The following is a 121318-nucleotide window of genomic DNA, read 5'->3' as shown; positions in this document are numbered from 1 at the left end:
CACAGAAGCCTCTTGTTCTACAGCCTATCTCCAGTTTTTGGATTTTTAACACACTCAGGCAGTATGCATGCTTTGCCAAAGAAGTTAAACACCACCAGCTCTGAAAGCAGGGTGTAAGTGAGTCACACCTCAATATCCGTTAGCATAACAAAACGCCCAGGAATGCCTTTTCCGGTGCTACCTTGCACAGTCCCATTACCCATCACATGGAACAAGTATTCCAAAAAACACGCTCTCTGTGTGTACATGTGGTGGGTTATGCCTGTAGACAGAATAGGGAGTTATTCTTCCATAAAGAGGGCTTGCTCACAACTGAGAGAGATATATTACAGTAGGACAGTGTCAGAACCAAAGTCCACAGTGCTTTTGCAAAACCTTTTGCATCAGTTAAAGTAGGGAATACACAATTAACACCATCTGCTAGGGTCTGGCTTTACCAACTTTTTTTTTTAATAAACAGGTAAAAGACGATGTCTACTCTGACAATGTATCTACTATAGTTATATTTTAGATACTTTCATGTAAGTCCAGCTTGTCAATTTTCCAGTAAGACTTTATTTTTGGAAGATCAAGCACATCACTGCACAAGTTGTTGTTTAATTATTTTGGTTAAAAAAATAACAATTAAATTTTGTCATCTATACATAAAAATACACCAGATCAAAAATCTGCCCAGTCCACTCTCCTGTGCCTAACAGGATCAGTAGCAGATGCTTAGGAAAAATAAGAAGTTAAATATGCTACTTCCATGGATTATTTTAACCTATACGCTGCCAAGTTCCAATGACCTGGATCTCATGGATTCCTGGACTGAAACCCATGTGCACATCACTGTGTCATTTCTGGACCTTTCTTACATGAATTTGTACAACAACTCTTTGCATCTATTTATACTTTTAGTTTTCAAAACTTCTTGTGGCAATCAGTTACACAATTAAACTATGTTTATTTGTTTTGTTTGGATTTCAAGACTGCTTCCGAATAGTTCAGCTGGGTTCCCGCTTTGTTGTCACTTTAGAAAAAATAAAGAATACACATTCTTATCTCACCTTTGCCAAAATAGTCACAATTTTATTGATTTCTAGCGTATCTCCCCTACTTTTTCTAAGATTAAGAATATAGCTCTTCATTTTTACTATACCCTTTTGTAAGATAAGCAGTCCCACATACAATACTCAGGAGTGAGCAGACCAAGGATCTTTTACACAATAGCATAGTGATGTTGCCCAAATCATCAGAAGCATGATGTCCCTCTACCAAAAAGCCATTTTGACCCTCCTTAGTGTATCATTTGCCAGTGTGCCTACTAGAAGCAAGCCAGTTTAGTACACACCACAGTTTGTTTTGCAACTTCCATTTCAATTGCCATTTATGGGATCCTGTAGAATAGCTTGATTACAGTTTCAGATATTAGTCTTATTTTTTTGGATTATTTGTTTTAAACTTAGATCTGAGACAATTCCTCCAACTGACGCTTCAGTAGGTTCTCCTGTAATGAACTCCACCACAAGCAAGCAAGCATTTCATTTTTCTAATGTGTTGGTAAATTCTTTGAGCAAAAGGTGTCCTTTTATATCTCCATTACTACTAGTCAGCTCCATAGACTTTTTAGGAGGCTTCCTTTTTTAAAACATCAGTGTCGGGAGCTGCAAAAAGATGTTTGCATACAAGTGGCACTTTGGGGATATCTTATATATGTACTGTTCTGAGTTTTCCCTACACTACTTTTAAAGAAGCTCCTTGTGCCTGGAAAGCTTCTACACTTTCAACTGCTCCTTTTAATTTCCCTTTGGAGTCTTATTCATTTTATATAGTTCCTTTTTTACTTACACATTAGCATAGCACATTTTTTTGGACATTGAACTTGTGCCACTATTGAAGAGCAGCTTTTTGACTGGCTGCTTGGAAAGGGACCAAGAGTTCTTTCTCTTCCTATGGGGTCTGTGATTACTCGCTTCGAGCAACAGCCATTTGTAGTGTTTACAAATTTAGCTCCTGCATCAAGCCCCGAGGTAACACTCCTCCAGTTTCCATAGAAATGACCAATATTGCTCACTTATTTTCTCCTCTCTTACTGTTTCTGGTATTTCTTAGCACACCTCTGTCACCTTCCGAATAAAGTGGTTAGTAGCACTGCTCTAACAGTATACTCTTGCTATGCAGGAACAATGTTTCGGTCCAGACAGTTTCTGTAGTCCCTGTTAAGTTCAGCAGGCAATAACCTTATTGTTACTTTATTTGACAGTAGGCTTTTTTAAAATCATGTCTTCACTAGCACAGTCTACCATTCCTACTATTTGTATCATGGAATTATAGTGTTCATCCGTTGTTTTTACTACATCAGGTTACAGAATCCCCATTAGGCTAACATTCCTTCTAAAAGCTGGGCAGTACAATAGAGCCATGCCATGTTTTTTGAAAACTTTCATTTATGTAGAAGCATCTATTCATGTGAAATTTCTATGGGCACTAGCTCTTAGGCTTCCTGCTCAAATGGGACTCTAATTCTTGATAATAATTCTTGAAAATAATTTCTTGCTAACAGACTTTTATTCCTTGTTCCTCACTACAGCTTACCTACACTTTAATCAACATTCGTCTTGTGTTTGACTTTTTTATTACTTCATCCCTGAAGAACACATGACAGCAAATTATATACTATCCTGCTTCTACCAATGTCCCCTCCATCTTAAGAATAAAGACTCTTTAAAAAAAAAAACTTAATAGTAAGTGCCACCTTTTGCACTTTGGTAATATAGCGACTTTGTGCCCTAAAGCTTTATTAGAGCACTGGTCAGGGATATAGACAAGCCAAAATCTAAACATTTCTCAGTCCAAGAAGGTTTAAGTCCAAACATTGCACATTTCAGGATAGTAGCCTGGATGCTCAGGTTTTTTAATAAAATGCAGAGGTAGACCCTAGAATACAGAGCAAAATCCAGTATCTCCCATTCTCCGTTTTCTCTTGGCTCAAGCCTGATCTCTGGACCATCAGCCCAGGTCCCTTCTTTTTAATTGCTCTCTGGCTTCACAAATTTTGCATGTTTGGCTACACACTTGGCCCATTTCAAGAGACACCACTAATATAATTCCACCATTGTTCAAGTGTGTTCAAGGAGCATTATGCGGAAATAAAAGTTAGGACAGGTGTCTCACCAGACATACCTGAGCAGCCAGGCATGGATTTTGTGATTGTCGCGTAGAAGTTTAGGCACAGAACTCCATGCAGATTTCTACCTTGGCTACATATTTACTGACTTTGTTGAGATGAACATGTCAATGCCTAGGCTGGAAGGCATGTCCCTGTCACATTCGTACTGGAGAAATTCCAGCCTTCTTTGTAGCACAATAGCCACATTCACACTACATTTTGCAAGAGTATCCTGTGGTACAGCACTACATACTTTTATGTCTCACCAACACAGGCACACATATCTTATTATTCCATCTGTCTTGAGATGAAAGGCCACGGTCAGCACAGTCCCATGGCTCCTCTTTTAACTTAGTGTGCAGTCATACTGCCTGCACCAGGAAACAGATATCTTGCCTCAGGGCCACTCACATCAACCACAGGACAGCTGAGTGTTTATAACTTAACAGCTTCTTGTCATGTTGGGCAAGCTCTGGAGAGGAGCTGTGTGGGGTGCTACTGTCATCACAACAAAATATTCACAATGATCCAGAACTACCTGGGAGGTGCACTTTTCCAGGAGTGTGCCTACATCTCCTGTCTAGAGTGAGCCTGTGTGGCCAGGGCAGGTACCAGCAGGGCACGTAAGTCCCACAGAGCCACAGGACAGCTTGGTGAAACAGGAGCTGCCCAAGTGCTCCTGTGGCAGCATGTTACTGCTTCATTGTCCAAAAACAATCACTCCTTGTTTCACCTATGTGATCCAAGGGGACCTTCACCCCCTTCCCCCACCCCGCCTCTTTCCTACAAGAGGGACAAGTATTCAGCAATGATGGCAAGGGTTACAGTAGGTAGCACCTCAGGAGCATTGCCTACAATGTGTAGAAGCAGTCAAAACACACCCAGAACTGCAGGTAGAGGCTGGAAATTTCATTCTTGCACAAGTCTGCAGTACAAGGTGTGAATGAAATGCTCAGTGGGGGACGCAAGAAGGCTGCTATTTCACCTGGCGCATGCTGTACTACAAGCAGGCACTTCTAGTAGACCCAATGTTGATGAGATTACACCATTTTTGCAATTATCCTGCACATGGGCCCCTTTGGAAAATGCACCTTTCAACATACGACCTGAAGCAGAGGCAGGTCAGGTGCACCAGACACCAGACGGGGATTAAGTCCTACAGATGCAACTACCATTACAATCATGTATACCATATCTAGGCAACAATGCCTAGTTAAGAAGTGATTTACTTCCAGGTAGAACTACTAGCCATAGTACTGTGTCCAGTGATATTGCTTCCCCGCCAAAGCAAGCCAGAGTCTCCTGTGAGTAACCAAGAGTTCTTCCTTGTATCTATTTCTGCTCTTACCACCCACAGTGCCAGAAAAAAAGACAGGAAAGGATGAAGCACTGCTGGAAGATTGTGCCTGCCCTCACCCCTCTCCCTCCAATACAAATGCCCACATTAACACACTTGTCTGCTGACCTGAACAGACTCATTGCTGCTCATCTGGACTGGTATCAGCAGTATTATATTCACTAATACACTCCATGAAAACGCAGTTTTTTACTTAGTACAATCACGATCATTCTCAAAGATTATGACCTCTAATCAGCATGGAGTTTTTTCCCGTGTACCATTACTTTAGTTTTAGTTTCTTCTGTCCCAGTTGCTCTGCTTCTTTTTGGATACTTATTTTAATATCAAAGCTGTATTTACTTTCTGGTTTTTCTTTATATTTTTTCTGACTCCTCCCTTTTTGAGGAAAGGATAATGAAAGAGTATGCCAAAGGTGAGAGTATTTGCTTGATAGGTAGACATAGGTTTGGAGAGGGCAAACCTGGAGTTACTAGCTGGGAAGAAGGAGAAGAGGAACATAAGGATTTTGGACATTTGAGAGGAGCCTGTGGGACTACACAAAACTCAGTAAAGAATGTGCAGGAGAAGGGGATGAGAGAGGAACAAAGCCGAATAGACAAAATGGAGGCAGTTGCATCTAAACAGTGTCTGGTCAGTACTGATGTGACTGAGCTCTGAGCTTGATGAGCCCAGACTGTCCTATCTTCTTATTGAACCCTTTCTTAACCATCTCTCCATCATCTCACTCTACCCAAAATGTGGAAGTACCATGAGGATGAGATGCCAGCACTCAGAGGGGCAGGCAGGACTGCACTCAGTGCCAGGAACCAATGTGCAGGCACCCCGGCCAGTGGCATCAGCAGCTAGAGTAGGTGGAGGTCTTGGCCAGAGGCACTGGGTGGGAATGGTGTGTGTCCCAAAAAACAGCTACTGGGAGGGATAGACATGAATAACTGGTGGCTCCTCTGGGAAAATGTATTTAAGAAAGGGCAAAAGTAGTGAGAAAGGGCAATGAGTTGTGAGGAGAAAAGCATGAGAAACAGCCGCCCTGTGACAATTAAGGTCAGAGAAGGAAGAGAGGAGGTGCTTCAGGCACTGGAGCAGATATTCCCCTGCAGCCCATGGAGACACCACAGCAGAGCAGGTATCCACACTGCAGCCCATGGAGAGGACCACAGTGGAGCAGCTATTTCCCTGCAGCTTGTGGAGAGCGAAGGAGAAACAGAGAGGAACTACTGTCTACCAACCATACCCCTGCCATTCTCCTTTCACCACTTAGGACTGGGTAGAGGAATCAGGAAGGAAAGATTAAAATTCAGCCTGGGACAGGAAGGGAGGAAAGGTTGTGTTTTAAGGTTTGTTTCCCACTATCTGAATCTATTTAATTGGCAATAAATTAATTTTCTCCAAGCCAAGTCTGTTTTTCCTATAACAGTAACTGGTAAGCAGCCTCCCTGTCTTTACTGTGACCCAAGAGATTTCTTTTCCTATTTTATCCCCCTGTCCCACTGAGGAGGGGAGTGAACAGCCGGAGTTTGGCCCTTAGATAAAGTTAACCCAGCACAGGTATCATACAAGGCAGTGGGTACATGCTGAGAGGACCCACAAGGACAGGGTACCTGTAAGATGAGTATGTGTTTGCTAGGACGCATCAAGCTGGACCAGCTAGCAAGTAGGAGGGCTGTGGAGCAGGTAAGAGGGCTTGGGATCTGGCCAGGGGTCATGGACAGAGAAGCCATGCTGACGCCTGAGGGATCTGTGAATGCCTGTGTGAATAGAGTGGGTGGTGGATGGGTGTGCTTTCACTGGTAAGCTTCAGTCCTGATGAGCTGAAGAGGATGAGGGGACTTGGCTGTCTGCACTTACATGAGTCTTGGTGGTACTATATATGGGTGCTGTTGAAGGCAGTGCCTCCCCATGGCAGTGTATGTAGCCAGCCATGTCAGTGTCCCCTGTGTGTGTGTCTCTGGGACACATGCTCAGCCTTGCTGCTGGTCGAACCTCCAAACAGAATGCATTCATTGAAAGGAAAGACATTCATGATCTATTTTCCAGAAAATTGCATCTTTTTCCACTTTGCTTTTATTAATAAGTGGGAAAAGTTTTGGGTATGGAATACTCTGTGTAGATTGCACAGGACAGCTGGGGAAATTGGTGTGCCCAAAGGATTTTGTCTGCACATCTTTTACTTTATTTTTTTCCCTAGTTGAGAACTCTTGTGCATTACAATGAACAGTTTTAATTTTTCCATATCAACATTTTGTTTGTCATAATCTAAAGGTACCATTGACTCTGCTATTGGCAGCTGCTTGAAAGACTCTTAGGTATCCTTGATTCTGCAAAGTTAACATTAGTGGTGGGAACGGACTTCTGTCTTGAGATCTGTAACATTAATTGAAGGTGGATTGAATGTAGTCTGGAGACAAAAAGACAGATCAGTGACAGATTCAAAATACTACCTTTTTATAATTTAATAAATTTTTAGATTTAAACAAATTTAAATACTGTACAGTCTCATATACTAACTCTAAATGCATAACAGTCAATATGGAAAACCTACAGACTTAAGAACATAAGTATATAGTAATCACAAAATAAGACAAAAAATCTGTAAGGTATCAGCTTTCTTGGTAGATGATTGCTAACTAATCCTACCAACCCCTCTGGACGTATTTGTCTCTGTTGCATCTTTTCTTACACCTAGTAGGTAAGTTTTCAGCAGGTGGTTGTTGCCTTTGGTATTGGTCTGGTAGTATGTCCAGCACAATGTGACTTAGATCTTATTTAGCTTCCCACCAAACACAGCTGTAATGTAAATAGTAAAAACAACTCCTGCCTACATACAATATACCCAGTTGTACAAACTGAATACAGCTAAATTCTACTTTTAAGTAAATTAAATGAGTGCAAACATAGAACAAATACCAAAAAGGTAACAAAATGAGTAACATCCTCAGTAAGATTCAAAAGCACAGAAAAAATATTTCATTTCTTACATTGCAACAAAGATATTTGGGCTGAATGGCACACTACAGAGTTCCCAAATAACTAATTCACTTGAAGTCATTGCCATGAGACCTGTATAATCCTGGAAGGAATTTGCCAAGTTTCATATGATGTCACAGGAATATTCTCTTACATACACAATTGACTTAAGTGCTCCATTTTAAACTGAAGCTACTGTAGCAATGAACCATTTCTTAGACTTTAAAGCAATTTCCAGAATGAGCTCTCCTTGACCAGAACATAATGCTATATCCTCCATACCCGTTTCCAGAGAAATTAAAATTTTTCTGTATCCTTGCTTTTTTTCTCTTTTTTCTTTCTTTTTTTTTACTAATGAGAACAACCTTGTTTGTATCTTCTTGTACCTGCACATAATTTTGTTGTGACTGGGACTGAAGGAAATTTGGTTAAGCTGGTGTTGACTTCAGTCACCCTCACCCATGGCTTAAAGTCCTGTCCAAGAATAAAATCTGCCCCATTTGACTGAAAACTCTTCTTCACGGGTTCAAAAATATCTTGAGCCATCTTCATGGTACAGTCAACCTTTCTGTTTTAAAAATGAGATTTGAATTACAATATGAATTTGGGACCTTTACTATGCTTTTCTAATACTTCTTCCTCTACCACTACAGTTATTATAGTAATTGTGTAAAACTGTGTAAGAGGCTGCCACAACGATAAATTCAACCATTTTGGTTACATCTGTGGGTTAAAAACAAACCAAACCAGTATTTGTCCCTTAAAAAATATATTCACTACAAGCTAATCATTGGCTTCTTTTAAAAAGCAAAACAAAATATAACAAGACTCAGTAAATACCTTTATCTGTGTCTACATCTCTCTGGTTGATTTTTTCTTCAGCCTCCTGTGGTGTTCTACTGCTGTCATTTAAACAACTTACTTGCAGGAGAATACAGAAGCTGCTGTATTCCAGAAGTCCTCTAAAATAGATCACATTATTGTAAGTTCTGTTTCACTAATTGTAAAGGGTTTCCACTGCCTCATTGCCCTCTAGAAATGAAACACACTTAAATCAATCCTTTGAGTAACTCTCAAACTAGTATAGAAAAAGATATTCAGTTTGGGCAGTGGACTGGCACCAGCTTCCTTACTCTTAGGCATTTCTCTGAACTACATCAAACTCTAAAATTAAAACCCTGCCAAGGTCCTCTTCCTTATGTCATCAAACATTCATTTATTTCAAATACATTTGAAGAGACAGAATGCTATTCACATGCCACTTAAAAAAAACTTCAACATTCACTTAAATACTTCTATATGTATGGGTTTACACATTTGGAAGACAGTAAATTTGTGCCCATACTTTCTGAATTGTTGCATAATCTCTTTGGTTTTATACTTAACAGCAATCTTCCTAAAGAAAAGGATGAAGTTAGACTCTGGTGAAGTCCAGTGAAAAAATCCATTATTCTGGGTGGAAGTGAAAAAAGGGAGGGGTTTTTTTCAGAGACTCTACACACCTCCTAAGATCATCCTGTGTACTGTGGCCATTTTCCACTTCAACAACTGTAAAAATTTAGTAGCAGTATGTTTCCCCTAAGCCTTTTAATGGTGCAAAATCAGCACTGATGACTCTGGTCAAGGTTTGGAAAAAAATTTCAGCTGCTTTACCAATCCAGTCAGCCAACCAATGGAGCTTTGGAGAAGCCTAAAGCTAAAGTATATACTCTGTAAATTAGGTGTTCAGTGCAGTACATGCCCCTTCAAACTCTTTGACATTATAACTGCTCTGTGTACTGCTTGCTCATAGTCAAGTATCATGGATCTTCCTTAGCACATGATAACAGTAAGATAATACTATTTTAAATCAGCTCCTCAATTATAAAACCAAAATACTTTTTTTCCCCTGTAATGCCAATTATTTGCTGTGCTTGAAGTATCTGTCATGCAACCAATACACTTCAGTGGCAGGGAATCTCTTATCCTGAAAGTTTAAAAAAGGAAGGTCTTGTCTTCAAAAGATTAAGCTGTTTTCAGCTTTAATACATGTGAACAACATAGCTTTTAGAAAAGTAAGAAAAAAATATGCATACACTTTTCAAATAAACGATGGGCTATTACTAAGACCCACCAGCTGATCCATTTCAAAGGCTTTGTAAAGATTAGAACAGGCATGGAACTTGTGAAACTTAATAAAAGAAGCTCACTTTGAAAAGCTAGAAAGTTTAATTCTTTTCTCTCATGCAGTAGAAAGAAAAGGTTGCCTCTTTAAGGCCAGACTCTTTAGTTATGCAAATTATGCTGAAACGCTAGGATTAGATAGCTGAATGACTAATGCATCTACCTCCCCTTTCTGAAAGATTCTGAGAGTACACAGGTATTTTGAAGATTAATATTTTCTCCAATACCATGATAAGAGCATTACTCTGGATTTCACCAGCATATCTAAACCAGTAGATTTTGCTTATATGTGTCTTCTTGCAGGAGTGAAGACACAGAGCAAAACAGCAGAAAGCATCTGACTACATTTGATATTGCTAGGTGTTGAGCTTTCTGAACCCAACTCAATCCAGTATTTTAGCACCTGTTTTAATGATAATCTTATAATTCCTTCAGCAGAGCTACACATGTTTTACATGGTATATAATAAGGCACTTTAGTAGATATGGGTAAGTGTTCATTGCCTTCCTGCATTAGGTGTAGGTACGTAAAAATATTACTGGTTAAACAGTCAAAGGATGAAAAGACTTACCCATAAAAATCTCGCTTTTCACCTTCTATGCAAATACCCTAAGAGTGGGGAAAGAGGGTAGGAGAATTTGCTTGAGTATACCAGTATAAATTTCTCAAATTTAAACAGAATCCAATCTAAAAAAAAAAAAAAAAAAAAAAAAAAAACACCAAAACCAAAAAACCAAACATATACACACACATATGCATATATATACATTTGCTCTGACTTCACCACCATGTCGTAGTACCCAGAATGAGACAGAATATAGAACATCGACACACACAAGAACTGAAATGTGTATTTTTATAAAGCATGCAGTTCCACTAAAAGGATCCCATTGCATGCTCTGATGATATGATACAACCATTAGCCAATTTTAGCCACTTGCTGCTGCAAAAGAAATGGATAGTCCTACTTCCCCTGCTTCCTTCAGTCTCAGCCTTGCTCATCAGGCTACCTGCCAATGTGATTAATATTGTTGACCTATTAGAAAAATTATCCATCCCAATAAACTGAACAGCTTCCTTTGGGTCAGCTAGTGAGTTAGCTCAGATACACAAGAGTCTACAGGAATGTATGACTGGAACCAAGTGTGGAGAGGTAAGGAAGGATGTGAAATTGCTTCTTGGCCTGTGCAAACAGATGGAAGAGTGAAATTGTGTGACTGACTATGAAGGGAAAGAGTCAGGAAGGAAAGAGAGACAAGGGATAAACTGTTATCACATAATGTAAATCCTCAGCACTTAGATAATCTTAAAGTGGGAGGAGTTCATACTACTGGTGGTTTACTGCTGAATAATAAAAGCATTCATGTTAACAATTAGAAGGCAGTAGGTCTTAAATACTTAGCTAAATTAACTGGATCCTCTTCTGAATTAAAACTGGTTGACTGTGTGTAAAGAAAAGGATCATTTAAATTCAGAATGTATTATGTAGGAGAATATGGTAGGGAGTATCTTTTAATGAACTGCTCTGTCTCTTAGGCGTGCCTATTAAGCTGGAGAATCTTGTGGTTGCCAGTTTTAACTGTTGTATGCGAATCAGGCTCCCATGCTCATTTAGTCAAAAATTAATGAATTCAATTAATCCAAAAAAAATCTATTTGCTGCATTAATGAGTTAAGCAAGCCTCCTCTGAAATTAAATGAGTAACTAAGTTGACTCAACGTAAACAAGTGCCTGTGGTGCAGGGCAGGGAGTGGAAGCTGGGGAAGGGGAGGATGTCAGGTGGAATACAGCTTTAAATTTTAGTCCAACAGTTAACTTGGTTCAAACTGTCCCACAAAACTACAGCCTCAGTATGTAACCTATTTTCTTTGACTCCTTCCCTAGTGAACAATGGAAGATAAAATCTGACACCCTAAGAAGGTCCTTTTCTCCCTTTTCACCACCTAGAGACAGAGCCTAATCTCCAAACCTGGGTACTAAAATGGAAGTAACCCAACAAGTTTGACAATACAACCAAAAGTCGTAACGCAGCACTGAGGCAAGTCCCAGAGCTGGGAGGCCTCAGCCTCCTGCCACCTAACTGCCACTTGCACAGAGCAGGAGAATCAGTTCAAGCACTTTGTACATACAGCAATTTGGCTGAATGTTGGCATGTGTTCTCAAAAAAAAACCAGGTCCTAAGCCAAGAAAAGATTTAAAGCAGAACGAAACCTAACCCCTAGAATTCCATTATTTATAGCTGCTCTCTTCCTCTTGTCCTTGTTTCTCTGCCATCAGTACTGAAACAGTTATTGAGACATTAAATTGCAAATTACTTCTCAAGCACCTAAATTATTGTCTTCTATCTGAAGCCAACGGTAAAGCCAGCTTTGGATTCTGAAGCCAAATCCAAATAAGCTACTTGAATTTTCACCATACATATTAGCATATTTTGCTTTGTGCAAAAACATTTTCATGTTATTGGGAATCTCATTTAGGAATATTTGCGACATCTCTGCAATATTTACGTTCATGTATGAATACAAAAAGCTGATATAAATACTTGAAAAAAACCCTTGTGCCTTTGACAATTACAGCTATAAGAATAAGCAGATAGCTTTTTTTCCATCTCTCCCCTCTTTCCAAAGATTAATTATGAATATGTCATGAGCTTAGCAAAATGCGAAGCTTCATATGGACCTTATCAATAATTTTATGTGTACGAGCTCCATACCGATCTAAAGATCTGACTGCTGATTGAGGCCCTGTATAGTAAAGCTGAATATATTGACATTTCTCTTGGGACTTTTAACTTCTTATGTCACTTACTGGTGATCAGGTTTACAAAGAAATTGGATCCTTTTCTATGAAACCTAGCTGCACCAGTAGTTGCCATCTGCAACTTGGAGACCATGTGATTTCAGCAACCTACTTACTTTAGCTGTGAAGGAGCCAGTTTCTCCATAATAATTCAATATCTGGTTATAATGCAAGTATGGCGGCCACTAGCATCCTTTCTTACAGTCAAGAACAAAGAGACATCTTCATTTCTTACCATCCTAGACTGATATAAAAGAGAATTTATATTATCATCATATAGATTTAAACCCTTGGAAATTATTGAGTATATCAATATTAGACTGGAAAGCATTTTATGCACTATTTCTGTGTAAAGTCACAGAAAGGATGAACTTCTGCAATCACTTAGTCAGAAGAACGTGATTTCCATGGAATATTAGTCTGTCTTTATAACATACCTTGAGAGGTCTGGTATATGGGGCACTCATTCCGATGTGCAGAGCAGTTCATACTGGCAGCGGACAGGTTCACCTTGACAGATGCCCAGTTTATTTGCATATAGGTACACAGTTATAAAGACAGCCCAAATCTAGCCCACACACAAATGCCACCTGCCTTTGAGCCATACAACATTAGAGTGCTCTCCAGAAAAAGGTCCCAAGGCCCTCATCAAGCTATCATAAGCCTTATAATACTTCACAAAGCCAGCCATGGAAAGTGGTAAACATCTGGGCTAAGTGTAGGCCCAGACATATCTGAAGGATTCAAACCATTTCTCCTCCCTTCTCCTCAGAAGGTCTTAAGCTCACTCAAAACCTGCACCTGAGGAGCAGTTTATGTTTACATATGGTGACTATAAAACAAGCTCAACCTTATTTTTTTAATACAATATAGTCCACTGCACTGTCTATATATTGTCTGTACTGCCCGAGGAACTCTTTGTTCTGCCTGCTCTCCAGGCACAATGAAACTTCACTTCTAGAAAATACGCAGAAAAGATTCCACCTCCCATTGCGTACAACAGGGAGACTGACACTGGCTTCCACAAGTACATCAGACAAGGCATGAGCTACAGATGTTGATTTGGGTGGTACATAACACCATCTCACTGCTTAACTGCTGCAAATTAAGCACAAATTTGTCCATCATTACTAGCTCTGTACTTACCCATGCAATTCAATCTGGTATGTGACGCCTGATTCAACAAGGGCTCCACATCCTTTTTATCTTTATGCATGACTGATTTACTACAAAATTAAATGTTGAACTTACACAATGCCAAGACCTTTCCGGCATAAACAAGTATTTGCTGACATCACTTTTTGCTAGCCTTCAGACAAATACCTGTTCTGTGTCATGTGTCTCATTCTCAGCAGAATTTGGCCTGTTGACTGTAGAGGAAAAAACCCAAAACTTTTACAACAGGGAGAAAATTAAAGAGTTGTCATGACAGATATTACAGGTAACAAAGATACATTTCAAAATAGAAAGCCAATTGACAGGTATATAATCTTACCATTGAAGTATGAATGTCATCTGAATTGTTAACACAAGTTGCTTCTTTCAGCAAGGTACTTTTGTTTCCTTAAAAAAACCAAAACTGTCATGTATTAATGTCATGTTACCATTTTAAACTCTACTGGGGAAATTTGGGAACACAGTAAGGGCAACCCAGAGGATTAAGAAATAGGCAAGAGACTGACAGTTCCTAAGGCATTGTACAACAGCAGCTATGTCTCCCAGGTTAGTTCAAAATATCTCGGAGCACAGACACAACTGATTTTGCTGCCCTGAGTATGAGGAACCAGGCTGCTTTCATCACAGAGTTGGAGTGGCGATGCCAAAGCCTTGGCCAGACTGGTTTGTCACTCTTCATCTGTTAGAGGGCTGAGAAAATAATCACTGCTCTGGAAGGAACTACCTGCAAGCAAGCATCCCAAATACATCAAATGATTTAGAGAGAGCAAAGGTGGCATTCTATGGCTCTGGAATAAACCCACAGGCCATGAGGTCAGTTGCCACTCAGAGGTCTGCTGCCCATATGCATCTGACTATTTTGCCTATGATGAGAACTAGCACTATTTTGCTCTGAAAGAGATACTTAGTATTTTATTTTCCTTAAGAGTCTTTCTCTCCACCTCAAAATACAAAAAGTGATACTGAAGGAAAATACTGAGTTCTTTAACTTTCGAGGCTTAAGTTGCAAAGTTTTACTTCTAAATCAAGCTAGGAATAATATATTTTACATACACATAGTGTTCAGTCCCACAGTTTTCCCACAGAACAGTACGCAGAGGAATTTCTTTGCACAGAACAAGTAATGAAAAATCTTCTCGAAGGGAGTCAGATGTTTAAAGCAACACTCATTTATTACCGCTGACCTTCCCAGACACCTTTCCGAACAGGTGAAGACACATTCTGTGTCTGGTCCATCAGTTTTGCTTTTTAGGATGGTGATGAGGAGCTAACCTACTTTCTCTCTCTTATGCTCCTTCTGTCATTTGTATCTTCTGTCTTCCAAACAGGACCATTGGAATTTCTCAGCACCCCCACATAGAATCATAGAATGGTTTGGGTTGGAAGGGACATTTAGAGGTCATCTATTCCAAAGCCCTTGCAGTGAGCAGGGACATCTTCAACTAGACCAAATTGCTCAGAGCCCTGTCCAACCTCACCTTGAATGTCTCTAGGGATGGGGCATCTACCACCTCTCTGGGCAACCTCTTCCAGTGTTTCAGCACTCTCATTGTAAAAAAATTTTTCCTTATATCCAATCTAAATCTACCCTCCTTTAGTTTAAAACCATTACCCCTTGTCCTGTCAGAACAGGCCTTCCTAAAGAGATTGCCCCCGTCCTTTCTATAGTCCCTCTTTAAGTACTGAAATGCCACAATAAGGTCTCCCCGCAGCCTTCTCTTCTCCAGGCTGAACAACCCCAACCCTCTCAGCCTTTCTTCATAGGAAAGGTGCTCCAGTCCTTGGATCATTTTTGTGGCCCTGCCACAAAAGTCAACTCCGTTCAATCAGCAATGCCAAACAAGGAAACCATGCTTAATCACTTTGTGCTGATCGCTGCTATGAGTGAAGAGATTTTCTCATCCACATCAGAGAGGCTGGTGAGGTACCCTACCATTCTTCCCAGGATCTTCACAACTACAGTACAGATCACCCTTACTGTCCTGCAAAGCCACTTGTACAAGGGAGCCTCTTCTCTACTTTTTTTCCTTAAACTTACATGAATTACTGGGTACAATACACAGATACTAAAGACTTTCTTTTCCTAAAATGTGAATCATACAATCATAGAATGGTTTGGGTCAGAAGGGATCTTTAAAGATCATCTAGTTCCAAATTAGGTTGCTGAAAGCCTTATGCATGGTTAAAGAAAAAAAACTAAGGAAAAATTATTTACAAATTATTTAAAAATTATTTTAGAACACTATTAAAGTTTTTAATAAAAATATTTTTAAAAGGTACATACTTGAGTGTTGAAAAAATCTGTTAAAAAAGGAAAAAAGATAAAAAGAAGAAATAAAGAAAGCATATTCACAATATTCCCACCATTTTGTAGACAACCTATAATTTTAAGAACTTAAAGCTCAGAGTTATTAACAAATAGGGGAGTTTTGCAATTAAAAGTAAATCAGTTAACAAACATATGTAATTTAATTGCCTTTCTGAAAATCTTACCAAATTGTATTTGTCTGTGTTTGGAGCAGAAAATAGTTCTTTTGCATTTCTATGATTTAGCCCTGTAGAAGAAAAGAAGCAAAAGCAACTATAATCCAAGCAGCAGTAAACAGAAGCAGTACTGGAAAATTTTCTCTCATTTCTGTGCTAGGGACTACATCTATCTGTTTGTTCAGTTTTACTACTTACATTAATACTGATATACTGAAAGGCTTGGAGATCTGGAATTTTTCAGATTTGATGGTAGAAAACACTTTTCCCTGAACTCTGAGGCTGTCAACTACTGTTAGGCAGGGAAGAGCATAAACCATGTGATGAATTACTTTCATAAGATCTGACTTTGTTTAGATTAAATTGTCTAAAAAAAAAATATTACATTTCTTGAATTCAGATGTATCTACTGATATTGTTATCATTATATATTCCCACAACTATATAATAACATTAATAAAATTGGTATGTGAATAAAACCACACTGCAAAAATACAACACAATATCCTGAGTTTATTATGGACTAAGATAAACCAACTTTGTTTCCCAATGCAGATGGAAAATAGATGACCTGGAATAGAAAAGCATTTAAAGGCTTCTAAATGCCTTTAATTTTAAATGCCTTTAATTAACATGTAAAGGAACAAATTTCCCTAATGTAAATGGCAATGCATACAATTTACCCTTTTTTTCACTAGACCACAACTGCAAGTGCAACTAAGTACTTGAAATACAGTGTTCCTTTGATTTTAGCAATTAAAAAATATTTATTTTATCTGATTTGGTTTTCTGCTATGCACACAATGTTTTTTAGTCATGGCTGTGTCATGGTTTACCTCCAGCCAGCAACTAAGCACCACGCAGCCACTCGCTCACTCTCCCTGAGAGCGATGGAGGAGAGAATCAGAAGAGTAGAAGTGAGAAAACTCATGGGTTGAGATAAAGACAGTTTAATAGGTAAAGCAAAAGTGACACTACTTCCCATGGGCAGGCAGGTGTTCAGCCATCTCCAGGAAAGAAAGGCTCCATCACACATAATGGTTAGTTGGGAAGACAAACACCATCACTCCAAATATGCCCTCCTTCCTTCTTCTTCCCCCAGCTTTATACACTGAGAATGATCTCATAGAATCATAGAATCATTAAGGCTGGAAAAGACCTCTACGGTCATCAAGTCCAACCATTAACCCAACACCATCATGTCTCCTAAACCATGACCTGAAAGTGCCACCTCTACATGTTTTTTAAACACCTCCAGGGATAGTGACTCCACCACCTCCCTGGGCAGCCTGTTCCAATGCCTGACCACTCTTTCAGTACAGAAGTTTTTCCTAATATCCAAACTAAACCTTCCCTGGTGCAGCTTGAGGACATTTCCTCTCGTCCTATCACTAGTTACTTGGGAGAAGAGACCAACACCCACCTCACTACAAGCTCCTTTCAGGTAGTTGTAGAGAGTGACAAGGTCTCCCCTCAGCCTCCTCTTCTCCAGGTTAAACTGTTCCTGATACAAGCCACGATGCTGTTGGCCTTCTTGGCCACCTGAGCACACTGCCAGCTCATGTTCAGCCAGCTGACAAACAACACCCCCAGGTCCTTTTCTGCTGGGCAGCTCTCCAGCCACTCCTCCCCAAGCCTGTAGCGTTGCATGGGGTTGTTGTGACCCAAGTGCAGGACCCGGCACTTGGCCTTGTTAAACCTCATACAGTTGGCCTCTCTGTATATTAAAACCAACACAGCCATGCTACTAATTGAAAATGCATTGTCAAAATCTTCTTGGATTATTTACCACAAGGTCTACTTAATTCTGGTGATAATAATTTTTTGTTTGGCTTCAGTTTGTTGAGAGGGGAGGAGATTCCCTTATATTCTATGACATCTCTATGAGTATGATTATGGCTCACCTTTAAAGTCCTAATGCATCATTATTAGGACAGACTAGATTTTAGAGACAAACAGATACTCTGTGATTAGATACTAGATCTATGGATCAAATTATGAATAGAATAGATATTGAAGTATTGGGTCATGATACACACAAAAAATGGAGGTTAACACACACGAGATGCTGCACATGAGGACACCAGCTGTTTCTAGAACAGAAAGTAAAGCTTAACCATCTGGAAGGATTGAAATAAAAACTCCTTCCCAGCTATCAAAATCTCAGCTGAGGTCAGCAGGGTAGAATTTCAGATTTTAGACTGTATTAACACCAGGACCAAACAAGAAATAAAAGTAAGTTTAGTCACAGAGAAAAGGAAAGCTGCTTCACGCCATTTTCTCCTTTCTCACCAAATCTAGGAAAAGTCTTCCCTTGAAAAGCATGGACCATTAAATGACAGTGATATGGGGAAATGTGGAAAGACTGGTAGAGTGGCAAATATCAAACAGGGAGTTTAGGATAGGGTTTGAAAATTTTGTAAGCAGGAACAATGCTGGCTTAAGATAACATCGTAGCTGTCCTGTGCTGTATCATCTCAATCCTTCAGCTGAACTGAGGGTGTGAAGCAACATTGTAAACTGAATAAGAAAACCAATGCAGCTTTAAAACTTCTTCAGAACAAAGAATGATTTTGTATGAGTTGAGTGATTTGGGGGTTTTTAGGCAGATCAGTTTGAAGTATCACAGGTGTCCTGGTGGACCTCAATGTAGTAGCAGACAGGCAGGAGTAGGCTTAAGTTTTAATGCTGTTTTTTTTTCCTTCCCATTTCAATCTTGAACTTCAGTGTTTATATAGCAGATAAAAATCATTCTGATTTTATGTAACTCTTTATATAAATCAGATGTTGGAAAGAAGATAAAAATAAATACAAAACCTCCAAGATGAACCATACTGAAATAAATGAGACTTTTTCCATAGACTTGAATGGAAGTGGGTAAATGAGCAGCGGAACATGATGAATAATTTAAACCAGGACTGCTGGCAAAGAGTTCATATCCTGAGAACAGAGCCTGAGTGAGTCAAGGCCTCTATCTAGAAGAACAAGCTCCAGAGTGCTTGATATTAAACCTGGTTATTTGTTAAATGGTAAGCCCAAGAACAACCAAGAACCAGTCACAATCCCTGCACTGTCAACGGACGCCAGTAGGAAGGACAGGCTACAGCCTGTACAGACAGTGCAGAGGTACAGAGGTGGGAAGCGTGGAGGTAGGAGACACTTCATCAGCATCACTCCACTGGCAGCACTTCTGAAAACAAGCAATGTTGGGGTAACCTCTAGCAACTCAGCCCCTGCAGAAGCACTTGGCCTCTTGTAGCTGCTGGTAAGCAGAGCTGGCAATACAGGAACACATTTCTCAGCTCCTTCTGGATGCCCAAAGTCCAACGGCACAAAGCACAAAACCATGCAATACAAAACAGCACATCATCCTATGCACACAGTGTTTTAACACTCTTATTTTCCCTTTCTAAAACATACAGGTGGTAAGAATCCCTACAAACTCTGGACATCTGAATTTCAGCCTCCATGGTTCACAGCAAGCAGAGGAGAAAAGAACAGGGCCTGTTTAAACCTAAACGCTCTGCACTTTGAGGAAATGGCCACTACCAAGCATCTGTATAAAAGGTGTTTCTTGGACTAGGAGCTACAGCAGATTTTAAAAAGTCAGCTAGGGGGAAAAAATAGTTCAAAAAAAATTCACTATCAGTTTGATATTTTTTCTCCAGAAACGGTTTATCTTTACAGTACAGAAAAGAACAATTATAATGTGTTCACTAAAGAGGTTATAGCTTTTGAACAAATGAAACCGGTTAAGTAGGAAGTAAATGTTAAAAATCATAGCCTGAGGAAAACTCCAGTAAGCATTACATAAGGATATTTTATACCTGTAGACCTCTCCTGTCTTGAAAAAGGAAGTATGAAAAGCAATTTTTGCTTATATTTGACAGTCATAACTTGATATTAACAAAACACTTATTAAAAAGTAATTGGCCAATACTGTTTTCATGGGAATTTCTTTCTTCAGTGCTTAAAGCTAGCAGCCACGGTTTTCCTTTTGCATGAGTGATTCATCGTAACACACTCAGCTCTATCATTGTTATTTCATTCCTTGGCTGTTTTCCCTGTAAATATAGGGGCAGAAAAACAGTTTACTGTGAAATATCTCATACTAGCATTAGACAGGTAACACCAGATAAGGGGGTAAAAATAATCCAAAACTCATCTTTTGAAGATACTTTATCTAAGATACTACTATTCACAAAATGGATGATAGTGACATTTTCTTCTGACAGTTGGTTTCTCCCCGAGGGACTTCCCACTCAGTAACAAACAAAACTACTTCTAACATTTGAAAAAACAGGAAATTATTATAAAACCAAATCAGTTGCCTGACTACGCCAGTTTCTGAAAGTAATTTAGATTTCATTATTTTGATCTCACGGTTCTCTTCAGAAACACAAGACCCTGATGACAAAACATGCAATTTTTTAAACTCCAACTATAATTGAGAGTGATTTACACATAAACTAACTGATTACATGGTCAGTATAAAGTTGTAATTCCTGGTACAGATCACATACAAGTCTACTTTTCAAATGGGAAATGGAGAAGAGAAGGTGGATATGCCCTAGGCAAAACATAGGCAAGGAATGTGATGGGAAGGGACAAAGGAAGTACTAACAAAAGACAAATCCTCTGTTGATCTACCTCCACTGAGGCAGAATTCCAATTTTACCTCCAGTGGTTATGAAGTCATACCCAAGATCTTAGAGGGCCTCTATGGGTTCACGGTGTGCTGAAGTGGCTAACTAAAACAGCAGGAAATTAATCATTTTTTTAATTGATAAATTTTCTACCAGTTTAATCAGATCCCAGCCACGACTAGCACAAGGGAAGAGGCCAGGGGAGATAACCCCTTCCAGCACTGAGTTAGATCAGCTCATTCACCCTGTAAAAATCTCCCCTTTCAGCTGCTGGAGATGAATGGTAGGAAAGATCTAAAAAAACCATATCAGCTCAAAACTATCCATGCAGAACATACACATACATATAAAAACACATCTGCACAATCCATTTGACACAGAGCCATTTCTGGGTACAAAGAGTGTTCTGTATTCCTGTTGTGGGGTAGGCAGTGTACCACTTCGTTCAGATCTCTCTTTCTAGTTGAGGACCTAAGGTATTTTAAGCCCAGGTTCACAACAGGAACTTAGGTCCAACAGAACTAAAGACATACTGCTTTTCTAGCCATAACTAGACACGGGTCTTAACAGAAAAATAGTAGATAGAAACACCAAAGATAAGACTTGACAAAGTGGATCCTAACTGCATTTTTCCACCTCACCTGTCTGCTCTTATAAGGCAGGTTACTACTAAAAACAACAAAAAATATATATACCAATAGTCAACGGTGTATTCTTGTTCCTGGTGAGGAGCTACAAGAAATTTGCCTGCAGGAGCAGAGAGGATTAAAAAAATGCTCTTAAGCCTGCAATTTTCCCCTTCTGCTTTCTTTGCTTTTCTGAGCTAAATTGGAAGCTGAGGAAGGATTCATGCACCAAGTGCGCACAATTCTATTTTTTTTTCGGAAGATTTATGTCTTTATTTTACCTAGGACTATTTTTTTTTTCTTTTGAGCTATGACCCTAACTCCTGGTGTAAGCTAAGCAGTAGCCCATGGTATTAATTCTACTGAAATCCAGCAAGGCGGGAAAGGGCACTCTTCACCCAGTTCCAAGCAAAAACCCTTACAGTGTGGCACATATGCTGTTGCTAAGCTGACCTCGGAGAGGGCTGTGATTTCTGTCCCTGGAACAGGCTTCCCCGTTGTGCTGTGGAAACAGATCATCCACCAGCACACCCTAATTAAAGCTACAAGCAACCAAGATTTACTCTGTGTCAAACACCACCACACAAAAGCACTTGGCAAAGAAAGGCTGACAGTAGCAGGGGCCACAGGGGGTGTTGTTTTGAATTACAAAAGCATTTACCAGCAGAGTGAGATTTAAAATGCAGCTTTCTCTGCCTGAGAAAGGATTTTCACGTCAGCAGACAGCCCTACATTAATTATGGTTTTAAAATCCTGCCTCTTACCTTCGTGATTTTCTTTCTCGCATGGGATAAGAAAATTCAACCTCCAGAGCAGTATCCATGGTGGGGCTCCTAGTTTACTAGGTGTGTAGGGAAAAGTCCTGGCACCAGGAAGATTGTGCAGTGTCCACTGTGCTGAACAGGGCAGAAAGGGAGCTGTGGCCAGGCAGGGAGCCCAGGGGTGTTCATCTTCACTGGAAAGCAGAATCTATGGCTGTTCCCTACGATGACCTCTTTTTTTATTCCCATCTATTACTTCCCCTTGTTAATCTAAGAAGAGTAAAAAACCTCAGACACAGTCATGTATCACAACTATCACTTCAGGGTCAATCTAAATTCTAACTTAATATGTTTAGTCCTATTTCTTTTTGATGAATACTGTTCTCTTCACCTCTTCTTAAAATACTTTAGTTCCTCAGAAGAAAGGTAAATATCCCCTACTACATCCCACCATTAGGTTCTTCCTAGCCACTCCTGACAGCAAAGCAAAAATCAGTAGCTGTTTAAAAGGTTCTTACTGGTTGGAGGAGAGCACCTCAAGCCATTTGACTCAAAAGGAGGTTAAAGACCCTCAGTGCCTTGTTTGTGTAAGTGTTTTGTGGAAAGGATCAGAATGTGCAATTGCTGTTAATTTCTTTTCCAACCAAGGTCAGTAATAGAAGTAATACCTACATATATCTAACCTTCTGGATAACCAAAACCAATAATCACTTGCCAGAAAAGACAGAATCTTTTGAAGATACAGATTCAGTTTAATGAAGGCAAGTGTGTTACACATAAAAGAAAGCAAACTGTTCACAATATTCTACACAAGTACCAGCAGTAGAGGCATGAGATTTGGCAGTATTTAAGGAAATAGCAGCTGCATCCTCTGGTTGTTGATGTATTAGTCTGGACCAAAAACACACACTATTTTAGGTGAACAGACAGGTTGCTGCATGTGTGCTCTTAAGAAGCACTGCTCTCAACTTGAAAGAGTACTCTCTACATATTAAAACGCTGCAATAATTGTCACTTTTCCCAAAACTGAAAGAAAGCATGTTAGCATACCTGAAGGGCTCCACACTTTAAATACCTTTCTCTCCCTTTGCTTCCCTTCCCCAAAAGCAAAGAGGTAAGCTTTGCAGCATGCTCTGAACAAATGATTCAGGTTATTTCAGATTAAAAAAGAATGAACTTCAAAGTCTAGAACCTTTCAAAAACCAACAATAAAACAATAAAAACAGAGAAACAATAAAAAACCCACCACCTTGTGAGCAGCTATGTCCCTAGTTACACCAAAAAGCCTATTAACATGGAGATTCTTATAGTGTTCAAAATCTACACAATCATATTCATAATTCAGCTAGGAGGAAAAGGCAATCTGTATGGGGGATATTGCTTGTTTAAAGGCAGCTAGGTTGTGTAAGTTTTAAAGATAGTTAGGAAAATAAATAAAAGTAATATATCTAAAAATACATTTTCATATGTCAAAAAAACCCTTTAAGATCAGCACTATCTCCTGTTATTTGGCTAATTGCTTCTGTTTGCTCTTTTTTTTTTTTTTTTTTTTTTGCTTCGGCTAGTAGATTTTGTGCCTGGCCACACAGAAGAAGCCCCTTCCCCACTTCAACAGTTCAGAAATGGAACACATTCTTGAGTTTCCACATAATAAAGACTTTTATTTATATAAAAGCAATGAGATGCAAAATAACTTTACAACTCCTACAAAAGTGAAGTATAAGCAAAAATTTCAATTATGACTTGTACTCATAACTTTACAAAAGCATTTATCAGTTACACTGACTGCATAACTGCAGTTATAACAATCACTTGCAAATATATGAAGCCTACTACATATTGTCATATTTTACTTCACCATCAGCATAAATCCATGTGACTCATTACTTTTTTCCTAAAGGTATCTTCTAAAGCAACACTAGAATACAGATACCAACAGAAAAGACAGATGTGTTAACAAAATTATCAATATATTTCAAAATTATTAGAAAGACACATTAACTGTGTTATTCCTTGGCTCCTACTGCTGTACCTACATTGCTGTTTATAAACTGAAAAGTTTTTATGCCTTAATTCAAAGAGTTGATTTATTGACTTGGATTGTACTGTACTGGCTGCATTTGCAGAATCCAAACTACTGTGCCATCTGCACCACAACTGCTTTCCAGGCTTTGTCTTTGTCAAAATCCTTTAAGGTATTATTGGAAACCTAAAAGTAAACAAATTTCAGACAAATGGAAACATGAAACCATGCTTTGGTTAAAAACTGAAGTTCAAGCAAATACATGTCTGAGAGAATCTAGGAGAATGTAAACATGAATAGTTACGGTCTGAGCTATTAAAATATTCTATACATTGTAAATTGTATAGTTTTGTATACTATACACATTTATGATATAAAATATAATAGTGTAAATTGTATAATACTTGAGATATTTGGGTCAAAGGAACTTGGCCAAATTCCTATTTTAAACATGTTACTTAGGACATTTTTTCAAGATTTTTGCCAAAATGGGACTGAAAGCCCTAGCATCTAAATCATTAAACCCAAAGGCAGAAGTAGCCCCTTACAGTGCAGCTGAAGCAAGATTCATCCACATACATGCAAGCAAACTAAGGCCTTGCCTAAGAACACAGACTTCTGAGAAGCCAGTGTGACCTACAAGCTCACCTGTAATGTTATGAATGTGTTTAAATACTAAAAAGTAACCCAAAAGGTATTGCTTTCCCAGACAATGTGCTCCTTTTAGCATTTAATTCAGCACCTCATTTCGCAGTGACTCACAAACTAGTTACACATATACAAATAAACCGTGGAAGAGGTCTGTTTAGCCATGCCATGACCTACACTCTGAAATGTGACCTGCAGCAGTGGCAGTGCTGCTGTGCTTCATCTTTTATACAGAACGTAGCTCTCAGGACACAGATCCAGAAAATAAGCAACCTACACTGAATGCCCTCAGCAGCCTGAGGGGACATAAATCCATTGCTTTCACTTCCCATTACCAGCTGTAAAATGACTTGACTGAATTTCAGTCCCTACTCCCAATGCTTTCTATCCAGTGCTGTTTCAATGCAGATGCTCGCTCCAGAGTGGGGACTGAATCCAGCACTCTCTGGTGCTGCCCCACGCAGTAAGCATCCAGCTAATATGGGTTACTCTCACCTAGTCTTTAAGGATACAGTGCTTTGCTCTGTACAGCAGAGGTGAGGAAAGCCTAAGGGCTACAGTGTTGTGCTAGGAGATGGACGTAGTTAACCTATGCAGACTGAAGAAAGCTGGGTTCCCACAGTGCCTGAAACAGCCCTCTAACCCTGAATGACTATATGAAAAGTGGTAACAGTGATACTGGCACCACCATGCTCTAAAAAATGTGCCAAATCTGCATCTGAAAGGATAGCTTGAATGTGTAAGTGCAGGATGGAAATGGAGGCAAATATAAATTCTGATCTTTATCACCAACTTTGGCAGTGCAGTTAGGACACGGAAAGACCTGGGATTCCAGGCACCCTCCTCTGCGCACTACTTCATACTGTCCAGCACAGGCAGCCGCTCACTCAGCTTGCCTATTGTTGTTCCTACGCTCCAGGTTCTTAACTCTTCCCATTCACAGTTTAAGGAACTTAAGAGAACTAACTCAGCTTAGTAAACTCACTCCCCCCAGCAGGCCTTGGAGAAGTACAACTACACTGAATACTCTCATTCCATAGCCCAAAAATTCTGCTCACACTGAAAGGGTTAAATCCATTCCTTTCTTAATAGATGGCTATCTCATTATAAGAACTCGGTCATGCAAGGCCCATCATCTTTTCTATAACTTCGTTCTGACATGTAAATAGCAATTATGGATGTGCATCCTGTGGAGTAGTACAGTAGGACTATCATTTTATCTTAGTACAATGACGAACCTCATTATAATTGGGAGCCCATACTACAAATAAGAACAGAAGGGGGCTTTCACCTTACAGCTGTCTTTCTCTTAACAGGACTTGTCACAGATTTACAGATATCGAGTCTGTCATGCCCGGTCATCATTTTACCAGCAAAATATTATCTCCTTATTATAAAATTCACCAGTGCATTAACAACTTTACAGTTTTACAGAGCAGCTTTTAATTGTGATCTGAATTAAGCAACATGAAACATTACAAAAAATATCTTCTTAAATACAGATTTTTAAATATTATAGTGGGTATAAATACATACCTCTGCTGTTCTGTATTCCTGCTTTTTAACCTGTGATGCTGCCCATGACGAATCATGTAGTTTCATTTTTGTCTTGTAATTTACACACTGTATTACAGTTCCAATAGTAAGGCACGCCTGAATTAGCAGCATCAACATCAAAAGCAAAAGGAGTACATCATAAGACTGCTGAAAATAGAGATATTAAATAAGTTATTAACTACTTGAATATTTTCTGCTGTTCCCACCCCTTGAGATTTGTACCTAGATTTCATTCTTCAGCTCAAATTATAATTTAGTTTATTTCAGCATGAAGCTTCAATTAAAATTTGAGTGCCTGCGTTTGCTCAAGTAGAAAAGATGAATAATTCTTAATTAAATGTTATTTTGCTACATGATCTTTTCCTCTAGAAATGGAACAGAATTGAGGAAACCATCCTCTAAAATATAGAGCCTCACTGCTGCTTTTGCCCTTAGCAATACTGCTGCTATGCCTGGGCCTGGCCCTGTGCCTTGCTGGCTCTGACCTTGCCCTGCTGACTTGAATTCCTGACTGACCTTGGACCTGCCTCACCACTATGGACTTGTCTGGCAATCACTGAACTATTGGCTGAACCTGGTTACCATGGCTGGACCTGCCTTCTTTTTCTTTTCTTGGGTACTGTAGGACTGCACCCCTTGCCAGTGAGGTCACTGTCCTTATCTGCCTTGCTGCACCTTCCCCTCCATTGTTCACCTCCATTTCAGAGTAGCCCACTCTTGCTGCATTCAGACACAAAGTGGCAGAAGAATGTAAGAAATGCTCTACAGGGTCACACCAACTGTCTAGGCAGCCCAGTCTTCTGTCTCAAACATGTGTGACTGGAGAAGCTACTTAAAGAGAGCATGTAAGTCTTGGGCACTTCCCGAGGCCCGACAACACAGTGTGCTCCTCCAGTATCAGAACAGGATCACATACTCAAAAGCTGGTTTTCCAGTCCCTAAGATCTCAGTTTAATAAATATGCTCCCTCTCTTCTTCAAAAAGTACAGGACTGCTTAAGGACTAGTGGGTACTAAGAGTCAAGACTCTTATTGAGACTATTTTAATCCCCACAAATGGTTCTTTGAACATTGCTAAACACTTGGACGGTAAAGCCCTAGAAACCTCTTCAGCAATGCACTGGTAACACTTCATATTGAAATGCTTTAAGATTTGCAAACTGTTTTCTTCTCTGCCCCATTCCAGGCTGTGAATGAATCCAGGTGTAAAGTTACAATCCCAACATGATACCTGTTGGTAGACATCCTAAGAAACAGAAAATTGTATTCTTGAAGTAAACCTAGAATCTTTAATTTCTATACTACAAATTTATAAAAACCTCAAGGAGTCCAGCATATTACATGTTATTTTTACTGATTCTTTAGAATAATATACCATGGTTTTTAAACTATAATTCCATGGTGGCAACAGATTTAACACACTTAAAATTATATCATTAGTCAAATAAGAGTTTTTGAACAATTTCTATAACATTTTATTCAATCTTTATAATGCAGTACCTTGTCTTCTTTAACTTCCTAATTAATTCTTGGGTTGCTACTGTAATAGGTAGATGTTAATTTTTGAATTGCATAAAAATACATACTTTAACAGCAGGTGGATAATTTTTAAAGATGTCAACAACTTGCATGATACTGAAGGATAAGTACGCAGAAGCTGTGAACAACAATGGAGAGATAACACTGCTGATGGCAATCAGGACCTCAACCTAAAAAATAAGATAATAAATATTAAATAAGAATAAAAACAAGTTAACACTTTGGTTTGCGAGCTCTATCTCCTTGAAGTAAGCATAACAAAAGTATGTAAAAGTCTGTAAGATTACACATATGAGGCAAATATTAAGAGCCATCCACATTGCATGGAGATACAGAAGCAAGCTTTGAATAAATTAAGTTTCCTAGCCAAAACACTGTTGTTTTGTAATTCATTTTCCATTTAATATGGATGATGGGGTGTTTGTTTGGTTTTTAAAGTGCCTTTCATATGCAGATAGAGGAAGCAATACCCAATAAAGAAAGCCAGTATAGAAGTATCATTTATTCTTCAGTTTGTGTGAAATAATGAGAATTAACAGCAGATATTGCAGACTTACAACCTAAAATAACTATGCAAATAAATCTGAGGCAAATTTATTTCAATACAATAGCAGCCGAGTTTTCATTCAAGTATCATCCTACAGGACCAAATTCTGACTTTAGTTGTGGTCATGCATCGTTACTGACTTAAATACAGTTACATGACTATAACTTAGAACAGATGTTTTACTACACATCTCGGACAGCCAAGGAATAAATGCATTCTACTGAATATTCTTAGACCTTGTTGCTAGTCATGCAGATGAGAAATTTGTTTAAAATAGGTTCAAGGTCTAGAGCAGTCTGCACATCTAATTTTCTTCTTCTTTCCAAAACCACAGCTCATCATGAAAGGAGAATAGAACAGGAAGGACCTCAGCTCAGGAGCATGAAAGCAGTTCTCGGCGTACTATATGAGATATGCTGTTTTCTTAGAGTAATATTCATTCCCAAGGAACCAGTACAAAAAAACACAACAGACAGCCCTTTTAATTCTTTCCTAGAATTGTTTGCTTAAGACTCCAAAGGACCTACTGGATTTCTTTTCAGGAATATCAGCTTACACTCATGCTACGTATTTCTGTCAGAATTTGTAGAAGTAACTAAAAACAAGTGAGCAAACACGAAAAGTGCCCGCTATCACAGGCAGGCTTTCTTAACATGATTCTACTCTAATGACAAAATCCAAGAATTTTACACACTTACCAAACATTTACTTGGATATTCAGCAGCGACATGACTTGCAATAGCACTTGGAAAGCACTAAACAAAAAAGCATAACAAAATAAATATTTACCTACTTGAAAACTAAACAAATTACACTTGAGCTACAGTGATTCCCACTAGTCACAGATGACATCCTAAATTTCCTGTAAAGATAAAACTGTATAGATTTATTATGACAGTATTATGAATTAATTAGTCGAATGAAGATAAAACTAATCTTCATTTAACTTGCATTTAATGAGTATCACGTATTAAACCTACACATACTGAAATATTATTACCCTCAAAACTTGACACTTCTACATAAAAACCTAATGAACCATATGAACTTTGTGAATTCTGAATGCTGAAAAACTTGTTTATCATCTTTTTTCCACTTCATGCTGAGGGATTTTCCAGACATAGTAGCCATATATAAATCTAATGTTCACTGTCGTCTTTCTCAACCTGTTTAATTTATGGCAAACTGGGTAGCACAGCATTCTTGATGAATCCACTGCTCCTAAGTACAGGCTGTTACTAGTGACAAGGGTTACCAATCACAGTCGCAGGCTTTCAAGACAGTTAAGGCTGACAGGCTAAAAATTATGTTCTAAGGATTCTACTATGCTAAAACTAAACTCAACTTTTTATTTCGCAGCCTGAGAAATTCTAAAACCTAGGACTTGTTTAACAAAGCATTTCAATTCTAATACCCCTGCTTTATTACTCATTTCCATTTTACTGAACTGAGGACTAAAATCTATCAGAATGTTTTATAAGAACCAAAGTACTGTAAATCAAAATAGAACAAGCATATTGCATAAATCTGTTATTTATTGAAGCACTGATTTATTTGCTCAGCTGCAACTGGTGAGTAGTATTAGCACCAAATAACTATTCCAGTAAGGAGGGGAAAAATGAGAAAAAAAAAAAAAATTTAAAAATCAAAGGCATTGCTTTAAAAGAATGTCTTAATTTTGCACTACTTACAGCAACTAAGATCCAAAAGAATGTTACTGAAAGATATGGACCTGAGACTAGAACATCCATATTCAAAGCAATTATTCCACCAAATACTGATGAAATTCCAATAATCACCTCAATTACCTAAAACAAATAAGAGCACACATATTATTAACAGTGCATTTGAACACCGAATTTCCTATTTGCATGTAGAAAGGAACACACTGGAAGGAAAAAATGCATTTATGCTATTAGCTATGCATGAAGTCAATGTTTTTCAGATCTAAAATACAGCAAAACTCCATCTGGCTTAAGTAAAAAGCTCAGCTTCATTATACATATTTATGCTCTCATTTATTAGCTCCACTAATTCAGTTCAGTTTAGACTATTTATCCCTAAGTCACTAAGTAGCCTCCTTCCCATTATATATGGCAGTTATTGTTTATCTTGCAACATTCCAAAACAAAACATTTAAAGATATATCACTCATTTCTGTCTTTATTCTGTCAGCTTGTAGCTACGCCAATCTCTTCCTGGCTTTAAAGAAGCTTAGCACTTAGAAAGACGAAAAAACAAATGGATTTGATGAAAAAACAATTGATTTAATGAAAGAAAATAACACTTACCGAGTATGACTTCAGAATTCGAGTAGGAAAGCTGACATTGCTCAAAACAATGGTACTGTCATATGCAGCATTCTACAGGGGAATAAATAATCAAGGTCAAAAAAAATACACAAAGTAATATTTAGTAATAATTAAATATAATATTTATTTCTAATATCCTGTACAACCTGTTACACATCCTAATGGTGGCAATGTCTGGTCAGCCCATCAGAGCTGACAGTGACACAGCACACACCATGGTGTTTGCCGGTGTCAGACCACATCAACACATTAAAAACAAATGAGGTAGTCGCAGATTAGTTGTTACACAACCACTGTTCAACAGTGAACTATGGTCATCTTGTCTCCCCTTTCTACCTTCAAAATACATGCTTTCTTCCTGAGCCTTCAGATTTTACTGATGTGGATAAACAGTAACTGGAGGACGACAGTACACTACATGGTTTTATCTATCTAGCAAGCAATACTTCCGCTAGGACACAAAATGGCACTGCATGCTTGCTTCATTACCACCTAAAAGAAGTACTGTTGTAGAAAAATGAGGGTGGGATTTGGCAGAGCTCTTGTGACTAAAGAAAATTTTATCTATAGCCCCACATCCCAAAGCCAATATTCATTGTCCAGATACCACCAGATTAGCATACATGACAAATACTTTCTCCACCTCAAGCTTCAGAAAGGCATTGCTTACATACATACTTGTCACAGTATTCTGATGTTTCATACATCATTAAGTTTTGTTCTACAAAACAGAAATAAAACATTTGCCATACCTGTTCATAAGTTATTCAAACAACCCTCTGCTCTTTAGTTTGCAAAGGGCCCATTGCACTCTTAAAGACAGAAGAGGCCATTACTATTTAGTACAGTAATTTTATCTATTGTTCAAATCTAGTTTTACCATGTAATACGAAGTTATATACTGGAGTCACCAGCAACTTGTCAATGTATGTAATACAGGAAAAATATAATATTATTTAACACACAAAAAAAGACATTTTTAATCCTTGAGGGTACCTACTTTCTTTCTCGTACAGCAGTCTTCAGTAGACCTAGCTGAAATGATCACAGTGGTTGCCATGAAGATTTCCAGCAGAATAAGTAGAATCAAGTTGAAATTTATCTGTCAGCAAAATCCCAGACATAAGTGAGTTACATCTTCCATGTTAAAAATAAAGGAGGGGGCAGGATCTAGCAGGATCTGGCAGTCTCTCTATTTTCTGTGATATTTAGACACATCCATTAATTAGATACTTTGTTAACTGTTTTCTTGGTTCCTGATGAATTTCTAGGACAACACTTAGATGTCTATATAATATTCAGAATGCCTAAACTAAGAAAGAAGCCTTTATTTAATTTATGGGGATAGTCTGCCTGAAGATTTTATCAGTGTCTTCCAGAAGAGCACTTAATGAAAGGGGGTGATTGCTGGGTACGTTTGCATTTCGCAGGACCTCTCATGTGAAACCAGAACACTGCAGCAAATCGTGGAAGATTCACAGGAACAGAAAGAAGAGAAACAAAAGCAAGCCTGACTAGGCCAGGGGCTAAAGCAATCCACTGTGGAGGGGAAGGAGGGCCAGAGGCTCCCAACCCCTACGCTGCAATCCAAATGGTGCGATACAATGTCTAATGCTCAAAGAAAACACAGTCCAAAGAACTGGGATGAGAATCCTAGCTCTGTGCTGCACTTAGTGCTAGTAGTGCATTGATGAACACTCTTCGTGGTTTCATAACTCTTGCAGGTCTAATAGACTACATTATCATGCAAAACCACGGATGCTGCCATTCCTCCTGCCATTGCTCATCTTCACGAGACAAGTAAGTGTAATACTTAACATTTCTCTCATTTCCTTATTATCTCATGGAAAGAGGCAGATACCTACTCTACATGGGCTGAATAATTTTCCAGAGCCACTCAAGTTAACCAGAGTGATCTCCCTCTCTTGTCTTCAAAAGCACCGTGTTTTCACACTGGCAGGCCAAGAAAACATTTGGTGGTTAGGTCTACTGGGCAATGCACCAAAAGTTTAGGGAGAACTGGCTCCATTCAGAACCTATACAATTATAGCAAACCATTGTTCAGTGACTTAGAACAGAATTAGGTTGTTCCCTCATGTCAGACCTGCTTTGCAGATGATCAAATCTCAGGTTTTCTCCAACACGTATCTTGCAGCACACGTTTTTTGAAAAAGATCATAAGTGGCAGATTTGAGAGGCCTTTTTGGGCAGCGAAATTCATCCTTCTCATGAAATCGTAATTGGAACTATGTGCCTTGCAGTACATGACAGACCGTACAGTTGTACTAGAGCCACAAACAGCAATAAATGTCATAGTGGTAAGCTTCTAGGGAAAGTGCTAGCATGGAGAATAAAGGCATTATTTGGCAAAAGAAGTGTCAAACATGTGGCCTGCAGAACAATTTAATCCAGGCCATAAATTCCCATGATTGGAGCATGTTTTGATGTATAGTGCTGGTACTGGCATGGGCTGGCAAGGCCACGCTATACAGTGCAGTGCCAAGTACACATACAAGTTTGAGTTCAGAAGATCTATAATTACATTGATGGACTAGCTCGTTTAGCACTAGCTATAACAAGGAAATAACAGAAAATGAAAAAGTAACAATAAATAAATTAGATTTTTTAAATTTTATCTTTCCAGTATTTTGTTTCTGACATTTCATGTCTACAATATCAGATAGAGCTTTCCACTAATAAAATTAGTCCAACACTCCTAGACCACAGTAAAAATATTTGATCTCCAGTTTTGAAGTTTGGGTGATTTTGTTGTTTTTATTTTTTAAACAGAAATACAGCTAAAGCTAGAAGTAAGTGCCTTTTTATACCACCTGTAACAATGGGAAATTTAATGTTAGACTTCTAAGCACTGAAGAAAATTATCTCTACAACTACCACTATACATAAAATCTACTATCAGATTCAGAGAACCAAGGAAGCTGTGTCCCTAATCCTCTTCCATGACTAAGGAACCTGCAAGTGTAACTGGGTAGAAAGTAGTAAATTAGCAGAACCTTAATCCAGTTTGCTCTGAAACTGCACCAGGTATTAAAAATGTGGTTCACTAAAACTGTATGAAAGGGTTGAATTAATTTCAAAATTAAATAATTTGAAGTTCAATAGAGTTGCTTAAAAGCATACTTTTAATATGCTATAAGATATCCTTCAGAGGTTTCAAGACATCTGCACAGGTCTGACAAATAATGACAGAGGACCTAAAGGAGACTGAAGCCCTCTTGGACCAGCAGCTGGATCGAGGCAGGACGAGCCAGCACACACCTAATGGAGACACACGTTTATGGTTAGGCAACCAAATCAAGCACCTACACTCCAGTGTCTGTGTGCACCCATGTTGCCCAGCCTTCCACTACTGTCAGTGGAGACTTAGCCTATACAGACAAGAGAGGAACCTCAAAAGCTACCGGGCCAACCAGTCACTAGAGGTGGGGTTCAATTATACTGGCTGCTAGTGCCATTTGAAATACTCAAGCATATTGAACATGCCTGCATGAACGGGATGTATGACACAGGTCTGACGGAGACTCTCAGCCCTCCAGAGTAGTAGCAGCAGTCAGGAAGAATATCTCACAGCACCTTTAAAATAAGAAGTTCAGTCCTCAGAATCCTGCCTTAGCTATCTACACTGAGGCAAACAAGATTGTATTGCAGTGTCTCAGTGACTGGATCATCTCCACTATAATGGAGGTATAGTCACTCAACTCACAAGGAGACGATAAATATATGTACTCAATTTGGAGTTAATTAGAATCCCGTTCAAGATCTGAACCTCTTCAGTTGCAGCGGTCAGTAAGCATGAGGTTCCACTCATTTTTGTCCATCATGCTTCCCACTGGGAAGGAACAGATTGGCAGCAGTGGAAGTTTGCATCTTTTACACATTGCATCCTTCATGCTGATAGTATACTCACTGCAGAACTGCACACTACTGGAGCAGTGTCACACAGTCGCAGTCTAGCACACGGCTTGTATCTTGCATTCCATTTATCTATCTAAAGTAATTTGGTAGCGTTATCCATCAACATGAGTAACACTAATGAAAAACTACCGAGGTCCTGTATAAAGGGGAGGGAGTTAAATGCAAATTGTCTTAATTGGATAAACTTACCCTTTTTATGAGCCTTACAGCTTTTAAATTACTGGCAGTGATTTCACATCAGATCTAGCATTATTTTCTTGTGCAGTTTCCCATGGGGAGGGAAAATAAATATGATGATGAAAGAACAGTTAAAGAGATGGTATTCTACATTTTCTTTGTACTGCATGGGTAATAGAAAACAGCTGGCAGTGAGCTGCCAAACAGTGAAACTGTCTTACTGGAACAGTGTCCTTCAAAGAGGAGAGCAAGTCAGCACCATGAATAACTCTTAAGACAGAAAGGTTCAAAAAAGCCTCAGAGACAGCTTTGCACACAGTTATCCTGACTTATCTTTATTCAGTGATCAAGGACATAGTATGGACATAAAATAGGCAAGTGAAAAGAATGAAAACCACATAACCAAGGATGTCTTGTCGATATTATTGTAGTTAACTAACATTTGGCAAAGACAGAATTTGCCTTCGTATAAATTTAATGTTTATCACTTATACTTTTCCAGTCTAATACAACCTCTTTTTTCAAATGGTTTGATCTGCCTTGAAAATACAAAAGCTGTTAGTATTTAATAATAGAAAATGCAAATTTTTATGCAATCTAAAAATTACTCACTTCAAAAATATGCAACTATTTTAGCTCTTACACACAGGGCCAGCTCAAAGCTTCTCAAGAGCACAAGCAAAATTAATTCTGTCACACTGGGGTTCATGACAAAATAACTCTTCATTGTGGTGGAAAAATGAGTCCTTTGGGCCCACCTATCCTGGGCAAACATAGCCCTTCTCTGTCCCAACAGCGCTGTGATCCTGCCTAGCAAGGGAAGGGAATGCAAAGGGACTGGTAGCCTCCAGTCACACTTCTCTGCTGTTTTCTCTCAGAATGCTTGGATTGGTTTCTAATATTTGAACTCTCTACCAAGAAAGGACGGAAAAGGGAAAAGGCAGTACTCCGGTGTCTGGTATATAATTTCTTCAGCCCCAACAGCCTAAGACACTTGAGGGGGCAAATGCATAAGGAAACTGCTGCACTAGCAACAAGCCAGCAAAGGCTGTGCGAAGAACTGACTGGTGTAAACTGCCCTGAGACACACACAGAACCCAGGGGGCCATGACATTGTCCCACCACATACAGGGCAAAACTGCCCAAATCTAAAGCCAGTACTGGTTGAATTCAAGTGATCTGACCGTCCAGAGTGCTAAATCTCCACAGCTCTGATCAACTGCAGTACTCCACCTCTCTGAAAACCAGGCCAGCTGCCCAGAAACCTGAAGCTAGACTTAGTTACCTACTTTCAAAGGCAGGTTTGTAAGTACCGGCCTAATATACTGTACTTTCTAAGAGGAAGTAAACACAGTTAATTTAAAAGTTTATCATCTGTAAAATCTGGAGCTAACCAGATGTTATTAAAATAGTATAGATAACTCCAAAGCAAACTCTAGCCTCAGCACTATTTTTCTATTAGAAAAGCCTTTGTTACTAACACTAATTCAGATCCACTACATTATTATAGGGAGCCATTATTACTGCTGAGCTCTTAGTATCACAACAGCTGATATGATACTAGGAGAAGAACTGCATAATAGCACGAGAGCAGTCATTAACCTTCACACAAAATGTCTGATGTAGTTGTATTGAGTGTTGCTATTCTGTGATAGTCTATTATGAATATTCATCAATGGTAATGATAATACCTATTGCTATGTTTTTTACTCGTACATGTAATATTCTTACGTATTATAGAGGTCTCAGAACATTTTACCACAGGAAAAGAAATGCAAACCACCCTATAGTTCTACAGTTTGGCTCAGTCTACCAAAGATAGATGTTAATTGGTTGTGACTCAAAACCAGTGAACTTTTCTCAGCATGAAATATATATGCTTCAAATGATGTAACCGCTGCATTCTCTTTGTTGATGATGTACAAGAAAAATGTTCACCAAAAGTTTCTTTCCTGGTAGCCTCACAAGCAAAACTATCCATTAAAGAAGACTCAGGAAAGGATTATACTTAATCTGACGATGAAATGGCCCAGAAGTAGCACTGTTTGGGACACCTTCTCATTGTAGTACAATTCATCCCTAAACACTGGTTAATCTAGAGATGAGTTACTAATTTCTTTTCAATTTTCTCTTCTGACCCTGCTCTTTCAAAGAAAAAAACAAACCACCAAACAAAAAAAATCAAAACACTTGCTACAGTCAACAGAAAAACAAAATCAGTTGAACAAACTGGATCACATTTCAAGATCTAATTCATGTTTTTGAACTCTGAATACAGGAAAACAGGAAAGTTGTTTCCATATTAATCTCCTCTACGTTACCGGTACCATGCGTCTTTTAGCCATACAAGTTTTCATCTCCGATGTCAATTTTCCAGTCTTGCCTTACTCAGAAAAATAAAGTTACTGCTAGATGATCTCTCCTCCCAGACTAAAAGGAACACTGGGGTATTGACTACAACGTAATTACATGTAATCTCCACCCACCTCACCCCCACTTTTTTTTTCAGCAAAGATAAATGTAGCATTAATTAGTAATTGTTTCAGTAACTTACATTTATAGCTGATGGGTTGAGGACAAGTTTGCATCCAAACCAAATTAAACACGTTGTTGTAACAGCAAATGTAGAGACAAACAGAATCTGAAAATTTGGTATCTGAAAAACAGTTTCAGAATGGGTTCCTCTCTCATTTTAAGGAAAAAAAAAGATATAATTGCCAATAAAATCTTATACTTACCACATTAATTTTATTCCTCGCTATAGCAAAGCTCACAACTGCTGAAGGAATACACTGGGAAAATTAAGAGAGAAGACTAGTGGGATATTCTGCACAAAGAATTTTATATCTATTTCTACACATGTATTTTATTTGTTCTGAACTCATATTTCAGTTAATTTAGACAAAAAGAAGATTAGAAACTCTGAGAGAAGTCTGTCACTCTTGTCTAAGCTCATTGATTACAATGGGCATCTGAGGATTACAAGAGGTTTAAATATGCCTTCCATATCCCTAGTTTTGACTAGCTACCCAGCACAATGTGATGAGTAAAGGAAAGAAAGTCTTTCATGAGGCATTTCATGCCTTTGATAGTTTAAATTAACTCTAGAAGGCCTGAGATCCCTGAGCAGGAAAAGAAAAACACTGCTACTCCCCAACTGGGCCTCCACATTCTTTTAAACAGGCTAAGTCATGGTTGTGTAAGCTAAAATTTGGCTGGTCTCAGCACAGTTCTGCAGAACTTTGTATAAACTCACGTGTTGAGTCAAATTACACTTTAAGAATTGTGCCTGGGATCTCCACTGTGTTCACTAGGATCTGTGTTTCTATACTTAAGGGCAGAGCTAAATGGAAAAATCATGCATAAGTGAGAAGTTTCAAAAAGTAATTTCTCTATCCCTTAGCTGTTCCCCACCACAATAGATAGGGTACGATTACATATCCAACTCTATTTTACACAAATACATAATGTTACAACATACTAATAACAAAATAAAAATATGCTCAACTAAAACCATTTAAAATGTTTCTATGTTAGATAATGAATCATGTGACAAGTGCTGCATTTCTTTGCTAATTATCTTTTCACACACCTGAACAGTTTAACAATGGAACCACTATAACTAGATTAATATTAACATTTAAAATTCTTGGCAGCACTTAAACCTAAATGACCTGTATTTAACATAATTAAAACATCCTTGTGTGGCCTGGCTACCCTAGAGCCTCTAGAACACTACATGACTACATAAACATGACTATGTTTAGGCAACTGAAGCCTACTACTAGTCAAGATGTTTAAAAAAGTCTAGGGAGCAATTCAGTTCAGGCTAAACTAGGCACTTAGTGGTCAGTTGGCTCTCTAGGCTCTCCCCACCACATTGACTCAATTTTCTCTAGTAGTAGCTGTAACACCTTGCTCACATACAGACACCCAAATGTACACATCTTTACCCACAGCAAGCCATTCAAACCCAACGTGATAACCTTCTGCATCTACCAGATCTTTGGAAATTCTCAATAAATACGAAGTTCAAAGAGATAAGATTTGGGGCAGAACAAGACACGTCTCAGTAACTAACACGAACGTTGCAGAGAATAACACATCAGTGAAGATATTAACTTCAAAAAGTGCCTCAACTTTATTCTAACACCTCTAGCAGAAACATAAGCGACAACTCATTCATAGGGCAGCTCCTGAGACTTGTTTGTTTAAAGAAACCGTTAGTCTTGGACCTAACTTAGAACCAATCTACAAGTCAGGTTGCAAAAATAACAATAACAGAACAGAACCTTGCTGTGAACAAAGCAAGTACATCAGACTTATTGTATGCACATAGATCTAAAGTATAGATTAAGCATATATAATACAGTAAAAAAATATAAGTCCCTAAAAATATAGTAAAAATACTGGACTTCGGAAAATGTCAGATATCTTTAATGCATATTTTACTAATGAAATAGTAATATACAAGAGAACCTTAGTCTGCTTCAGTATTGGATATTATGGCAAAATAAACTGAAAACAGTAATACTTTGAAATACAGTCTGAAATACATTCTGATAGCATTTAGCCAGGAAATTCCCCAAATATATAACAATTCAAATTTTCTTCAAACCAAGCACAGAAAAACTGTTCACGCGGATAACTACTGCAAGGCAGGGGTGAGCTGGTTAATGAAAATGGTAGCACAAACCAGTTGTCGTTATGACAACCATTACTCCCTTAACCATGGGATGAAAACCCATTTAACTGTTAAACAGAATTAAATCTTCCATGAAGGAAGTTAGTAGTAAAAAGACAGACAGGACAAAAAGACAACAAACCCAAAAATTATTTACTATTGATTTTTGCTGTCAAACAGCCACAACAAATAATTAAGAATGCTTACTGAACCTGCTGCACAACGTAAATAATCCATTTCAGATGGAAAAATATTTCCCAGATATAGTGAAAATCCAGAAGTAATAAGGAGGCAAGTCTGCAAGGCAACAAATAAGGTAAATTAATATGAATAAAACTATTTTTAAAAGAGCAACTAGTCAGATACAAGTCCGTAATTCCTTCCAAACTAAGCTAGTGATGAACATTTAATAATGAAGTCTGTGTGCACAATTTTGAAAAAAAATATCAAAACATGCTGAGTTCTGAAGATGTTTTGCTGGTTACTAAGACTTAATACTGAACAATATAATCATGTCTGAATCAAGCATTGTGCCCTGACTTGGCAAATACCTAATAAAATGCTCAAAAGTTAATTGCAGTGTTCAGTGGTAAAAATGTTTCAGAAACTTCAACCAAGCCTCTACTTTGCATTCTCTGCTTGGCTTCACCAACATTCATTATGCATATGGACAGTTGGGCAATTACCAACTAGACCACAACGACAAAAATAATATTAGGCTACAAGGATGAAGATTCTTCCACCACCTCCAAACTCTCTTCCTGCTTCAGTCTAGTGGCAGACCCATAAATGTTCAGCTCCTCCTGTTCCCTTGCTAACTATTCCATTTTTTTCATAATTATCAGTTTCACTCTCAACAAGAAATTATTAGTGCATTCTACTAACAACTTTCCTTTTTGTTTGTCATCCTCTGAGTAGGCATTTCTTTGAAGGGGCTGGGGAAGATGAGAGACAGAATGGCTCTTCTGTTTTATTTGGGCTTTTTTTTTTTGATGTTACAAAATTATAGGGGTCTTTAAAAAGTTCTTGTCACAAAAATGACAGAAAATAAGGTAGTGTGTGTGTGTGTATAAGCACACACACCAAGAATTCTGGCAGCCTGGAAGAACAGTATTTACAGAACACAACTTGAAATCATGCTTGAACCATATTGAATTGTTCTTGCACAAGAACAGCCCACACTAGCAGCCACTCTGATGTCACTCTATGGTTTTTAGCAGCTCCCTGAAGTAGACAGTTGTGTTCACTATGATTTCTGTTGCTCAGCATTTGGACTATCCTTTCTGGGCACTGTCTTTCAGAGTTGTGAGAGATTAACCACTATAACACTTGGGAGAAAAATCTAACTGGAATTTATTGGATTAGTTCATTAATAAAATTGCTTCTTGATAATATGACTTCAGCAAATGATCATTGAACATTAGTATCTCCAATCATTCACAACAACTCAGTAAAAAGGAAAAATCTAATTAAAGACAGTTGTCCTTTTTGACAATTAAGTTTGAGAGAATTTAATACAAAGCAAGCCAGCTCTTCTTTTGCTCTCTTTTTATGTAACAGTACATCTGAAAGGGAATCCAAGTTTTGCAGATTGTCAGAAAGGAAAAAATGTTCAGCTGTTTCCATGAAAATAAGGCAATACTTTCATTCACTGTGCAAAAACAATTACCATATTAACAGTGAAATATTACTCTTCAAAACACACGAACTGACAGAAAAAGATCAAATTCTAATAGGTATAATGAGCTTTAATTAACTTGGCTGAGAACACGAAGAAGCATATGATGTACATGCAAGATCAGTGTCCTATGGTTCCAGCAGTGGCACAAAAATTCAAATCACTGTGTCGTTCATGTAAGGAACAGAAGTATATACCTCACTACATGAAGATTCTACCAAATAACTACATGAGTATTGAACCCTGAAAGATTAATGTGGCAATTTAAGTACCATATGTATTTTTAATGCCAAAATGCTATCATGGCAAGTGAAGTACTTTCAAGAGTTAAAAATATGTTAAAAGAATGCCCATGATCAGGATATTTTACATCCTTTACCAAAAGGCACTGCTTATACATACATATGGGTTGATATTTACCACTACCACACTTATTCTCTGTTTATGATATATGATTAATATTACAGGTAAAAACCAGCCTTCATATAGCATCTTTGGTTAGTGCGGAATTATCCAAAGAATACTATTAGTCAATGAAGTGTTACATTCTAAATTTCCTAAATATGTTCATTTCTGTACAAATATTTATATCCAGTACTATCGGTGATGAAATTCTGAGTCCCCAAATGATGTGAAACAGAACAGATTACTGGGCACTGAGACCTCACCTGCATTTTAAAATTTTGTATCATTTAAAGTACTTACTCCCATCAGCAAAGAAAAGATCCATGTTCTGTAACTAAAGCAAGGATGCAGCCTCTTTGATAGCTGAAGGTCACTGGATTTGATATCTGGAATATAATTTCCATTCTCTTGTTTTCCCCGCTCCAAAGTTGGCATCCTGTCATAGCTAAATTCTTCTCTGTAACCTTCTTCCCTGGTCATAACACTTCACAAAGGCAATTAAATAATGATAATGGAAGCGCAAATGATGAAGAAAGGCAAAAACTGTAATTTAGTTCCTTCGCATACTCAGATCAGTGCTCAACTAGGTTTTTGTCTAGTTAAAATAAATAAAAGCAATATTTAGTAATAAGCTGTATTTACATTTCAAAATATGCAAGCATTCTAACAACTTACTTCCATACAATAAGTAAATTACATCCTATAGCCAGAGTTCATAATAATACAGTACGGATATCAACAAAATTAAAATTTGTGTACCTATGATACCTTAACAGATTTTTTATTTCAAGATAGAAGAATTATTTTTGGAGGTGTTTAGTTTGAGGGTAATTATAAGCAAAGGTTTTTTTCTTTTCTTTTTCTTTCTCTTCTTTTCTTTTTTTTTTAACTCTAAGACACAAAAGATATTTAAACATGTTTAGATATTAACTCCCACTTGATTTTAACACTTCTTATCAGGTATCTACAATGACAGACTTCACTATGAGTCCGATTAACTCATATACTCACAATAACTCAGCTGCAGCAAACTGTTTCTAATTTACCCAGTATCAACCATTCCTCTCGTTCACTTAGCCCTTTTCTGTTCATCCCGCTGCTTGCCAATCTGTTCAGATACCTTGAGGAGTATCTTATATTAGAATTAAGTTACTGCAGATTTTTCAACAGTTAAAAACCTTCATGCTTACCTTCAACTGAAAAGTTAACTGTCAGTTTAAAGCAGTCCTGTGAACACAGCTGCCTGTACACTTTGTGATATTCTCACCGTTCAGTGAGTCATGCCGTCTTTGAAAAGTTCTCCCTTACACTTTGGCTTTCAACAACATCTATTCAGATATGGAACAAAAGCACAGCAAAAACTTCAGTTAAGCCAGGGAACAGGAAAATGCCTCCTGAATTTTAATTAACAGAACACACTAGAAAATGACTGTACTACATTCTCATAGGGCTGCTTCCAAATCAGACCAACAAATTTTAAAAGTTTCAAGAGTCTTTTTTATTTGAGTACTACCCCTTACTTGGAATCTTAAATAAAACCTTCCTCATAGTTTACCAGTTTTGGTTACTATAACAGCCAGTGATAACAATATTTGACAATCTAGTTCTTGTTTCAGAAGAGCAAAAGCTACTTACAATGCAGTATTCTCCTAGAATAAACTACAGATAAAAATGAAAGTATTTAAGTATCCCAACAAGTTGGGAGGTTAGAAAGTTAGAGGTTAGAAACCTATCAAGATTATTATCTTCACTGTAGTACTATCTTTTCTAGAGTGTTCAGATAAACCCTGCACACTTCAATAGTGCTGACATTTATACTTACAGAACACCACGATGACTAAACATATTTTAAATCTAGCAGGCAGCACCGACATGCAATGGCCAGCGTACATTGGAACCAGTTCTCCTGCTTATTAGGCAATGAAAAAAAAGAAAAAAAAAGAAAAAGAATGCTTTTATCTTGAAGATTTTGGCACCTCGACAGCTACAGCAATGACAGGGTCTTTTGTCTAAACTTTAAACACTCTTGTAACCAAGACACAATTAAATCTTCAGTACTCTGAAGGGCATCACCTTTAAAGTATGCTAGAAATACTTTAGAAAATCACTACTTCTCAATTTGTACAGTCTGTAGATTTTGCTCTCCTCAATGCCAGCCAATACTGAAAGAATATTAAAATGTTGCAATTGCTTTAATAGACTGAAACACGGAAATTAATACACCACACACGGCACTATACACAGCTGTGAACTGCGTTAGAAGAGAGGAGTGGAAAGAGACTGTGTAGCCAAGCAAAACTGTCTTAAGTAATTAAACTCTTTTGTTTCTCTCTTCATGGGAGAAACACTATGCAAATATTTCCATTATCTGTAACTTTCAAAGACTATGGTTTAATGGAAAATGGGTGATACTTCACATCTTTTTCAATGAATGCTAGGTACTGGTTTGCTCTACCACAAATGACCATAGATATAAAATACGATCCTATTTTATCCCTTCTGACCAATTTAGGGAGATCAACTTATTTTTTTTACACAAAATTGGTGAGATATTCAGGTATTTACCTGATCTAATATCTTTGAATAGAAAGAATTTATGAAGTCCTACGCCACTGAAGGGAGCAGGGCTCAAACCCTAGAAATTTTTGTTCACAATTCCGAGTGTTTCAGCCAGTATTGTACCTGAAATCGCCCTCTCTCAAGCGTGGCACTACAGTGTTTTCTCTGGTTATGGTGAAATTCCTTCTGCCCACTTTTTTTTGCAGTTCTCAGGATTTGTCATTTTCCTTTTTTCACAGATGTTCACCACACAATTACTGTATTCTCTGCATCTGGTATCAGTGTCAACACAAAACACTTAAACTTCACAGTTCAGTTTCTACTCCAAAAATTTTCTAGTGCCCTTATTTTAGGTTCCCTTCATTTTATGTTCCTGATTCCATGAAAAGCCTTGGGTCATTTTTCTGTATACAGAACCCCAAGGGCACATCTGGTAGCCAGAACCCTAGTCACAGGCTCTCATAATGTACCACATAATGTTAGGTAAGGGACAAAGGTGCCATACAAAGAGATTCCTCCTAATTCTAAAGAGTGCATAGGAAACCCACCCAAAGACTGTAGGAAATATAACAATGCCAACAGAATATAACAGGCTTCTGAAAAGGATTTACAAATTGTTTTTATTCTAAGTTAGGGCAAAAGATGTCAAGGGATGACAATCAAATCAAATCGTGAGAGGCTATGAAGAACTACTTACTTGCACCACTGAAATGACCACTGAACAAGTTCAGGCTGCCTGAAGCAGCTATAGCAGATACTAGTCATTTGCCAGGGCTGTGTCATGCAAGCATCCCCCACAGTAACCACAAAAGACAAAAAACAGACTGACAATTGTAACTGATCCGCCAAGGAACAAGATCATAAAAAGGTACATAAACTTGTCCTAGTCCTACTCTTGCATCAGTAATTAATAAAAAAGCAGTCTGTCCTGGACCAGCTTCCCTAGTACTGAACCCAGGCTCACACCCATGTTCCCAAATCTAAATGCAAAAATATACAGCACCTGAAGCTCTGGTGAAATTTATGTTTACCATGCTGTCCAACCCTTTCTTGTTCTGATGCGTTTTTATTAGCTACACTACCTATGCATTCTTTCACACAATATTTAATTACACTACTTCAGCTCCTTACCTGTATTCTTTGTTCAATATTGTCAGCTCTTTTAAAATCAGCTGTTTGAAGTATTTTGCTTCTCTGGAGCTGACTCCTCAGTCCTTGTTTCCCAGCTCATGTCTTGGGGCATGTACTGAACCAAGAGGAAAATGTAGGCCCAACAACTTCAAAGGCACGTCTTGCTCCCCTAATATAATATAATCTTCTTCAGATTTTGTCCTTCATGTGAATAATCGTCTGAAGAGTTTGATCGGTATATATACTATCCATTGTATGCTACTGTATGCATTGTATACTATTAAAATACAAAATACTTCTAATTTTATGGATGTCATAAGCATATCATGTTAACATTTTAAAGGACATCCAGACTGAACATTGGCCTTTTCTGCCTAGGCCATTTTCCTGCAATAAGATTCCTGAGAAGCCTGGGAAGGCTGCTGTGAACTACAGGATTTTCACACAGGAATTTATGCATGTGTAATTACACCCCTCCTCCAGAAAAACAATTTCTTCACCTGTCACAGGTTTGCCAACCAACACTCTTATGCCTGCGCTCCACAGGAATCTTAGTGAAAGAAAATGATAAAGTGCTTCAAATCAATGTATCTAAAAGTGGAGGCTGTCACTCCTTCAGCACTTTTCTAACAAGATCACTGACTACAGACACTCATACACATTTCTCCTCCCAACAGCATCACCTCAGTCACTCCAGAGCAAAACACAGGAACCTGTGTGTAATTACTGGCAACCAAAATTCCTTCTGCTCTAGGAACTGTATAGAACTCTATGAAAGTGTTAAACAATCTGCAATGCACTGCTACTCCTTCTTTGCTTAAATAATGCTGAGCTGACCATACGAGTAGAAAATAAGAGGTTGCCAAAGACGACTAGTCTAGTCTCAGAATCTGATCACAGACTACACTGCATTTCTGCAACAGCCATGAAGTCGCTTCCCGTAAAAGTATTCACTGCTCTGCCCAGCTTCCTGAAACCATCTCTTGTCTTACGCTGCATTTCCCATTGAAATTGCTGGGGTGCTGAGCTCATCGACTCAAAAACTACTCTTTGTGAAACACTGTTCGACAAACAAAATTTAAAGGGGCATCATACAAGATACCTGAAGTGCATTGCATGAAGAGAAGTGGTGAAAATATCAACTATGGAAATTAGAAGCAAGAGTAAAATTGTATTCTCTCTGGAGCCACAGCAGCTCCTATATGATTTAGACAAAAATACTGTTTTTTTCTGTTAACCCAGTTGATAATGTTCTAGAGCTTATTCTATCATTTTGAAACTGGCTGCTACTGAAATTGCAGCACCTCAGAGAAAGTGCGAGCTAGGCTGGGGCGAGGGAAGTCGGTTGTCACCGCTAGACGTCACGTGACGTCACATCACGTCACGGTGGAGGCGCGCCGCAGCCACCGAGCAGCCGGCGCCGCGCTGCGCCCCGCCCCCCCCGCTCCTCCTGCAGCCCACGCGCCCGCGGCGGGAAGAGCTGCACCGTCCCGTAACACCTCCCCACCTTCGCCCTGTGGCACGCGGCGTGAGCTCTCACGTGGCCAGGAGCGAGCAGCGTGATTGGCCGGCGGCGCCGTGGGGCTCGAAGGCCGGCTGAAGGAGCGGGCGGTGAGCGCAGTGTGGTGCCGGCGCCCGGGGATGCTCGGCCTCCTGTCTAGGGTGGTCTCCTTCTTCTGGAGGCGTGCGGGGGATGAGGGAGGAGAGGATGAGAGGCGGGCGGCCTCAGGTAGGACTCCCTGCGCCCCCGGGGTTTGCGGTGCCAGGGGCAGGGCCTTTCGCGGCCTGAGCGTGGGGGCGGTGCGGGTCCCCTCCCCTGCGCCGGGGGCGCTGAGGGATGGCCTCTGTGCTTAAGAAAGGAAATCCGGAAAAGACGACAGCTTTTTGCCTACAGAACGTTTGGGAATGTCTCTCGTAGTAGTTTTTTGCTCTGTTTCCTGAGTAGGATAGGTTACCGTTGCAGCTCAGAGTATGGAGTGAGGTGAAAGAGAAGTGTGGTGCTGGTGGGTGGTGGATGCTTTGGGCACTCCTTGGTACTGCTGGCTTAATAAATACAGCTTCTTCATCTTTCTTGGGCTTTAGAATTGAGATAGTCGTGTAGCTTCGATGTTTTGAGGTTCCAAAATGGTGTGCATTTAAGGTGGTTTTGGTAGTGTTATCCGAAGTAGCAAAAAGTGCTTTTTCATATTTATGAATACAGAAAGCAAAAAAGATTACTTACTGTATTACTGTATTGTGTTAACTGTAGTTAATAATATGTTAGAAATCCAAACTAGCACACTTAGTCCAGCTTTAAGCCTGAAGTTGTAGTGCTGAACTGTTGAGTGAAAGTTTGTGATATGTAGGAAGATACTAATTCTAATCCAAAAGATGTGAAACTCCTTGGTCTCCAGTGAAACAGCACCACATCTCCATTCAGAAGTGTATTAACTATAATATTGTATAAACAAATTGGAAGAATTAATTTCTATAGCTTGTTTACTTTTTCTGCTTTTTCAGTACAAAGATATTAAATGTGTTGGATTCCTCATACAAACAATGCTGAGAACTTTTCTTTTGCTATGAAAAATCTTGAAAACAGTTGTTGGCCCAGAGCTTTTGGGAGAAGCTGTTTAGCTTGCAGGTATTTTTTTATCTCAAGTTTTTCGATGTATTTGAATATATACATTTTATATATTCAAGTGCCAGATTCTGCACCTGAAATGGGGTAATCCTGGCCTGGCTGAACAGAGAGCTTTGGTTGGAACTCAGGAAAAATTAAAAAGAGTTTATTACCTTTGGAAGAAGGAGCAGGCAACTCAGGAAGACTACAAGGTTATTGTGAGGTTATGCACAGAGAAAATTAGAAGGGCCAGAGAAATTAATCTGGCTACTGCTGTAAAAGACAACAAAAATGCTTCTATAAATACATTAACACCAAAAGGAGGGCTAAGGAGAATCTCACCCTTTATGAAGCCCCTATAAGCCAAGGGGAAATGGTTAGTGACCTGCCAGACCACCTAGACACACCCAAGTCTATGGGGCTGGATGGGATCCACCCAAGGGTACTGAGGGAGCTGGCAGAAGTGCTCACCAAGCTGCTTTCAATCATGTATTAGCAGTCCTGGAAAACCAGGGAGGTCCCAGTTGACTTGAGGTTAGCAAATGTGACACCCAACTACAGGAAGGGCCAAAAGGAGGATTCAGGAAACTACAGGCCTGTCAGTCCAACATTGGTGCCAGGGAAGGTTATGGAGCAGATCATCCTGAGTGCCATCATGCGGCATGTACAGGACAAGCAGCCAATCAGGCCCAGTCAGCCTGGGCTCATGAAAGGCAGGTCCTGATTGACCAACTGGATCTCCTTCTATGACAAGGTGATCTGCTTAGTGGATGAGGGAAAGGCTGTGGATGTTGTCTACCTGGACTTCAGTAAAGCCCTTGACACTGGTTCCCACAGCATTCTCCTGGAGAAACTGGCAGGTCACGGCTTAGACAGGTATACTCTTTGCTGGGTAAAAAACTGGCTAGATGACCAGGCCCAATGAGTTGTGGTGAATGGAGCTAAATCCAGCTGGTGTCTGGTTACAAGTGGTGTTCCCCAGGGGTCAGTTTTGGGGCCAGTTCTGTTTAATGTCTTTATAGATGACACCAAGCTGGGCAGGAGTCTTGATCTGCTTGAGGGTAGGAAGGCACTACAGAGGAATCTGGACAGGCTGGATTGATGGGCTGAGGCCAATTGTATGAGGTTCAACAAGACCAAGTGCCAGGTCCTGCACTTGGATCACAGCAAGCCCATGGGGAAGAGTGGCTGGAAAGCTGCCCAGCAGAAAAGGACCCCCAGGTGTTGGTTGACAGCCAGCTGAACATAACCCAGCAGTGTGCCCAGGTGGCCAAGAAGTCCAACAGCATCCTGGCTTGTATCAAGAATAGTGTGGCCAGCAGGAGTAGAGAAGTGATGGTCCCCTGTATTCGGCACTGGTGAGGCTGCACCTCAAATCCTGTGTTCGGTTCTAGGCCCCTCAGTATTAGAAAGACATTGAGTTGCTGGAGCATGTCCAGAGAAGCAAAGCTGGTGAAGGGTCTGGAGAACAAGTCTTATGAGGAGCGGCTGAGGGAACAGGAGTGTTTAGTCTGGAGAAAAGGAGGCTGAGGATGGACCTTACTGCTCTCTACCACTACCTGAAAGGAGGTTGTAGTGAGGTGCATGTTGGTCCCTTCTCTCAAACAACAAGCAACAGGATGAGAAGAAATGGCCTCAGGTTGCGCCAGGGGAGGTTTAGATTGGATAGTAGGAAGAATTTCTTCACCGAAAAGGTTTGTCAGGCATTGGAACCAGGGAGGTGGTAGAGTCACCATTCCTGGAGGTATTTAAAAGACATGTGGATGTGGTGCTTAGGGACATGGTGTAGTGGTGGACTTGGTAGTGTTAGGTTAATGGTTGGACTTGAGGATCTTAAAGGTCTTCTCCAACCTAAATGACTCTATGATTCTGTTGTTATGCATACAGATTGGTGGATGAGAGGCTGGAAAGCAGCCCCATGGAAAGAGAGCTGGGGGTTTGGGTTGATGGCAAGTTGAACATGAGCCAACAGTGTGCCTGGCAGCATAAAGGACCAACCGTGTCCTGGGGTGTGTGAAGCACAGCACACCCAGCCGGTTGAGGGAAGTGATTGCCCCGCTCTACACCACACTGGTGCGGCCCCACCTCCAGTACTGTGTGCAGTTTTGGGCACCTACGTGTAAGAAGGACATCAGACTACTAGAGTGTGTCCAGAGGAGGGTGACCAAGGTGGTGAAAGGCCTCAAGAGCAAGACTTATGAGGAGCAGCTGAGGTCACTTGGCTTGTTCAGCTTGGGGAGAGAAGGCTGAGGGGTGCCCTTATGGCAGTCTACAACTTCCTCAAAGGGGGAAGTGGAGGGAGCGGTTCTGATCTCCTCTCTCTGGGAACCAGTGATAGGACACGAGGAAATGGAATGAAGCTGTATCAGGGGAGGTTCAGACTGGACGTTAGGAAAAGGTTCTTCACTGGGAGGGTGATCCGTCACTGGAACAGGCTCCCAAGGGAAGTGGTCACAGCACCAAGCCTGTCAGAGTTCAAGGAGTGTCTGGACGCTCTTGTCATATGGTTTAGTTGTTTTAGGTAGTCCTGTGAGGAGCAGGGAGTCGGACTCAATGATCCTTATGGGTCCCTTCTAACTTGAGATAATCTATGAAATTTTTTCATGCAGCTTAAAGAAAGTTGCTTTTACAATGTAGTTTGTATTTAGCTAGCCTTCTTAATTGTTTGAAGCCATAACTTGCTGTAAGACTTCAAGACTTAAATGTGAAACTAATTAGTTCACAGCTGTTGATAGTTTTAGTTGAACAAGAGAATGGCTTTTTGATAGAAGGGATAGCACTTTTAGTGGCATTTTTTACTTGTTGCATAGTTCTATAAACAAGTGATTTGTTTTTATGTCAACACTTTTCCTCTGGATGCAGGTGATAAAGAATTAAAAACTGTACAAGGAGTAGTGACAAGATTTTGCCATGATTATGGGATGATAGATGACATGATAATCTTCACAAAGGATGATGTTACAAAAAATACGCCGCTGTCTGTTGGACAGGAAGTTACTGCCACTGTTGAAGAGGATAAAACATCGGGTGGCTTGAAGGCCATCAGGGTAAGAGGTGAAGATAAATAGTAGTACTTCAGAGACACTTTTGTCAGTTGCCAGCAGTGTCCAGACGTAATGAGCTGTCATACGGAAGTGCGTTTCTGTTATTCTGACACATTCAGTAATTCTGTTGGTACCAAGTGGCACGTATTAATAAAGTGATTTACAGTTCATAACTGAAGCTGCTAGTATCTCTGTGGTAATGTACTGCACGCTTCTCAGAATTAGTCTGTTGACTAGTCCTGAAACTGTTCATACTAATGGTAAGTAGAGACATACCTTTAAAAATACTTTATCTGTGTATGAGGAAGTGAAGGTTTGTCTTTGCTGTAAGAAAGAGTTGCCTCCTGTAAAACACATATTGTTAGTACAGGTGTTAGTCTGGAAAGTTTTATTGTTTCTCACCTTTTATGCCATGAATGTAAAAATCTCCCTAGGATTCAAAGCTCTAACTTCATCTGCTGCTATAGCTGTTAATCTGAGGGAAAGATCTTTATCTAATTAACTTATAAATAGGAAACCAATTCAAAGATGCTGGGTGCCTGCTGAAAGCCTTTTTTGTAAACATTATTTGTCAATAATAAATATGCTTTTCATTTGAACATAATAATAGTCCATGAGATGTTCTCCAGGCTACTGGAGAAGGCAAGTTTTCTGGTTGAAATCATGAATTGCACGTGATAAACTCCTCCCTAGGGGCTGGACTTAAGCTTAAAATAAATGCAGACCTCTGAGAATTCCTTTTCCTCCAGTGGTTGAATTGCGGTAGAATTGGGAGTAGCTGTACTGTGTCTTGATGAAGTTGACTAGAAATGTGATTTCTCAAGTAGGAGTAAACAGAAAATAAAAATACTAGAAGACAAACTTGCTTTGTCTTTTACTCTGTAACAATCGGGAGTTTAGATGCATTTTTATATATTTATGAAATCTGTAGTCTACTGAGGAAACGCAGTAGAGTTACTCGTGTAGACTTTTTTCAAGCTCTGTTGCTGGTTTGGTAATAACTAATGATCTCATGAAAACTATTTTTGAGATGTTGGCAGTTTATCAACTGGGTGGGTTTTTTTTAATCTGGGTTTCTTAGGCATCTGGGTTTTAATAATTTATTTCAGGAGGATTTAAAATGTTGCATGCTTCCATTTTTCTCTATTCTGTCCGTCCTTTAACTCAAAATAGCAATAAGAACAATTCCTGAGGACTAAAGTAAATAGGATATTTCATATTAAAGATTAGAAGGATGTAAAAGAGCAACACTCTCATAAAATGAACTCCAGTTACATACAAAATGTTGAGGGGAGGTTTTCTTAGCAAATCCATTTAATTTTGAAATGAATGCAGTTTCATTGATTAAATCTGAAGAAAGCGTATTAGTGGGGAGAGAGTTTTACTGTATGATCTAAAATGAAGCATAGAAAGAAAGTGAAAGGGAAGTCTTGTGTCTTGTATCTAAAAATATTACCAGCTCTACTGCTATCAAAAAAACGTAGCTTCTTGTAAAATAACCTTATGTCTCTTCTTTTTTCTTCTTGTTTGTTTTTTTTTCCCCCTTAAGTGGAATGACTTTCTTACATGAAAACTAAATATTGTAACTTCAGCAAGCAATTTCAGTGCTGGTTGGTAAAAGTACTCGTATACACACACTCATAAAATAAATTAGTCTTAATCTTGTTTCTCCTTCCTTGTTTTCCTTCTGACTGTCAGCTTTCACAGTACTATTGAAATATTGTCATTGCTCCAACATACATAAGCCTGGTAAGTGAGAAGCTACGTGAGGATCTCCAAAACAACTATGATATTTTAGCAGTTGTGGGATGTTTTGCTGTATGTGGTAGATAATGGCTTTCTCAAAAAGTACTAGGGATAAACATAATGATTTATCTTGTTCCCTTTTTTTGATGAGCCTTAAGTCCTGCAGGCATCTCAGACGATCTTTTCCAGCAATGTAGTTTTTGCCTGGGTGAGTGGGTTAGAGCCAAGCTTATGCCTAATGCTGACTGGACTCTATAGAAAGTCAAAGTCCAAGGGCAATCTTGATTCAGTAAGCAAAAAGACCAAGCTCATTTCTTCAAAGTATGCCGTAATCTGTGATCTCTTACAAATAAAAATAAAAATGGTATAACTGCTCTTTTCAAAGATGTGAGAGGGGCAAAAAAAGCACCAATGTTACTGTTGAGCAAGAATAACCATGACTATAGTGGGCTTCCTGCATAAAGAGTCCAGGGTTCCCACAGGTCCTAGGATTTTGTCTGTGTTACTGATGTAAAACATGTAATTTCAGAAGAACAGCACTACTCTCCCTTCTCCAAAGGGTCTGTTCAAAGTACTGAATAAGTATTAGATGAAAAACTAAACTCATTCTGTACTCTGCAATAAACCTTGATTTACTTTCCACATAGTGGCACAAACTTGAGATGCCATGAGAGTTTGCTCAGAATAGCCAACAACATTTCAATCATAGCTGTTTTTGGGAAAGAGGGGAGGAAATAAGTCCCTTTTTAATCCCCTAGGCAGATGAAAAAAATTTAGCTTCCTGACAAGCATACTTGCTTAATATATAATACTATGTATTAAATACTATACAAAATGATGCTTGGACCCCAATACTGTCTCCATCCAAAAAACTAAGCTATTACTACTTAACTTTAAGTGACCTAAAAAATATTCCTCTGATTTCAGAAATGAGTGCAAGCTCTACAGCCTAAGCACTGCCAACATGCAGTTTTGGGGAGAGTCTGGAAGGTGCAGTTTAAACTTCCATGGTGTCAGTGGCATTTTTATATTATCACCTTTAAGGAAGAGTGTAGTCAGCCTTGGGTGGCCCTCTGGTCAATGCACTGTTTCAAGAGCTGTTTGGAGCTGCTTGCCTTGTGTTTTGGAAAGATCCTAGCTCAGAAGTCTGTATTTCAGTTTATTTCATGTCAAGTGTAATTAAACTCTGCACTAAACCATTAGAGGTTCTTACACAGGCTCTACTGGGCTACCAGCGGTGGTAGCAGGAAGGCTGTTTAGAGCTAGTACGAGGAACAACTTTACAGTTTTATTGGTAGAGGAAAATCAAGTTGAGAAATATCAAAAGAAAGCATATGTTTTCATGTGTTGAAAGCATTTCCTTAGGTCTACAAATTACTTTCAAATATAACTCCATATGTAACTTACATTGTATGGAAACTCACTGGTCTTCTGTGGAACTGTGTAATTGCTTACTCAGATTCTATCCATATGAATCCCAAACAAATTGCCTAGGTGTAAGTTTAACATTCTCCAATGTTCCTGGTTAACATGAAGATATGTCTGTCAGACTGGAGCAAAACATAGATTTCAGGGCTTTTTGTTGTGGTTTTTTTTTTTTTTCATTTGTTTTACAGTGAGTTTTCATGTCATTGAAAGGAACACCATGTGTAATAGTTCTTTTAATGCAATATAACAATATTGACTAAAATAAGTAGTTTAATGTTTGCAAACTCTGGAGTAAGGGTAGACATAGGCTGTTTATTACTATATTAAATGGAAATACTTATTATGTTCAACAAAATAAATTGGATAGAAATTGGGATCATAGTATAGTTCAGATTGGACCGACTTCAGGAGGTCTCTAGTCCAACCTCCTGCTCAAGGCACAGCCACAGGTTCAGCCTGTGGTCAGATCCACGTAACTCAGGGCTTCATCCAGTCAGGTCATGAAAACCTCCAAGGATGGAGAGGGACTGCACAGCCTCTCTGGGCAACAGTGTAGTTTCTCTACATACCTTCTGGAGACAGCAGTTCTTGCTTAATGGTAATACCTGTTTCTGTCCAGTGGCATTGGCGTTGTTACTGGGCCCAACAGCCCTTGTAGAGTGCAAGGAAGCTCTGAAGAGGAAGTGTTTGAACTGCAGACTGGAGACTCCTGAACCCACAATGGTGGTGGCCCTTTGGGGGCAAGGAAGAGAACATGCAGTTCTAGTAATTAAGAGCAGAGATGCTATCTATATCCTTGCCCCAGCACAGCTGGGGGGGAAAATAGTTTGTAGCTTGTGTTCTGCAGAGGGCTGTTTAAGTAAGTAAACTTATATTTGAGGTGGTGATATGGACAGTCTGTAAGAAGGGTTTTCTAATTGAAATTATTAAAGAATTACTATGGGGCAGTCTGAAATACATATAGTGTTTATAAATAGCACCTTGAAAACATATTTTTTTGCCTTCTGAAATAGTGATCTTCTAGTTTCACTTTGTACAATCATACTGCTGGGGGGCAGGCGGTCCTCTAGTCAATATGAAGAAAACTCTTAAGTAGACCGAAAGCAAAGGAAGCATAAGAAAGATTTGACAAATCAACATGTAATTATAGTAGTTGTGAATGTTGCAGCATACAGCTGACATATTAAGAGAACTTACTGTTTACTAATGTTTTTGTGTACAAAAATGGACAGCTACAGTGAATATAGAATTGTTTAATAAGGAGCTTGACTTCCATAAGCAGTTGAAATTCTGATATTTATTGTAGGAATATATGTTTAACATAATTCTAAGTATCAGCTGTTTGAATGTTGGGGTTTTCTGTATTAATAGGTAGACGCCATCCAGAATACATGGGGAGACTCCAATCCTACTTGTGATGCTTCTGAACTAAATACGAAAATATTAATCGGCAGTGTTACCTCTCTCTCTAAGGATGGTGGCTATATTAATCAGAACACTTTTTTTGCAATGGAAGATGTCTGTGAAGGTGCGTAAGGGCTTTCTTGTTTGCTCTTCCTTAATTTTTTTTATGTGTACAATAGAAATATCTTCTGTGAAACTTGCGGTCCACGTTTCAAATTTAAGTGCTAACAGAGCGTATGTAGTGAAACAAACATATGGATTTGGGTGGAGAAAGCTACCTGTTCATTCGTACTGAGAGTAACTTGCATGTTACATGTAAGCAAGGTTATTTTTCCTCTAGCAACTCTTACGTAGTTTGTCATAACCTACTGGGGGAAGAACCGCAAAGAGAAGTTTGAACTCGGTGGATCTGAATAACACATTGTTCTGGCTGGTGATTTTATTTGACTTAAACTAGATCTGTATGGGAGTAACGCAAATGTCATCAGTAGCAATTAAGAAATGTTCTGGTTTACATAGGTTTCAAACCTTGTGAAGGTGACTGGGTACAAGCAAAATATTTTATTAACCCAACAACATGGAACAGTGAAGCAGTTGCTGTGAAGCCTTTGAGATATAAGCAAGTGGACAAGGTAAATGTTCTGCACACTGCTTTTGGCAAAAGGAATCTTGGGTGAAATGGGGTATTGAAGGTGATTTTAAGTTGCTAATATTGGTAGATCTGTAACACATCTTTAAAAGATAAAACATATGAACTGATCCGTTTATAGGATTATTTCTAAAATAAAGCCTCTTGAAAAAGCATACACATCTTGGTTAGAACAGGCAGAGTAACTAACACTTATTGCTTATCAGTTGTTGATTTGGATGCTTACTGTTGTTTTAGTTACATTGGTTGTAATGAGGATGGGTGGATTTTCAAACTTCTAAGTAATGACTCTGGAATTTATTATGTTTAATTTATCCAGGTGTTTTGGCTTAAAAGCAACCATTTTCATTTTTTTGTTCTATTCTAATTAATATATTTGTTCCCCATAGGAATTATATCTATTAGGTTTATGGTTTATTGTATTTACCTTGACTGTACATATTGAATAATATTTGCATGTCAAGCATAGGAAAAAAAATTCTCTTGTGACTGCTAGTATTATAAATTAGGTAAGTCGGTAAGTCAAAGGCGGGTATTATGATTAAGTCAAATGTACGTGCTGTAGTATGCACTTAAGTGGAACCTAATGCTTCTTTACACTTTTAAACCCAAAGAAAAGCACAGTTTCTAGGTTAGAGCTGTATGTTTACCTCCCATGAATAACTGAAACTTCAGAATCCAGCTCTGATACACATTCTAGACACACTCTGTTAGCACAATTCTCTATACATGCTCTGTTAGCACAATGCTAGAATGACTGTTGCAGGAAAAAACTATACAATGGTAGTATGCCTGTTAGCTTAAACAAATAATATCAAGTAACACTGAATAACAAACTGTTACAGGTTCGCATTTCCAGCATCTGTGGAAGAAGTGGTACAGTAGATGAGAGTATATTTTTCACTTTGGATTCATTGAGACTTCCTGATGGCTATTCACCTTGTAGACATGATCTAGTGAACGCGATTGTGGTGGAGAGCAGTCAGTCATGCTATATTTGGAGAGCTCTCTGCTTGGTGCCAGTCAGCCAGAACGGGTAATAATTCTTTCATTCTCTTTCCACTTAACAACTAGAGATGAACTGTAATTATGCAGCTTAAATTCTGTTGTATCTATTAAGTGAGAAATACTGTGAATTCTTCACTAGTTGACTAGAAGGTGTGATAGGTCATTGGGAAGGAATATCAGTGTGTGATACGATTTGGCCCTTGCATTTTCTTCCTTTCCGGAAAGTGGGGACATATCTGCTTACTAGAGAAGCAAAACTAGTAGCAGCTGAGGCAGGGATATTGCTAGGCAAGGAAGAAATTTTGCATTGTTTTGTTACAAAAATGCCAAGCTCATGCTCTTACCTTGTGTTTCCTCTCATCTGTGTTCTTCTACTGAGGACTTTACTGTTTGAAAAGCATTCTCAGCAGAACTAGTGTCAAATGGATGTTTCTTTAATCAAGACAACTTTTAAGTTGTAGTGATTCTTCAGATATCGATCAGCAGTGGAATAGTTTAATGATCTGAATAATAGAGATTTGTTGGGCTTGCAAACATCAAACTGAGCTTCTGCAGGCATTTTAGATGGCATATGTGATGTGAGTAGGATTGGGACAGATTGCAGAAAAGGTTGGAAAAAGTAGATGATCTTCAGTACGGAGAAGCAGCAAAATCCTGTTAAATAATTAACTACACAAATGTAGAATGGGCAACAACTAGCCAGTAGCAGGTCTGCAGCAAAGATCTGGAGTTTGACTTGTGAGTTTAAGTGTCTGTCCTGTGAAAAATGCAAATACTGTCCAAGTGTATATAAATAGGGCTATTACCTGTAAAATCTGTCACTCTTGGTGGTAAGAAGGCTGTGGTAGGGCTACCAAGTCTGATTCTGTAGGCCCAAAAATAAGCTGTGAACCAATTGGAAAGTCCAAAGGAGAGCAAAAAGGGCATTCTCATACCTCTCAAACATAGACTTCGGGAGAACTTGCCTTGTTCAATCTCTAGGAAATATAGCTAAGGACGGTACATATGTCTTCAAAGGGACTATGAAAAATGGAATAAGCTGTTTTTACTGGAGATAACATTGATATAATAGATTTAAACTGTACCTGGATGAATCTTGAAGTGTTTACATCACTTTGCACAACAGTACAATTTGTTTACTTATTTTTTCAGTTGGACCTGTTTTTAGTGATGGATTTAATACAGAAAACTATTACTAAAGACAGGTCACAAAAGGAGACCTTAAGGTTGATTTGTCAGTTGTAGTGTATTTCCTACCATATCAAAAAAATTGGAGCAGCTTAAGCTGCAATGGGAGACATCTAGTGGGCTTTGCTAGTAAACTGATGTAGCTAATTAAGAACAGCTGCAATAATTTTCTTCCTTATTATATTAGATAACTAAGGAATACTTAGGGTATGTAAATATTGGAGAGATTATTAAAATACATCCAATACATTTTTGTGCCACTTCATTTAACTGAATAGTTCTTAGTTGTAGAATAGACACAATTTTTTAAATAGTTTCTACAGGTAGCTGACACTGAGAGGTTAGAGCTCTGGTCACTGTCTCAGATAGGGAAGAGCATGTGACTTTGGTTTCATAAGCATTTTCATCAGTAGTATGTGTGATAGTAGTTTTTAAGGGCGCTTTTTTTTCAGCTTTTTTGATTTCTTCTTCAGTTTGCTGCTTTCAGATTGTAGCAGTTAACAGAAGCCATAAGTGCTTGGGGTGCATGCTAAAAAACTTCCAGTCTAGTCATTTTATCTCTTAAGCTCCAGTGCTACTCAGGACTCTTGCTAAGGAGTTGCTCTCTGTCGTGTCTTGGTTCGGCTCTCAAAGAGATCCGTAACAGCTTCAGTCAGCTTTTGATTCAGCTCTTCAGCAAAGATTAGCTAGCTTGTTAATCATTTTAGTCTTGTATCCAAAGTTTTATGCTGGTTTATTGTGCTGCTGACAAAATGCTTGTTTTTAATTTGCTGCTTAAATTAGTAGAGGTAATCTAATTGTCTTGGAAGTATAAGCAGCTGAGAAAAACACTCTTACCTGCTTCTTCCTAAATACTGTGACTATGCTTTGGTATAGTGATTCCTCAACTTGTACTGAATCAAAGATATTTGCCGAGTCTTATTTGTGTTTCAAAATTGCTAACTAAAATTATTTTTACAGACAATCTCACTCTAATGGAGTCAACCTGGATGAGCCTTATGAAAACTTAATGAGAGACAAAGGAGGGTTGGAAATCTCGAGAATGACTAATTTTGGAACTCTGAAGCAGGGGGAATCTAAAAGCATGATCATTTGGATAGAGTAAGCCTTTCTGTTTGTTCTAAGCTTGCTTTCTTTCCATCACTCCATAGTCTCTAAATCTGTCTTTCATACAGAAGCCTCTCATAGTTGAGCCTTGTGGTTCATGGTCTTCAAGTAACCCCCAAATACTATGGAATTAAAGAGACTTTCATATTGAATTTGATGTCTTTAGGATAGTCTTTTCATTGAGCATCTATCTTGAGGATAGTGCTTTGGGACTCCCCTATCCTATGTTTCTTTTCAATCCTAACAAAATCCTTTCTGGAACGAAGATTAAAGTTAAATGTTTTAATTCAAAATCTTGGAACAAGAGGACTGTTGTATACGTATGCATTAAAAGCAGACCAGATTTGTTTTCTAATTTCTTTTTTAACTTGTGTGCTGAAGAACTGTGTTGGTGTATCCACAAGGGGTTTTCGTTTTGGTGGTTTTCTTTGGTTTTGGGGTTTTTTTCACATCTGGGCATAGGGGCTCAAATGAAGTCATACCTGAATACCCTCTATTTGTTGCTATGTGCTCTTTCCTAAGAGTCACTTACCCAGTGATAAACTTTAAGTTACCATAGTGTTTTTATACACAGTATTTCTGTATGCTTCATATGGTAGTTGATATGACCTAGAAATACTACCATTTAGCAGAGGTTCTAATCCTCATGAGTTAGAAGCAGCAGTCAAATTTCTTTCTGGTAGCAGTTATGAAATAATGGTGAACTAACCTGCTACAGACAGTTGTTTTTCGTCTTCAGGTAGAATTAAGCTTCCCAAGAACATTAACTATGCATTTATGTAATTAATTGCATAACTACTTCTAGGAATAAAGGGAGTGTACCACAGTCCTTAATCAGCTGCAGATTAGCTGGATGGGTGAAAGACAAGCAATTCAGTTTTCACATTCCTCAAAACTGTGAGAAGAGTCCAGAAGCATATCTGTCATCTTTTCCAATAAATCAAGAAAACCTCTCAGAAGCTGCAATTAATTCGTATAACGAGAGCAAAGGAACAACATATGAGTCATTGAATAATACATCCATTATGAAAAATGGAGTCATTCCAGGTACAGTGAAATGTTAACGTTTGAATGCTGAGTGTTAACACCTCAAGAGACCTGTGGGTTGGTTTGAGAAGACTTGCCTATGCTAGCGATAGCAATTATGGTAACAGAATTTATTATAATCTGTTTCCTACAGAAGGAATTAATTCTCACGATACAAATTTATCAAGGACAAAAGAAAACTTTTCCTTGGTGAAAGATGAAAATCTACATAATGGAGAAGATGAACAAAGAGAAGATGTGGAACAACCAATAAAGCATGTCAATGTTACTGCAGAAATTGTCATACCACCAGGTGGAAGAACATTCATAGTGATCACATGCACAGCTGTGTAGGTATCTCTTTCCGTTGGTCTGACCCATACAATGGAAACAAGTCTTAAAAATTGACTTAACTGTGCTCAGAATAAGGGAACTATTCTCTTTGGTGTAGGATAAACTAAGCCAGTACGTGTTAGCAATTGATGTGGAAATACATGCTAGACCTTGAAAGTAGTTAGCATTTTAATGCTTGGTTATGATTTTTGTCAAAAGAAAATGGTAGTAGTAAATGAATAAGCATAGTGGGAGTAGATAACTTCTCTTAAAAACCCAATAAGATGAAGATAATGCCTATAGCTGATTGTATTCTTTTCAGGAAACCCTTTGCTCCATGAGTACTAGAGCAAATGCAGATTTCCTGGGAATTTTTGTGTTTATGTCTGATATGTTTCTCCCAGTCTGGGTACCCTGACGCCGTATTCATGTTGCTACATGCCTCAATCTCAAGCTTCCCTGTCCTCTGATATTAAATGCAGGTTATGTATGCTGAAACAAAAAAGAAAAAAGCTTTCTTCCTTGAAGGTGTAATTTATAGAGGAAGTGGTTTGCAGATCTTAGAAAACCCTTGAAAAACAAAAATACTTCGTAAAAAATATTTCATGGATTTAGTTAAGAATAAAAAGTGGCTTTGTGTGAGCTCTTTTCAAGTGGGAACCTCATGCTGGAAATCTTACTTTTATGTAATTTTCAGTTACTTGCAGCTGTAGCTCCACAAAAGTTGTATACCACAACCATTGACTCTTATGGTTGTAATTTAAAATTTGGATGGGGAAAACATTGTCAAATGGTTTCGTTCATCAAAGTAACACTGCCTTAACTTTCGCACTGCTTCTGTTACCATTATAAATAGCGAGGCAAGGGGTAGAAATTTTCTTAGGAGAATGATTTAGCTGCGATTTGAAAGACAAGCTGCAGGTGTGGCCTGCCTTTGTGGAGAAAAATGTGTAGAAAAAACAATTCATATTTCACTGTAACTCTGTAAATGCACCAAAGTCTGAGAATCTTGTAATAATGCAGAACAATCCACACAAAACTCCTTGGGACGCTGCAGCATGAAGGTAACAAGTGCTTGCTGGCCACTTTAAGGAGATCATAAAGACTGCAAGTTTAGACCGTAACTCTGGACAGTTTAGTGTCTGCACTGAGTTTGTGTATTGGAGAAAGCCAGGCTATAGCTTTAAGCTGAGCAGGTAGTGTTAGTTGGCATGCAAAAATGGTACTGCTGCTAAAGAGAAAGTAAGCTAGAATCCTTCTGGGATGTTGTTGTTTCAGGCACATAGTAAGTGTTGGACCGTGTAGTTAGTGCTGAGGGGAGAATTGGGCTCTGGGTAGTGCTGGGATGAGTTCCTTAAGGGATTTCAGAGCAGCTGGTGTGTGCTAGATCTTTTGTCTTAAGTTCCTTAGAAAACATTCTTAAGAAACTCTTCCCTCAGATCTATTCCCCTGTCACTCCCCAAGGACTGCTTACACATATAAAGTGCATTTTTCAGAAATAAAGGATCTTTCCTACTTTCTCCACTTGATGTGTTTATAGTTAGGGTTCAGTTCTGAGTAGTTTTAAGCAAGGTAGAGCAAAGCTGTTGCTGCAAACAGTGAAGCGGTATGCTTCAAGTTTGTCTGATGGAAATGTTTGGCTAATCTTTCTCAGTAACAGTAGTTCCAAGGTGTTCCTTGTGACAGAATTATTAATTCTGTACCTAGTATAGTGGGGTGGGTTGTTGGTCATTACCCATGCTTTTGATGAAATTGGGGGTTTGAGATTTTTTTACTCTTGGGGGTTTTTTGTTTGGTTGGTTAGGTTTTTAAATCATAAATGATACCTGGATTCAACTCAGGGTGGGGAGTAAGTGTGAGGAATAACCTGAAGTTAGCAGTTCTCATATGTTACTGAAATGAAAATCTACAATTTGATTTTAAAAAATACTTACGGCTGGGGAAAAGAAAGTGTAAACATGTTGGTTGTAAGAACATAACTTCTGCTTACTTGAAGAAACCCTGGATGCAGTAAAGAACTCCTGTTGCTTGGTTTCTCTGATTTTACTGTTGGACGCTATATTGAAGCCACTGTAACAAATGAAGAAGAATTACTAATAGCACCTGTAGAACCATTTTCTCCAAGAAAGCCTAAAATTATTCCAGAACCTCAGCCAAGGAAGACAACAGTGGTTGCCCCTAAATACAGAAGGTACTGTGAATTAGAGAAAAAAATAGCACATAACTAATACTGCTGTATTTGGTATTGCTATATCAGTTCACAGATTCACAGAATGGTAGGGGTTGGAAGGGACCTCTGGAGATCATCTTGTTCAACCCCGCTGCTTCAGCAGGGTCACCTAGAGCAGGGGGCACAGGAACGTGTCCAGGTGGGTTTTGAATGTCTCCAGGGAAGGGACTCCACAGCCTCCCTGGGCAGCCTGTTCCACTGCTCTGGTACCCTCACAGTAAAGATGTTTTTTCTCATATTAAGGTGGAACTTCCTGTGTTCCAACTTGTGCCCATTGCGCCTTGGCCTGTCGTTGCGCACTACTTTTTCAGTAGTGTCCAGCAGAGTCCAGTCCCATCCTCTTGACACCTGCCCTTCAGATATTTATAAACATTGATGAGATCCCCCCTCAGCCTTCTCTTCTCCAGGCTGAACAAACCCAGGTCTCAGCCTTTCCTCATAAGGGAGATGCTCCAGTCCCCTGGTCATCTTGGTAGCTCTCCACTGGATCTGCTCAAGCAGTTCCCTGTCCTTCTTAAACTGGGGACCCCAAAACTGGACACAGTACTCCAAATGTGGTCTCGCTAGGGCAGAATAGAGGGAGAGGATAACCTCTGTCCACCTGCAGGCCACACTCCTTTTAATGCATCCCAGGATATTGTTGGCCGCCTTAGCCACAAGGGCACATTGCTGGCTCATGGTCACCTTGCCGTCCACCAGCACTCCCAGGTCCTTCTCAACAGAGCCACTTTCCAGTAGTTCAGCCCCCAGCCTGTACTGGTGCATGGGGTTGTTCCTCCCCAGGTGCAGGACCTTGCACTTGCTCTTGTTGAATTTCATCAGGTTCCCCTCGGCCCAGCTCTCCAGCCTGTCCGGGTCTCGCTGGATGGCAACACAGCCTTCTGGTGCATCAGCCACTCTTCCCCATTTTGTATCATCAGCGAACTTGCTGAGGGTGCACTCTGTCCCTTCATCCAGGTCATTGATTAATATGTTGAACAGGACTGAACCCAGCACAGACCCCTGGTGAACACCACTAATGACAGGCCTCCATCCAGACTTTGCCCTGTTGGTCACAACCCTCTGAGCTCTGTTGTTGAGCCAGTTCTCTGTCCACCTGTTCTGTAATGCTGACAAAGAAAATGTGAAATTGGGAGTCTGTATGTGTGTTTATATGTATGTTGTAAGCAAGATAATTGTGGATATTACTGATAGAAGACGTTGTTTTAGTAATGAACTGCTTGATTTCTTTGTAGATTTGTCGAACAGGAGTTGTTTCTGCTATATAATGTGATTAAAAAAGATAAACACTGTTATGTAGTAATCTGCAAGTAACACTTGTGTTATTAAGAAAATAGATGGAAAATCAGGAAGAGTTTTCTGAGAGAGTTAGCTTCTTAACTCCTCAAGCAACTTTGACATCTATACCTGATAAATGTTTCCTGTCGTTCATTCAGAACTTTTCCTTTTGCAAATAAGTCTCCATTAGACTTACAGTATTTGCTTAGTTATAAAAATATCCCTAAACTGAAAAAGCAGACACATGATGTTTTCAAATAATCTGTAACTAGAACACTTATCTTTCTTCCTAGCATAGCAAACTTCTCAATTGTCACTTTGAAGGAATAATTGGGTCTGTCGTGTGTGTGTGTGTGTGTGTGTGTGTGTGTTATGGTTTTATAGCCTTGATGATGTGGCATGTTAATTAGCTGGTTTTCACATATATAGTTTGAGAAAGCTAAATGATGTCATATTTTTCTTTTAGAAATCACAGAAAGCAGTTGCCAAGCTTTCTTCCACATTATACCATACCAGATGAGTTAAGAAAATGTGTGGAGCAGAAATTAGACATACTGACCTTTCAGCCTCTCCTAGCAGAAGTATGTACATGTGGGCTTATCTAAGAAAATATATTTTATGTAAGTGTGTTTGTTCAAGCTGGCCTTAATTTAGCAAAAACATGTAGTCCTTAGTATAATATAAGATGATGTAATACTGTTACCAAGTAGACTGAAGACTTTAGTCTGTATCTGGTAACTTCCATGGGTTTCAATATGTCACACAATCCAAGCTTACAAGAGCTCAGAAGGGTAAATGTGAAAAACTGAAAAGGGAGTAGAAGTATACTGGGGGTGGGGAATATTACAGAAGCTGAACAAAGATTCTTCTTCACTCATTTTTTAGATACCATTAGAAAGGGGTTTTTGGGGTGTCAGAGCAGTAGTCCAGCAGTTTTTTTCATAGCAAATGAAAGCAGAAGTTCTTAAGTTATTACAGTAACAGAGGATTCTTTTCTGGTTGTTCAGAACTTTTTTTTTTTATATCTTCAAGTTTAATTCACAACCAAACCTGAAGTCTGACAAGTCTAAGAAGGGTATTACAGTGATTCCTTCTCCAAAACTTTGTCCTGATTTCTGATAGAATGTTGCTGCAGTTCACTTTTTTGTCTCCTAACTTTTTAGGTACTTATAAACTGGGGCTGATAGTTAATATTTCAGAAATGTAAAAGGCTATGTTGTCTGCTTTCTAAACAGCTCACTCGAAACCTGAGGTCACAGCATTAAGATAGCATGTTAGTGATCCTATCTCAAAAGGAAGATAAAACTCTGTCATGTTTGAAATAGTTTGATACTGAAAGCCTGCCATTAATGGTAACTTTTTTTGATGACGCTTGAAGTTCTGTCTGGTACTGGTGACTGTTTTAAGTCTGCTTCAGAAAGCACTGTTCATTTGCCTTGTGCTTCCATGAGACGATACCAAACAGCATTCTGTCCTATCAGTTGTTGTTCAGGCAGAGCTTTATACTGTTGGAGAATGCCTCTCCAGTGAGATGCATTAAACTCTGAGGGAGAAAGTTCAGGTTCTTTCGGCTTGCCATAAGTTGTATAGTTATAAGCCAGGACCAACACTGACATGACTCTCTCTCTTCACCCATCTCTGCCCAGTGTACTTAGATTTTATGCTTACTGGGATTGCTGAGCGTAGAATTCAGTTTGTAGACTGCCCCTGAATTCAGATGTTGACACTGCCCTTGCAGTAGGGAGAGACTTGGTTAACTCTTTAGCTGACTGGCTGTTGTATCTGAGCTCCAAGGACTGGACTAATTCTGCTGTGGCTACTGTGGAATTTAAAATACTAGCTAGTGTATAGCTACATGTGTTTAGGTGCCTTAATTGGCAACCCAGTTGCTGTGCAGTCTGTCTTAAGAGGTGTTTTGTATAATGTTAAGAATAGTAGGTTCCATATATTTGTGTAGAAGTTATAACAATAACGTATACTGTTTTGTTTTTCAGCATCTTAATTTAGATAATTATAAAGCAAACTTTTCTACTCTCTTGTGGCTTGAAGAAATCCATGCAGAAATGGAGATAAAAGACTTTAACATGAGTGGGGTTACACTGAAAAGGAATGGGAGCTTTTTAGTGTTGGAAGTGCCAGGAGTGGAAGAGGGCAGACCTCGCCTGGTTACAGGTAGTAATTCCTGTGAGCTAAAGCCAAACAGCATGTTGATCAATATTTTCAGTGCAATACAAACTCCATTGCTTATTCATTTGTTTAAAGAAGTCTTTCACATATCTGAACACTAAGTTATTAATCTAGGCTCCTAGACAGGTGCACTGCACTGTTAGTGTCTCAGTGTGAGTCTTACAGTGGCTTCTGTCTACAGCAGCATTGCATATGTCTGTTCTTATGCATGTTCCAGTACTTAAGCATTTTTCATGTACAAAAATTGGTGGGGCTTTCAGCAAAAATGAACTGGGCAATGTAGTTATAACTTAAAAGACAATAGGTGTATCAAAAGCAAAAGCTGGGAAAGTAGTTAAAATTTAATTCAGAATCTCAAATAATATAATATACAAGATAACTGTTTCCAGGTGTCGTCGTCTGGTGGCATCAATATTGGGTAGTTTTTCAAATGTAATACACAACTGCATATGGCATTTCAGAACAGGTACTCATGGCTACAGCAACTTTGCTGAAGTTAGTTAACATCTAGAATCCGGCAAATTCCTAGTTTAACCATGCAAAAGAGGAATAAATTAAGTGCTGCAATGAGAATTTTACTATTCCTTCTAATAGTATGTTCCCCTTTAACTTTGTTTACAATTAGGTGATAAGGTGATACTGAAAAGTCGAGTCTACTCTGAGCATATAATAGAGTACGTTGCCTATATTACTGAGGTAAGCAAGGTGTATCTCCTGCTGAAAATACTGCGGTCCGCAGGTTTCAGAGGGGAAGCTGGCAATTTGTGGAATTACAGACTACTTTAACGTGACTTTTGGGAAGCTAGATTTGTTTTTTCTATATTCTGAATCGTGATTTTGTATTTTTATTGTGTTTTTTCTAAATTATAATCTTTACCAGCTCTGAAAGCACTCATAACATAATCTAAATATGCAGTATGTTGGTAGCATGTAAACCTATGTATTCTTTTTGGAGGTTACGGGGGACGTTCAATGCTTTCAGAGATGCTACTTTGTGTTTTGAAGTACTAAACCTTCATCAGTAAACTGATTTTTTTTTTTTTTTTTTTAATATCTGCAACAGATATGTAATGAAGATGTTACTCTTCAACTGAATGCAGACTTTGAACAGGCTTACAACTTGGAACCCATGGATGTGGAGTTCGTTCACTGCAGGTATTTTAATAAGTTTCCAAAAAGCTGCATTTAATGATTGTTCTAGTAAAGTGACTTAAAGTTTACATGATTGTCAATTAGTTGTTTTGGTGGATACAGATAGGAGAAGGACATAATTAAGATCTTGCCAATTCTTTCACGTCTTTCGCTCGACGCACTTTTGCCGCTGCATTCATTGGTAAAAAAAACTGCAACTGTAGTCACGATGTACCAAAAATTCTTGTCTTAAGCCTCTATAAATGATTGCACCAATGTGAAGCAGTGAAATGGGGGGGGGGGGGGCAGTGAGGTGGGGTGTTTTGGGGTTTTGTTTTTGTTTTTTACAGGAAAAAAATATACTAATATGGCTGCTAGACTATGCAAAAAAAAAAAAAAGTTGCTGATGTTAACCACCCATCCTTTTACACTTTTGTTTTATTCATGGCATGTTGTTATGTGTACAGAGTTGCTTAATCTTCTCTGTAAAACCAGCTTTGCAGAGAACTACCTTGAAAGGCTATCTAAGTCTGGAACACCAGGTCATCTTTGTGTCACTGAAGAGCTAGAAAATATGTGTATCAATGTTATTCATAGCAAAGCTGTTGACTGGCACTTCTGCAGCGTATTTCTCAATAGATGCTTCTTTAAAAAAAAAAAAAGTGGTTTTATACAAAACTCTTATTTTTATATATACTGGTGCCTAGTAAAAAAAATACCTGACACCTTTTGAGTGTATGCTGTTGTAGTTTATGGAAATGTAAGCTTTTACTTTAATCTACAAATTTTATTCTGGTAACAGGATTACTAGCAGGCGATGCCAGTTGGCAGTTGAGCAAGCTATCTACCTGGGTGAAAAAGGTACACTTCAGTTGACTTAAGCTGACTAGCGGAGTGAGTTTGCGGGAAGTCTTGTGTGTTATATCACTTTCACATCAGGGCACACTGGGAAAAATGCATTGTAGTTTGTTCTTAGGAGAATTTTCTTTATTTTTTTTAAAAAAACCAATTCTGAGTCTAGAGTAGGTGTGATCAGAATTATTTCATCTGTTGGCCATCACAGGGGAGAGGAGTGAGAACAAACTTGTGAACTGTTTGAGCCAATAAGAACCGTAGAAATCATAATGTTATGATAATAGCAAGTGAAATGGCAGTGTTTTATGTTACCTCAGAATTTATTAAAAAGCACTGATTTCCCATTTTATGGTTGAGTAGAACAATCCATATGAACTTCACACAGGTTTCTACCACTTTAATATTAGTTCTGAAAAACCAGTTTTGGCAACTCAGAGCAAGCTGATTCATCAGCAGTAATGTTAATCAGTGAAATGTGCAAAGTGTTTGTGTAGCTTGCAAATTTTTCTACTTTCTCTTTCTCCCCTAAATTTGAAGTGTTATTTCCGGAAAGGCTTGTCTTACAACCACCGCAAGCTATCAAGACCCAGAACACTACTGAGTATTGTGTTGTTGATGATGGCCTCGAACAAGGTTCCCAGCAGGAAAGTAAGGTATCTATTCTGTAAATCTTCCTTAAAATACTGAATCCCATTCAGATTGTTAACAGATACCTACTGTACAGCCGTTGTTAGAGAGGAATTGCATAATGGAGTATCAAAGAGTCAAAGTTGTATTCTGATGTCAGAAGTTTTTGCTTGCTGCCTGGGGACAAGGGATTGCTTGGTGATTTCTTACAGAAACTGAGGTTTGCTCTAGAAGGGCCTGACTTCGCTGCTTTACCTTCTTAGCCTTCCTCTGATCTTGCAATCTCTGCAACAAAAGTCGGTACATGGACACATGCTCCTTCCTGTATATGAGCAGCAAGTCTAGTAGAGTGTTATTTCTGATCAGTGTGTCAGCCATTTACATTAGGAAGCTGTCACCAACTCAGTCTAGAAATTCTAGACATTTCCTGGGTGAATTGCAACAGGTCTGTGAATGATTGAAATCTCCAGGAAGCTGCACAACCTGTGATCAGGACACTGATGCCAGTTGTTTGTCAGAAGTCTCGTCCATGTTGTCTTCCTTCTGGTGGGGATTTGTTACAGGCCACCAGACAATACTGCTGCTCTTCCATCCTCCTGTGGTAACAACTCAGACACGTTTTGCAATTAATAATGTGCAGTCAAGGAGCTCCCTCCACATAGACCCAGACCCATGCTGGTGAGAGCAGCAGCACAGCTAGTTATTGTTCTGTGAGATGCTTGCTTCTGCTGGGGCCTTTCTGTTTAACTAGAAGTGTGGTGGAGAATATCACCTGGACCTCTCATGCTTACCCCAGAGCTATATGATCCTCCCCATGATCTGTTCAAGGTATCGTTAGTACTTACATGGGTAAGCAGCAAAAGGAGTAGTCAGAAGGCCTAGATGAGCCTTGCAGTCTTTCCATGACATTATGGCTCTGGGGAAGCAGCAAACATCTCTAGATGATACCTCTGTGCTGTACAAGGAGGAGTACTCAACCACGTTGAGTGACACTTCTCACTTCACTGGATTAGGATCAGTATTAAGATGATTGAGGCATCTGGTCCAGAATCTTGCAAACACCACATTCCCTACAAGCAGTTTTCTCCCATGCTGCAATCTCAGAGAGGTATCATCTTGCTTAGTGGTATGGAATGTGAATGTTAGCTTTTGAGGAAGGCAACAAGTTATTCAGCCATGGCTTCAAAATCCTCGTCTGAGCCTGCAGAGTATTTGTGAAATAAATGTTTAATGTTAACATAAGACAGACTTTTAGAAGTACTAAATTTAAGGTGGAAATTCCTAGCACCACCTTCTACTTCTCTACCTTTCTGTCTTCACAGTAGGTGGTCTGTTTAATGGGATAATGCTATTTAATGGGAAAAATTAAAACCTGGAGGCTTCAAAAGTGTTAGTGAAGATAGTTGTCTTCCATCTTAAGGTTGTAAATGCATTTATTATCTTCACTTGCTGTTTTCAGGTCAAAAAACTGCAGAACAAACAGGCAAAATGCATGGCATCAAAGGAGATGAGCGTAAGAGGTGTGATGAGAATAGCTGCTCAACCAAGCCAACTTGGTATACTTTCATACTTTATATTCAAGTATAGACAGCTCAGTATTGCACTCACTTGAGTAAACCATGGCTGATTAAGATACCTTTTAGATGTCCTCGTGCTCTGTCTTTTAAAGAAATTCTAGAGCAGTAGTAGCAGGAAGTTTCATTGGAGTCTTTCTGTGGATTACTTAAACATCTCCAGTTCACAGAATCATAGAATGGTTTAGGTTGGAAGGGACCTTGAAGACCACCTAGTTCCAACCCACCTGCTATAGGCAGGGACACCTTCCAGTAGACCACGTTGCTCAAATCCCATCCAGCCAGGCCTTGAACACTTCCGGGGAGGGGGCAGCAAACATGTAGTGATATATTTTGTACTCAGTAAATTATCATTTCCCAGTCATTTACTGGAAAAGTTTTGGTCATGTTCAAAGGTTCCAATTCATTATGGGGATGCTGTGTCTCCTCCTTGGGATAGCTACTTTGGCAAAGATGTTAAAACTTCAGAAAAGTTTTCAGAAAGCCCAGATCATTTCTATGCCTTTCTGCAAAGCGTGACTTTAGCAATTAAGTACACTGATATTTAAAGAGGGTGATTTTATCACTGTCTAGGAATAGGATGCTTAAAGAAATAAGGAATGGATTACCTAGAATCCACTTTGTCCAAGGGTTAACAAGATTCTGCTGTGGAAAGCTAAAGCTAGACTACTTCAGACAAGATAAAGAAAAAATTTCAGTAGTTGTGATTTACTACTGATCATCTAGTACTGGTACTATCCCTGAAGTACCAGTTACTGAAAGTTACTGCAGTTTTGCTATTCTAGGACAAAAGTGAGCTTGATGCTGAAATTACTGAATAGAGTTTTTACAGATTGTTTGGTTACATAATCACAGTCCTTTTCTGGCCTTCAATTTTATTAAAGATCCATTACACTTCTGAAATATTAATGGCTTATTTTCTACATGCTGTTCTATGAAGTCAGATTTTTTGAGAAATTCATTAGTTGTTACCACATAAGGAAAATGAAAATTTTTTGAAGCATAATGTGAATTGGAATTGCTTTAATCTACTTATGTTAAAAATACTTCTGTGGAGTTTTAATATGTGCTTATCTTTATTGTAGTTGGTGAAACTGTGACACTTAAACAGAGAGCTGGTGAATTTTTCAATCCTATGCTGAATGAGCAACAGAAACTGGCAGTGAAAAGGATATTGAGTGGTGAATGTCGTCCAATGCCTTATGTTCTCTTTGGACCACCAGGAACTGGAAAAACATTAACAGTAATTGAAGCTATTTTACAGGTAGTGGTGGATGACAAATTAGTCATCTCTAATCTTTTCAGTATTGGAACACTTACAGTAATTCTGTAACTACAGTCATACTTTTTTTTTCCCAAGGAGTTTTTAAAATACTCTTTTTAAGATCATTTCCTGTAGTTCTGTGAAAGAGGAAAGATCTTGATATGGATTTAACAGAATTCCGGAATGGCTTATTTTCAAGTCTTTTTGTCTTTGTCTTTTTAAAGCTTTATATGATAACCATGAACTAATTCTGCTTTCGGTACGCTCTGTTGAGAGTACTTAGTCATGACTGTCAAGACTAGTGTTCTTGAACTGCAGAAGGATAGGGGAATATAACGTGCATGCAAAACTCTTCTGGATCCTGTATTCAGTGAAATAAAAGGGGCATGTTTGAGCCATTGCTACTTCTCTAAATAACCTTTTTTAATGTCCATCTTCTTTAATGTTAGATACATTATACTCTACCAGATAGTCGAATTTTGGTTTGTGCGCCATCAAACGCTGCAACAGATCTTATTTGCTTGCGGCTGCATCAAAGCAACCTGTTAAAACCGGGAGCTATGGTCCGAGTTAATGCTAGCTTCAGGTCAGCAGAGGTAAATATTATAGATATCTGCCCGTTAATATTTCCGTTTTATTATTTTGATCTTAAAATACTGATTTAGTAATGTAACTGTCAGTGGTTATTAGGCTGGTTAGGCTTGTTTGGGATCCAAAGTACGAACATATTACTTCAGCTTTTCCAGAAGATTAACTGGAAAATGTTGATCATAGTCCTTAATTTGATTGTATGAGCATAGAATCTTATCCTCTTTCCTGCAGTGCTTAACTCTACAAGCAGTGCATACGTATCAGTGGGATTTTTTTAATGTGGTAAGATGCTTTGACTTACGAAGCATCCTAAAATCTGTTACTGAAGTCAAACCTTTGTCTCGAAATCAGGACTACTTACACAGAAAAGTAAGCAAGTAGGATTGTCATCTTTATACAGTACACACACATTGTGTGTGCAGCTTATCTGTATATATTTATGTACATACATATGTATGTATATGAAACATCCATATGTTCAGTTTTGATCCTTACAATAAAGAAGACACAGATTTCTTGCATATCTACTTTGTTTAGGCAACTTAACAAAGAATTAATTTGGATGTATGAATGGGTTTAAATCTGAAGTGTTTTGCTCAGCTTCTAAAACAGTTTTCAGTGGGCTTTTTTAATTCAAATTAAAACATTTCGTTTTAGAGTGGCATTTTGTTCTACAAAACACCTTTTTGTTTCTGCAGCAAATCAATGACATGGTGAAACCTTACTGCAAAGATGGTGATGATGTTCGGAAAGCATCGTGGTTCAGGATAATAATTACCACATGCAGCAGTGCAGGAATGTTTTATCAAGCAGAAATACGGTAGTGTACTATAGATAGGAATATCACTGAGATAGCTGGATGCTACAAAACTCAAAGCTTTTAGATACCATCTGTACTGTAACTTGAGCTGTTTTAATACAATCTTTTGCATGTCCCTCTATTTTGAAATTATCTTCCTAGAAAACCACTTGATTTTAGTAATGTTTCAGCAGAGACTTTCTCCATGGTAAATTTAAGAATTATCTTGAATAATGTTAAAAATTTTTGACACAATAACTTCTCCTCCACTACTAGCAGGACCCTTAAATTATATTGAGCCAAAATGATTGTCACACTAAAAATGATATTGTATCTGATTTTTATCAAGTCACCTTTACTAACTGTAAACAACCACCATCACCATGTCAAGTGCTGTTCACTAAACATTCCGCTGATTTTGATTTTTAACTTTGTAAAAGGACACTTTGAAGCCTAACTGACTTGAGTTGTTTGGTAGAAACAAAGCCTGGGGATTGTCTTTGCTACACCAAGTTCATTGTTCTAATTAAATAGCTGAAGGAAACTGAGAACAAGGAAAGCTGTTTTTTTTAAGTGTCTTATACGTAGTATAGTATATTGGAGTGTGTAAGCGAAGTCAAAGATTGCAAATTAAAGTTACTGAGTTGATTTTATATATATATTACATGTTGAAAATATCCATCTTAGCTCTGCGTGTGTGGAGTTGCCTGACACACTTGACAAGGAAGTTAACAGAATTGCTGAGGTCAACCACAGGGTGGCAGAACGAACTAATCTGAAAACAACCCTGGTTTGGGTTCATGTTATTTATTTCTAGGCTTGGACACTTCACTCATGTGATTCTGGATGAGGCAGGGCAAGCAAGTGAACCAGAGAGCCTGATTCCTATTGGGTTGATTTCAGAAGCTAATGGACAGGTAGTTCTTTTAGCATCCTTTACTGAAAGGAAAAAAGCTTTGGTTTCCTGTTTTAATTTTTGTGAATGATGTAGAATGCAAGCAGCCATTGCCTGGTAATGAGTATAGAGTTCTGGGTACTTGTAGTAAATCTTACTCATGCAAAATATCCATGTCTCACACTTAAATGAGTTGGTTTACATCTAAAGCAAGTCTGCACTGGTGGGACAGGATTCAGTGTGTGGAAGATGTCAAAATAAAAATACGCTTTCTTAGTTTAAGGCAGCAATGTACTTCTGTCCTGGGCCTAACCCTTCTTTGCAAACAGATTAGATGTTTGGAGGAGAGCAGAATACTTGATATAAATTGACCTTTGAATGCTGAAGTATGTACGTTTTTATTGAAACGACATTTTTTTAACAACTGTTTTAATACAAGATGGATTTTTTTTCAATTGCATATACAGATAGTTCTTGTGGGAGATCCAAAGCAGCTAGGGCCAGTAATAAAATCTAAAATTGCACTGACTTTTGGATTAAATGTGTCCTTTCTGGAAAGACTGACATCAAGAGAGCTATATCTGAGAGATGAGGATGCTTTTAGTGCCTGTGGAGCATATAATCCTTTGTTGGTGAGTAAAACTGCAATTGTATTTTTTTTCACGTAAATCAAAAAAGGAGAAAGTGTGGTTCCAGTTCCTTTTTGCTTAGTGATACGTCTGGCTTGAGCATTAGTTCTCTAGGAAAGCTTGATTATTTTTAATATATACTCTGAATAACAAGAATGCTGAGCCCTCCAGCATGTTAAAAACCATCTTTGAAGGGGTTTTCTATTCTTAAGCAGAATAAGTCAAATATGGTGCACAAAGCAGAATTCTGAATGACACTTAAAATTCCCTTCCATCTCCGTTGTCCACATTTACTGTAACTTCATGACTTAATTTTCCACAAATGGACAAGTACAACTTCTACTTTTAACATAAAAAGACAAACAAAGCCTCCTCTTTAAACATAAAGATTAATTTTTAAAACATCATGTTTCAGGAAGGGAAAAAAGAAAATGTTCTTGTTTCTTTACGACCTCTTTCTCTGAAGGATAGCTTCCCAAAGCTCTTCTGTGGTGAAGTACTTAAAGTCTATGTTAAGTGGCAGAGGTAGCACATAGTACGTAAGCGAGGACAGATGTTTCAGCTGCTTTAAATTATTGTCTGAATCTGAAATATAGGGCTAAAGTTAAACTTACTCAGATGCCTTCCCGTTCTTATGGTAATACACTTCAAAGAATTAAACTGAAAGCAAAAGATGATTAGATGACCGTGTAAGCAGAGGAGGGAGGAAATCTGGCAGACTTAAGGGGGAAGGTGGGGGTGTTTGGCCCTAGGCTTTTAGGTTGGGTTCAGCCTACTGAAAAACGTGTCACACTTCCATGTAAAGTCTGTTACAGCAAACTTTCATTGTTGTGTTCCTTATAAAACGCTGAAGGAGAATTGGCATAGTGAGAGAGCAGGAAGCATGAGGGCGTTAAGGATACCTTTGGGCTTGAGGATCATATGTTAGTCTTTTTACAGGACACATCTTTACGAGCTGGTTATTACTGACTGGAATGTTTTCTTAAGGCCGTTCTTTCATTTAAAGATAAATACATTTTTGGTTTCTTAAGCCACCTTCTGCCAGCTGTTCTGATGATCACTTTCTGTCTGTCAAGATTTACTCAAAAAAAAAAAAAAAAAGTTACATCCATGGAAACCCCATGACAAGAATCTGACTTTCATTAAAAAAAAATAGAGAATGTGCCTATAGATCAAATGTTTTGAGAAACTGGAGAATGATAAATGCATGATTCAGTTCTTTCTTTTTTTGTTGGGGGGGGGGGGGTGTGTGTGTGTGTGTGTGTTTCCCCCTTTGGAGGGGAAAGAGATGGTCCTTCAAAAAACAGCTTTTATTTAGTATTTACATATAGAAGATCACACCTGCAGTTTTTGCCTTTAATACCATTCTTTGGCAGCTTTAGAAAAGCTAAATGCTAGAGGATGGTGTGGTAGTATCTTCTTGGGACCTGTGTGTACTGTGAAGTCTGAATAATTATCTGTTTCAGTTATGGATTTTGGGTTTTGTCTTTGCAGATCACAAAACTTGTAAAGAACTACAGGTCACATTCTGCATTGCTTGCCTTGCCATCTAAATTGTTTTATAATAAGGAGCTAGAAGTTTGTGCAGACACTTCAGTAGTAACTTCTTTGTTGCGTTGGGGGAAATTGCCCAGGAAGGGATTTCCATTAATTTTTCATGGAATAAGGGTATGTAAAATGTTCACGTAGTGAAAGTATGAATAAGGAGGTCTGATAAGTTTGCTGATATTGTAGATGAATTTTCTTCAGAATGAATTCTAGAAAGGATATGAAAAAAGAATAAACTTTCTTTTACAAGTAATGTGATTTCCTGACCATCTGGTTTTAGAAACAACTACTGAAGTCACATGTTTGCTAAGAACTTGAGCAGCTGCCCATTGAGGTGTACTGTGGAGACAGTTTGATACAAATTTAAACTTGTAGCAGACTGACCAAGATGGAGCTACAGTCAGCTGCCTTTAGATTGCTTTTGATGAGACTTTGCAACACTAGAATGAATACAAGCCTCTAAAACTAGAGGATTATTAAGGCTTAAGCAAGCAGGGAAAAAAGTAGTACTTTGGGGAAAAAAAAGTTGTTCTTTAGTCTTCTAAGAAGTTAGTAAAAACTGATAATATCCACTGCTTGGAGAGGCTTGATTTTGAACTCTTTTACCTTGCACAAAAGCAAGATACCAACTTGCTAACAGATGTTTTTCTCAGTTGAGATTTAACTCCTTTGTTGTACACTTAAAGTACTGTTGTCATACAAATTCTCCAGCTTTAAAAAGCATTATAAAATGTTAGGTGATACTTGTTCATTGGAAAGGGTGTATAGCAAAGAAGGAAAATTTTATGTAACACTACATCAGGTTTTTGTGTGTTTAGAATGCATAAGAATAATCTGTTATACATAGTCTCTTTGGCACCTGGTTGTCATCATCTCGCTTCTTTTCCCCTAATACAGGGAAGTGAAACACGAGAAGGTCACAGTCCTTCGTGGTTTAATCCAACTGAAGCAGTTCAAGTAATGCAGTACTGTTGCCACCTTGCTAAAAATGAAAATGCTGCAGTGTCAGTGACTGAAATTGGAGTGATTACACCATATCGTAAACAGGTATAATTGATGTCTAAGAACTTAAAGTTGCTGTATTTCATCTTGTGGTTTTATGTTGTGGCTGTGGTTTGTTAAAGCAGGGAGGCATATCTCAAAACCTCACTGTTGTGTGTCATATTACACAGTGTATTATCAGTCATTAATGATGTTTCTATTTAAATCTAAACCTAGAGAAAGACAGCAGTAATGGCACTCTACTTTTTTTTTATTCTTAATAATTTCCTAATTTTTAAGAGAGATCTGCTTGCAGTTTTGGAGACAAGCAGATTTTCCAGTTGCTGGGAATAAAGAGTGCAAGTCAAGAATTTATTTGGAACAGCAGTCTGATTCTGTCACTTACTTTCTGCATTGGGGAGTGGAACAAAAGGGAAAAGTAGTGAAGTAGGTGGCATTTCACCTTGTTATGGCTTTGAGAAAACTAGAGGAATTGGGACTTCTTAGCTGTTCCATAGTCAGACTTTGAAGTTTGTGTTGTTAATGAAACCTGTAGAGAATGTTGGATGTCAACTTCAAATGCTGTGCTTTATTTTTAAAACTATTTATCTTCAAGTCTAAGTATGTGATGTCTGCTTTCATTTTAAAAAAGAAAATTAAATCTCGTTTCATTTCTAGAGGATGCTCTGGACAGTGTGCATATTGTTTTTCTTGGTGTTCTTATCTCAGTACTCATGGCCTTGCATGCATGGGTTGGGGGAAACAGGTGTATGGAAAAGACCAACCCTTTCTGAAGAAATCTCACTTGCAAATTGGAGCTCTGCCTGTACTGGTCCTACTGGTCAGGTGTATGCACTTGCCCATTTTTACAGCTACTATTTATCCTTCAAATGTTTATAATATAGTATTGATGTGACTGAACCTCTTACACTCCCTAAAACGTTTTACGTCTTTTCATATGATTACGTCCTTCATCTGTCTGTGATGCAAGACATACAGAAATGTCTGCTTCAAGAAAGTCACCTTGTATTGCAGGAACGCTGATTAGAAAGCAGTAACTGACTGCAATCCTCAGCTTAGCCAGGCTTGATTTCTTGATAGGTTTCTTGGAGCATGGTATAGTCTGCAAGCAGCTTTTAGCAGATGGTAATCTCCTGATCCCACACATACCAGCATTCCAGTGCATGAGACTCCTTGTTCTCTTTCTCTTTTGGGGAGGGTACTTAAGGTCACATCTCACCTCTTTCACTCTGCATGATGCAGCTGGCAAGCAAAGGTGGAATCTCTGCACAGTATTCTTGAGGGGCTGGGGGAAGCTGTGTGCCTTGCCACATCTGTGGTAAGCATGGTTTTGGATATAACACACACTGGAAGAAGAGGATTTGTGGATCTAAGTTGTTTTTTTATTAAAATCTGGATTGTTAAAAATATGTTGATTTCTGTTTAAGTGATGGTACTGAGTACTTCACCTTCTAAATTGTGTAATAAGTGTGATACTTCTCAGGAAAAGTTACTGTTTTATTTTAAAACCTTACTAGTGGATGACGGCTAAGCTTGGTGTAGGCATTCCCAGTGACAACTTTGTGTTAAATCTCATACTTGTGTATGTATGTTTTTGAAGTAATCCATTTTCAAATGTGAAAATAAATTCTATCAGACACTTCTTTTTTTCATAGGTGGAAAAAATCAGATTTCTTCTGAGAAGTATTGATTTGGCAGACATTAAAGTTGGCTCAGTAGAAGAGTTTCAAGGGCAGGAGTACATGGCTATCATCTTATCAACAGTATGTATATTTGTTGTGGTCCTGTGGAGCGTTTTTGTATGTGTCTATGTTTCCTATTTTATATAGGGCTTTTAAAAATTAAAAAAAAATTAAAAGCTATATTTTTGTCAGTCTGACACAGTATTTGAAAACAGAGCTCATTTTTAAGAGCATTGAAATAGTACAGCATCTGTGATTTTGAGGTAAACCTTAAACCCTTGTAGGTACTTGATCTGAATTTATTTTAGTTTCATGCGGATAATGTACCTTTCACTTCAGTGTGCAGAGGGAGAATGGAAACTGGATGCATTATAAATATTAGAGACAGCTGTGTAGATCAGTGTTAAAAAGTGATTGCTCTTTGACTTCTAAAAGCTGATGTAGGTTCTTACATTCTTCTTCACCTTCAGTTTGAGAATCATCACTTAATGGTATACAGCTGACAACTTCCCAGACACCAAAGCTGACTGTGCCTAGAAGCTGAATACCCTTTATCACAGTTTACTTATTTTGCATTGGTAGGAGAGCACTTCATAGTCTCTCATGATCATTTTGATGGTGCACTTTAAGTGCTGCACTGGTTGTATTATAGGGATGTTGGTAAAGGTCTTCTCTAGGTGCTAATTTTTTTAATCTGAAGCTATCAAATGCCTTGAAGAAAGGGTCTGGGGGGGAGGAATAATTATGCTGTGTTTCTACTTCAGCAGTACAGTAGTCACAGGTCATCATTATAACAGTGCATCACCTCCTTGATTCTGTGTTGGTTTTGGTTGACTGTATCTGTGTAAATATGAAGGTATGGGGGCATAAACTGCGTCACTAGAGATTTTTAGATAACCATGAAAACGCAGAGGTATTTAGTTTCACTCTTTGCAATTTATGTGACTTCCAGAAAAGTGCTGACAAAAAGGAGTGTTCAGGAAATGTGGGAAGGCGTGCATGTTCGGGAAGACATTTGTGGATTTGTGTTGAGCCCATCCCTTGCATTTGACAAAGGGGAAGAGAGGACTGTGTCACAGAGTAATGGGAGGGAGTTGCTGTTATTTGGAAGCCGGCAGCCCTTGTCTCTCACCTTCTTTTGCAAACTTGATGACCAGTATGCTTCAGCACGTCTGTTTTTTCTGAAAGATCTCAGTACATGGTATCTGCAGATGACAGACAAAGATGTAGGCATAGTTTTCAGGCAGTTGACTAGAGTGTGGAAATCCTATCCGTATCAGCTGAGACATCAGGCTTTAGAAGACTCTGAGGTTAGATGCAGGCATGTGCCAATTCTTTCTCTCTAAATGCGAGATATTACTCCAGTGCATGCACATATCCATGGTATTTGAATTCACATGAAAGCCCCATAAATGGAAAAACTACAGCAGCTTCTTTATGTCCTACTTTTCTGTCCTTTGCCTTCTCAGGCATGTAAGATTGTTGGCTGGAGCTCTTGACAGGCAACTTATCTTTGTGCTTCTAAGGAGAGATCTGTGTGGAGTTGAGAAGTGTAAGCGGCAGCCGATAAGTCAGCTAATAGCTACCGAGGCTTTTTGCAGACAGCTTGTTGCTACCAGACTATGTAATACCAATCCTTATGTTCTGAGACTGTACCCATCAAACGTGCACAGTTGTAGGCACACTGAACTCCGGGACAGGAGTAAAACTCTGTGCTGGATCGGTGGAAAAGACAGTTGGGAAACTTTAGAGGAGGGCTCAGTTAATACTTTGAACATCAGCGAGTGATACCAGTTCGGTGTATGTGATTGTGTTTGAGGGTTTAGGCTTTCTTTTGGTGGGCATCATGGGCCCTATATAGCTGTATTTCTATAGTGTGGAGCTCAGTTCAGAATACAAAAAAGTCTGCCCATGCTTGCTTTTTGGCAAGTGGTAATGTGGTTCTGGTGCAGTAAGTCTCCAAGTAAAAGATTTAATTGTTTGCAACATGGAGTTCCTGAGGTGTTTCTGACCTGGGATCCCTCAGGGGTGTTCAAGAATGTACAGTACAGGCAGAGCTGGTATTGGTACATAAGGCAAACTGATCAAAGGAGGAAGTATAGAGCAGAAATGTGTAGCTGAAGATATGACCAGTACTGGACTACTTCTAACAGGACTGCATAGGATTTCCTGGAGAAAGGAGGATAAAACAGCTATGTAAACAACTAAAGCACTGGAAAGCAGGGTGAATGCAGTGCTAAAGGAACATTTGATTTCTGGGGGTTCATTTGTGGCTTGGGAGACGAGTTTGTGGGATTTTCTTGCTTGTTTCCTGAGGGCAGTGGCACTATGCTTATTTATTTGTTCTGCATCATACCATAGCTTTTCAATCCAGCTTTGTATCCATTTTATCTCTCTTAAAAGTAGTTCTAGGTATGTACTGTGCTCCTATTTACAAGAACTCATTATTTAGGGTCATGAAAATTTTCTTTATCAAAGATGGGTTCAAATATAGATGAAATAGAGGTGAAAATTTAATGAGCGACAGTTATAGCACACTAATTGCTTTGGCTGTTTTTTCTAAGCTAAGTCAAAGCACACTGATTAGACTACTGAGGAAGGCTTGTAGGAAGACACACCGTGAATTGTCATTCAGCTGCAGGAATTGGAATACCAGCGGCTCTGGCATTTCTTCTATTGAAAAGATAGAATTACTGGGTTTTAGCAAGCAGTTTTGGTATCTTGAGTTTCGAATTACAGTGGATAGTCCTGATGCTAAAATGAAATGAGTACACCATTCTCTTGAAATTGCTCAAGTTGCATTAGCAGCCTGTTGGAGAATAGCCTTTCTGTGGAAAAGCCAATGGTGGGAAATAGCTAGCTGAAATTTGGATTATGAAGCTAACTTGTACATTTCTGACACTCAGCTGCGGATTGCAGCAGTAAGCAAACATTATGTTAAAGTTACACTATGGGTAGGTAAATCGCTTCCTCATTATTCCATTCCTAAAATTATCCATAACAATTTTAGGTGCGATCTCATGAAGGCTTATTTGGTGATGACAAATACTGTTTGGGCTTTCTCTCTAACCCAAAGAGATTTAACGTAGCCATTACTAGAGCAAAAGCTTTGCTGATTGTCGTGGGAAATCCTCATGTTCTTGTAAAAGTAAGTTTTGTTTTTATATCTTTGAATTGCATGTGGTATTTACCACAGTAAATGGATGATTTGGGGGGTTAACCTGATGTGAGGGATCATCAGATTATGTTAAGAATTGGTACGCTGTCGTCAGCCTGCATTTGGGAATATCTGAACTCCATAGGTTCCTGTAAGTATGAACAGTTCAGGCACTTACGCAGTTGACTTCCAAGTACAAAAGAAATTGCAGTGCTGATCTGTGCATATGGGATCCTGCCTCCTTTTTCTCTTTACAAGAGGTCAGAACCTCAATGCTGAATTTTTCCAGCAGCCTGCAAGTACAGTAAGCATGTTCTGAATAACCTTATACAACCAGATTCTTCATAAAATGCAGTTGCTTCACTTTTAAAATGGAGGGTGGTAGAAGTTATTGTTTCCAATTAATATAACGGCCTGCCAGGGAGGTGGTCTCCTTTTGAACCCATGCATGGTCCTTCCATAGGAATAAAGTGAGCTTTTCTTAATATCTGATAAGATGTTATGTCTCACACTGGACAAGAAGGAAAGCAGTATTCCAGAAATGGTCTGAATAGAAAGTTTAGTCTCCCCACACCTACATGCCACAAATGTAACTTAGAACATCTGTGGGTATCCTTCTCCCATGTTACACCATGCTTGCACCATTTGTGGAGTTCTGTTTCTGGAAAAGGTCCTATTAAATCTCCTACATTCATGTGCCATGTTAATTTGTTTGAAAATTCACTTCACAGAGAAGCATGATTAATTTAAACATTAATCTTCTTTTGCAGGATCCCTGTTTTTGTGCACTGTTAGAATACAGTTTAATGAATCGAGTTTATGTAGGTTGTGACCTGCCATCAGAGCTGGAAAGCCTGCAGAAGTGAGTGTCGGGTCATCACTTCAACCTTCCCAGGTATGGATCAGTTTACAGTATCTTTGAAGCTAGTATCACTGGAAAGATTGATTAAATACAATAACCTGTGATATCATAGGATTTGATTTTGCATTCTTACGTTATGTTTACAGTACTTAACAATATTTTCTCTGACCCCATAAGAGTCCAAGCATTAAATATTAAATAAGAGCTGTTGTTGACTTTAGTATTTCATGTGTCCCCAAATGATCGTTATGTATGTGATGACCATAAGGACTGGGGGGTAGAGGAGTGCAGGGGAAATGTTTAAGGTTACTGTAATTAAAGAAATTTGCTTGAAGAAGTATTTAAACGTGTCCCTCCTAGTAACACATAATATATTGTTAAATGGGCATTATCTATAGATGAAACCCCCCTTTTTTCTTTTCTTATCAAAATTGTTGTTCATGGAAAGGTAAGCAAAATTTTTATCTTGCTCCCTTTGACAGGAGTGACTAGTTTTTCAGTGTTGAAGATTCATTCAGCCCTCATCTGTTTTGAAACTAAGAACAGAAATTTGCTCCTGAGCAAATCCTGCACCTTTTGTCCTCAGGGAAAGGCACATGTTCTGAAATGGTTAGAAGTTTCTCCGAACAAGAGTTGTTAGGTTTTTTTAAAATACTTTTTTAAGAAGTGAAAAAAAGCTTTAACAGTATAAAACAGTAGCAGCAACTCATTTGGTTTTCTGTTTAAAATGTATATGACTTTATGCTTCTGCATAGAACAGTATGCCTGAATCCTTGAAGCTTCAGAAGAAAAATATTGATGGACTCTTACATTAGCTTTTCCTTATTCTGTATTTTTTTTTCAGCTTCTAAGTTTTCTCAGACTTTTGTAGTACTTGCTAAAACTGGGCCATTCCGTGAACATGTATATGTCTGTAATTTTGTTACGGGAGTGTTACAGTAATATGCCCCCGATGCGAACTGGAATGATACATGAGTACCTCCACTTGACTGAGGTTGAGTATGTTAAGCCAAGCATGCTTAAAAGCCCTACTTCCAGTTTTTAAGGCCACCTTATATACAGCAGAGATAATACAGGATTTTCTTGGGTTTCCACTGCAGTCCAGCGGTCTGCTGTGGTGTACGTCAGAACAATGCCTCAAAAGGTGGGTTAAAAAAAAATAATGTTTTGTGTTTCTACAAATACACTGCAGAATAAAGTGTCTTCTTTTATTTTGACAAAAATAACTGATGGGTTAGCACTATTCCTGCTGTCAGCTTCATTGGGCACTGTGCAGAGTTTTTTCTCTTTTTCTTGTCCTCTCCCTGGTGATTAAGTCTTGCTACACAACACTTTAGGAACAGTAGGACAACTAGCCACTGTGTTTAGGAACTGCCAGTACAACCAGATGGCTTTCTGTAACAGACAGAAGTATTTTGGATAGGACTGTAGTCTACAGAGAAACAAATGGCGGGGAAAAAAAGATAGCAAGCTTTTTTTATGCTTGTTTACAGTCCACTCACATCCATTCCTGGCATGCACTGTACTTCTTCCCCCTGCAATGCACACTGTGTAGATAGTGCAACTTACAAGATGGAAAATGTGGTAAACAATCAAAGCCCGAGGTACATTGTACTGTGGCACGGCGTGGAGAACCCAGCATTGCCTCTCACCCAGACTACGCTGTGTGAGCGTATCCAGCCTGAGTCACCGCTGTATTTGAGCAGCACTCTAGACTACTCAGCCTGGCCTCTTTGGCATGGTATTATGCTGCTTAAATGGCTTTCACTCATGATGGGCCAGAATAGATGGTTTGTGTTGTTGCAGTAGATGCTGAAAATACCAGCATCGATGATGCCATGCCAATATTCTACACCAAACTCAGGAAGCTGTTTAACTAAGAATCCACCCTAGTCATTGCTTATTGAATGACCTCCTGCTTCAGGGTGGTGTTATGTCACACCCCATCTCACAGACCACTGTTTAGACCTACCACTGCTGAGACATACTGCCGACCTTGCTCTTTGCCAGTGTGCTCGTGCTCTCTTCAGAGAACAGTGAAGAGATCGTAATGCAGATGGATGATGCTTACTTTATTGCAAGATAAAATCTAGAACTTCTGGTTAGTATTTCTATGACCTCTGCAGAGCAAAGTAGCAGAGGACTGATTATACTGTGATATATAGAAGATTAACTTGTAGCTATTAACTGTAATAGCTTGCATGTTGACATCAGTTTCTATGAACATAAACGAATTGATTTCTTTTTGAACATTGTGTCTTTATTACTCAGCAAAAGTCAAATGATAGATGCCTGTTATCATACATGGTGTTTATTCTTCTAGAAGAGTTCCTAGTTTAAAGGGCAAGTACACGTTTTTAAGGGAAGGAAAAAAGGGTCGTTTGCCAGTGGAGAAACGCATCTACTCTTTTTACTGATAACTATTCTTACTGTAACTCGTATTGTCCACAGCTAAAACATGGAAACCTTTTCCACAAGTTTCTAAGAATAGCCTCTGAGAGTCTTAAAAAGTGCTTTCAGAGAAGTGCTTATGCCTCCCTGAGATGGCTGCACAGAGCAAGCTTGCTCTGTCTTTATGTGGAAGAATGGGGAGAAGGGGGATTTCTGTTCCTGCTTCTACTGTTATGCATTTACAACTACTTTTTTTTCTGACCCTTTCACCTCACCTTGTGTGCTGCCGCTTATTAATGACTGAGCAGCTGTACTGTGTGATGTAAACCAACTTTGTCTTCCCCCTCTCTTGCAATGTTTCTCATCTCTTTCTGCCTACCCAGCTGCTGCTAAAAACCTTGTTTGAAGTGAGACCTACCCAGCAGAATTGTATGGGATTTAACAGCGTTTGCAGCTTTAGAACAATTTCTTCTGGCAGCTTGATGTGCAGGCAGAGCTGGGTGTTCCAGAGGTGTTAGCTTCAATATTCTAGTCATCTCTTTCGTGAAAACATATGGCCTGATGAGCTGGAACAAGGAAGAGGGGGGAGAAAACAGTTTTGAGTTTTTGCTATTGGTTAAAATCATCTTCTATTTTTACTGTGGCAAAAATTCACATAAACTTATTTTGGGATATGTGAAAAAAGAGGATCAGCCGCTGCATGCAGAAGTAGCAACGACAGAGTCAGTTTAGAGTCAGTCTCATTCTTTCAGAGACAGTTGAACTAAGTCTTACTTTGCATGAAACCATGTTCCACTCACTCAGTTCTGTTTACAGGAACAGTCTTTTCCCAAAACAGAAAAAAACCAACTCTGTCGTGGCTGTTTCTGACGTACTAACCCCGCACCTTACTAAGAAATTACAAAAGCCAAACCAAGGGCTTCCGCCACTTGTCAGAGGTACGTCAAGTCAGAGAACACAGGAACGCCGTTACAAATGTCTCCCTTTCCCTGCTCCTCTCCAAATGCTGTATTAGATGTTGTGGGCTTAAGAAAAGCAAGAGACTGGGAAAGAGGTAGTCTGTAAAGCAGGCAGTTCCCGAGCCATTTAACGTAAGGAGTTAACAGTTGAAATTTATGAAATAGCTTTGAGGATGAGTCAAGCCATTGGAAAACCCCGGAGGTTTCCTTGCCAGAATCAAAGCATGTAGGACTCCACTGCACACTGACAGGTTCTCGTTGTTTTCCCAGTAAGTTTCAAACTGTAGCGAAGGACTGAGAAGTAGGTTCCACATTGTAGCGGTCTCAGCCTTACCGGGGTCCCAACCGCTGAATTCTGTGCCGTGGCAGCGAGAGCTCCCTCAGCGGATGGTCTTTGCTCTTTGAAAGAAGTACCTTAACTTGTACTTAACCTAGCTGCATTCCGGTCACAGGTAAAAGGAAACAGAATGCACTTTTAATAGTATTTTAGAATATGAAGGTGCTATCAGATTGGCAACCCCTCATATTGTTTATTATAGTCTTCCACTCACTCTTTTTAACCTTCTTAAGTTTCCTTTAAATTGCTGTTGTTCATCTGTCCACGCTGGTGCGGTGTAGGTCCGGCCACACTAAATCACTGATTGATGCAGGAGTTGCTGGGCAGGTATTTTTTACTTTTCCCTTTGTTATTTCTGCTAGCTCCAGAATTTTTCATAACAGCTGTTTAACTGTGCTTTATCTAACAAAAGTCGCGTCCCTACCAACTGCACAGCAACATTCTGAAGATCGAACTGAGGGCCTCTGACATGAGCCTGATCGTTCAAGTCACACCAGCTCAGTAGTCCAAGACTCGTGCGTGCTGGATGCTGCTCAGCGCCACGCTGGTCGGGCTTCACAGCCAGGCTGTGTGTGGGTTTCCAGATAATGGGGGGTGGGAGCCCTGTTAATTCTTTTTGTCCTTCCTCCTCCTGCAAACGAGTCAGCCTACACCTGAAGGGAAAAAAAATGGAGGCTGTTAGTTGCAACCTGTATTCAACACGCTGTGTGATTGTGGTTTTTTCCATACGGCCCATTATCCCAGTAAGGGTGTCGGATAATCGGGTCAAAAAATAGAATTCAGAGAAATAGAACAGCACCTGCTATTTACTGCCTTCCGCAGCCTTGATTTCACAATGTTGTGAAAGCTTAATGGACTTTTCTCCTTTAAATGAAATAGCTTCGAGGTGTCAAGGAGTATTGTGCTGCACATTTTGGAGTTCATTTTGGAGAATAATGAGTATTCTAAAGCTTAATAAGAAACAGACTCTTTTAAAAAGCAATACTGGTTTTTTGCAACCAGCAAAAGAGAACATCAGCATTCATTCACAGATTCAGTAACAATTCATTTGTCTCAGTTTTACCAGGCTTGTTAAAATTTACGTACTCTGATTATTTAAGCAATTGGTGCTTCTCCCCCCTGCCCCAGTAGTAATGGAAAGGAAAATGCAACATGCCTCTAAACTGTGGGGAAGGGTGTTCTTCCAGCACATGGTGAAGAGTGGGAGTGTAAAATAATCCTTTTAAACTCCTTAAATTTCCTTACAGCTTTAAGTGTTCTTATGTCTCAGTATCTCTCTAAAGATATTTCAGTACCAGCTGCTTGAAAATTGCCCACAAGAGCAAAAGGAAATGCTTCCGCTGCGGTGTCTCACAGAGGTACAGTAAGTGCAGAGGCGAGGTGCTGTAGAAGGACAGAAGGCAAACTGCAGGCTGTGGAACGAAGAACTCTATGTAAATAGAGGACAAAGTGTTGCTGAAATGTTAAATTTGGAAAGGCTTGGAATTTGTCCAAAAGGCACAAATGAATAGTTCTAGTCTAGAGGTAATGGTTCTTCTAAGGAATACTGATGTCAAGGAAGAAAAAATTAGGAGCCAGAAGAGACTGTAGGTAATGAAAGAATAAGTTAACAAAGAGGAAATGGGGAAACAGTTTTTGGTTTCAAAAAACCCCGTACACACACACAAAAACAAACAAACAGAAACCCCCAGAAGAATTAGTCACTTTTCTAACCTTTACATGTTTCTCTTCAATGGTCTTCGTGTAGGACTTCTCTCCCTCTTGCCTAACTGGAAGGTGCAGATGATGTGGAAAGCCAGAACTGAACAGAAGGTTCCCTCTGCCATCTGATGCGTACACCGCTGGCAGCGTAAATGCCTGCGCGTTGTGTTTTGTCTAGATTGCCTAGGCTGCCTCTCCAGCTGATGGAGAGAAATGGCTCTGGAAGGTGGTTTACTTCATCCTAAAACATGTCTAGAGTATGTGAATGAATCCCTGAAGGAGCCCGTCTCCTTTGACTGACTGGAGAGGGAGCCTAGAAACCGAGACAAGCTAAGTTCAGGTAACTGGAGCTAGGCGAGAGGAAACCTGCCCTAGCTGCCTGCATCATCTTCTCCTAGAAGCAAAGGAAGCAGCTTCTCTCCCATAAGCTAATGAAAAGCAGTGTAGCTGAGCGGGGATATGACAGTGTTTGGGAAAATGACACACTGGAATTTCAAATTTTTTTTCCCCTTTCTGAGGAAGTAGAGTTCGCTGATGTAGGGATAAACTCGTTTACATCTGTGGAATACAGTAGCACGAAATGAAGTGCTTCGGTGATCCCTAACTACTGAAAAGCTGTGTTAGAAGCTGTGTTAGAACAATTCTGAGTCAGGATGGCAGAGCCCAGTACGTCTAGATGTGAGGGAGCGTGTTAACGTGGTGCTACGTGCAGCTGATACCAAAGACGTCTCAATAACAGTGATCACATAGAGAATAAAATAAGGCCTATTTAAGTACAGCCTTACTAGGTTTGTGAATAAATTTAAATTTACAAAAGCCTGGTGCCAAGGACCTTGGTTGATAAATGGGGAGAGCCATTCTTTGTCAGCACTCCTCAAACAACAGCACCTGCACTGCAAGTCCAAGAGACTTGCATGAATTATCTTCGATCACTTTAAAATGAATGAACAGTTAAAAGTGTTTGTGATGCAAAATAAACGTGGGAGTTCAGCAGCTGTTCAAATACCCATCCTTCCTAATGAGAAATAACACTTCCATGTAGACAAGTCCTGGACAGAACTTGGGTCTTTTTCATTTGCTTTTGGTACACTTTAGTACGATGGAATTCAGTTACCGTTTTTGAGGAAAACACAGCCACTTTTCTTTTTACGGTTTGGAGAATGCACAATGTAAAAGGTAAGAGTATGTAAATACTGTGGTTCATGGTTTATGCCTTGTAGTTCTTTCAGCTGGGAAAAAAAGTGCAAACTATCAAAATCTCAAGGGAAGGTGAAAAATAGAAAAAATTCAGAGTAGGAAAGATAGCAGAGATGAATAATGGAAATTAATAATAGAGAAGTATTTCTGCATGCGTCCTCCTTAAGGAGAGGTGTCCGACAGGAGCCTTGCATCTGCGCGTGGGTGTCTGACGGTGCAGCTGACGCTGAGCTGGCTGGTGGCGGAGGGAGCCGGGCGGGCAGTGCTCTGGGGCTCCTCCGTTCTTCCATAAAACCACACAGGTGACAAGGGGCGGGGGGTGGGTGTTCCATAAAAGACATCCTGTGTATCAGTCTTTAACATGCTTGGACACATCTTTAGTGGCCTACAGTAAAGCTAGGGTCCCAAAAACTCTGCTTCAATAAAAGTTGGGGTATTTGGGTGCTGCTTTTGTGAACTGAAGGATCTACCTTAATGTGCCTTTTACTACAGCAATGCTTAGCAGAAGTGTGTGTTTTCATAAGAGATCCAAGTATTCCCAATAATATGTCTGAAAAGCAACAAAATGTGTCTCTGTGAATACGGGGAAGATGAGCCTGGTCACTGTCACCCTGGTAAGTGACAGCTATCACAGTATTTGAGCGTGTTCAGAGGGGCCATGGCAACCAGAAGCACAGCCCTACTAGCGGAAGGGGCAAACGGGAAGCGGGGTTGTCCCGAATAGCGAGACTTTTTAAGCAACCACATGGACCGTGTTGACCATAAGAGAAAAATGTCCTCCAGAGGAAAAGCCCTAATGCTGCAACCTTTGTTGTTTCGGTTGGCCCTCCCCAGCAGGGTGGCTTTGGGGCGAGGTGGGCATCCCCAGGGTGCGGGGGTGGCGGGGCCGCAGCCCACAGCACCGCCTGGCAGAGCGGCAGCTGCCTTAGCGAGGTGCGCCAGGCCACCTGCGGTAGGGCAGAGCAGCGCCTGTGCGGATCCCCGGCAGCAGCAGGGGCGGAGGGGAGAAGCACAAAAATATGCACTTTGTCAGCTCTTGGCAATTTGCTGAAAACATTTTTTGGGAAGTTGAAGGCCTTGTGGTGGTTTCCATTCTGTTGCTAACAGCCGTGCCCTGGGGCAATGAAGAGGACAAGATAGCGAGGACTGAAGGGTAGTGAAAATTTCCCTTTTGGCTTCCCTTAAATGAATGAGCAAACAGCACAGATGGGATAAGTGAGGCAGAAGAAGAAAAGCAGCGTAAACATTCCCTGTAGAGCGCCTAAAACGAAGACATTCTTTGTGGGCAGCAGGACAGCAACCAAAAGGCATTTTCACCTCTACGTTTCTCTTTTGGAGAGAGCTCTCTGAAGGCTGGTCAGGTCTTGCTGCAGAAAAGGACAGTGACAGTAACCATCAGCCCCGTAACCCTCCAGATGTGTATTTCCGTCCTTGAAATAGCGTGCTGGTTCTCATGGGCGCCCTACCTCTGCCACCGGCCCGGCAGGTGCTGGCGTGGGCAGAGCCAGCCACGGTCAGCGCGCGCTGCACTGCCGTCGCGCCGTGAGTGAGGCAATTCATGTGGCCTGTCCGGATTCCCATGGTCTGGAGGTTGTGCTGGAGTTGCCTGGCTTAAAACTCAATGTTTGTCAGATGTGGCGATTTTTAACTTCAGACCCAAGGAACTGCTAATAATAGGCTAGTAAATAGCCTGCAATTAACTTTCTTAGGCTGTTTGTTAATTTTACTTAGCCCACCACCCAGTTTTAAAAGCAACCTGTTTGTTGGTCTTCAGTCAGATTTCTTCATCCACTCTCTTACTATCAAGCTTTTATTTTGTGTTGTACTAGGTACCGCTGACGAGGTAATAAGTCATCCCAGATACGTTCCAGGGGAATGTTACCGTCTCATTTGCACTGAAAATGGTGGCTGTGATATTACCCCTTTGTGCTTCAGCATGCCCTGAAATAGTCTTAAAACTAACTGTGTGCTATGAGCCTACGTGGCCTTTATGGTAGCGCCCTGTACATGAACCTCGTCTGTGTGGGTCGTTGCTACCACCACAGAAAAATCTAGCAAGAGAAAATTTAAAGAACAGATTTTTTTGAAAGCGACTGATTGCAGAAGTACACATGGAAAGAAACGTTACAAACAAAGCAGAATTAATTTTTACATAGTTTATTATTAGTAGAAATAAAAATAAATTAATTATAGGCAGATTAATGCTGTCATTTATAAATTGCTATGTAATCTTTATCCAGATTAAACTGCAGATCTGCCTGGGATTGAAGTTAACAAGATTTGGTCTGGACTCAAAAGCCAATCTTTATTGTCCTCCTACTTGCTTGTAGAGATATCCTGAAATAAGTTAACACTGTTTCCTCAGCATGAGAAGAAGCATTAACAGTTCAAGACAGCTTTCCCTTCTGGTTTTCACTCTTACATACCAGTGTTCGCACCACTCCATGTACAGCCAGGCAGGAGCAGAGTGCTGCCTTCGGTCATAACGTACTAAAGGAGGACTGACTCTTAATGAGCAAGAATCAGCTTTGCAGACACCGTACCTGAAGATACGGTAGTGCCCAGTCTGGTGACAGAGGTTTGAACTGCACGTTCATTTGGTTTCAAACAAGTTCCTTTCATACACGATGCTTCACACATTTTAAGAGTAAATTACTCGAAGAACCACTGGAAATCAACTCTTACCTCACATACGTACATTTTAAAAAACCTTTTGAAAACAATTAAGTCCTTTAAAAGTACATTCCTTTCTTTTCTTCTGTTAGTCCTGAGTGCATCAAGCTCATCGTTGTTTCCTACAAAATGTTTGAGATCCTGGAGCAACTGTGTTCCAAAAATGTCTATTTTAGCAATTCCTTGTGCTCCTACTGTAAAAGTAATTTGCCATTTCCAGGTTTTTATAATGGGAGTTTTTGTATTGGGCTCGTGGCTGGAAGCCTGTAGCAACCTTATAATGCACAGCCAGAGGTAGCAGGTATCTGTATTCAGACAAAATTCCAAATAAAATTTGCCTCAGCACCCTTTGGCTCAATGACAGAACAACTCCAAGGATTATCTGATCTAATCTGAAGATAGGGCCTAGACACAGTGAAGTAAATTCACTCCTGTGAGCAATGGCATTGAAATTCAGGCTTTTTCCTAGACAGTGCTGAGCACTCTGTGCCCAAGGAATAACATAATTTAAGCTTGTGAGTAACCTCATGGACTCCTCAGACTTTTTGAACATGCTTTGAGAAGCAAAGGGAAATTGTAGATCTATTTATTTCAAGAGTTTCTGTATTTTTTTTCCTCCACATCTCCTTTCTGTGCAGTAGGTTAGGGCTGTATGCAGAAAAGCCTCACGTGTTTGAGGAAGACGTTGATTCAGTGTCCCAGGTGTCTGAATGTAAATGTAGATGAGCAATCGGATGTTGAAAGTGTGAACAAGCCCACAACGTCCATGCAGTCAGACCTGTGGGGCTGTCAGTTTACTTAACTCATTTTAAAGATTTGGAACTGCAGAACTGGTCGAGAACATGAGAAGCAGTATCATCCCAGTTTCCAGTTACATGTTATCCCAAACATTGACTCATAAAAAATACCTGTGTACTGCTTGCATCTGGAAGGTCAAGTTCTTACTGAGCATTTTTTGATGCTTTGAAAAACAACTGATTTCTGTAGTGCAGATAGGGGCTCTGTATAAGGACGTCATCCACTCCCAAAGGAAGGAATCCCTTTAAAAGCACAGGAGATAATATAATTAAAAACCAAAAATAATCCAGGAGGTGCATTGTCTTTACATCGGTGTGTATTTGCAGATATTGGGGCTGAAACGCTTTTAATTATGACTTTCCGTCAAGTATTCGCCAAATCTCTCTTCCCTTTTAACAGAACATTACAGATTTAATGTGAATTTTTGAACAGCTGCCTGCGTATTTTGAGGTAGATGTATGCAGTGTAGTAACCCATCAACACCTGAGCAGTTCCATTAGCACAGACAGAATGAGGCGGGTACCTCAGCAATTATTCCACCTCACCGACATCATCTGCGTCAGCAGTGCCTCGGGAGGTACACGCCTCCCTCTCCCTAGCAAAGTAAGAAATTACCCCATGCCCTCTGCGGTGCCTCAGACTGATCAAATCTACCGCATTTAAAGAAACTGCATAGCCTGATTTAACTCCCGCTGCCAGCAGTTTCGTGCCATGTATTTTAGACTTGGATAGAATTACTCCTCCTTTCCATCGGGTGATGCAGAGCAAGGTTTCCACAGGCACCTTGTTTCTTTCTTCAAGTAACAGGTTTTTGCAGGTTTAATCAGGGTAACTGTTAAAGATTGTTGCCACTATGACATCCTTTAATAATTTTTTCCAGTTTTATTTCTTTTACTAATCAAAAAAGGGTAATTATCTTACATTCAGATAAGAAAATACAGTATGATCTAATATTGCAAAGACTAATTTTCCTTTTGTGGCTTTAGGACCATGATGAACAACTACAGCCCACAGATACGAAGCTGAATGCCCAAAAGGCAGCATCAGATTTTCTGCAGATATTACCTGTCTTGCTTGACTTGACTGGTTTTTACTTGACTTTTTCTTCTAATATGAATGTGTCATTATATACTAATTTAATTCTGCTCCAGCAGAAGCTTTGTTGAATAACCTAGGACTATAAGCTTTTTCCATCAAGTACCTATGCTGTTGTTATTGTCATATATCTAGCAGCTTGCGAATCAGCATGAAAGTTGTTCATATGCTGTAATTTTCTGTATCAAAAAGTTAACAAGTACATATTTAATATCATAAACTTCTTCAAAAATTCTAGTGCCTCAAGGAATTATTTCAGAGTTTATCAACCAAATTTGTAATTTTGTCCAAATGTATTTGATACAAGTTGCTCCAGATGTGGATTTCTGGCTTCCTGGCGTAACACCTGCTCTCTTTGGCCTCTCAGCAAAATCCGTCAGTTGTAGGAAGCTATGGAGACATCACAGCACTGTGCAGAGCTGGAAAGCCTGCGGTTCCTGCTAGCTGGAAGTATGACGTGATCTGACGTTAGCGGCGTTGGGAAGCAGCCACAGCCGTTCCACAGCCTTCACACTGGGCAGTGCCTGCCCCTGCCTTGGGGGCTGGCGTTGGTTACGCCACTGAGTACAGCCTGTGCTCTACCGTTTCTCCTCAGGGCAGACTGCGTGGCTGGTAGTTCCCCATGTCATGCCACTCACCTGTTTTAATTATGGGTAAAATGGTAGGTTTTTTCCAAACTAAAGAGAACTTCTTCAGGGTTCAAACAGTTGTTTAAGTTCAAAATTATTCAGATAATCTTTTAATTAACTCCTTAATAAACTGTCTGCAGATTACCTGGTTCCCTTAATGTGCTGGGGCTTTTTCATTACTAATTTTTTTTAACAAGCTCTAGTAGATAATGATGAAACATCAAGTGTCTCCCCCTTTCTGAGATATATTAATTTTATCTTCCTGCTACTTTCCAAAGAAAATGCTAATTTAGTGTAACTCCATTTTCTGCATCATGACTGACAGCTTTACCCTCCCTGCCCACTATCTGATCTGTTCGGCTGTTAGGATTTCATCTGTTCCAAGTTTATATAAGGAACTTCGCTGGTTGTTTTTATCCCCGCAAGCAAAAAGGGGTTGATCAATAACTTTAGCTTATAGCTTTAGGCATACTCTAACTTTACAGTATCCCCTAACAGTATATTATCTACCCTGACAGTAGGGGCTGATGCCAAAATCAGTATTTTATAAGATAAGTTCAGTATAATGGGAAATGATTCAACCATTGATACTCTCTATTCAGAGGTAGGTAGCTCGGTACAGTCAATACTGGAGACCTCCCCATTATTACACCTGGATTACAGCTGCGCCCAGCGAGAGCTCGGCTAGACACGAGCCCGCTTGCACAAAACGATGTACAAACGCAAGCATGTGCAGTAGCTTAGCCTTGCTAATGTGAATATTTCCACCTTTTTTAGTACGGCCGACTATGTAGCACAATAAAGTTAAGGAAGTGTGTCAGGGTTTACAGAACCAGGGACACAAGCAGCAGCACGTGCAGGTTTGGCAAAACTAACAGAATGGCACATGAATTAAAAATGTTTTGCTCAAGGCTACATCAGTTACATTCACAGGATTACAAGAAAAACCTGTTACGCTGACAGATGAGAATCCAGCTCTTCAGTAGATGTGTTGCCTGTAATCTTACCCTAATAGCTCTTAGGGGTGACATCACTTACAAAGCAAAACGTTTGCAGCCAGGAATGGAGGGCCATCATTTGCAGCAGCCGTACAGCACTTACACCACAGCAGCTTTCAAAGGCATATTTTCTTTCTGGGCTTGGGCATCTTTCCAGATGTAACAGAGACGTGAAATGCTAGCTGTGTAACATGCGGTTATAGAATAGTGTCCTCTGGAGATCATCTAGTGCCCCCACCTTGCTCCGAGCCCGTCCAACAGGGTGAGGTTGCTCAGGGCCATGTACAGTCAGGTTTCTAATAGCTCCAAGGATGGAGAGTCCACAGCTTCTCTGGGCAACCTCTTCCAGTGTTTGGCCACCATTACAGTAATCTTTTTTCTTACACCTAATTAGAATTCCTGTTGTTCAAACTTGCATCCTTTCCTTCTCATGGGGATGTGAAGAGAAAAATGTTTCTTCAGTAATCTTCTGAAATATGAGAAATAAAGCCAAATAAAATTAAATATGTCTGAACTGTCTGAAGCAAGCAGAAATGCCTTACAACATATCTGGAAGGATCTGTCTGGAATTTTGTCCTTTACTGGAGGACTGGTAATTACTATCTCTGGAACAAGACAGAATTAGTATTACTTCAAACCTTTATCAGTTCAGTTTGCCTTGTGATAACTTTAGGCTTGCACGCAATTTGAACATTAAGTCAATAGAACTACTCAGAGGATGTAAATTACACAAAGTACATTTATTATTCAGGTTTTGAACTGCAGTTTTACTTAGTTCAAGGGCACAAGAGGCTGGGATACTCCAGACAGATAGATAGCCCCAAAATCTAGATAACACAGATGCAGAGAGCAAAACCGACAGTCACGCTTATGACCCTGCATGGCATTGCCCAGCACTCCAGATTCCCAGGGAACTAGCTCCTGTTCCTCCTCGGCCCAGGCAGGTCCCTTGCCTTTGTCCCACACTACACCTGAGCCACTAAGCCCGGTGGAGAGCTGGGACAAGGCTACCGGAGGGACTAGATGGACTTCACTGTCACTTATTTCTGAGCGTTGGGCAGTTCAGCTGGAGCGATGGTTCAGACCCAGCTGCTGGACATCCTGAAGAAAAGACTACTGGGCACGTGCAGATCAGATCTGCAGCCGGGGACTCCGTGAGTCTGCAGATGCAAACGCTATGCTGTAGTGCAGGGAGAGCCTGCCAGCACATAGCAAACCTGGCTTGCTCAGCACATACAAAACTGGGCAGGTAACAGGCGCGGTGCACACGTACAAGTGGTGAGGAGCCTCACCTGTGCCAGATGTCATGCACTTCTGTCACGGAGATCACAGGAAGCAGCAGTCCTACCGCAGGGTGCAATGCAGATGCTGCCTGCTGCTGCTGGACTCGAGCTGATTCTGACAGGCAAAAACGTATTTTCACTGTGCTACACGAAGTAATAGCCGTGGCGCTGATACTGATCATCGCTGTTGAGAACTGATGCTATTTCTCACATATATTTGGTTTCTAATTTTTTTGAGAAATGCTGCAAGAATTTTTCCGCTCTCAGCTCTTTACTTCGGTCACTTCTAAATCTCTGAGCTGAAAGGAAGCCAAAATATTCATGTATAGGCTATAGTCACAGCTCATTCAAAGGAGAAGATTATGAGTACTTGAATAGTAAAACCAGATGATTTTTCTAACTCATTCTCTTTGTTGCTATGTTATTATTAAAAACAGCTTTATTATTAACTAGGCAAAGCACTGGTTTTATTCAGAGTTTTTGTACAATCTTGTTGTTCCAGAAATTTATGTTCCGGCATCCATGAGAAAATTTGTCCATGCCTGGAAATAAAAGGCCAGGACATCTCCATTTGTACGTGCCCATTTGCAAACATTAGACAGCAGAAGTCACCACAGGCCATATTCTCATTCTGCATTACCTTTTCTGTGATATTTTCTTCTAACAATGAAGAATGCCACCAGCTGAAGTCTTCCGGACACTAAGTCCTTCCAGTATCTGGTTCAGTTTACACTGGAACACCTCCTGAGGATAGGCCGATGCCCAAATTCATACTCAGCGGTTTCTGCCAAAAGATGTGACAAAGGCTGCCTGACCCCCGCAACACAATATGCAAAGAATAATTGACCTTACGAGGCAGGTACATGTTAGGAAGTACCCACACATCTGCACATGTGGATGGCAAGCTTGAGACAAGTAAACTCCCTTCGCTCCCACATGCTGTCTCGCCTAACAGGCTCCAATCAACAGCTGTCAGTGCTCACACTGTGCCTAATGGTCTTAGGGCGGTTGGTAGGGCAAATCCACCCTCTCCATGGGAATGCAGAGCTGTCCCCAGGAGGACGCTTCCCTGTGGTGCATTGTGAGACTGGCTTTTTCGTAGCAGGCTCAAGGGCAGAAGTTGTGTTAGTCTGCCAAGGCACACGGCTTTGCAGGGCCTGCACGCTCGTTCTGTGTTTACTGGCAGTTGCGGTTTGGGACACTAGATCAGAGAGACAGTTCATCATTATGTGAAGGCATGGAGTATGGAGACTGAACGCAGAGCATATGATAAATCTGGCAAACAAGAATGCTGCGTTCTCATCCATCAACACTTAAGGGGCTGTGGAACAAGACACAGCACGGTAGGTGGGATATGCTGCCTTGCTGACATGGGATGACCAGTAACGGCTCCACAATGTCTGGAGGATGTTATGGCTGTTAGGGAGGTACTCCAGTCTTTCAGGGCCGTGGTACATGACTGAAGAGATCCATTCAAGTACTGAAAAGGGCTTTCGGCAATTTTACTTTGCAGTCCAGCACATTTAAAAGATTCAGGGTAGGGTTGGCCTGTGCATGTGGAACACAAAAGCAAAATGGCACTGGCTTGAAAAACCACCTGGATGTCAAGACTGCAAAAGCATGTGCATAGAGCTGGGACTTGCTCTTGTCACAGTCTGTAATTGGAAAACTAGAGGCAAATGTTCTTTTGTGGAGCAGAGCCTACACAGTGATGGGTCCCTTAACCAAACAATGTGCTCTCGTAAGAACTACAGACTTAAGGTTAAAGCAGGCAGTGGAAATCAGGGATACCATATGCGCTCAAATTCATGCCATGCCTGACAATTCTAATGAGTAATTACTCACTGTAAATGCATGTGCTGTTTTGTGGATTGTGAACTGTTGTTAAACAGATAGCTTACAGATTTTAAAGTGCTGCTTTTTCCTTTTGGGGTTTTTCTTTTTTTGAGCACTCCTAGGATGAGGGCACTGTTAATCTTTATGGAGTATTTTGTGCCTAATTAATTGTAAGGAGTTAGGTAGCTGAGGGCTTTTATTTTCCTTTACAGAATAAAATATCAATTAAAATGTAAATCTCTGCAATTGTTGGCTTGGGGACATGGGGATCTCTATAATTGAACTGTGTAGATTACTCACTGTTTTCAAATACATTAATAATAATATGATGGCACAGCTGCTTCTTCTCATTTCCTGACAGTTAAATGGACAATACTGAGTGTTAAAACCAAACAATGACCTGTATTAATTTTGCCAGCGTATGCAAGGGGGCTAAAATAGTTGTGTAGTTAGAACAGCTGATTGACAATAACAATGAATGGTCCCTATCAAAAAGACTGCAACCTGCATGAACAAAAACTGATGAAAAATGCAGGAGTTTCACTTACCTCCTTGCCTCCCCTCATTTATTTTCCCTTTCATGTCTTTACCTGGACATGTTATGCAGGGCTGGCTAGAGACTACCTGGATGAGAACTGTTTCTCCCCTTCATTTGCCTGAGCTGTCCATCTCCCTGGAATCATCTTCGCTCTGTGGTAGCAAAAATGGAAAGGGCAGACTGACTCCCTGTTAAGCATTTGCAAAGGAATCTTTGCAGTGGAAGGCACATGCATCTCTCCAGAACAAGACACACAGGTCTGACCCATGCTGCAGGGAGAGGGGAACTCATAACCCTGTACAGAATCACAGACCCGCAAGAAAACATGTTGGAAGTTACTTAGGGTGGTTGTGAACTGCCAGTGCTGTCCCTCGCCTTGACTCTCTCCTTCTTCTTACTCTGCGAACCTGTGTGAAGTCCTCTGCTCTGTTCCTCCTGTATTTCTCTGCCTCCCAGAACATGGCCTCTCTCTTTTGCCTCTGTGGCAGTATCTTCCACAGCTCTCTTCCTAAACTCCCTCCAGGGTAGCAGCAGTATGCTCAGCCTTCTGGCAGCACAGCTTATCTTGCAGATCTCAGAGCTCTGTGCAGAATCCACCCAGCTAGAGCTCCTTAACAAACATGCAAGAGAAGGAATCCCTCCAGTTCTACTTCTGTATGTCAAGATGTAGGTTTAAACCTTCCTTCCTCTTAATATACCATTTATTTGAAGGCTGATGCACTGAAATAGCAAAACAACAATTGAACATAACTGAATGCTCTGAGCAACTGTAAAATTACAATATTAGTGTTTTCCTTTGTTTTTCACTACAGAAAAATCTGACACCCTGTAGCAGAGGAGACAAGGTGAGATCCTAGGGGTCAGAGCACTTCCCTGGGAAGTGAAAAATCTGAGCTTTAGGCCCTCTGCAGCCTGAAAAATTTGAATCTGTACTTCTCAACAAAATGCTTAATCATCCTACAAAATCGGCTACGGCAGCAGTGTTCGTCCGTCTGCCCTGCTAAAGCAGAGCCAACATGCAGCAGAGAGTGCAAGATTAATGGGACTGGGGAGGGGGGACGAGCAAAGGGGCAGCTGTGTGTAGCACAGCGAGGTGAGGGCTCCCGGCAGTTTGTGAGTCCTGGAGAGTTTTGTTCCTTACTCCAAATGATATTTATGTATTTTAGCATGTGATGCTCAAACAAGAAGGACTGGCAGCAGAAATCAGGGCTCTACCCCTTCACTAAGGGCTTAATGAAGAAAAGGTCATCCTCATAAATCACATCTATACTTCCTTGTTCATTTGCATTATGAGTCTACTTCAACTTTAAATACTCCTTGCTACACTGGCCTGGAATTATGATGGCCTTCCATGTGACACTTAATACCGCTGCTTGGCAGGACGACACCTTTATTTTTCAAGGTTCAGAATGGAATTTGAATGAATGTTGCTGATTGCAATCTGTACTGAGCAAAGCAGTTAAGCATGTGCTTTGCTTTCTTCTGTCAGGATTTGAAATTTTGAAGCAAGAGACTAAAACAAGAAACAAGCTGTCTTCTGGCAACAGAAAGATACAAGTATAAAGACACCATCACCTCAATACACAATACATTTATGACTTCAGTCTCCTCTGAAGTAATACAAACTGCCAAAATTAAATTTTAAAAAAAATTTTAAGGTGCTATTTTCTTTGGGTTTTCCCTTGGTGTTAGTTTCCGTACTTCAGTGGGCTCTGTCTCAATGTCTCTTCAGTCTCGCATTGGTAATTTCACCTCCAAGTCCCACACACTATCATGCCCAACCTTTCTAGTACTGTATGCATGTCCTGCAACAAGCAATCTGTGCACAGCTGCAGTCCCTGCTACTGAAGCACTTCAGCACCCCATGTCTCACTGTCTTCAGCTGCAGTACCGAGCCCCCATGTTTGGGGTCCATTTAGCCTTTTGGCTTGCACCACTGTAAGCAATCTTGACTCCACAATGATCAATGCCATGACATTGGAAAAAAAGCACTACATTAATGGTGCAGAAAGTCCCATATCGCAGGCCACAAAAGCACTCCCTGTTTCACTTTCTTGGATGTTGTGGATAACTAGTTTGGAAGTCTTCAGGAAATTAAATGCTTTTAGCTTTTTGCATATAAAATAGCTTTTTAAATAATGATCAAAGTGTATTACGTGTCTGACTTCTCCTTTAGATTGGAGGCCTAAGACGTAACTGATTAACAGTTATGATGTTTACTGATTAATGAACACACCTCTGAGAGACTGCTAATGCCTTAACTGGCTAATGAACAAATGCCTAACGTTAGCAGTACTCATTCACAACTGCATCACTACACACACAGTTCTGAGTTACAATTATATTGCCTGTTACTAGTAGTAGTAATTCACAATTATATGACTATGAAGAAATTATATAGATCACATGCAAGCTCTATCACATTACAATTCTATTGTCTTCCCTTCCCCACTTAGTATTAGGGCACAACCCCATCCCTTCTCACCCCACCCTTGCACGCCAAGTCTTTTGGAGATAGACCTGATGAGCATCCAGCAGGCTGTCCCCAGGCTGTTGTCAAGCATCCTGGGGGGAGCTTGGGGCCACAGGGAAGCTCTACCACTTGAGGTGTCCACACTTCTGCGACCAGAATATCCCAACCTTTTTTTGTTCTCCACTGGATTACACATAATGCCTATTATTTTAATTATTTCCTGGTGTTTTTTTCCCATTTAATGATTTTAATTCCTAGTGTTTGTTTTCCTGAGCCTACCTTTTCACCAACCCTGCACCACCCTTCCTCTGCCTAGACTCCTCCCAGACAAATGGGACCTATTTAATGACTTGCTCCTAATTATTTTTCCTCATTGGTCCCAATTCTGCTACATCCACAGTCAAATTTGGTGTTTCTAAACACTGTTATCTAGGCAGTTTTGATACAATATGGTATTACTCATACTGTTATCATAGTTCCACGACTCCCTTCACAGCCCTTCATTCAAGCTGGTTACGTTTCATCTATACTGTATGCTTTTCGGACAGAATTATGTTATCTCACTTTAGCCTTGACTTCCCTACCAACTGTATTTAAGCCAAGCAATTTATTGTTTTATGCAGAGACAGCCTGCATACCAGAGCAACAGAATAACCCATCTTGTGCTGACACAGCCTCTTTGCCCTTGAACAGTTTTAGTCACCCTCACGGTTCTCATGGCGGTGGTAGCTGGCTTTGAAAGCCAGTGTTTGAGCAGGGCCTCCTCTTACTCACAATACGGCCCTGCACATGCCAGTGCTTCCACCTGTCTGCATCCCTGCGCGTGGCAAGCAGACGGTGCAGACATCGCTAAGAGAATGGCTTGCTACTTCAAAGCCTCACCACAGGCCTCTCTTAGCACAGGACACAAGGAAGAAAGGACAAAAAGAAGGCGGCAGAAATCAGTCTCCTACAGCTTGCACTGCTGACACGGTGGCAGACAACGGCAGTGGGAAGGAGCCCAGGCCATACCATGTCTTCCTGCAGCAATCTCCTCCTTCCTCTGCAGAGCAGACAGAAGCTGAAGTAGAAGCAGAAGGGATAGTGAGTAGGCGGGCAGCCCAGAACCCTGTTCTCACCAGCCCGGCCTGCAGGGTCAGCAGCATCTCCTGCCACCCACACAAGCCTCTTTTGCTTGAATGTGTTACCAACACTCAGCAGACAGGAAAGGGAAAGGGACAGGGGCCTGGAATCAGTACTCCTGCTCCAACCATTTTAATGAGGTGGGTTGTATAATCTCCTCATAGCTTCTCATTTCATCTGAATGCAAGGAAGCAAAATTTGCTTTTGATCACTCACAACTGCTTGAGAAATAATATACAGCACAGTAAGCTGAAACTTCTAAGGTTCAGCTGAATAGGATTCCCAAGGGAACTGTGGGACTAGGAGGGTGAGAGACAAAAAAGAGCAGGTCTAAAGAAAGACAGATACTTGTTGAAGGTGGTCATCTGACTAATAGGGATGAAGAAAAAGTGGAGGCATTCAATGAGGTTTTCACCTCAGTCTTCAATAATATTTATAGACCTTGGGTTGCCTGGTCCCCTGAGTCAGGGGACCACGAGTGTGGGAGCAGTGACTTTCCATTTGTGGACACCAAAATTGTAAGGGACCAGCTGTACCAGCTGAATGTTCACCAGTCCATGGGGCCTGATGGGCTTCATCCCAGAGTTCTGAAGGAGACAGCAGATGTTATGGTGATATCCCTCCTGATCATCTACCTAACATCTCAGGAGTCTGGCAAGGTCCCTGCTGACTGGGAGCTAGCCAATGTTATTCCCATCTACAAAAAGAGGGTGAGGGAAAACCCACGGAACTACAGACCTGTTAGTCTCTGTTCCTGGAGAAGATCCTACTGGGTAATACTGAAAGGTATTTAAAGAATAATGCAATCATCAGGCTCAGTCAACATCGGTTCACAAAGAGAAAGGCCTGTTTAAATAATTTGTAATCTTCTATGATAAGGTCACCCACCTCGTGGATGAAAGGAAGGTGGTGGATGTAGCTTTTCTGGATTTTACTAGGGGTTTTGATCCTGTCCCTCACAGCATCCTCCTGGAAAAGTTGTCCAGCTGTGGGATAAGCAGGTTTATAGTGCACTGGGTGAAGAACTGGCTGAACAGCAGGGTTTCAAGAGCTGCAGTGAATGGGGTTACATCTGGCCAGCATCCAGTCCCCAGCAGTGTTCTTCACAGTTCGATTCTAGGGCTGGTTCTGTTCAATATATTTATCAACAATCTGGATGCAGGAGTTGAACACACCATTAGCAAGTTTGCTGATGATACCAAACTGAGAGGTGCTGTTGACTCTTGAGGGACAGGAGGTCTTGCAGGGTGATCTAGATAGATTGGAGCATTGGGCAATGATTAATAGGATGAAGTTTAACAAGTTCAAATACTGGATTCTGCACCTAGGATGGAGTAACGCCGGGCACAAATATAAACTGGGAGAAGAGTGGCTGGAGAGCAGCCCTGCAGAAAGGGACTGGAGGGTGCTGGTCGACAGCAGGCTCAGTATGAGTCAGCAGTGTGCCCTGGCAGCCAAGAGGGCAAACTGCACCCTGGGGTGCATCAAACAGCATAACCAGCCAGTCAAAAGAGGTGATTATCCTGCTATATTCAGTGTTGTTGCGGCCCCACTTGGAGTTCTGTGTGCAGTTCTGGGCCCAACAATTTAAGAAGGATGTTCAGGTCCTCGAATGCAGCTGAGAACTTTGGGCTTGTCTAGTTTGGAGAGGAGGCTGAGGAGTGACCTCATTGCTTGCTACAGATTCCTGAAGAGGGAAAGGGGAGAGGGAGGTGCTGATCTCCTCTTCCTGGTGTCCAGTGATAGGACACATGGGAATAGCTCAAAGCTGCACCAGGGAAGGATTAGACTGCACATTAGGATGCATTTATTTACTGAGAGGGTGGTCAAACACTGCAACAGGCTTACCAGAGAGGTGATCTATGCCCCAAACCTGTCAGTGTTTGAGAGGCATTTGGGCAATGCCCTTAACAACATGCTTTAACTTTTGGTCAGCCCTGAATTGGTCAGGCAGTTGGAGAAGATGATCGTTGTAGGTCCCTTCTCACTGAAATAGTCTGTTCTAATCTAAACAATCACCGAAGAGATCCATCAGCAAGGAGACGTGCATTGCTGCAAAAAATACTTCACCAATGTCAGCAAGAGTATCACATTTTACTGTTAAGAGTCACTTTATCTTGACGGGGAGCACAGAGCCTCCTCTTACAGCCAAAGCCTCGTCTCGGTGCCAGCAGCCACAGCCAGTGGCTCTGCATTGCCAGTTGCCACTTTTCACTCTCATCTTGCATCTCACTTCACGCTACTGCCAAAACCCCCAACCTCAGTGCTAAGACCCACTGTCACAGCTTGCTGCCATCTGCCAGTTCCCATTGCCAGCCCTACACAGTCTCATCTCACTGGGTGCATCTGCAAAGGCATGAGTGCTCGCACCAAAGGCATGACCGCTGCTCAGGCAGACTGCAGCACCTGCAGAGCTGTAGCAGCACTAACTGCAAACTGAGCCTAGCGAGAGCATCCACGCAACCATGGGAGTAGCTGGTCTGCGCAAGGGCCACAGTGCTCCCACGCCACTGCTCAGTGAGCGATGCAATTCCCAAGGTGGACTGATGGAGTAGAGGCTATGTGGATCAGAGCCACAGCCTTGGCTGGAGGAAAGAAACTCCCCACAGCTGCTTCCCAGTCCTTTTGCTCCTTGACAATGTTGCCACGGAAGCTGCATCCTTTCCGTAAAGACATCCTGGGGGACTGCATGAAGGATTCATGGTAGCGTGTCAAAACCACCAGATTAAAAGGCAGCAATTCGCAAGTGACTAGAAACTGGCAAGGACAAGGGCAGCACGCAGTAGCCCTTGGGGGAACAGCTACACTGGGACAAGCTGTAACATACGAGACAGTGAGTGGGATTCATGTGTAAACTCTGGGCACCTACAATGTGGAAATGATTAATCTCATTTTGAAAAGGACATCTGCATTTGGTCACATAAACTGCACCATTACATTTAGTTGTTTCTCCTCCTCCATGATTCAGCAATAGTTCACTGCAACGTCTAGCTCAGATGCCTCCAAGTTTGAAGAGATAAACCTCACCCTGCATCCAGAGGTAGTGTACCCTCTGCTTAGAAGGCAAATTCTAGATGCTACAGGTCTCCCTGTCAGAACTGACAATCAATCTCCCACTTTTACTCATTTGCTTTTACATTTCTGAACTTTCAGAACTTCAGAAAACAAGATTTTAAAAAGCCACACACTTTACCTTCAAAAATCAATACACCAAATGATTTATTCAAACTGACTAAAAATAATGCTTTTTTTGATCTTTTGTTCGAATTACTTAGAATTCATTCACATGCCTTTCCACTTTGATCTGTAAATCAATTTCTGACCCTACCAGCAGCTTGTGAAATATTTATTAGCACAGGATTATTATCACAGCCTGACTACTGTCTAGATTATCCAGCAGCATACGTGCCAGCATGTGATTGCTGAGAAACTTGGCCATGGTGTTTGTCTGTAAATTATGACAGTAATTTTCTGTGTCCCAGTCTCTGCCCTACTACAGGTTTCTGTTTACCCACATGTTTTGGTCCAGCGGTACCGTTCCATCTTGGCTGTCTCTTTGGCTTGCTATACAGACATAATCTTGCCAAGCAACATTACAAAATCGATATGATTAAATTGAATAATGGTATTATAACGAAGCAAGCTTCAAAAGAGAAATGTAAATTACTTGTGGATGTCATATTTATTTTAAAAACAGAGTGTCTGATTTATGGCTATTTTTCTATGCCAGTAGAACTCCTGGTACAGAAATTAGATATCATTTAGGGGAAGATATAATAGATGCCTGTAAAAGTATATGTGTTGTGGAAAAGATGGATAGGGATTGATCCAAATACCCTCCCATAACTACGGCCCATCAAATTAAATTATGTTTGAAACAAACAGAACAAGGTGGTTTCAATAAAACGGGTTGTAAGCCTGTGGAATTCCTTAACAGAAGAGGCTGTGGATGCCAGAAGTTTGCACAGTCCCAACAAGAGACCAGAAAAAATACTCTGAGGAGAGACCTTTTGGGGGTTATTATATCACCACAAGCCCAGGAAATTCCCTGGACACAGCTGGAAGCCAGGACAGTGCTAGGGAAAAGGCATCAACACAGGTTGCCTAATTTTTACACTTCCTTAACTGTCAAGTTACAGCCATACTTGGAGATATAATAAGAGACTAGATAGACCCAGGATGGCTGCTCCTATGTTCTTAAAGTTTGTAGATGATTACACCAAGCTTCCTCAGAAATGGTTGCTAGAGGCTGGCATTATTTCCTCATGGGAAAACATGAGGAAGCACCTAGAGTCAGCATCTAGAGAGCAGACAAGTAATGAGGGCTTAAGCAGGGGAAGATAGGAGGAGAAGTACCCCAGGAAGCCTCTGAAAACAAAAAGCAACAAGCTTGTTTTGAATTGAGTAACTGGACGGGCAAAAGAGAGGATTCAAAATGGAGATGACAAAGTGAGGATTAGGAAAATGGTCTTTCAGCAACATTCTCAATCAGCAGGACAAGATTGTCAACAGCAGAGAAAAGCATGGTGAAATGATTATGGTGTTGAAAGTCTGAGCAAAAGTTTTGCACATGAGCTGTGCTGCCTCAGGCTGTCACTCACCTTGCTCAGTATCATCCCTCTGGCAGCAGCAATAAGAAGTGCATAAGGAGTTTCACTTGCTTATTGTTGGAATGGAAAGCCTGGGTATTAGGGGCCGATAAAATTGACGCATAGCCCAAATACGGCTATGGCAAGAGAATTTGGTGCATCCATCCCTCACCGCAGGTAGGAAGGATTGTTGAGGCCTGACCTGGCAACCGTGCCCCCCTCTCCTCACATGTGGGGACGACACAGGCTGTACTCCATTGCCAAATTCACCACATCAGGCTCCTCACTGCTCTGCCTCCTACCTCACCCTGCCCGGGATACAGCTGGTGACCACGAACTCTCTGCTGCATCACAAGTACCCACCGTACCTGGGCCAGGGAGTGAGAAGATGGTACCTCTCCTCCCTGTCTTCTGCCGATGAGGCAGGTGCCGTGTATTGGGCCTCACAGAGGACCAACAAGCCACAGAGCCTACAGGGGTGAGCAGCAGAGAAAATGAAACAAGTGATGGTTTCGGCTCTCCTGCCTTCTCATCCTCAGTACTCTTCAGGAGCATGTGGCACTGACAGCTTTGTGTCTGCTGCCTGGGATCCTTCATCAGGGCTGTCGCCATCAGGACATCCCTCTTGCCTTGCTCATTACATCCATGCCTGGATGGAAGGACCCCCGCCAGGAAGCATTATTTAAAGCTTGCACCCAATATTTAAACCTGAATAACAAGCAGGGCCATCATATTGTTTGCAGTGACTGGGGAAAGGGAAATTTCAAGGCAAAGATGAAAACCTCTGCCTTACTCATGCTGCGTTCCAGATGACAACGGCAAATCTTTGAGAGAAATGTCGGCGATATTTCTTTAAGCATACATATGTTTTTCATCTAAGTACTGCTAAATATAAAATCCATAAACAACTCGATAAGGAGGAACTGTGACTTGAGGCTTTTCTCTGAATGCCATAGCTGCTGGCTGTGATGCATCCCATACATCCTCCTTTGATGCTGCGTGGTCCAGCTTTTGCCCATAGAGTGGTATGTTCTTATGTCCTCCACTCCCAGCCCTTTCCAGAGATAGACAGCGAGGTCTGGTCACCTCTGTGACTATACAGGCCTGAACACCATTATGCTGAGGCAAGCTGAAAGCTGTCCTCTGCGTTTCTGGCAAGCTCTCTACCCCTTTGGCTGTTCAATCAGGCGTGACTAACTCCACATGAGCCTTAAAAAGCAAGCAGCTGGAAAGGTGTCCAATGAGGGCACCCACCCCCTGACAAGCCCGCAGGTTCAGGACGCCTTCGTCAGGGCACAGAGGGCTCAGGTAGGTGTCTCCTTCCCTTGCCGCCCCCCTTCTCACAACCCGCCGGGCTGCGGGAGGCATCGCCGCACCCGGCCCGAGCTCTCCGGTGTGCGCCGCGGGGCGCCCGCAGAGGAGGGGAGCGGAGCGGAGCCCGCGTCTCCCCTTCTCTTTCCTCCGCCTGCGTCCCCGGGAGTCGCGCCGGCGCATGCGCGCTGCCGCCGCGCGGTGGCTCCTGCAGGGCCGGGGCCGCTGCCGCCGCCGCCGCCCGGGGCCGCCCCGCAACGTGTTGAACGGTGCGGCGCCTTGCACGCCGCGGCCCCGCATGCCTCGTGCCCGCACCGGCTGCCTGCGGCCGCGCCGTTCCCGGTCGCCCTGCTGTGGCTGCTGCTCCCGCCTCAGCTGGCTCCAGCTGTTGGCAGTAAAACCTTAGCGGACCTCTGCGTTCCCGCAGTTCATTCCGGTGCTGCTCTCGCCTCCTCCTCCCCCGCCCCCGTCCCCCCCCCCCCCGGCGGCTGCTGCTGGTGCTGCTAGCCCCTTCTTGAATTGCTGTGCACGGTACTGCTGCTTGGTGCAGGCGGGCATTTCCATGCAAGCGCCAGCCACCCGCTGCAATAACAAGCATCAACACATCATTCGCTTCCCGCTCCGAATCCGGAGCGATTTGATTACTTGTGGAGGTGCAGGGAGCTTTTTCCGGCAGGAAGGTCCACTGTAAATTTTATTTGCGGCTTCCGCGGTTATCTACAAGTCATCGATTTTGCTCACCACCCCCTGGGAACGGAGGGAACCGAAGTTGCCAGGTAAACGCCCTCTCCCTTGTCTGCAGCACTTTAAGCGAGGCGGCTGCAGCCTGCCTTGTTGCATGGCTGCCTCACCGCTATTGTACAGCACGAATCGCGAAGCGGAGGCAGCGTTTGGCTGCATAGCCGTCAGCGGGCAGTCCTCTGCGTTGCCGCCTCTCGGGGCATTTCTGTGCACGGCTCGGGGCAGAGGGAGGCTGCGTGGCACCGCCGGAGTTGCGGCTCCCCGGCTGCAGCGTTACTCGGGCCCGCTTGCACCGCTCTCGCCGGGGCCGGGGCCGGGGCCGGCGGGGGGGGCAGCGTCCCGCCGGCCCACGGATGGCGGCTCCGCCGCGGCGGAGAAGGCCGGCCGCGGCCCCGCCGTCACCGCTGTCGGTGTTGTCCCCGCAGGCCGGGCGGGCGCCGCCCGCAGCCAGCGCGCCGCAGCGCGCCGCCCGTCCCCGGGGAGGCCCGGCGGCGTGAGGCCGCCCGCCGCCGCCGCCGCTTATGCAACACATCATCGATAACCACCCCGACATGGCCACCGCGCTGCTGGCGGGCGAGAAGCTGAAGGAGCTCATCCTGCCCGGGCAGCAGGATGACAAGGCGGGCGCCCTGGCGGCTCTGCTCCTCCAGTTGAAGCTGGAGCTGCCCTTCGACCGCGTGGTCACCATCGGCACCGTCCTCATCCCCATCCTCCTCGTCACCCTCGTCTTCACCAAGAACTTCGCCGGTAAGGGCGGCGGGGCGCGCTCCGCGGGCGGGGCGGGGCGGGCGGGCGGGCGGCGGGGACGGGCGCCGAGGGGGCGGCCGCCGCCCCCCGCCTTCGCGCCTCGGCGGGTGGCGGCAGCTCCGCGAGGGCCGCCGGCGCCGGGGGGATGCGGCCGGCGCCGAGGGGACGCTGCCGCCCCTCGCCTCGGGCGGTCCCCGCCGGTGGGCAGCCGACCCCGGCGGCGGCGCGGGGAGGCGTCCGCTGCCCCGCGGTGGCTGAGGGATAGCGTGGGCGACACGGCGCGGTGCCACGCTGCTTGGGGCGGACCCACACCGGTCTGGAGCTGGACGCCGGCTGACTTCAGGCGTTTGTCCTGACGTTAATACAGGTGCCTACAACATGGGCGTTCAGCGGGCCTGCTAGGGAGGGGAAGGCGCTTGCGGGGAGGCTAGTATGTGGAGACACACAGTGCACGCTGTGCTTTGCCACGTTGCGGTAGTGGAAATCACTGGTGTGCGTTTCTGCTCAGGGCCTACCTCTTGCATACAGCCGGTAACAATTCAAAAAACCTGGCTTGGTTGCTTATGGCACCCAGTGCAGAGTCTGTCTGGTCTAGGAAGGTCAAGTTTTGATGAACCTTGAAAATTCCTGACTCAGTAAACTGGTGTGACACCTTTCAGGCCATTAGCACACGTGTAAACATTCTTTTACTTCCTGAAGTGTGGGCTTGAGTGTCGCTGCCAGTGCATGACTCCTTTTAAGGCCCTGTGAAGATCCACATGAAACTGTTAGCGCTTTAATATATGAGGCTGACCTGGCAGTCTGTAGCTTGTGAGAATTGTCTGTATTCAATTGGTCTAAACCTACCAGAATCAGGCTCTGGCTCTTGCTCTTCATGCCGCTTTGGGATTGACTTCCAGCACTTATGTATCCTTAATACTTGTTTTCATTCTGAGATAAAGTTAAATTACCTAGAAGAATAACTGCTTGCAAATGGCGTCTTGAGATTTTTCCTAATTTTAGTTAAAACTTTTTCAATCTACCTCAGTTTTCAGACATACAGTTGTATAGCCCAAGGCCTTCAGCCACACTTAAGAGCCTCATTTTTTCGATGGTCACCTGGAGGTATCTCGAAGCGACCATATTTTCAGGGCGTGCTGAGCTTGCTGAACATCTGAAAACCATCTCTTCATAGCAACTGAAAGGCAGGATTCAAGGTCACCTGTGGTGAGCCTCTGTAGAATGCAAAATTTTTGGGATCCCTTCCTCTATTTGGCTTGTAGAAAAGTAAACTAATAAAAAGGCAATCCTACAGGAGCTCACGAGAGTGCACACTTATATATGTACCTTTGCAGTGTTTGAGATGTACAGTTTGAACCTCAGTAGGCCTAAAGATAACCTTGGGTGCAGGAAAGGTCGTGCCCCTTCACATTTCCTAGCAGAAGTCCTTTGACAACTCACTGCTTGTGCCAGCAGCAGGAACTCGTTCTATATGAACAAATCCTCCAAGACTGCAGGCTGTGGGGAAAGCCTTAAGACTAAGAGACTCAGATTAATATAGTGGATGTCCCTTTGCGAGTCTGAAGGGTGGCCCTCACAAGTATGTGGAAAGAGAGAGGGTCTGCTGAATTCCTGCATTTGAGTTTAGTTTATGCTGTAGAAGGCTGTTCTCTAGGCTGGTGGTGGTGTTCCAGATTTCTTTTTCAGAAGTACCAAAAGCAGTATCATTCGTGTCTATTACAGACCATCTCTGCTCATTTGACCCAGTAAGACATAGGCCAGTCACCTACTGTGTCCTGCCAGGACAAAGCTTGCAAGGCAACACAGAACACCCTTAGTCCTTGGAAAAATGTGGGGCAACACTCTTCTGTCACATGATGTCATGTGTTTGTTCGGATGGTCTGCAGTTAGAAAAATAATATGAGACAAAGGAAAAAATTAAAGACACTAGAGAATGTAATAGAAATGCTGTAAGGGTCTGAGGAAACTAAGTAGATTGCTTTTCAGAATGGAGTTGAAGAGCTCAGGATTAGTGGATTCAATTCTGCTTCTAAAGAGTTCAAGAGCAAAACTCGTATTAATTTTAATGTGACCTGAATCAGGTGTTACTCTGTTACCAAAACAGTATGTACTCAGATTTCTTTACTAAGTTAAGCTTGTTGAGAGACACTGACAATGGCAGTAACAATAGTCCAGCTGGATACACGCTTATTACTGTTTCTGCAGTGTGTGTTACGTTTCACCCATGCACTGCCATTGATCTTTAAAAAGTCTATCTTCGTTTGCTTGCTTTGGATACTGCTCCCTCCGTGCAACTTAAATAATACGTATGAAAGTGCAAACTTTGCTGACAAAACTGAGTCAGGCTCCTGCTGCCCCTTTGGTTGTGAATATTGTAGTAGCTTCACAAACTCTGCTTTGGGCCCTTGAGTGCATCAGTTACTGCTTCAGAATAGGAAATAAAAACTGATGCTTATCATTATTCGTAACTGAGTTAATGGCATTCAGTGCAAGCCATGGAAATCTACCATCGTGCCACGAAACTGAGAACAGCTCCCTTTTCTGGGGTCTATCCCATCTTATTTAATCAGTGTTGGTACATAAAGCCCTTAGAACAGTGGTGTGTGCACTCGAGACATAAAAGTGTAGTTATCAAAAAGCAGTGGTTTCTCACAAAACTTTTTGGTGAGGATTGGAAGAATCTGCATGACAACTGCATAGAGGAGATAAGAGCCTCTTATTTCTCTGATCTACCTTTGAGTTTGTGTGGGGGATCAAGCATAGCTTAAAGCGTAGTCAAGAGCAAGTCTATGGTCTGTGCAACAAGTGTAGTGAAAGCTGCTTGGCTGAGCAGCGTGGGTGTCCTGCCCTGCGGGTGTGCAGAACACAGCCTTCTGGGGCCAGAGGCTGTGGTGAAGCATGCACAAAAGCCGAGTTTGGTCCCACCACACAGGACAAAGCAAGAGTTTTTATTTTAAAAAGAGTATTTATTTAAAAGATAATTAACAACTATAAAAATAATTATGTCTGTAGCTTAATATATTGTACGCTGTAGTTTGCCTGTGGGTGAAGATAACGTTATTTAGTTAATTATGTTGTTTTAGTGCTATGGGCAAAGCTGTTGTTTAGGTTAATGCGTTTGCTATTCATATAAGTGATTTGTATGTCCTCGTATTGGAGTGTTCTGATCTTTACATCGCTTTTGAGAAATTAAATCACAAATTTATGTTTTAGTAGCATAAACTGTGAGACCTAATTGTTTAGCAGATACTATGCTGATTTTTTCTGAATAAATCGCAATCCATGTGATTTATGAACTTAATGTGTTACAAAAAGCTTTAAGTTAGGTATTGGGCTTTTCTTCTCTTACATGTATGATAGAATCATAGAATGGTTTGGGTTGGAAGGGACATTTGAAGATCAACTACTCCAACTCCCTGCTTCGGTCAGGGACATCTTCACCAGACCACGTTGCTCAAAGCCCCATCCAACCTGGCCTTGAGTACTTCCAGGGATGGGGAATCCACAACTTCTCTGGGCAACCCATTCCATTATCTCACCACCCTAAAAGTAAAGAATTTCTCCATAATATCTATTCTAAATCTTTCAGTTTTAAAACTGTTGCTCCTTGTCCTGCCACTACAGGCCTTGGTAAAAAGCCTCACCCATCTTTCTTATAATCCCCCTTTAAATATTGAAAAGTCACAATAAGGTCTCCCCAGATCCTTCTCGTCTCCAGGCTGAACAACCCCAACTCTCTCAGCCTTTTGTCCTAGGAGAGGTGTTCTATCCCTCTGATCATTTTTGTGGCCCTCTAACAGGTCCATGTCTTTCTTGTGGTGAGGGCTCCAAAGCTGGATGCAGCACTCCAGGTGGGGTCTCACCAAAGCAGAGTAGGGGGGCAGAATCATCTCCCTTGACCTGCTGGCCACGCTCCTTCTTATGCAGCCCTGGGTGCTTACAGTATCCTTACAGTGTGACTCAGTGTGTAAAAAAACAAACAAACAAAAAAGTCTGTCATCCTTTTGCCCTATAAATGAACCTGAGATAAAATTTTGATTCCGAACTTCATTACTGGGTGGCAGTGCATTTAGGGTGAAATTGAGCTCTCTGCAGAGAGGGACCTTGTAGGGCACACACATCAGTAGGATGTGCTCCTGAGGGTTACATTCAGGGTGCAAAGGAGTCAGTAGGAGTTTGACTATTGATTTCAATGGGGACGGGACTTCACTTCGATGGTTCAAGTAAGATAAAATTCTTGCACTGGCCCCTCTGCAAAGAAGTGCATACAGCCTTTCTTTGGACTTCCTAAACTTTCTTTCATAAGAGAAAAGAAAGTCAGCTAACCTCTTACATTATCATTTCTGAGTCTCCCAAATCTCCTTTAATGTTTTTCAGGCAAACCAGTATGATTACAGAAGGGACGCTCTTAGAAAGTTAATTAAAATAAATCCATGTGCCTTATTTATACTGGGCATAAGATCATCATAAAGTCATTTAGGAGCAATAGTCAGCTACCCCACACAAAGAAACCCCACATGAGTACCCACAAGAGAATTATTAATATGGTTTCCCTTTCTAAAAACTCACCTATGGACAGACTTCACGTAGAACCGGGACACCCTGTATTTAGGGGCCAGTGTATGTTGACCTTGAGGATAATAAGGGAAGTTTTGGAGGTGCGTTTCTCTTACCCAGTGGATTGATCTGTATTTGAGTGGACTTGATCTTCTGGAGTCATGGGGCTTTCGGCCCTGGTGAAGGTGCCTACAGAAGGCAGCACAGGCTAAAATAAACCTCTCTTGTGGCAATGTTCTTGTTGAGAATAACTGCACACAGTTGGTAGTCCAAGGGAACTTATTTCAGTTTGCACTGCTTCTGTTTGGAAATTACTGCTTCAAAGATAGAAATTAATTTTTTTAATTAAATGTGGATACCAGTGCGTTTGAATTTCTGTCCGAACAGTGACGTGACCCCCATTATACATGGTATATTCTTAGGCATCTACTGGAGCACTCATGCAAATGTATATGCAGTGCTTTGCAAAGGTCCATGCTTGTATTTGACTCATTAGCTGTTTGATTTCTCATATGTGAAGATCCAGAAGCCTGAATTTCATTCCCTAGTAGCTTGAACAGTTAGTTATTCCTGTGCAAACTACGAGTAAAATACAACCAGTAGGAACCGAGAGTTCAGATTTGACAATACTGCGCTGTCCCAGTGCAGGAATAGGTGACTATACCAGGTGCGGCTGGTGGAGGAGCAAACAGTATCCTGTAAGAATAGGTTGCCACTTTTGTCCTTCCATTTTTATCTCTGTTGGAGCCTGCTGGATTGTTCCCTTTCCTACAACAAAAGGTTTGGTGTTCTTTTATTTATTTATCTATTTATTTTTAAAGAAAGCATTTGAAGTGTTTTCATGTTGAAGCAGACTAGCCTTAGATTAATATCTGGTGCAAAAATGGTAAAACACCAAACTTTTAATTAAATGTTAGTAGGTAAGCCTCTAAGATAACATAGTTGTCCAGCTACAGCCTGTGTCAATGTTCACCGGTTGGTTTTAGTGATAATGTTTCGGTATCTCCTATCAAGGCATGATCAGTCTGGGGAAGTATGGATCTACATAAAAAGAGATTGGTCCTTTAATACACCACCTTTCCATTTTCATTTCCTTTCTAAAATGCACAGAATGCAGAGTATTATTAGACTGCAACATTCATTATCAGTTTGAAGTGGGTCTGTTTGGTGTTTGTGTGGTTTTTATCCTTTCCTCTACCCTCCCTGTTTTTACTATGGAACTCGTACATGTAGACCACGCCCATGAGCAGGATGCTGTTGGGTACTTAATACTGGTCTTCAGCACCAAGTGCTGTTTTCTGTCCTCTGAACGGCAACGATGCTACTGGCAGCGAGTGGCAGCCTTTTGTAGTGAAATGTCTCATGGCATTTGCTGAACTCCCAAGACACCGTTCTACAGTCCAGTAGACGAAGAGGTACTTGGCTTTCATGATGAGCTGCTTAGTTTGTTTGTATTGTTTAATGTTTCTACTAAGTGGTTTAAATAATTCGGTTCGGTGTTGTTCTGTGTTCAGAAGCAACACTATCAGTAGTGTCTTTGGGAGGTTCTCTGTGTAAGGGACCAGAGAGTGGTGGGCCCCGCAGGAGAATGCATTGCTGTTTCTGTTATGTGTTATCTTCACGATACTGAAATATTTTGGTTTCCAAACTTTCAAAAGCTTTAAGACTGATGTGGTCAGTTACAGGGATTGCTAGGTCGTATCCCTCTTGTATAGTGCCTCATGCTTTATGTTCACAGGGAATTATTCTTTCTGTATTGCAATCATGTTTGCTTTTCCCTCAGAGCTGTTAAATACCAGTACTTTATTAAAATAAAGCAAAACAGTCATCCAGCTGATTTTTGTATTTTAGTCAAAAGCCAAGCTTTGGCATTGATATTTCTTGCTAGGTTTATAAAACAGTGCCTACAAAATACCAAAAAGTTGCTCATAAATACTGTATTTCTATGTCTCTTAGCAGTTACGTAGCTCAGCCCTCTACCACCCTTCTGCTAGAAAATTCTCATGAGGAAGTAATGGAAGGAGACAGTAAGTTAAATGACTGAAGGGTCAGTTCAAGTTTTCATGTTTTTTCTTTTCTGATTTGTAATCGTTTTGCATAAGCAATGCTTACTTCACTGTGTAGTACAGTATATGCGTGAGTTCAATGTCTTTTTATGCATTTCACCCAACAGTATGTTTGAAAGATATGTTGAAAATTTCTCTATTATAAGATGGAGTTTTATTTTGTATTTCTGGTCAACTTGTCTAATTTGCATTTCTATTTCAAGTTGTGGGCAGCATATTAACACATGCTCACTTACGTGACTTATCTGTTAGATGGTTTTTGAGCTTCTTTTCCTTTTTTTCTCTTTAACTTCACTTAAAGCCACATACAGTAAGAAAGTGAAGATGACATTTTTCCAAGTGATTATTGTTACTGCTAGGAGTACAGGGCCAGAATCTTTTATGTACATGATAACACCGGTGCAGAAATTGGCTCTGAGGTGGTATTAGCTGTGATAAGAGAATTTAAGGATTGTCTCAGTACCACTTGTGTTGAGGTGTTCTCTAATCATGTATTTTTAAAAACAACTGAAATATTACAAGCAACCACGGGCTGGCTGCAGTTCAGCCGCTGCCTGTTTGCACTGCTGATGGAATTTTTCCCAAAGGGTATGAGCAATTCGCACGCACACACAAACATGAGGAGCGCACAAGATATGCAAGCTCATTTTCCGTGAGTTTTGGTCATTTAAAGATTTGCAGTTACACAGATGAATGTTAAATAGAAAGGTAACCTTGAGGAAATGCATGACCCTCATATGTAATCATTCTACTGCAGTTCCTAGTGGCTACAGCAGTTTTTCTGTCATGAAATCCATTTCTCAAACTCCATTGAGACATATACATAATCTTTTTTTCCTTGTGAAATTAATGACCCTGTTTGCACTATTAAACCCTCATCTTCCCAAGTGTCACGTTTGTGAAGAGGTCCAAAACATGGATAAGATTTAGCTTAATACGTGCTTTCAGATAACTTAAACCATTTGAACAGATGGTCAAAAATACTTTTGTTTAGAGCTACTTAATTCATTCATCTTAGTCAAGAGGAAACCTTGTGAATAAGTAAGAGTAAGGTCAAGACTGTTTTTCAAAACTACCCTGAAGTATTTTGAAGGGTTTTTTCTCCCTAAACTGGATAGAAATTATGCATCCATGATCTAGAAGAAATCTAAGCTTGTACTGTTTCCTAGAACTGTAGAACTCTTCAAGAAGAATCTGCAACATCTCTGAGTTCCTTCGGTACTGTCAGCATTAAAAATGACGGCAGTGGGCACCTTCAGTAGGTATACATGTTTAATTACAAAAGCTGAATAACTTCTCAGTAGACCGGCATGATGCTTGTAGAGGTTCCCTTTATTTCCGATGATATCAGATTTTTTCTAAGAAAAACACTGAAAACAGTGCAGGTATTTCCATCATCAGGATTTTTGTCCCAGGCTTGTATTTTACTCTTGCATTTGAACTGGGAAATACAGCAGCTCATTATAATAGCACGATGCCTGTCATGCAGATTCTAAGTTACCAGAGCAGCGATGCAGTGAGGTGCTGAGATTCATGGTGTGTATTTTGCAGCTTAAGAGCTCAGTGACTATTTCTGGAACATTTTAGTTACATGCTGAAGTAATTATTTCAGCATTTTGAAACTGAGGTGCCTTATCGTCTGTGGGATCCATGACCTGTTCAGGAGAGCAGGAGACCTCCACACTGGAGCTGGCAGAGACCCTGGGAGCCTGGGGAGGCCAATTCTCCTGGCTCTGTCCTGATACATCAGAGCTGTTCTGATACTTTACAAAACCCGATTTCTTGACACATGGGGGAAACGTGTTTTCCAAAAAGCAATAAACCAGCCATCTCTGCCTTCAAAACACTATGTTATTAGATTAACATAATGACCTAATGAGCTACCTATTGGTGTTTTAACTCTTTTTCAACATGAAGTTTTCCAGGTGCTGTATTTACGCCAAGAGATACTTAACACAAACCATCTTTTTCATTTCTAATCATTAAATAGCAATAATGCAGTAGAACAAACCTGCTGTTTCCTGTTGCTTCCTGTGTTTGTATTTTGCACTTGACCCTTGAACTAAAAAGCCACCCTTGTCTATGTATCATCAGTTTCACTGGATTCATTTCACTCTGGTATTTATATGTTCTTGAAGTTTGCTTTAGCTATTACTCTGGTCCACATTATCATAGTGTCTAGGCACTTGTGTGGTGGCTTTGGGGTTTCATCTCTAGAGGGGAATTTTTGAGTTGCTAAAAAATATTTTTTTGTATCTTTGGAAAAAAAAAAAAGCTTATTTTCACACATTACTACTTCTGTGCAGATGATCTGTACATCACCAAAATTCCACTGACTTCCTCCATGTAAGGGCTAAATTTGGAAGTAAATATTAGTCAGATCTCTTTTGTAAAACTATCTGCAGAGCTGAATTTCATTTATTATATTTCCATGAATACATTCTTTTAAATTCAGATCTAACCTACCTTCAAATATTAACAATACAAAGCAACATTATAATACAAAAGCATACCTCTGGGTGCAAATACAAGCATTGCCATTTCCTTCCAGGTGTTTTCTGTTTTCTCACAGAGCTCTCTTGAGCACAGGAAGAAATGCTCCCAGTGATCGTTAATGGTACAGTTACTATAAGTAAGCTCTCTTTCCAATAATGTTACCACCATTCTGCATGGCCATCACATGGTGGAGGGTAGGTCATTATTGAGGAAACATTCCTCTATAGGAGCAGACTAAGGGATTTAATTTAGGTGGTTTTGCACGTTCTCCATAACAGTTGCTATTTCTGGAATAACCTTCTCAAACAGACTTCAACATATCAACCAAGTAGGAGTAGGTATCTTTCTCTCCTGAATAACCTGGGGAGGCATTACAAGTCTTTAAGCCTCAGATTGCTGGTAAGTGAACTTTGGCATACCAGCTGATTTTAGAAGACCCAATGTTTATTACATACAGGGAATATAGTTCTGTAAATTTATATTTCTAATTCATTGATTCTGGAGATCCAAAATATATGCAGTTCAAGCAGCAGTCCTGCAAGGAAAAAAGACCCAAATTGTAAATACGGGGACGCTTGCTGCTGCCCTTATATTGCAGTTAACCCTGTGGGGAACCCATTACCTATCTGTGTTTGAAACTGCTTATCTGCATCTCACCCATTACAACTAATCCTTGTGGAGTATGGGCCAGTAAAACTTTAGCAGCAGTGGTTTCCTATCTCATTTCTTTAGGGACTTTCTTTTCAAGATTTTTTTCTTAAACAGGACAAGTGGTTTCAGAGAGTGGGCAAAAAAGGCTATACCTTACCTTGTTGATCATGGAGAAATTTGTACCTTAGGAAGACTTCATGGGCATGGAACCTATATTCAGATTTGGAAAGAATATTCCCTAAGAAAGGTAAAGGTATTGTCTTTTTGTTTTAATAAAAGTAATTCTTAATAATTAGCTTGCTAAGTTAAGAATTAGTTTGATGAACCTCTTCTTTTCTTATTCATATGAGTAAACCTAGTGAGTTAAATAGGACTGTATGACTACCGTTGATACACAAAAGTAATTTCAGGAGTCCATCCTCATACTGTACTAATTTCTAACCTTTAAATACCCTTTAAATAAAGTAGTTGAAAGAAACCAGTTAAATTAAGGGAGTTTCTCCTTTGGCTGTGAATTAATTTGGGTATTAGCCAGCATTTATTAAAATGACATTCAAAGTAGAGAGTTACATACTCCTTGTGGGCTGTGTGACTGAGATGGAAAGCCTGTATACTGTTTATATAATGTTATACTTCCTCAGACTATGTTTTCAACCTTGGTAACATGAATGTTTTTTGTTCCTTTTTTTTCCAGAGAGAAGAGGATCCAGGACATTTCTTCTTTTCCGTTTAAATATTGCTGAAAAACAACTAAATAAATTATTTTTGTTTCTCAAAATAAACAGTTTGCTACCTGCTTTCTTGTGCAATCCTTTTAGTACCCAAGATGAATGAGGCATGTATGTCTGATTGCTCTCACATATGTGACACAATGTAGGGAAAGCGGTATGATAAAGGGCTACCCTTGTCAAATACTGACAATATTGCTGAATTCGGGGAGCTCCTCATTTATCTTGGCT

General features: G+C 40.4%; 3 protein-coding genes across 6 annotated transcripts in view; 2 read left to right on the top strand and 1 right to left on the bottom strand.

The window, feature by feature from the left end:
• Positions 1 to 23762: 23762 nt before the first annotated feature.
• MLC1 (modulator of VRAC current 1) lies at positions 23763 to 42963 on the bottom strand. Its single transcript, XM_075081261.1, has 12 exons — positions 42826 to 42963; positions 41936 to 42119; positions 39760 to 39849; positions 37607 to 37660; positions 37423 to 37524; positions 31756 to 31857; positions 30735 to 30806; positions 30135 to 30251; positions 29142 to 29198; positions 27944 to 28066; positions 26338 to 26505; positions 23763 to 24339 (listed from the first exon to the last, which is right to left on the bottom strand). The coding sequence occupies exons 2-12, from the start codon at positions 42113 to 42115 to the stop codon at positions 24265 to 24267; spliced, it is 1140 nt and encodes a 379-aa protein (XP_074937362.1). The 5' UTR covers positions 42116 to 42119; positions 42826 to 42963; the 3' UTR covers positions 23763 to 24264.
• Positions 42964 to 46944: 3981 nt separating this feature from the next.
• MOV10L1 (Mov10 like RNA helicase 1) lies at positions 46945 to 84597 on the top strand. Its single transcript, XM_075084636.1, has 27 exons — positions 46945 to 47054; positions 50790 to 50974; positions 55517 to 55673; positions 56069 to 56181; positions 57044 to 57234; positions 59355 to 59495; positions 60307 to 60548; positions 60682 to 60877; positions 62857 to 63051; positions 64835 to 64949; positions 66363 to 66540; positions 67181 to 67251; positions 67619 to 67710; positions 68489 to 68547; positions 69079 to 69194; positions 70628 to 70724; positions 71828 to 72006; positions 72456 to 72602; positions 73296 to 73417; positions 74214 to 74313; positions 74759 to 74923; positions 76415 to 76588; positions 77366 to 77515; positions 79126 to 79233; positions 82163 to 82300; positions 83080 to 83204; positions 83654 to 84597. The coding sequence occupies exons 1-26, from the start codon at positions 46967 to 46969 to the stop codon at positions 83173 to 83175; spliced, it is 3615 nt and encodes a 1204-aa protein (XP_074940737.1). The 5' UTR covers positions 46945 to 46966; the 3' UTR covers positions 83176 to 83204; positions 83654 to 84597.
• Positions 84598 to 109039: 24442 nt separating this feature from the next.
• PANX2 (pannexin 2) overlaps positions 109040 to 121318 on the top strand; it is a 24551-nt gene continuing 12272 nt past the window's right edge. For 2 of the 4 annotated variants that reach the window (XM_075081253.1, XM_075081256.1), the window contains exons 1-2: positions 109291 to 109877; positions 110268 to 110589. In XM_075081253.1, the coding sequence (XP_074937354.1) occupies positions 110364 to 110589 (226 nt within the window). In that variant the 5' untranslated portion in view covers positions 109291 to 109877; positions 110268 to 110363. Of the gene's footprint in view, positions 109099 to 109290; positions 109878 to 110267; positions 110590 to 121318 lie in introns of those variants that run through there. The other 2 variants (XM_075081254.1, XM_075081255.1) reach the window with 2 other exon arrangements.

The sequence above is a fragment of the Phalacrocorax aristotelis genome, chromosome 1 (genome assembly GCF_949628215.1).
Source record: "Phalacrocorax aristotelis chromosome 1, bGulAri2.1, whole genome shotgun sequence".
Lineage (NCBI taxonomy): Eukaryota > Metazoa > Chordata > Aves > Suliformes > Phalacrocoracidae > Phalacrocorax > Phalacrocorax aristotelis.
This window is presented reverse-complemented; position numbering and strand designations above follow the sequence as displayed.

Coding starts and splice junctions, on each gene's coding strand:
- MOV10L1 (XM_075084636.1), top strand. CDS start 46,967: ATGCTCGGCCTCCTGTCTAGGGTGGTCTCCTTCTTCTGGAGGCGTGCG. Junction 60,878..62,856: donor GTGATCACATGCACAGCTGT/GTAGGTATCTCT, acceptor GCTTACTTGAAG/AAACCCTGGATGCAGTAAAG. Junction 64,950..66,362: donor TTCAGCCTCTCCTAGCAGAA/GTATGTACATGT, acceptor TTTGTTTTTCAG/CATCTTAATTTAGATAATTA.
- MLC1 (XM_075081261.1), bottom strand. CDS start 42,115: ATGACCAGGGAAGAAGGTTACAGAGAAGAATTTAGCTATGACAGGATG. Junction 37,525..37,606: donor CGAGGAATAAAATTAATGTG/GTAAGTATAAGA, acceptor ACTGTTTTTCAG/ATACCAAATTTTCAGATTCT. Junction 31,858..37,422: donor TCAACCCATCAGCTATAAAT/GTAAGTTACTGA, acceptor TTTTGCTGACAG/ATAAATTTCAACTTGATTCT.